The sequence below is a fragment of the Dipodomys spectabilis genome, unplaced genomic scaffold (genome assembly GCF_019054845.1).
Source record: "Dipodomys spectabilis isolate Male_0828 unplaced genomic scaffold, ASM1905484v1 ptg000254l, whole genome shotgun sequence".
Taxonomy (NCBI): Eukaryota; Metazoa; Chordata; class Mammalia; order Rodentia; family Heteromyidae; genus Dipodomys; species Dipodomys spectabilis.
In genome coordinates, this window is record NW_024870931.1 from 253,485 (window position 1) to 397,663 (window position 144,179).

The 144,179-nt window shown below is 37.5% G+C and overlaps 1 pseudogene; it reads right to left on the bottom strand.

Annotated features, from left to right (window-relative positions):
- Positions 1 to 8,276: 8,276 nt before the first annotated feature.
- On the bottom strand, positions 8,277 to 64,360 carry LOC122124913 (annotated as a pseudogene).
- Positions 64,361 to 144,179: the final 79,819 nt, after the last annotated feature.

Consider the following 144,179-nt stretch of genomic DNA (forward strand, 5'->3'; position numbering starts at 1 on the left):
GGAGGCTGAGATCTGTAGATCCCAGTTCAAAGCCATCCCAGGCAGGAAAGTCCGTGAGACTCATCTCCAATAAACAATTAGAAAACCAGAAGTGGTGCTGTGGCTCAAGCAGTAAAGCATTCGCCTTGAGCTGAAGAGCTCAGGGACAGCACCCAGGCACAGAGTTTAAGACACATGACCAACAAAAATAAAAATGACTAATGCAAAAAAAGCAGGTGTATGGCTGAACTGGTAGAGCACCTACCTAAAGTACATGAGGCCCTGAGTTTAAGTTCTAGGATAAAACCGAGGGAAGGATGTGAACATATGGAAGGAAGAAAAGAAGGAAGGGAGGAATTATTCCGTATATTGTACTTGTCTAGTTATTTCATTAAGGTAGCTTCTCATTCCTTTTTCTTTTTTTTCTGTCAGTTGTGGGGCTTGAACTCAGGTCCTGGATCTTGCCCCTGAACTTTTGTGCTCAAAGCTAGTGCTCTACCACTTTGAGTTACATGGTCACTTATGGGTTTCTGTGGTTAAATGAAAATAAGAATCTCATAGATTTTCCTGACCAAGCTGGTGTTGAACCTTGATCCTTAGATCTCAGCCTTCTGACTAACTAGACTTACAGGTATGAGCCACTGGCTCTGGGCACTCACTTGTTTTCTTTCTTTCTATTTTTTATCAGTCATGGGACTTGAACTCTCGGTGCTGTCCCTGAGCTCTTCAACTGAAGTGAAGCACTCCACCAGAGTCCACTTCTAGTTTTCTGATTGCTAATTGGAGATAAGAATCTCATTAGAGATGTTCAGAGGCAGATGGCAAAGGAGAAGTTGGAGGCTAAACAAGCTCCAGCATAGAAAGCAGTTTTAGTGTTCCAAAACACTGTTTAGTGAACAGTCCTAGGCTACAGAATCACCCCAAGTGTGCCATCAGGTACAGAGAGTTTGGCCAGAGAGGGAAAATCCACACAAGGAGGCAAAACTGATCACTTGCCGGTAGCCAAGGCTGCAACGGATGTGGCGGCAGTGACAGTGGCCGTAGTGGCCATACCTATAACAGAGAGAAACAGCACCAGACACAGAGGGTGAGCAGATTCTACTCATCACCAGCAAGAACTGACAAAGAGCAGATATCTTCATCCTGCAGATCACACACCAGAGACAACTCAGGAAACAACACTCTGGAATGAGTAAAAACCTGACATCCTCACTCCTTCTCAGGGAGCAGAGGAAGGAAAGCCATCCCTCCCCAACCACCAGAGATCTCCATCTTCCATACTGACAAAGGCCCCTCTGAGCAACTAGCTACAACTCAGGCCTTGGAAGAAAAGAAAAGAGTCATTTAGCAGGTCACAAGAACCTGACCTAACCTGCCAGGCTCAGCTCCACCCAGGGGAAAATCACCCAGCCCAGACAGAGGAAGATCCACCTCCCACCTTAGGAGAGACTTTCTTCACTGTGTAAACAGAACCAGAGGCTGCCCCTCCCTACAGCAGCCTAGAAAATCAACTAAAATTCAGTAAACACAAACCCTGAGAATGGATCCAGGCTGGGCTCTTGGAGTGTCTCTGGAGCTAGCCCCTCAGGGAAAAGCTAGTTTGCTGAAAAACCTCAACCCTACCCAGAACCTATCCTCATCACAGCATCTCGAAACTAGAGGAAACAGCCATCTCCCTGTTTTGTGATACTCAAAGCAGATCTCCCTCCCATTGAACTAGCCTGGAAAGAGGATCACAAAATCCTGGGTAAATCACAGCATTTTTCTGCCTGCTCAAACAAACTGACTTAAGAATCCAGTCAAGCCACAGGAAAACCATACACCACAAGCAGACCTGAGACTGCACCAAGAGACTGGTTATGGACACAGTGGAGATAAAGGATCTTCCCATCCCCTCTCCAAAAAATAACTCTTTTTGTACCTTTTTAAAAATTGTTTTCTATTAATCTTTCTTTTCCTCTCATAATTTTTATTTTAGGTATATGTGTGTGTGTGCTTTTTTTTGTATCTTCTGATCTTTTGGTACTTTTTTATTTTCTGTTTTTTACTCTTTCTTTCTTTTTTGAGTGACTTAATTGATATTCTGCTCATCCCCATATATATACCCATCATCAATTATTAGACCTTATACCCCATGGTATATACACTTAATCCAGAAATTTATTACTCAATTCATAAGCTCTTAGGCATAATTCTTTAGTAGCAATATTATATCTTTATACCTATATAATTTCCTGTTTGTCTGTTTGTTTTTTCCTGGGCATGGGGCCTGAACTCTGGGCCTGGGCACTGTCCCTCAGCTCTTCACCTCAAGACTAGTGCTCTACCACTTTGAGCCACAGCGCTACTTCCAGCCTTTTCTGCTTATGTGGTGCTGAGGAATCGAACCCAGAGCCTCATGCATGCAAGGCAAGCACTCTACCACTGAGCCACTTTCCCAGCCTTAATTTTTTAATAACTAATTTTAAGCACTTTTATTTTTTAGTTTTTCATGTCTCCTATCCCTCACCTCCTCTGATTCTATCCTTCTCTCAATACCATTTCTTTAAACTTACATAATTTTTAAGTGTTTCACTGTTTAAATAAAATTTAAAATTTTATTTCCATTTTTCTTCTTTTCTTTTAAATCACTCTCTTATCATTCTGTCTAATCTATTTCTCTCGATCTGAGATAAGAACTTGGTTAAATTCACTCTCCTTTTACCTCTCCATAGCCCTCTAATCAGTGGTATTGCTCTGAGGAATTACTGTCAGTGTTGCCACAGTGCCTAGTCCAAGGCCTCTCACAAAGGCTCCTAACCCAACCTGGCTGAGCCTCTGTGTGAGTTAACATCATTGAACAACTGCGTTCCATGGTTTGGGAGACATTCGCTTCTGTGATCATATGCACATGAGGGCCCAAGAAGAGAGTTCCCTGGAAGGAATGTCCTAAAATGCAAAACGTCTACTAGGGCAATGGAAACCCATGGTTGGGCATGCTTAATTTTTTAACCTGTCCACTGAACTAACAGGAACACATTAAGACACACTAAGAAACCCTGATGTAAAGGATCAGAAGGGCTGAGGGGAAGGGAGCCGCATGCTCAGGAATATAAATGGAGCTTACAAGCCACTGCAGGCTCTGACTTTCTATGTTGAAGTTAAGATTAACAGGCAGCCCAAGTTTCTAAGAACTCATTGTCTAAGCTATATGCCTCTTTCAGAACTTCTTTCCCTCCTCTTGTGTTTTGAGAACAACAGTTAGTACTGTGTTTCTGTCTCCTAGGGGCAATTTTTCTCTTCACACAATGCTTAAAGTAGATAATAGGAAGCTGAAATTAAAGTTAACAAGTATGAAATAGCACACAGTGCTTGCCCTGAATTCCTGGACCTAAAAAGTTCCCAATACTGAGCACAAAGTGATCATGGGTGTATCCTATCAACCTCCACTGAATGGAAAAATTTGAACAATTTTCCCAAGGCAGGTATTGTCCAGTACAGTAGTTACCACCTATAACCCTTGTTATTAGGATGGTTGTGATCTACTAGAACAATGAACTTGAAACTGGGCCAAGACGAGACAACTTATCATTGCTAGAAACGGGAGAAGACAACGAGGAGAATGTTTCTCTGGCACAGACATGGATATAATTACAACAAAGTTCTAAATTGTGGCTCATCAGCAAGGTCTATCAAGTCATACCTCAATAAAGGTAATAACTAAACATAAAAATTAAAAAAACAATTTGGGTTTCAGTACTAACATCTTTTTAAAGGTGTGTGTGTGGTGTCTGAGATTTTGTATGGGGCAGCATTGGTCCTTAAAAATTATCCTATTGGCACTATCTTTAGGTTTCCCATTCAAGTCTGGTGGCATTCTTGCTGTACCACTTGAATCACACAATTTCTTGACTTCTGCTGGTTAACGAGATAAACATGTAAGGTATATGTCAACCTTGGTTGGTTTCAAATTATGATCTTCAGATCTCACTCTCTAGAGTAGGTAAGGCTATAGGAGTGAGCCACTATGCTCAGCCCAGTATTTCCAGTAAGTTACTTAACCTTTCTGAATCTCAGCTTCTTCTTGTGTGGAAAGTGAACAGAATTATTTTGTGGATCTTAGAATCTGGTGGGAGTTATGACTGGGAATAGGAAGTATAAGTGTTCGGGATGTGCAGACAGAGCCTGACAATCTCATAAAACTACTAATGTTTATATTGAAATGAATTAAAGGAATTGGAAACGATGGATTTTTCTTTTATTGTTTATCCATTTCTGGGCAGTGAGGGAGCCACAGAAATTCAAAGAGAACGAGGAAACAAATGCAGCAGTGATACTCTGTAGATACTATGTTGACAATCAACTATACCACTTGTGGGCAGGGAAAGGAGGGAAAAACAGAGAGAGAGCAAAGAAGTGATGAGATTATGGAACATGAAATGAACTCATTATCTAAATTACAAAATGGTGACCCGCATGTCCACTACATTAACAATAAAAATTTTTAAAAGTCCAGGTTGATGATTCTCTCCTCCAGTTTTAGTTAGAGGCCCTTGAGATACAGGCCCACCTATAGAGTTTTCAAAGGTCAATTGATATGATAATTAATATAGAGCCAAAATCTCTTAACAAATGTTATAAAAAGTATTTCATTCATAGTACTTCTTTCTGTTTGAATGGAGATTCTATATGTTATTGGCAGAGCTATGTTTTTTACTTTTTGTTTTCAATATTTGTCAACTGTTGAAATCCTTCTTGAAGCTTTGGGACAGAGGTCTGCTATATCTTGGCACCCTGCCCATAACTAAAATAGTAATCAACCTTTGAAATTAATTTACTTGTGTATGAGTTTGTTTTATTTTTTTATTCATTTATATATTTATTTGTTTATTTATTTATTTTTGTCGCTGGTGGTGAACTCTGGGCCTGGTCGCTGCCCTCAGCTCTTCAGCTCAAGACTAGTACTCTACCACTCAAGCCACAGTACCACTTCTGGCTTTTTCTGCTTACCTGGTGAGGAGGAATCAAACCCAGGGCCTCATGCATGCAAGGTAATCTGTCTACCACTGATCTACCTTCTCAGCACCTATGAGGGGTATTTTTGTTCACGGGTCTATCAAGGAAATTTATTCAGCAAATGTATTCATTTGCCACTAGACATTAATTATGAATTATCTGATAGTTAAAGGATAAATTGTTAGCATTTTTACTAGGAATTGTTTGTCTTCCCATGCTAAAAACATGGAGGAGGGTATTTTAAACTAAAACTACAAAAGAAATTTAAGATCTTTGTGCTAACAAATGTGTGCAGTTATTACATTAAACAGAAAATTCAAACTTCATGAATACAGAGATCAAACTTCTTATACTACTTATTTCAAAATGTAAATTAAAGGGAAAATCAGACAGGGGATAAAATTTATATTGTATGTTAATTTTTAAAGAGGAAAATAAGATCCTAGCTGGCAGATTAAAGGCAAAGCAATATCAGAGCCCTATCTGCTCAATAAGAAATAAGAAGCTTATTTGAAAAAAAAAACTGCAAAGTGCACATCCGGCAAAGGCAAGCAGTCAGAGCCTACCACAAACACAGAAATACCATATATCTCAGAAAAAGGAAACAAGTTCAGACCAGTGCTCATCCTTATCCCTGATTTCAATAATACATATACACCCCCTACACACACACACACACACACACACACACACACACACACACACACACACACAATGAATGTATTCAACAGCTCAACCTACTCACATAGACTCAACATGAATCAAAGATCTTCCTGTAATATTTGAAACTTTAAGTTTCAAGTCATGTAAATAATTGATAATAGATGCATAAATAATTATTTTCCGAATAGCGCTCTGCTATGAAAATGAGAATTCATGATGATTATAACTACTTAAAACATCTCAGAATCTCAAAAAAAATTAAACAACACACAATCGGAATTTTGGGACTGCATTTCTACCAGCTATTCTGCAAAGCCTTAATAAGAAGATACTTATGAGATTTTGTGTACCAAAAATTAAATACTAAATTCAATTAATAACTGAGTAAGTGAAGAGAAGATGATCAGAGAGACCTATGCTGCCTCCCGTTCTCAGCCAGCTGTACACTGTGGCATCTTTGCTGCTGCTGGACCTTAGTTGTCTTCTCCAGTGCAGTGGCCACACTGGGGTTGGATTGGGCATGGTAGGGAGATGAGTGTAGGCCACATGGGAGGCCACACTGGGGTTGGGGTTTGGTGCAGTGTGGAGGGGAGAGGAGGCCTTGGCAGAAGCTGGTAAAGCGAGGAAAGAGGCAGGAAGCCAGAGGCTCAGAAAGCAGCGTGCCCAAAGGCTGCCTGATTGTGGAGAGTGTCTGTGAGGAGGGGTTGTTGGGGCGGATCCCATGGGGCCTGGTGGCCTGGTGAGAAGAGGAAGGAGTCTCAAGTACTGCAAAGGAGGACAATGAAAATTAAGATCACAGTGGCTGAACAATTTCAACAACAAAGGTGGGGACATGGAGGTAAACTCTGGGGATGGAGAGGACGGCAGTACTGGGCCAGTGGCGTTCAATCCTTTCTGGACATACCAGGAAGTGTGTGAGGACTGGCTCCACCACAGCTTTGGCCTCACTCGACTTGAACGGGCACCCGGAATGGTCACCTCAGCCTCAGCCTGCCCCAGAGAGCCAGACTGGCATAGATGCTGAAGACCAGGCAGTGGCTGGGAGGCTATGCGCAACAGGGTGGAGGAAGCATGGCTGGTGGGTGCAGCTCCAGCCCAGCCAGGTCCAGGGCCACCGGGGAAGTTCGGACTGTAGATCTAGAACAGGCAGTGTGCTCCAGACCAGTGGGACTTCCAGGGACTTGCGTGGTGGCCAACACGTGCATGTTGGGAACTTCATAAGCATGGCCCAGGCATCTCCACGGAAAGGTGCATTCATTCCTGTGCCTCTCCTGTCTTCTGGACTCTCGCTGTCCTCCTGCTTCCTGCTGATGTACCAGGACACAGACCCCTCCAAAGGCCAGCAGAGAGCAGTTGCCAATGTAAATGCAGGAGGGTCGTTTATTATGGCTCGAGCTGGACTCACAAATCTTCCCTGACACAGCAGGTCAGAAATTGTGAGTCCCAATCTCTTGTTCAGCATGGTTTTTTTATTGTGTATGAAGCAGGTGGAAGGATCATTACAACACTGATTTTGTGATAGGTCGGTGGTTCGGAGTAAATCTAGTCTTAAGTTTATTGGTTGGGGAATGATCATTTCCAGTAAGGGCAGGGACTTTCTAGCTTAGCAGTTACAGGATAGGTTAAATCATACATAGCAAGCATATTATAAGTTGGGGTAGGTGGGGCCAATCACAGGAATGCTGAGGGCGCTATTCCTGGATTATTTCCCGACCTACATTGCTTCCGGATAGAGTTGGGAGATAATCGGTCAGGGCAGTCTGAGATTCCTGGACAGATCAGGGCTGTCTGATTTCTTAGTTATTTTTACTGTTACATTTTCTTAGAACATGAACTGACACTCTTTTTCCAGTAGCAGATATTTTCCTTAGAGTTTCTGAAATCACTGCCAACTTATTTGTCCTCTCACTGACACGTCCAACTACAGGAGTCAACTTCTCCACGCTGATGACAGGCCATCTCAGAGGTATTCACAGGGCTGTTTCCTCTCTCCATCTCAGGCCTTTCTACTGAAAGAACATCCTTACTAAAAACTTTTTAGTTGTTTCTAGTGAGGAAGAAAAGTAAGGCCTAGTTGCAGCCATGGAACCAAGAATTGAGGACCATGGCTAGAGCAAAACGCCCTGAGAAAAGATGGATTCATTTTTGTCAAAGACATAAGTCTCTATGGGAACTCTCATTCTAACTGATTTTCTTCCCAGTAATATATTCACAGAATATGTAGACTATGTAATGAATGAACAATGACATATGCATAATATTTGCGAATATGGAGGGAATTAAGAAAAAACTGCAATGGCCAGAAGTAACTGGTTCCTTGAAAGAGAGCTGGTAGGTTCTTTGTTTGGCCTCTAAGCCTTTTAGCACAGTATTTTGTATTGCATTCAAACATATGAAGTTCTTAAAATGTAAAATCAGGACAAATAGTTAAAAATAAGGAAATTTTCCTAATAAAGTATCACAAACTGCATCTTTCAATTCAGAAGTACTTAACTTGAAATTTTTCTCACGTTAAATTGCCTTTTGTTCTAAGAGTTGATATTCGAAAATTCCTAAAGAGAATTTTTTTTTCTTTTCTTCCTTTTTAAGGAACCATAGTGAGGTCCATCTGTTTCTGCTGTGAGCTCTTTCTTCCACTTACTGCCCAGTTGCTGTCAATACTCATCCCCATACGAGACAAGCACCTCACATACTGCCTTGATGATATGACAGGTTTGGTAGAAGATCTACCTGTCGTACTGAAAGGCCCTCGGATTCTGATTCTCAGCTTACCTGCCACAGTTCATATACCTAAAGTTGAAGCAGGCACAGGAAGGAAGCATAAGAGGGTAAGTTTCTGCTCCCTTTGGATCTACTCCTAATACTCATCCACTCTAGAACTCTAAGTGCACTGTTTTCAAAGCCCAGTTCCAGACTTCTTTTAATCCTTATTTGTCAAAAATAGATTGATTTCCAGATTCTCTAAATTGAGTTAAAGTTTATGTCATAGATTTGGTTGGGGACATGTACTCTGTTTCTAGATTAGCACACATCATTTGACATTTGGCCCAAGTAATTTTCCTTAGATTGGACTCACTCATGCACCTGTCGCCACTATGTTCCCATAGAAATTCAGAGAACCCTTTGTCTTATAAAGACAATAGAGGGAAATTTGTTTATTCATGATGTCGTTTCATGATAAGACAATGGTTCCCCATGGCACAGGGCTGCAGGACATATCACAGATTCACTGCTTTCTGAACCTCACCACTGCTCCAACTCTACTTCTACGTGTTTGTGTGTGCCCTAATAGACTAAAGTTCTTTCTTGTAGGTTGTTAGGGCACTATGTAATTTGCAAAAACTAGGAAGAAAAATTATAGTTAAATACTCCTACAATGAAATTGTCATTTCTGTCTCCACATGTGTTTCGCAATTACTCAGGGAATATGATTTATTCAACTACTGAGGGTAATTCTTTGACTCGTATACAGTATGTGCTTTATAGATGCAGGATCTATGAATGAAGTTAGGCCTTTGCTTTTTCTTCTGATGTCTTAATTTTGTCTCTCATGGAAATCTTTATTTTGATACAGTACACATATATATGCATACATACATGCATACATACATACATACATACATAGCAGAGCTAATGATTGAACTCAGTAACTAAACTTAACTCTTGCAATACAATACTCTACCACTTGAACCACTAGCCCTTTTTGTGTTGTTTATTTTTGAGGTATTTTTTGTCTGTCCAGGGGCTTAAACTCTGTGCCTGAATGTCCTTCAGCTCTTCAACTCAAGGCAAGCGCTCTACCACTTGAGCCACAGGGCCGCTTTTGATTTTCTGGTGGATTATTGGAGATAAGAGTTTCACAGCCTTTCTTCCATGGGCTGGATTTGAACCATGATACTCATATCTGAGCTTTCTGAGTAGCTACTTCCAGGTTTGAGCCACCAATGTGCAGTTTATTTTTGAGGTATTATTTCCCCTGCTGTCCTGGGTTGCCATCCTGCTTGTGCTGGCCTGGGTTGCCATCCTGCTTGTGCTTGCCTGGGTTGCTGGAGATACTTCACTTTATCCAGCCATTGTACTTCCACTGTAGCTGGGATAACAAATGTGCACCAACGTGCTCAGCCATTGGAAGTAATTGGGGTCTTATAATCTTTTATGCTAGGACTGGCATCAGACTGAGATCTCATCATCTCTATCTCAAAAGTCCAAATTAAAGGTTGAGCTATGGAACCCAGCTATACTATTCATATTTTTATTTCTTTTCCCTCAAATATTCATAATTTTGAAAGCACCAAGTACAGCAAAAGAAAAATGGAGATATGGGAATCCATTGAGAAAGCTGTGATGATCACAGTGCAAGTCTTGTGAGGAGAATATCTTCTTAGGAACCATGAAAATGACTGCTGGACTCACTCCAGATGGCCGGGGTTTTATCTTTTGCATCTACACATAGCGTTTCTCCTTTTTGTGATCTGAGTTTCAGAAAGTCAAGCTAAAGGCTTTTGAGTAATAATCGGCAAAATCACATTACTTGAGTCCAGTGATGCTCTTTGAGCCTGCATGGATTCAGCAGTTGTGAACACATAGGATGCCGTCTACACATCTGAGGGGATTTATCATAGTCCTAAATGAGGCTCCTTAAGCATGGATGCACTTTGCCTCTAACACACTCTGTTTATATGCACTATACTTTGATCCTAAATCAGAATGTCCATGTTTATGCAGATTCCACAAACACATACAACTATTTTGTCCATGTCCTAGCAATGTTTCATTGGAGGCACAGGGGGACACATGGAGTTAGAGAAAGTGGGGAAAGGGAGGGCATTTCTTACCATCCAGGAGTACCTATTGTCTGCATCTTCATCTTCTATGATCTAGCCCTCATAGGGGCTAAAGTGCAAACCCAATGGCAGATCAGATTCCTCATTCCATACTCTAAGCCAAGCCTCAGGAATACTGTACTGACGAATTCTCAGCCCAGTGGGCAGACTGAGGACTGAATGGTCATAATGCCCCTTGTCCACCACATTGTCTCTTACAAATATAGGTGGCCCATGAACAGTGTAGCTGTTGATGAAGAAGTTCTGACACTGCTCACAATCTCAGGCAAGAGCAGCAAAAATTAGTAAAGAAATATGTACATTCAGGGGCTTGGAAGGTGGCTCAGTAGTAGAGCGCATGCCTTGCATGCCAGAGGCCCTACGTTCGATTCCTCAGCACCACATAAGAAAAAAGAAAAAAAGCTGGAAGTGGTGCTGTGGCTCAAGTGGTAGAGCGCTAGCCTTGAGCTGAAGAGCTGAGGGATAGTGCCCAGGCCCAGAGTTCAGGCCCCATGACCAGACCCCAAAAAAATAAAGAAATATGTACATTCTCAGATTTAACAATCATGAGAAAGAGCACAGAATGCATATCATTGTCACTTAGTTCTTCATGTGAAGTTACTAGAGTAAACTAGTAATTGGGGGCCAAAAATGACCTGATGAATTATTATAAAAGCACATTTGCCTTCTGTTTGACCAAGCACAGAGGGTTACTTACACAGGTAATCATCATCCTGGGGTTTACAGATATCTCCATAAGCATAACTCTTTCTTTCCTGTAGGCTGTATATGCTCATTTTTACCTCCTTTTTCCTACGTCCATGTTAAAAATCAATGGTTAGTTAAGTTGGGGATCAACAATGTTTGTCCCTATTTCTTCAGAAAAGTAAAATCTCTTACTACAAAATTATCATCTATTCTTCTCACATACTCTGGTCCCCCATTAACCTTTGACTCAGAGATACAAAGACTTCACTTTAACATTAACTACAGGTTTCTAATTCAATTTTAAGTTTTTACCATTCCCATTTTCATGTTTAATTTCTACTTCATTAAATTTCTTATAAAGTGGTCATTGATGAATTTATTCATTCAGAATATTTGTTGAGGGTATGTTAAGTATTGAGCAAAGACCTGGACATACAGGATTGAAAATGTGTGGTCACAGATTTAGTAGACACTTTGCGTGTATCTATTATTTTACCTTTTACTTATCGTTTTCAGACAACATGCAGGCTGTACATATTTTTCTTGCCAGTCCTGGGGCTTGAACTCATGGCCTGGGCACTCTCCCTGTGCTTCTTTTGCTCAAGGCTAGCACTCAACAACTTGAGCCACATTACCACCTCTGGCCTTTTCTGTTCATGTGGTTCTAAGGAATAGAACCAAGGGCTTCATTCATACAAGACACATACGCTACAACAAGCCACATTCCCAGTGCAGTCTGTGCATCTTTATCCATGTTCTTCAGATTAACATTCAGAAGTTCAGGGAGATTGTAAAATGTGTCATGGCGTAAGTGCCTCCATGTGGATAATAACCCAAGTGTGTAACTTCATTGTCAAATTCTTATGTGCTGCTCATTGGAAACCTAATTACTAGTTCCACAGCTTAGTTCAGCCTATGTTTGAACTTTCCAAAGTCCACCTCACATAGTCAGATTCCCCTCATCAACCTTGCTAGAATTTCCAAAATTAGTAAATTTCCCAAGTTATTTTCTCTTACCCAAGTTTTGTTTGCAGTATTGTCCTTGTGTATTTGCTTCTCCAGGAGTGAACACTGGTTTCTGTGCCTCTTCTAATCCACTTGACTTTGAGAAATTTATAATTCCTGAGAACTTCTTCAAACTAGGTTCCTTACCTAAGGTTGTCTTGGGCATTCCCTTCAATGAAAGTCACATATAGAATTAGAATCTAATTCCTAAGGCTTTCATCTCCTATCAGTTTTCTCTCAAATCCATATAAGTTAGACTGAGGGAGGGAGAGCACTTGAGAATACAAACCGAAGAGCAAACAAGGTCTGTGAATGAAGGAAATGAAGCTTGGAAGAAGACATGTCTAATGGAGACATTTAATGAAAGAGAACACGGGGAAAGTGGAGAATTACAAAACTTGGCTGGAAAAAGATATGACAGAGCAGTGAGAATAGGAAGAAATTATTGGCAGAAATCTATATGGACAATTAAGTACATTCAAATTGCAACTAGGTATAACAGATGACTTTGAAATTAGTTTGACTTTTTTCTATGTAATTTTGCCTGAAAAAGTATGTACCATATAATAATTGTATAAATTGGTATACATGTCTGTTTTTGATGTGATAAGGTAAAAAAAATGTGATACGGTAAAAAAAGAAAATGTTCATCAGGCAGACTATAGTGACTCGTGATTGTAATCCTAGCTATTCAGTAGGCTGAGATTTGAGGATTAAGGTTGGAAGCCAGCCCAAGCAGTAGTAAGACTCATATCCACTTAACCACCATAAAAGCCAGGAGTGGTATAGTGGTTTAAGTTGTTGAGTGCTGGCCTTGCTAGCACAAAAGGAAGGATCTGGAACAGTGATTAGGTGCTGATTGTAAGTCTCAGGCCCAGCACCAAAAAAATTTCACCAAAGAATCTTGTGAATTATTAAAATACAGCATCAATGGGACTAAGCATTTCTTTCTGCTTTTTTTTTTTCCAGTCCACGGCCTGGGCCCTTTCCCTGAGCATCTTTGGCTTGAGGCTAGCACTTTACCACTTGAGCCACAGCGCCATTTTCAGCTTGCTTTTCCTGTTTATGTGGTACTAAGTAATCAAACTGAGGGCTTCATGCAACCATGCAACCATGCAACCATTAAGCTACATTCCAAGCCCCTAATCATTTGTTTTTGAGCTCTGATATAAATTTACTTTCTGTGACATCTCTAGTTGAAATAAATTAGTTGAAATTGAATTTGAAGATGTTAACTTCAGTATTTCTCGAGCCTGTTACTTTTACTTAAATTTCCAAACTGATTAATTATTTCATATATTGATTATAACTTGTTGTTTATCCTGAAAATATTGAGGGGGGTTCAGTTGAGACCTCAGACATCTGAAGAAAGATCAGTTATTTTCCAACCACTCAAAAGACTCACATGTAAAGGCTACAGCTAAACAAACAACTATGGAAAGTTCCAGAATCAGCTAACTAAAGCTCAGAAGAGGGGACCAATCCTCCTCTTCCTCACAGAATTGAGATTTGAAATTAGCCTCAGAAGGATATGTATCTATGTGAAATATTAAGTCACTTTTTTTAGTTGTCACTTCTAAGCCATCAAATTTGAAACTCCTTAGGGCTGGGCGCTGCTTCTTAACAGAAGTGTCCTTTTACAATAGAAGGAATTTTCTGGGTATCAGTAAACTTTCCTTAAAACTTACAAATAGTGTGGATTTATTGGTGCATTTATCAGTTTGGTAAAACAAAATAAAGAGAGGTTGGAACAGAGATTGGAACAATCATTTAGTGAATGGTGTGAAGGTGTATGGTAAGATAGCTAAGACTTATAATGCTGTGTAAGTATTTATGAACTTGTAAGTGCCTTTAGAGAAAATGTATTGGTAGACTTCACCACCACTAGGTGTTATCTCAGACACAATACATTTTTAGGTTTCAGTTTTCTCATCACGTAAGTGATTATAGTTTACTATTTGCCTCATTATGTTGTTGTAGTATTCAAATATATTTGTTCATGGGACATTTAAAATAAAGTCTAAAATATTGTGAAAATAAAATAAGTGGTAGTGATTATTGTGGATATGAATTGAATCTTAGAATGAATATGATAAGAACAGAAGAGATCAGGAAAAGGAAGCAGATGTTCCTAGGGCTTCTTCTCTTACTTGGAACCATGAAGAAAGTTTACTCATCAATAGAATTTGGGAGACATTTATCTTCTGACGCTTACTCTGTTCGGTTCTGAAGGTCACCCAAGAAGGTTTGACTAAAAGTGATGAGGAATCGGAATTTTGGTTACAAAATATCTCCAAGCTGTGGATTCTCATTTTTGATAGCAAATCTCAGTCAGAGAGAAAAGACTATTTTAGGAAAATGTTTTCTGAATTATCATTAAGGCTTGTCCTTATATTTTTTCTTAAATTTCTTCAAACCTAGACAAAACCCATCTTTGCTTCACTCTGTGTTCATAAGCTATCTGTTATAATTTAGTTGACATTTGGTGACAAGAAACACTAAGCAAATTAGGAACAAGAGGGAAAGATTATTTAGTTAAATAGCATACATCATGGTCAACTTAGTTTCATTTCAGTGGTGAAGGATTGTTTAACACACATAAATCTTTAAGCACAATGCAGCACATAAGCAGATCAAGGACAAAATTCACACAGTCATTTCTCTGGATGCAGAAAAAGCCTTTGACAAAAGTAAACATTCTTTTTTTATTTGGTCAGTTGTGGGGCATGACCTGTGGGCCTGGATGCTATCCCTCAGCTCTTCAGCTCAAGGCAAGCATTCAATCATTGAGGCACAGCACTACTTCCAGTTTTCTGGTCATTTATTGGAGATAAGAGCTTCACGGACTTTCCTGCCCGGGCTGGCTTTGAACTGTGATCCTCAGAGCTCAGCCTACTGAGAAGTCAAGATTACAGGTGTGAGCCACCAATGCCCAGCTAAAGTCAGCATTCTTTTATCATAAAAGCCTTGAAGAAACTAGTGATACTGGGTATATATCTCGATAGGATTATGGGTATATGTGAAAAATTAAATCATTTCTGCTAATAGCAGGAATGACACAAATGTCTATTTTTTCACTTTTTTCCCATATTGAATGCAATCAAGCCACAGAAATAAGCAAAGAGAAAGAAATAAATAGGACAAAAGGGAAGAAAACATTTTAATTATGCTTGTTCACAGATAACATGATCCTGTATTTAAAAGATCCTAAAAATTTCCACAGAAAAATTCTAGATCTTATAAATGCTATTGGAAATGTGCCGGAATATATGATCAACATGTAAAAATCATTAGCTTGTCTGCCAACAATGAACAGTCTGGAAAAGAAATCAGAAAAATCACAATAGTCTCAAAAAATTAGCTTAAGATTGTGCTTAACTAATGAAGTAAAAGACTTCTATAATGAAAAGTATAAAACCTCAAATAGAACTGAAAGCCAACCTGGGCAAGTAAGTTTGTGAGACTCTTATTTCCAATTAAGCACCAGAAAATAGGAAGTGGTGCTGTGGTTCAAGTGGTAGAGTGCTCACCTTGAGTTGAAGAGGTCAGAGAAACACTCAAGGCAACTGTCAGGACTGACAATGATGATATTGATGATGATGATGATGATAATGATAAACTTAAAAATGGGCACTATGGATTGCATTTCATTCTTTCAAAATTATAAGATGAATTCCCAATCCTCAAAATATTATTTGGAGATGGAGCCTTTGGTAGGTAATTAGGGTAAGATGACATCATGGAGGTGAGGCCCCAGATGGATTTAACTTTCACAGAAAAAGAAAAGAAAGATCCTTTCCATCTCAACTGTTCTTCCTTTCCCAGTTATGAACATACCAAGATTTCATGTAGATACACAATGAGATATAGGCCATCTACAAACCTAAAATAGATCCTTCATCAGAACCCAGTCACACTAGCATACTGGTTTGAGCTTTCAAGCTTTCAGAAATATGAGAAATAAATTTTTATTTAATTAACTCACTGTATACTATTTTGTTATGGCAGACTAAGTTGAACACACAATGAGAAAAACACTGGAATTCACCGTTTTTACAAAGAAGATACATAAATCTTTGTATGTGGCTAACAAATGTATGAAAATATGCTCAATATTACTAAACAGTAGGGAAATGTAAGTAAAATGTCAATGACTCCTTAGGATGCCTACCATAAAAATAAATAAAATGATGCTGGATGCTGGGCACTGGTGGCTTTCGCCTGTAATCCTAGCTATTCAGGAGGCTGAGGTCTGATCATGGAGCAAAGCCAGCCTAGGCAGGAAAGTCTGTAAAACTCTTATCTCCAATAAACCACCAAAACACCAAAAGTGTCGCTATGGCTAAAGTGGTAGAGCACTAGCTTTCAGCTAAAGAACTGAGGGACAGCACCCAGGCCCAGAGTTCAAGCCCCATGACCAACAAAATAATGGGACCTTTGTTCGCTGCTAGTAGAGATATAAAATAGTGCAGTTGCCTTGGGAAACAGTATGAAAAGCACTCTAAAAATTAAAAGCATAACTAGCTTATTATCTAGCAATCCAATTTCTGATATACATAGAGACAGGAAGGAAGGAGGAATGGAAAGAAGTAAGGAAACAAGGAATGTAAATAGATCCTAAATAGATATTGGCACATTCAGCATAACTGCAGCATTATTAATACTATTGACAGTTGTAAAGAGGTTGCATAGGAAAACATAGACATTATATATGAGTTCCAAATTACATAACCATATAAAGGAAGAACAGTTAAGGTTCACTTGTCTTTTCCCAGGTTTATCCAATGTGAATAACATAGACAGGGGTAACATTTCCACAGTCTATCATGGATCTTTGGCACAGAGTACATTGCAGATTCCATGTTCAATTCAAATCAAAGACATCAGGCTGCAATCTTGTGATTTCTGTCACCATTCTCTCTGTCTGGTCTGTTCTTTCTATGTGAACTCTCCAAATGAGGGCATTTGACCACATAACTCCTCTGTGATATATAAGTGCATACCACACTGGAAACCCTTCAAAAGCACAATCTTACTTGGGTCAATTTGACCAACAGAAGAATAATACCAAAATCTTGAACAGAGAATCAAGTAGAAATGGATCAATATCGCCATGACTCCATCTCTCAACTTCATTAGGAAATTGGTTCTATTTTTGACAGTTTCCATTTTTGTTGAGATTGTTCAATGTCTTTCTCTGCGTGGCTATTTCACTAAATGGACTACCTTCCATGGTCTTTCATGAGATTGCAAATGACTGCAAATAAGTCAATAAATATATGTGTTCCAGGTGTTAGATAGAAAATCAATGCGTCAAGAAAACATGGAATATAATAATGTATCAAATTGCTGTATGTACTTATCTACGCAATAGAAAGTGATGAGAATCACTTTTTACTTGAATTTTACCCTACTAAACATCTAGCAGAGTCCTACCTCTATCTATATCTCTCTCATCCCTTGGATTTTTGCAACCATCATCTAACAAGCTTCTCTTTTGCCAAGTTTCTAATTTTTACATTGCTATCAGAATTTTTACCAAAACTATTTTTAATAGTGATTTTGATAAGTTATCAGAAGAGAGCGAGGTTAAGGGACAGCAGTGGTGATAGAGAGATACTCATCTTCCTAACAACTCCACTTTCATCCTCCAGAAGAGTGAGAAAAATCAGGCTCTTACCATCATCCATACTGATATTTTATTATAACTCACTCAACAGAACAGCAGAATAAGTTAAGAGTGAGTCAATTACAAGTGGCTCATCTCCAGTGATTAATTAAGCACTGAAATAATTCTGGTGTTACTCTTCCATAACCAAAGGCAGAATTATCTTCTTTTTATTCACCATCCAAAGAAACCCAAAGTGGATCTATGGCTGAAGTGGTAGAGCAATAGCCTTGAGCAAAAATGTTTAAGGGCAGTTCCTAGACTCTGAGTTTAAATTGTAAGATTTATGTCCGCACACAAAGAAAATGTGTTCCCAAATATCTGTCCTTCCATGTTCTTTGAATGTTATATGAATGATCTAGGGATAAATGGTGTCCAGACAGATTTTAGGCTCGTGCACATTTTGTAATAAACAAGATCTTCCATTCAAAAACTGAACTGGAAGAAGTGTCATCTGTGTTATGAGGAATGGACCACACATACAGTGGAGACTTTAGGGGAGCAGTGGAGAAATCTTTGCTCTCATGTCCTGGGCTTAACTCAGGACAGTTTTCACATCTATTGTTCCCCAAAGCACTTGGTGATCATCTGACTCCAGGCTCAAAGGGCTGGAACTCTTATTTATGAGAAGAGTTTATAAAATTAACATGAGAAGTCATTGCTTATTATAGAGACACAAGTCAACAACTTTATGCTTTTAATCACTCTGCATGCCTGAAAGTAATAATGCTCATCACTTGTGTCCAAATCCTTTGAATAATATTCAAGTATATATATCCTACTCAAAACAATGAAAGGATAGGAATTCTTGGTTCAGTGAATGCTTAAGAGTAAAGAAAGATTTCCCATTACACCTAGGTTACCTCTGCAATGATGGATTTCTCTTTATAAATTACGGAGATCTGTGACAACAATTCTCCCACATTGGGTTTCTTTTCTGTGTTAATGTTCCAATGCTTGCTGAAGGTTGACATCCACTTGATAGACTTCCTCTAATGCTTACTTTTACGGAGATTATGTTGTGTGTCCAAGTCTTTGATACCTGTTGAGATATAACTTTTTGCTGAATGTGTTTCTATATTTGTTGGATTTACAGTTTCTGTCGTGGATTTTCTCAATTTCACTGAGGACTGACTTCAGATTAAATGTCATTGAACATTTGTTCCATTCATTATATTTCGTTTCTCCTATATGTCAGTTCTCTGATCAACAATGAGGTATGCCTCCCAGATGAAAGTCTCTACACACTGGTAATGTTCATCAGGTTTCTCTCCTGTCTGTGTTCTATAAATTAACGTGAATGTGTTTTCTCCTGTGTGTTTCTGATGCAAACAGAGGGATGAACTTAAAAAAAAAAAACACATTTGTTGCATTGATAGAATTTCTCTCATTTGAATGTTCAGTGAAGAACGCTCAGCTGAGCCTTCTGGGTAAAAGGCTGTAAAGTTGCTGCATTCATGAGACTTCTCTCCTGTGTTGGTGCTCTGATGCAAACTGAGTTTTCTTCCAGGCGAAAGACTTTCCACATTTATTACACTCCTAAAATTTCTCACCTGTGTGAATTCCATTATGCTTACTGAGGTCTGGACTCTGGTTGAAGGATATTTCACACCTGTTACATTCACAAAATTTCTCTGCTGTGTGTCTTCTCTGATGATCAGTAAGTTCTGCTTCCGGGTACAGACTTTCCACACTTAATACATTCAGAAGCTTTCTTTCCTGTGTGTGTGTTTTTGATGGACGTTAAGGTCTGCCTTCTCAGTAAAAGATTTTCCACACAGGACACATTCATAAGGTTTCTCTCCTGTGTTTCTTCTGTTTTTATTAAGTAAGGTTTGCCTTATGGGTGAAAGATTTTCCACACTGGACACATTCATATGGTTTCTATCCTGTATGTGTTCTCTGATGTTTGTTAAGGTGTACCTTCCAAGTGAAAGAATTTCCAAACGTTACAATCATAAGGTTTCTGTCCAGTTTGTCATCTCTGATGGACAGTAAGTGGTGCCATCTGGGTGACAGACGTTACATATTTTTCATATTCATAAACTTTTTCTCCTGTGTGTTCTCTGATGGAGTGTAATGTGTGCCTTCTGGGTGAGAAACATTCCTAAGGTTTTTCTTATGTGTGTCTTTTCTGATGATCAGTAAAAGTTGCCTTCCAGGTGAAAAAAGTTGCAACCTTGATACATATATAAGATGTCTATCCTGTATTTTTTCTGTGATGATTAGTAACAGCTTCCTTCCAGGTGAAGGATGTTACATACTCGATACATTCATAAGGTGTCTCTACAGTGTGGATTCTCTGATGGATGTGAAGGTCTGTCTTTTGGATGAAAGACTTTACATACCTGATATAATCATAAGGTCTTTCTCCTGTGTGTCTTCTCTGATGATCGGTAAGGACTGCCTTCTTGGTAAAGGATTCTCCACACCAGTTAAAATCATCGGATTTCTCCACTGTGTGTCTTCTCTGATGGACAGTAAGTAGTGCCTTCTGGTGAAAGATTTTTCCACATTTGTTGCATTCATAAGGTTTTTCTCCTATATGTATTATCTGATGCAAAGTGAGGTATGACTTTAGCCAGAAAGACATGCCACATTTATTGCATTCATAAGTTCTCTCTTTTTTTTAATTTAATTTTATTTTATTTGTGAACATACTGTACAGAGGGGTTAGAATTACATGGGCAGGATAATGCATACATTTCTTATCAAGCATTGCAGCCTCCTCTTTGTTTACCCTTCACATCCCTTCCCAGCATCCCCCCTCCCCCCCAATCCCAGTCCTTCTCCCCCCCCCCCCACCACCAACCGACGTTGTAAAGCTCTTTTTGGACATGACAACTTGTACTTCTCATTCTTGAAACAGGTCCACCTGTATCCTTAAACGACTTGTTTTTCCCCATCTCCTCCACAAGTTATACAGACATCAAATATAGTGAAAGCAGGGGTTATACTGTGGGGAGAGACATACAAAGCAACAAAGAAATAATCTTATAAATGCATGAAAGAAAAAAAACATTAAGATACATATCTAAGGGTTCATTTTCCTAACATCACATTATCTGACCTTTTCGGCTTGACTCATACATATACTAGATATTGCAAATAAGGGAAATCATGGGACCTATGTTTCTTTGGGCCTGGCTTACTTCACTAAATATAATTTTTTCCAAGTTTTTCCATTTCCAAACAAATGGGGCAATGTTATTCTTTCTGATGGAGGCATAAAATTCCATTGTGTATATATACCACATTTTCTTGATCCATTCATCTACTGAGGGGCATCTGGGTTGGTTCCATATCTTAGCTATGGTAAATAATGCTGCAATAAACATAGTTGTGCTGGTAGCTTTAGTGTGGTCTTGTTTGTAAACATTTGGGTAAATGCCCAAAAGTGGGATTGCTGGGTCATAGGGGAGCTCTATGTGAAGTCTTTTGAGGAACCTCTATACTGCTTTCCAAAGTGGTTGAACAAGTTACATTCCCATCAACAATGAAGTAAGGTTCCCTTCTGTCCACATCCCCTCCAGCATCTGTTGTTGTTAGAGTTCTTGATTTTTGCCATTTTAACTGATGTGAGGTGGTATCTCAATGTTGTTTTGATTTGCATTTCTTTTATGGCTAGGGATGTTGAACATTTCTTCATGTGTCTATTGGCCATCATGCTTTCTTCTTCAGAGATGTTTCTCTTTAAGTCTTTCGCCCACTTATTTATTGGGCAGTTGTTTCTTTGAGGATTTGTTGTTGGGAGATTTAATTTTTTGAGTTCCAAGTATATTTTAGATATGAGACCCTTGTCCGTTGTATGGCTAGTAAAGATCTTCTCCCAATCCCTGGGCTTTCTATTGATCTTGCCAGCTATGTCCTTTGCCATGCAGAAGCTCTGCAACTTTATGCAATCACGTTTGTCCAACCATTCTTTGATTTGTTGTGTTTCTGGGTCTCTATTCAGAAAATTTCGGCCTGAGCCAAGGAGACCTAGGGTTTCTCCTATTCCATCCTGTAATGTTTTCAGAGTGTCTGCTTTGAATTCGAGGTCTTTAATCCATTTGGAATTGATTCAGGTGCAGGGTGATATATAAGGATCTAGCTTTAGTTTTCTACAAGTAGTTAACCAATTGTGCCAGTACCATTTACTGAAGAGGCTGTCTTTCTTCCATTCTATTGTTTTAGCCCCCTTATCGAAGATTAGATGGCTGTAGGTGTGTAGGTTCATTTCTGGGTTTTCAATTCTATTCCATTGTTCCTGAGGTCTGTTCTTATGCCAATACCAAGCTGTTTTGATTACTATGGCTTTATAGTAGAGTTTGAAATTTGGTATTGATATTCCTCCAGCAGTGTTCTTTCCATTGAGGAGCGTTTTTCCTATTCGGTGTCTTTTATTGCTCCACATGAATTTTTGGATTGCCTCTTCTATTTCCTTGAAGAATGAGGTTGGAATTTTGATAGGTATTGTGTTGAATTTGTAGATAGCCTTGGGAAGTATTGACATTTTCACGATGTTAATCTTTCCAATCCAGGAGCATGGGAGGTTTTGCCATTTTTTAAGTTCTGTGTTGATTTCCTTTTCCCAGATTTTAAAGTTTTCATCATAGAGGTCCTTCACTTCTTTAGTTAAGTTAATTCCTAGGTATTTTATTTTTTGTGGGGCTATTACAAATGGAGTTGCTTTCCTAATTTCATCCACACTTTTCTTATTGTTGGCATACAGAAAAGCCATTGATTTTGGGAGGTTAATTTTATACCCTACTAATTTGCCAAAGTTTTGGATCAGCTTGAGTAATTTGGGCCTGGAGTCTATGGGATTCTTTAAATACAAGATCATGTCGTCTGCAAAGAGGGAGAGATTTATTTCTTCTTTCCCTATTTGGATCCCCTTTATGTCTGCATCTTGTCTTATGGCTGTAGCTAGGCATTCTAATACTAGATTGAAGAGAAGTGGAGAGAGTGGGCATCCTTGTCTTGTTCCTGAGTTAAGAGGAAATGGCTTTAGTTTTTCACCATTAAGTATAATGCTGACTGTAGGTTTGTCATATACAGCCTTTATTGTATTGAGGAATGTTCCATGGATTCCTAATTTTTCCAAAACCTTCATCATAAAGGGGTGATGGATCTTGTCGAATGCTTTTTCTGCATCTATTGAGATAACCATGTGGTTCTTATTCTTGCTCCTGTTGATGTGATGAATAATGTTAATTGATGTGCATATATTGAATCAGCTTTGCATCCCTGAAATGAACCCTGTTTGATCGTGGTGTATGATTTTTTGGATGAGTTGTTAAAGTCGATTGGCCAAAATTTTGTTGAGAAGTTTTGCATCAATGTTCATCAAAGAAATGGGTCTATAGTTCTCTTTTTTGATGAGTCCCTGCCTGGTTTTGGGATGAGGGTTATGATGGCTTTATAGAATGTGTTCGGTAGTGAGCTTTCTCTTTCAATATCATTGAAGAGTTGGAGGAGTATTGGTGTGAGCTCTGCTTTGAAGGCCTTGTAAAATTCCATTGTAAAACCATCTGGTCCTGGATTTTTCTTAGCTGGGAGTTCTCTTATTGCTGTTTCTATTTCAATGCTTGATATGGACCTGTTAAGATGGTTTAACTCATCTTGGTTTAGTTTTGGCATATCAATATTTGGGAGGAAAAGTCCATTTCTGTCAAGTTCTCAAACTTATTAGTATAAAGTTTTGAGAAGCATTCCATTATAATGTTCTGAATCTTGGTTGTTTCCGTGGTGATGTTTCCATTCTCATCTCTGAGTTTATTAATTTGGGTGTGTTCTCTTCTTTTTCTGATAAGATTTGCTAAGGGTCTGTCAATTTTGTTAAGTTTTTCGAAGAACCAACTCTTTGTTTTGTTGATTCTTTCTATAGTTATTTTGGATTCTAATTCATTCAGTTCGTATTTAATTTTGATTATTTCTTTCCATCTACTGGATTGGGGTTTATCTTGCTGCTCTTTTTCAAGGAGGTTTAGATGAGTCATTAAATTGTTGGTTTTAGATCTCTCCAATTTGTTGATGTAGGAGCTCAGAGCTATAAACTTGCCTCTGAGTACTGCTTTTGCTGTTTTCCAGAGCAGCTGTAATTTGTATGTTCATTTTTGTTGAATAGCATGAACATTTGAATTTCCTTTCTAATCTCTTCCATGACCCACTCGTGATTCAGCAGTGTGTTGTTCAGCCTCCATGTGATACCGGACTTTCTTTGGTGGCTTTTTGTGTTGAGTTCTAATTTTATTCCCTTGTCGTCAGAGAGAATGCAAGGTATAACTTCAATGTTTCTGAATTTGGGCAAGTTTGCTTTGTGGCCTAAAATGTAGTCTATTTTAGAAAATGTTCCATGTGCTGCTGAGAAAAACGTGTATTCTGATGCTGCTGGGTGAAATGTTCGGTAGATATCTGTTAAATCTAGTTGATCTTTGCAGCTGTTTAGATCTGTGCTTTCTCTGTTGAGTTTTTGCCTAGTAGATCTATCTAGTGGGGAGAGTGGTGTGTTAAAATCCCCAACAATTAATGTCCTTGGATTTATGTGGGATTTGAGGAAAAGTAGTGTTTCTTGGATAAATTTGGGTGCTCCATTGTTTGGCGAATAGATATTTCGAATTGTAATATCCTCCTGAAAGAGAGATCCCTTAATTAGTATGTAGCGACCTTCTTTATCTCTCCTCACAAATTTTAAGTCTATTTTATCTGATATAAGGATTTCAATTCCTCCTGTTTTTGGGGGCTGTTGGCTTGGTAGATTTTGTTCCAACCTTTAACATTGAAAATGTGTTTGTTTTTACAGGCAAGATGTGACTCCTGAAGGCAGCAGATAGAAAGGTCTTGTTTTTTAATCCAACTAGACAGTCTATGTCGCTTAATTTGAGAGTTCAGTCCGTTAACGTTAAGAGATATGACTGAGAGTTATTTGGGACATCCTGCCATGTTATCCACCTTCTTGGGGGTTGCAAAAACTGGGTTCTTCCTATGGTTCTTGTATTCTCAGTTTGGGTGCAGTTTCTTGGCCTTTACTGTGGTCTTGTTGGTTTTCTATGTGTAGGACATCTTTAAGAATCTTTTGCAGGGCTGGTTTGCTGGAGATGTATTGTTTCAATTTTTCTTTGCTATGGAAGGTTTTTATTTGGCCTTCAATTATGAAGGAGAGTTTAGCTGGGTACAGTATTCTTGGTTGATAGTTGTTTGTTTTTAGGGCATGGCATACATCATTCCAGGCTCTTCTTGCTTTGATTGTCTCCGCTGAGAAATCTGAGGTGATTCTAATTGGTTTCCCTTTATAGGAATCTTTTCTCCTTGACAGCTTTAAGGATCTTTTCCTTGTTCTGAGTTGATCCTGTGTGGATTATAATGTGACTGTGTGATCTCCTATTCTGGTCTGGTCTGTTTGGAGTTCTAAAAGCTTCTTGTATCTGAATAGGCCTATCTTTTTGCATGTTTGGGAAGTTCTCTGATAGGGTCCTGTTAAACAAATTTCCTATACCATTAACTTCTGTTTCTAGGTGCTCCTCTACACCCATTATCCTTAGATTAGGCCTTCTGATGGTGTCTTCCAAGTGTTGGATAGATCTATCATATTTCTTGGACTTTCTTGGATGGTTGTATGTTCTTTCTCTATAATATCTAGGCTGCCTTCAATCCCTGAGATTCGATCTACTGCATGGTTTAACCTGCTGTCAAAACTTTCTACTTAGTTTTTTACCTCTTTTCCTTCTAATTGGTCAGCTTTGATGGCTTCAAAATCTTTTTTTTAATTTAATTTAATTTTATTTTTGAACATACTGTACAGAGGAGTTACAATTTCATGGGCAGGATAATGCGTACATTTCTTAACAAGCATTGCAGCCTCCTCCTTTGTTTACCCTTCACATCCCTTCCCAGCCTCCCCCCTCCCCCCCAATCCCAATCCTTCTCTCTCACCCCCTTCCCCCACCCCACACTGACATTGTAAAGCTCGTTTTGGACATGACAACTTGTACTTCTCATTGTTGCAACAGGTCCACCTGTATCCTTAAACAACTGGTTTTTCCTCATGTCCTCCACAAGTTATACTGACATCAAATATAGTGAAAGCAGGGCTTCAAATTCTTTGTTGAAGTTTTGTTTTAGATCTTGTATGAACATCTTTACTTCTTTAATTTGATCTTCAGTGTTTATTCTCAAATCACTTAGTTGATTGGTTATGGTTTCCTTGGACTCCAATTCCTTCTGTTGGGTTCCATTCAGCATTCCCTTTGTGGTCTCCCTGTCTTCCTTCAGCTCTTTGTTAATGGATTCCATGAATGCCTTTAGTGATCTTTGTGTATTCTCTTCCTGCTCTCTCAATTCCTGTATTACTCTTTGATTAGCTTCCTCCCGTTCGTGGGATTCCTGCAGTTCTCTTTGAGTGTTCTCAGCCTGTTCACGCCATTCCTGCCTTTCTCTTTGAGTATTCTCAAGCTGGCCACGCAAGTCCTGTATCAGTTTTTGAGTAGCTTCCTTATGCTTATGATATTCCTCTGTGAACTTTTGGATTGCCTCCTCTCTCTCCCTATCATGCTCATACAGAGTGCTTTGTATGCTTTCAATCTTTTGATTTATCATGTTTGCCAGCAGTGCTTGTAGAGCTATTTGGGAATTCTCCTCTGGATTATTCATTATCTGTTCTGTCCCCTGATTATCAAGATTGGGAATTGAGATACCCGGATTTGCCATTTTTCTTGTGTTTTTCCGGCTTACTCTTCCCATTTGAGATGAAAATAGCACAAGTTTTGTGCTAGAACTTTATCATAAGGCAAGCATCAACCCAAGTCTGAATTTGCACAGTCAATAGTCTACATATACAATGTAGTTCAACAGATAAATCTATTCAACATCAAACAACTATAGGTTAATGTGCTACAAACCGCAAAGAAGAATTTGGAAGACCAGAAATTATTAGGGTTAGGGAGAGACGTGGGTAAAAAAATAGGAATAGATTGATGTGGGGAGGCTCAGGAAGAGTTAACTAAGTCCTAATTTCAAAGCAGGAAATAGGTTGGGTAGGATGAAAGTAGAGAGAGAGAATAAAAGAAGAAACGGAATGGGAAAAGAAAAGAGACCAGAAAAGGTAGAAAGGTAAAAATTAATAAAATTATGTAGAATCGATAACAATCTATTTAGATAAGAACGTGAATTTATTGAGAGAAAGGGAGGGATATAATGGAGATGTGAAACACTTAAAAATAAAAATGCTTAAAATATTATATAGGTATAAAGAGATAGTACTGCTATTAAGGAATTTAAGTCTTAGAGGTTTTGACTTGAGTAATAAATTTGTGGATTAAGTGTGTACACAATGGGGTTAGGGTCTAATAGTGAACTACGGGTTTATCTGAGGATGTGCAGGACAAGTATTAAGTCACATAAAGAAGAACTAAAGAGAGGAGAAGGTGAAGAGGATAAGAAAGGAAGAAGAAAAAGATGAGAAGTTCAGTAGAGCTAAACAAAACACAAAAAGATGATTAAAAAAGAAAAAAAAGAGAAAGAAAACCAAAAAAGAAAGAAAAACGCACACTCACGTGTCCATAAATTAAAAATTATAAGAGGAAAAAAAAGTTTCTGGAAAACATTTTTTTTTCAAAAAAGGCAAAAATTAAAGATTAAAAAAGTTTTAGAAAAGAAAAAAAATTTTTTTATATATGGTACCAGAAATAAAAAATAAAAAAAAGAACAAGAAGAAGAAGAGAAAAAAAAAACAAAAACCTGCTTTGATTTTTTTGGGAGGAGTGGGAAAAATCCTGTATCTCCCTTGTGTCCGTAACCAGTCTCTTGTTGGAGTCTGGTCTGCTTGTGGTGCTGTGGCTTGGCTGGTTTCTTAAGTCAGTTTCTTTGAACAGGCAGAAAAATGCTCTGATTTACCCAGGATTTGGGGATCCTCCTCCCAGGCTAGTTCATTGGGAGGCAGATGTGCTTGCAGTATCAAAAAAGAGGGGGATAAAGGGATGACGCTAGTTTCTGGGTAGAGTTGAGGCCTTTCAACAGACAGTAGCTTTTCCAGGGCTAGTTTGTGAAAACCTCACAGAGCCCAGCCTGGAGCCATTCTCGGGGTTTCTGTTTACTGATTTTCAATTGATTGTCAAGGCTGCTAGAGGGAGGGTCAGCCTCTGGCTCTGATTTCCCAGTGAAGAAACCCGCTCCTAGGGCTGGCGCCCGAGCTGGGTGACTTTTCTCTGGGTGAAGCTGAGTCTGGCAGGTCACGCCGCCGTTAAGTTCTTCTGACCTGCTAAATGACTCGTTTTATTCCAAGGCCTGAGTTGGAGCTAGCAGCTCCTCCGAGCTTTGTCCGTATCCAAGATGGAGATCTCCGGTGCTGGGGGGGGAGGGGTGGCCTTACCCCCTCTGCTCCTTGAGAAGGAGTGAGGACATCAGGCTTCTACTCACACCGAGTCTTGGTTCTTGGGTCGTCTCTGGTCTGCGAACTGCAGGATGAAGATGTCTGCTCCTTGTCGGTTCTTGCTGGTGTTGATTAGAATCTGCTCACCTGCTGCGTCTGGCTCCTTCGTCCCGGACTATCTGTTCCTCAGGTATGGCTCCTGCGCTCGCCCGCCGCCGCCACAGCTGCTGCTGCCGCGGCGGCTGCTGGCAAGAGCTCAGAAGTGTCTCCTTGCCTGAGTTTCCCTGGTTGATGGAGATGTATTGTTTCAATTTTTCTTTGCTATGGAAGGTTTTCATTTGGCCTTCAGTTATGAAGGAGAGTTTAGCTGGGTACAGTATTCTTGGTTGATAGTTGTTTGTTTTTTGGGCATGGCATACATCATTCCAGGCTCTTCTTGCTTTGATTGTCTCCGCTGAGAAATCTGAGGTGATTCTAATTGGTTTCCCTTTATAGGAATCTTTTCTCCTTGACAGCTTTAAGGATCTTTTCCTTGGTCTGAGTTGATCCTGTGTGGATTATAATGTGACGGTGTGATCTCCTATTCTGGTCTGGTCTGTTTGGAGTTCTAAAAGCTTCTTGTATCTGAATAGGCCTATCTTTTTGCATGTTTGGGAAGTTCTCTGCTAGGATCCTGTTAAACAAATTTCCTAGACGATTAACTGGCAACCAATTCCCATAAGTACAGAGTTGCCTACATAGCATACTCCATTCTAGCTGAGACCCAGGACTTTCACAGCATAGGAAAACTGGTGCAACCATTGGCTTCTCATATCAGGATGAATCTTTTGGTAGTACTGGGATTTGAACTCAATGCCTAGCAGACTCAAGTGGTGGATGAGTCATAATGAGCACCCCAGCATGTGAGCCATTAAGCATCTAGGTCTTTCCTACAACCAGAGATCAAGCCCCAGTGGGCGCTATAGTAGTCATAAATTCAGAATTTAAACAGAGGATCTCTATTTCCATACATGGGTGGGCGGCATTTTGGGTTCAGTGTAGTTATTGTCTTTATCTGGTGTCTTACTCATTGATGTATTGTGTATTTTCTTGAGCATAGGATGACAGATATAACTGTGGTGACCTAGATGACAAGCTATTCCCATGAGTATAGAGTTGCCTATGCATTTTCCCTCCTAACTGCGACCCAGAACTTGCACAGCACAGAACAGGTGCAAGGAATGGTTTCTTACATCACGGTGAATTTTTGGAAGTTCTGTGATTCGAATTCGGGGCCTAGGAGGCCCAACTGCCCAATTTGTCCACATGAGCAAACCAGCCTGTGAGCCCCTAAGGAGCTGGGCTGTTCCCAGGAGCTGAGATCAAGCCCCAGGGAGGCCACATGAGTCCTCAATCCATCATTGAAACATGGAATGTATATTCACATCTGTGTGTGGACTGCCTCATGCATTGAGCGTAGTTATCCTCTCTATTTTGTATGCTATTCATGGATGTATTATGTATGTTCTTGAATATATATGACAGGTGTAACTGGGCTGACATGGATGACAACCTTTTCCCATGGCCTCAGGGTAGCCCATGCATTCTCCATCCTAGCTGAACCCCAGGACTCACACAGGAAAACAGGTGCAACGTCTGGCTTCTGACAGGATGAATATTTTGGCAGCTGGGATCTGAACTCAGCACCTAGCAGGCCCAATAGGCGAATGGGTCCACATAAGCACACCAGCCTGTGAGCCACTAAGGAGCTCGGCTGTTCCCAGGACCTGAGATCCAGTCCCAGCGGTAAGGCAGGGGGAGCACAATAGTCATCCATTCATAAGCTGAAGGTAGTAAGCAAATAAGTACATATCTATATAGAGTAGGAGAGATGGAGACCTGTGATTGAATCCAATCTACCCTGTGACTACCGATTCTTGGATCTTCCCCAATGCCTCCATTTAATGATTGTGATGATTATGGTCACACTACATCAACTCTTCAATAAAAATAATCGATACCCCATGAGTCTTGACTATCTTTTCCTACTCACATCCTTAGGAACTACTCATTCAAGGAAGAGATTGATCGTATTTCATGGCTCTTCTTAGGTCCAGAATTGAGTATCTCAGGAACTCCTGCCATTCCCTCAATGTAGGATGGCTGACGAGGATTCGACCTTGGGGCCTCCATTGCCCGGTCATCCTGTGGCTCCCCCAACAGCCAGCAGGCCTTCAGCCACACCAGGTCACCTTCAATCTGCAGTCCACCGGGTTCAGTCTTACCATGGACAGCATTCAAATGAAAATAAACCTAAAAACGCCAGTTGGAACTTCCCACCACTTTTTCCTCCTCTGGCTTTTAATTTTTTCCTACAAACCCTGGGGTCCTAGGATCCGAGGATGGGCTGTGGGTCCAGAGGCTGCAGCCTAGGATGATCGGACCTGAGGCAGATTTGCCACAACTTGAGTTCAAGCCCCAGGTCTGGCAAAAAATATTAAAAAATTGAAAAATTATGAATGAAGCACCCTAGCTCAGAATTTGCGCAATTTTACTGCCAGAGCTGGGATGTGAAATCAGGTCTAGGAAACTCTTTTGCACTGTGGGGGAAGGAGAAGCTCACTATGGTTGAAGACTACAAGGTCAGGCCTGGTCCCAGGGCCTGAATTGAAGCCCCAGCTCAGGCAAAAATCATATGCCCTCCTATGTTACATATAGGATCTCTATTTACATACATATGTGGAATGCATCATGTTTTCACTGTAGTTGTTCTTTTTATTGTGTGTCTAAGTCAGAGATGCATTTTGTATTTTATTGCATATGATGACAGATATAACTGTGCTGACTTGGATGACAACCTATGCCCATTTCTATAGAGTTTCCTACTCCTTCTCTATCCTAGCTGAGACTCAGGACATTCTCGAGACAGGAAAACAGGTGGATCAATGGGCTTCTCACACCAGGATTCATGTTTTGGCAGTGTTGGGATTTGAACTGAAAGCCTAGCAGGCCCAATTGGCAACAAAAGAGTCAAGGTGAGGACACCGGCCTGTGAGCAACTAAGGAGCTAAGTAATTCTCAGGACCTGAGGTTGTGCCCCAGTGAGGGCCAAGATAGGCATAAATTCATAATTGAAAAATAGGATATGTATTGACATAAATGTGTGGATAGCATCTTGCTTTCCGTGCACCCCTTCTCCTTATTTTGTGTCTAATACATGGAAGTATTGTGTATTTTACTGAGTATGGTGACAGGTATAACTCTGCTGACATGGATGATGCCCTGTTCCCATTGTTATAAGGTTGCCTATGCATTCATTCTCCATCCTAGCTGAGACCCAGGTCTTCCATAGGAGAGGAAAACAGGTGTAAAGACTGGCTTCTAACATCAGCATGAATCTTTTGTCAGGCCTGGGATTTGAACTCAGATCTGGGTAACCCTGTTGCACTGTGGCGGAAGAGAAAGCTCATCATCCCTGAAGACTAGAATGTCAGGCCTGGTCCAGGGCCTGATTTGAAGTTCCAGCAGTGGACAAAATAACAAGCTTACCTTTTTTAAACATAGGATCTCTATTTACATACAGGTGTGGTATGCATCTTGCTTTCAATGTAGTTATTATTTAATTTTTAGTCTTATTCATGGATGTATTGTGTATTTTATTGAGTATGGTGACAGGTATATCTGTGTTGCCATGGATGACAACCTATTCCCATGTCTATAGAGTTGCCTATATAGCATTCTCCATCCTCGATGAGGCCCAGGACTTTCACAAGACAGGAAAACAGCTGTAAGGATTAGTTTCTCACATCAGGATGAACCTTTTGTCATTGCTGGGAGTTGAACTCTGGACCTAGCAGGCACAACTTTCTAATGGGTCCATATGAGCACAACAGCTTTTGAGCTACTAAGGTTCTAAGCCCTACCAAGGACCTGAGATTGAGCTGCGGGCTGGAGTTTGTGCACCATATTCATCCATTCATAAACTGAAGCTAGTATGCTAATAAATACCTATTTGTATAGAGAAGATGTGGCAAGCTGTGTTGGAATCCTATCTACCATGTGACTACCAATTCTTGGATCTTTCAAAATGACTGTATTTCCTGAATGTAATTATTATTGTCACATTTTGTGAAGTCTTAATTAAAAGTAATTGTTGTGTCAGAGGTCTTGCCTATCATTTCCTATGTGAATCATGCATGAACTTCTCAACTCTTCCCTAGGATTGAATTCAAGCACAAGCCCGAAAAATGTAACATTTAGAGACATTATAAATATGTGATTTATATTTACATCTATATATTCAGTCTGTATCATGTTTGTTGGAGTGATTCATTATATATTATTATTGATTGATTGAATCAACATTTATTTTATGGACTGTGAGTGCACCTATATCATTTATTACATTTATTCCAATCTATTCTGTAGCATGTAGCTTTGCATACATATTATGTACATCATACCTGACACCCAGCACGTGCACAGAAATGGAAAACAGGTGTCTCATTTGGAATCTTACTCCAAGATGAAATATTTGGCAATGCTGGTACGTGAACTGAGGGCATAGAAGTCCCAATTCATGAATGGGTGAGTGTCAGCATGGCAGCCTCTAGCCCATTCAGCTGCCAAGTGGATCCCAGGACCTAAGGTGGAGCCACAGGTTTGGCCAAAATAGCAGTACCTTTCTATCTGGTATATATAACAGATATTTATATATTTATCTGGTATACAGATAAATATATATTTAGATATTTTGATACTGCCAGTGATGTCTATGTGGAATTAAATGACATATACTACATTCGTACAGATTCTCTGGTCTTTAGTGAGGACTCCATTTAATGAATAGTATTCTGTTAATGCATAATAAACTATGAATTAAAATCAATCTGTGTTCTGTGATTATTGGGTCTAAATTTATATTAGACTGATTGATGAACTACTCATCCAACCATGACATTGATCATATTTCTCTGGCATTCCTATGGACAAACAATATTTTCTTAGGCTCTCCAACCCTTTGTATGTAGCATGACTGGGATTCAAACTCAGGACCTAGGTGTCCAGGTTGGCCTATGGTTTCGCTGACAGCCTGTCAGCCTTCAGCAATGCCAGGTGACCTACAGGTTGCAGCAGTGTTATTTGGACATGGGATGGTCACCATGCAAGCAAGGAAAACCAAGAAACTGCCATCTGTAGGTGGTTCCTGGCTTTTTTTTTATTGTTGCTGTTTTCATTTTGTTTTCCTGTCAGCCCCCGAGGCCTAGTATCCCAGGATGGGCTGTGGGTCCAGAGGCTGCACCATCCAAGCCTAGGTTGATGTTAGCTGAGGCAGAGCTGCCACGATATGAGTTCAAGCCCAGTGCAGGGCAAAAAATAATAATAATAATAAAATAAATAAATAAATAAATGAATAAAAATATTAAAAATAGCCTGGAATCGGCTATGGTTCACGCCTGTAATCTTAGCTACTCAGGACGCTGAGATCTGAACATCACGGTTCAGAGCCAGCCAGGGCAGGAAAGTCTGTGAGACACTTATCTCCAATAAACCACTAGAAAACCAGAAGTGGTGCTGTGGCTCAAGCATTATAGCACTAGCCTTGAGCTGAAGAGCACAAGGACAGCTCCAAGGCCAGAGTTCAAGTCCCATACATACATACATACATATATACATATATACAATACTAATAAAGCTCCCTGGCTTGGAATTCATGCCCTTTTTTTTCTGCCAGGCCTGGCAATGGAACTCAGAGTCTGGGTAACTCTAATTCACTGGGGGGATGGGGAAACTCACCCTCTTTGAAGACAAGCAATTCAGGCCTGTTCCCTAGGCCTGAATTCAATCCCCAGCCCTGTTAATGTAATATTCATCCACATTTGAAATAATGATTAATATCTACATACTTATGTTTATTGCAATTTGCTTTGTGTGTATTTATTTTATTTTTTGTATTATTCATTCATTATTTTATTGACTTATTACACTTATAACATGTATTAAATTGATTACATCTTATGAGAAATATCCAGATTTGCATATGTATTATATATCTTACTTCAGACCCAGGACATTCATTGAAATTCTATAGTAGATCATCCCATGCTTAGAAAAACAGAAAGACTACATCAACCGAATTAATTTACCCCTAGGCACCCCAGTGGCTTACATCTGTAATCCTAGCTACTCAGGAGGTGAGAACTGGAAGATGAAGTTTCAAAGCCAATCCAGGCAACAAAGCCTGAGAGATATCATCTCCAATTAACTGGCAAAAAGCCAGTCTACAATTATGGCTGAAGTGGTAGAAAATCAGCTACGAACAAACAAGCCAAGAAAGAGCAAGCTGAGTTCAAGTGCATGGAGAGAGGGGTAGGGGGATAAAGGGGAGAGAAATCCTCCAACAACAGAGAACAAAACAACAGTACACAAATCCCATCTGATTTATGGTACCAACAAACTGAAAAAAAGATCAAGCTTGTGCATTTGTATAATTTTACATGAGCCCATATGTTCTTAGGTACACTTCAAAGCTATGTTTTTAATAATATGTGTATATATAAATTAATAATATATATATATATAAATAAATAAATAAACTAAGAAACCAGCCAATGAAAAAATACTTCTGGATTAGTGCCTTAATCATGGCATTATAAATTATTTGTACAAAAAGTACGTTCGAGGTTACTTTCTTTAGAATCAATCTTAAAATGTTTATTCATGTACCAGGCGTCAGTGGCTCACACCTATAATCCTAGTTACTCAGGAGGCTGAGAGCTGAGGATGGCATTCAAGGCAAGCCCCGGGAGAAAACGGGAACCAGTAGAAAACCCGGTAGAAAACCGGAAGTGGCGATGTGGCTCAAGCTGTAGAGTGCTCGCAAAGAGCTGAAGAGCGCAGGGCTAATGCCCAATCCCAGAGTTCAAACCCCACCACTGACAAAAAAAAAAAAAAGGAAAGAAGTTTGTTCATACAAAATTCTAACATTCTGAGCCTTAGGAAACTTTTCTTCCAGGGTCTTACGCTCTTTAGGCAACTATTCCACAACTGAGCTACATCTTAGTACCAATGTTTTTGTTTTTCATTTTAGAATCTAGTTTATTCCCAAAATGCTTACAAGTACCTACTGTCTTCACAGAAGTGACTGTTTATTCAGAAACTCACCCTTTGGTGGTAGGAGGACTCCCCTAGTCTATTTCGTGTTAGGCACTGAGGAAAACTCACAAGACACAATTGCAGACATTTTATAATTATAAAAATAACTCTAAATAGAAATAACATCAACTGCCTGGCACGGGTGGCTCATGCCTATAATCCTAGCTACTCAGGAGGCTGAGATTTGAGGAAGGCGACTCAAGGCCAGCCAGGGAGGAAAGTCTGTGAGACTCTTATCTCCAATAAACCTCTAGAAAACTGGAAGTGGTGCTGTGGCTCAAGTGGTTGAGCGTTTGCGTTGAGCACAGGGATAGCACCCAAGCCAAGAGTTCAAGCCCCACGACAGACAAATTAAAAAATAGAAAAATAAGAAATAACATCAACTGTCCCAAACTTCTAGGGAGAAATTATATCCTCATTTTCATTCTCACTCTTCATGGCAGATGGTCAAAATAAAATAAAAATAAAATAAAAAAATATTTCAAATAAAGTCAAAGTGAACTTTAAAAAATATTTAAAATGCTAATGAAACTCCTTGGCTTGGAATGTGTGATTTTTTTATCTGTAAGGCCTGGGATTTGAACTTAGGGACTGGGTAACTATGTTGCACTGTGCGGGAAGGGGAAGCTCACTATGTTTGAAGACCAGAAATTCAGGCCTGTTCCCTAAGCCTGAATTCATGCCCCAGTCATATTCCTTATATATATTTTAAAGATAGGATTGAGTTTCCATATACGTGTTCAGTCTATATCATGTTTGGTGTGTTTATTCATTGTATTTGTTGTTTTATTCATTTATTTACTGTTTATTTTACCGACTGTGAGGACAACTAAACATATATGACATTGTTTACATACTATCAAATTGCATCTAGATTTGTAGACTTGTTCTCCATCATGCCTCACACCCAGCACTCTCCCAGAAAAGGAAAACAGGTGTCACACTTGGCTTCTTACTCGACGATGAAATTCTTGGCAGGCTCTGAGATCAACCCTAGAGGTAGCCAAAATAGCCATACATGGATAGGCAGGTGGTAGTATGCCAATAAATGCATATTAGTAGAGAGTGCCAGAACTGTGTATCTAGTATTCAATGATATCTACTATGTTCTTACGAAGTCTTAGGCATTGAGACAGCCTAGATATTATGGAGAAAGAACATACAACCATCCAAGAAAAGTCCAAGAAATATGATAGATCTATTCAACATCTATCTATTGGAAGACACCATCAGAAGGCCTAATTTGAGGATAATGGGTGTAGAGGAGCACGTAGAAACAGAAGTTAATATTCTAGGAAATTTGTTTAACAGGATCCTAGCAGAGAACTTCCCAAACATGCAAAAAGATAGGCCTATTCAGATACAAGAAGCTTTTAGGACTCTAAATAGACCGGACCAGAACAGGACAAAATAGCATCACATTATAATCTTCACAGGATCAATTCAGACCAAGGAAAAGAACCTGAAAACTGTCAAGGAGAAAAGATCAATCACCTATAAAGGGAAAACAGTTAGAACCACCTCAGAACTCTCAGCAGTGACAATCAAAGCAAGAAGAGCCTGGAATGATGTATGCCATGCAGTAAAGACAAACAACAATCAACCAAGAAAACTGTACTCAGCTAAACTCTCCTTCATAAACGAAGGTGAAATAAAAACCATCCATAGCAAAGAAAAAATGAAACAATATATCTCTACCAAACCAGCCCTACAAAAGATTCTTAAAGATGTCCTACATATTAGAAAACCAACAAGAGTTCCAGGAAGATGGCGGAGGAGAAGGTGGAATCTGAACAAGCTCTCGCATAGAAAGCAGTTTTAGAGTTCCAGTGAACAGTCCTAAGCCAGAGAATCACACCAAGTGTGCCATTACAGGACAGAGAGTTAGGCAAGAGAGGGGAAGCCAAGGCAAGGAGACACATCTGAGCGCTTGCCTGCAGCCGCTACCGCGGCAGCAGGGTCGCGGCGGTGACCGCAGGGCACCCAAACCTGAGCCAAAGAGAGTCCGGGATGAAGGAGCCAGAATCATCAGGCGAGTGGATTCTACTTAACACCAGCAAGAACCGACAAGGAGCGGACATCTTCATCCTGCAGTTTGCAGACCAGAGATGACCCAGGAACCAAGACTCGGCGTGAGTAGAAGACTGACGTCCTCACTCCTTCTCAGGGAGCAGAGGAGGGAAGGCCACCCCTCCCCCCCCAGCATCGGTGATCTCCATCTTGGATACCGACAAAGCTCGGAGGAGCTGCTAGTTCCAACTCAGTCCTTGGAATAAAACGAGTCATTTAACAGGTCACAAGAACTTAACGGTGAAGTGACCTGCCAGACTCAGCTCCATCCAGGGAAAAGTTACCCAGCTCAGGCGCCAGCCATTGGAGTGGCTTTCCTCACTGGGTAACCAGAGCCAGAGGCTGCCCCTCCCTCTAGCAGCCTCCACAATCAATTGAAAAACAGAAACCATGAGAATGGGTCCAGGCTGGGCTCTGTGAGTTTTTCACAAAATAGCCCCAGGGAAAAGCTACTGTTTGTTGAAAGGCCTCAACTCTACCCAGAACCTAGTCTCATCACTGCATCCCCCTCTTTTGTGATTCTCAAAGCAGATCACCCTCCCATTAAACTAAAATGGGAAGGGGATCTCAAAATCTTGGGTAAAGCAGAGCATTTTTCTGCCTGTTCGAACAAACTGACTTAAGAAACCAATCAAGCCACAGGACCTCAAGCTGACCAGAGACTCCAACAAGAGGCTGGTTACAGACACAAGTGAGATACAGGATTCTTCCCACGCCTCCCAAAAAAATAAAAAAAAAAAAATCAAAGAACTTTTTATTCTTCTTCTTCTTTTTGGTACCTTATATATATAATTTTTTTTTCTTTTCTAAAACTTTTGTTAATCTTTAATTTTTGCCTTTTTTGAAAAAAAAATTGTTTTCCAGTAACTTTTTTTTTCCTCTTATAATTTTTATTTTAGGAATACGTGAATGTGCGTTTTCCTTTCTTTTCTTGTCTTCTTTCTCTTTTTCTTTCTTTTTAATTATCTTTTAGTTTTTTGTCTAGCTCTACTGAACTTCTGATCTTTTTTTCTCCCTTCCTTATTCTTTTCACCTTTTCCTCTCTTTTGTTGTTTTTTATGTGACTTAACTCTTGTCCTGCACATCCTCAGTTAAACCCATAGTTAACTAGTAGACCCTATCCCCCATTGTGTACACACATAATCCACAAATTTATTACTCAATTCAAAACCTCTGAGACTTAAATTCATTAATAGCAGTACTACCTCTTTATACCTATATAATATTTTAAGCATTTTTTAAAGTTTTTCACATTTCCTCTATGTCCCTCCCCTTCTCTCAATATATTCACATTCCTCTCTAAATAGATGGTCTTTTACCCTCCATAATAATATTAATTTTTACGTTTCTATATTTTTCTGGTCTCTTTTCATTTCCCTTTCCCTTTCTTCTTTTTCTCTCTCTCTCTACTTGCATCCTACCCAACCTATTTCCTGCATTGAGATTAGGACATAGTTAACTCTCCCTGTGCCTCCCCACACCAATCTATTCCTATTTTTTACCCACATCTCTCCTTAACCCTAATAATTTCTGGTTTTCAAAGTTCTTCTCTGCGGTTCGAAGCCCATTAACATATAGTTGCTTGATGTTGAATAGATGTATCTGTTGAACTAGATTGTATCTATAGATTATTGACTGTACAAATGCAAACTTTGGTTGATGGTTGCCTTAAGATAGTGTTCTAGCACAAAACTGGTGCTATTTTCATCTCAAATGGGCAGAGTAAGCCAGAAAAACACAAGAAAAATGGCAAATCTGGGTATCTCAATTCCCAATCTTGATAATCAGGTGTCAGAACAGATAATGAATAATCCAGAGGAGAGTTCCCAAATAGCTCTACAAACACTGCTGGCAAACATGATAAATGAGAAGTTTGACAACTTACAAGGACTCTGTATGAGCGTGATAGGGAGAGAGAGGAGGCATCCCAAAAGTTCATACAGAAATATCATAAGCATGAGGAAGCTACTGAAAAACTGATACAGGACTTGCGTGGCCAGCTTGAGAATACTCAAAGAGAAAGGCAGGAATGGCGTGAACAGGTTGAGAACACTCAAAGAGAACTGCAGGAATCCCACGAACGGGAGGAAGCTAATCAAACAGTAATACAGGAATTGAGAGACCAGGTAGAGAATACACAAAGATCACTAAAGGCATTCATGGAATCCATTAACAAAGAGCTGAAGGAAATCAGGGAGACCACAAAGGGAATGCTGAATGGAACCCAACAGAAGGAATGGGAGTCCAAGGAAACCATAACCAATCAACTAAGTGATTTGAGAACAAACTCTGAACACCAAATTAAGGAAGTAAAGAAATTCATACAAGACCTAAAACAGAGCTTCAACAAAGAACTTGAAGCCATCAAAGCTGACCAATTAGAATGAAAAGAGATAATAAAACAAAGTAGAGAGTCTTGACAGCAGGTTAGACCATGCAGAAGATCGAATCTCAGGGATTGAAGACAGCCTAGACATTATAGAGAAAGAACATACAACCATCCAAGACAAGTCCAAGAAATATGATAGATCTATTCAACACCTGGAAGACACCATCAGAAGGCCTAATCTAAGGATAATGGGTGTAGAGGAGCACCTAGAAACAGAACTTAATGGTCTAGGAAATTTGTTTAACAGGATCCTAGCAGAGAACTTCCCAAACATACAAAAAGATAGGCCTATTCAGATACAAGAAGCTTTTAGAACCCCAAATAGACCAGACCAGAATAAGACATCCCACCGTCACATTATAATCCACACAGGATCAACTCAGACCAAGGAAAAGATCCTTAAAGCTGTCAAGGAGAAAAGGTTAATCACCTATAAAGGGAAACCAATTAGAATCACCTCAGATTTCTCAGCAGAGACAATCAAAGCAAGAAGAGCCTGGAATGATGTATGCCATGCCCTAAAAACAAACAACTATCAACCAAGAATACTGTACCCAGCTAAACTCTCCTTCATAACTGAAGGCCAAACAAAAACCTTCCATAGCAAAGAAAAATTAAAACAATACATCTCCAACATACCAGCCCTACAAAAGATTCTTAAAGATGTCCTACACATAGAAAATCAACAAGACCTGAATAAAGGCCAAGAAACTGCACCCAAACTGAGAATCCAAGAACCATAGGAAGAACCCAGTTTTTGCAACCCCCAAGAAGGTGGATAACATGGCAGGAACACCCAAATACCTCTCAGTCCTATCTCTTAATGTTAACGGACTGAACTCTCCAATTAAGCGACAGAGACTGTCTAGTTGGATTAAAAAACAAGACCCTTCTATCTGCTGCCTGCAGCAGACACATTTTACCCATAAAAACAAACACATTTTCAATGTTAAAGGCTGAAACAAAATCTACCAAGCAAACGGCCCGAATAAACGGGCGGGAGTTGCAATCCTAATATCAGAAAAATAGACTTTAAGTTAAAACTCGTGACAAGAGATAAAGAAGGTCGCTCCATATTAATTAAGGGATCTCTCTTTCAGGAGAATATTACAATTCTTAATATCTATTCCCCAAACAATGGAGCACCCAAATTTATGCAAGAAACACTACTTTCCCTCAAATCCCACATTGATACAAAGACATTAATTGTTGGGGATTTTAACACACCACTCTCCCCACTAGATAGATCAACTAGGCAAAAACTCAACAGAGAAACCGCAGATCTAAACAGCTGCATAGATCAACTAGGCTTAACAGACATCTACAGAACATTTCACCCAGCAGCATAAGATTACACGTTTTTCTCAGCAGCACATGGAACGTTTTCTAAAATAGACCACATTTTAGGCCACAAAGCAAACTTGTCTAAATTCAGAAACATTGAAGTTATACCTTGCATTCTCTCTGACCACAAGGGAATAAAAGTAGAACTCAACACCAAAAGCCACCAAAGAAAGTCCGGTATCACTTGGAGGCTGAACAACACAGTGCTGAATCATGAGTGGGTCATGGAAGAGATTAGAAAGGAAATTCAAATGTTCATGCTATTCAACAAAAATGAACACACAAATTACCAGCTCCTCTGGGACAAAGCAAAGGCAGTACTCAGAGGCAAGTTTATAGCTCTGAGCTACTATATCAACAAATTGGAGAGATCTGCAACAAACAATTTAATGACACATCTAAACCTCCTTGAATTAGAGCAGCAAGATAATCCCCAATCCAGTAGACGGAAAGAAATAATCAACATTAAAACAGAAATAAATGCATTAGAATCCAAAAAAATATAGACTCAACGAAACAAAGAGTTGGTTCTTCGAAAAACTTAACAAAATTGACAGACCCTTAGCAAATCTTATCAGAAAAAGAAAAGAACACACCAAAATAAATAAACTCCGAGATGAGAATGCAAACATCACCACGGAAACAACCAAGATTCAGAACATTATAAGGGAATACTTCTCAAAACTTTATGCTAATAAGTTTGAGAACTTGAGAAAAATGGACCTCTTCCTAGCAGTAAAAGACCTCCCAGATAAGAAAAGTCCAGGAACAGATGGTTTTACAGCGGAATTCTACAAGGCCTTCAAAGCAGAGCTCACACCAATACTCCTCCAACTCTTCAATGAAATTTAAAGAGAAAGCTCACTACCGAACACATTCTATGAAGCCATCATAACCCTCTTCCCAAAACCAGGCAGGGACTCATCAAAGAAAGAGAACTATAGACCAATTTCTTTGATGAACATTGATGCAAAACTTATCAACAAAATTTTGGCCAATTGACTTCAACAATTCATCCAAAAAATCATACACCACGATCAAACAGGATTCATTTCAGGGATGCAAAGCTGATACAATATATGCAAATCAATTAATATTATTCATCACATCAACAGGAGCAAGAATAAGAACCACATGGTTATCTCAATAGATGCAGAAAAAGCATTCGACAAGATCCAACACCCCTTAATGATGAAGGTTTTGGAAAAATTAGGAATCTATGGAACATTCCTCAATACAATAAAGGCTGTATATGACAAACCTACAGCCAGCATTATACTCAATGGTGAAAAACTAAAGCCATTTCCTCTTAACTCAGGAACAAGACAACGATGCCCACTCTCTCCACTTCTCTTCAATCTATTATTAGAATGCCTAGCTACAGCAATACGACAAGATGCAGACATAAAGGGGATCCAAATAGGGAAAGAAGAAATAAAACTCTCCCTCTTTGCAGACGACATGATCTTGTATTTAAAGAATCCCATAGAATCCACGCCCAAATTACTCAAGCTGATTCAAAAGTTTGGCAAAGTAGCAGGTTATAAAATTAACCCCCAAAAATCAATGGCATTTCTGTATGTCAACAATGAGAAAAATGTGGCTGAAATTAGGAAAGCAACTCCATTTGTAATAGCCCCACAAAAAATAAAATACCTAGGAATTAACTTAACCAAAGAAGTGAAGGACCAGTATGATGAAAAATTTAAAATCTTGAAAAAGGAAATCAACACAGAACTTAAAAAATGACAAAACCTCCCATGCTCCTGGATTTGAAAGGTTAACATCGTGAAAATGGCAATACTTCCCAAGGCTATCTACAAATTCAACGCAATACCCATCAAAATTCCAACCTCATTCTTCAAGGAAATAGAAGACGCAATCCAAAAATTCATATGGAACAACAAAAGACCCCAAATAGCAAAAACGCTCCTCAATGGAAAGACAATGCTGGAGGACTATCAATACCAAATTTCAAACTCTACTATAAAGCCATAGTAATCAAAACAGCTTGGTATTGGCATAAGAACAGACCTCAGGACCAATGGAATAGAATTGAAAACCCAGAAATGAACCTACAGACCTATAGCCATCTAATCTTCGATAAGGGAGCTAATATAATAGAATGGAAGAAAGACAGCCTCTTCAGTAAATGGTGCTGGCAAAACTGGTTAACTACATGTAGAAAACTAAAGCTAGATCCTTATATATCACCCTGCACCAGAATTAACTCCAAATGGATCAAAGACCTTGAAGTCAAAGCAGATACTCTGAAAACATTGCAGGATGGAATAGGAGGAACCCTAGGTCTCCTTGGCTCAGGCCGAAATTTTCTGAATAGAGACCCGGAAACACAACATATCAAAGAAAGGTTGGACAAATGGGATTGCATAAAGTTGCAGAGCCTCTGCAGGGCAAATGACATAGCTAGCAAGATCAATAGAAAGCCCACGGATTGGGAGAAGATCTTTACTAGCCATAGAACGGACAAGGGTCTCATATCTAAAATATACTTGGAACTCAAAAAATTAAACCACCCAACAACAAATCCTCAAAGAAACAACTGCCCAATAAATAAGTGGGCGAAAGACTTAAAGAGAAACATCTCTGAAGAAGAAAGCAGGATGGCCAATAGACACATGAAGAAATGTTCAACATCCCTAGCCATAAAAGAAATGCAAATCAAAACAACATTGAGATATCACCTCACTCCAGTTAGAATGGCAAAAATCAAGAACTATAACCACAACAGACGCTGGAGGGGATGTGGACAGAAAGGAACCTTACTTCATTGTTGGTGGGAATGTAAACTTGTTCAACCACTTTGGAAAGCAGTATGGAGGTTCCTCAAAAGACTTCACATAGAACTCCCCTATGACCCAGCAATCCCACTTTTGGGCATTTACCCAAATGTTTACAAACAAGACCACACTAAGCTACCAGCACAACTATGTTTATTGCAGCATTATTTACCATAGCTAAGATATGGAACCAACCCAGATGCCCCTCAGTAGATGAATGGATCAAGAAAATGTGGTATATATACACAATGGAATTCTATGCCTCCATCAGAAAGAATGACATTGCCCCATTTGTTAGGAAGTGGAAAAACTTGGAAAAAATTATATTAAGTGAAGTAAGCCAGGCCCAAAGAAACAGGTCCCATGGTTTCCCTTATTTGCAATATCTAGTATATGTATGAGTCAAGCCGAAAAGATCAGATAATGTGATGTCAGGAAAATGAACCCTTAGATATGTATTTTAATGTTTTTTTCTTTCATGCATGTGTTTCAAACGCATTTATAAGATTATCTCTTTGTTGCTTTGTATGTCCCTGCCCCACAGTATAACCCCTGCTTTCACTATATTAGATGTCAGTATAACTTGTGGAGGAGATGAGGAAAAACCAGTTGTTTAAGGATACAGGTGGACCTGTTGCAACAATGAGAAGTACAAGTTTTCATGTCCAAAAGGAGCTTTACAACGTCGGTTTGGGGCGGGGGGGGGGAGACGAGGGGGGAGGAGAAGGATTGGGATTGGGGAGGAGGGAGGAGGTTGGGAAGGGATGTGAAGGGTAAACAAAGGAGGAGGCTGCAATGCTTGATAAGAAATGTATGCATTATCCTGCCCATGTAATTATAACCCCTCTGTACAGTATGTTCACAAATAAAATTAAATTAAATTTAAAAAAAGAAAACCAACAAGACCACAAAAAGGCCAAGAAACCGCAGCCAAATGAGAATCCAAGAACCATAGAAAGAACCCAGTTGCCACAGCCCCCAAGAAGGTGGATAAAATGGCAGAAACTCCCAAATACTTCTCAGTTCTATCTCTCAACATTAATGGACTTAACTCTCCAATTAAGAGACATAGACTGTCTAGTTGGATTAAAAAGCAAGAACCTTCTTTCTGCTGACTTCAGGATTCACATCTTGCCCATAAAAACAAACACATTTTCAATGTTGGAAGGCTGGACCAAAATCTACCAAGCAAACGGCCCCCATAAACAGGCAGGAGTTGCAATTCTAATATCAGATAAAATCGAATTCAATTTAAAATTAGTGAGAAGAGTTAAAGAAGGTTGCTACATACTAATTAATGTATCACTCCTTCAGGAGGATATTACAATTCTAAATATCTATTCACCAAACGGAGCACCCAAATTTATCCAAGAAACCCAACTTTCCCTCAAATCACACATACACCCAAAGACATTAATTGTTTGGGACTTTAACACACCACTATCCCCTCTAGAGAGAACAACTTGGCAAAAAATCAACAAAGAACCTGCATATCTAAACAACTGCATAGATCAACTCGATTTAACAGACATCTACAGAAGATTTCACCCAGCAGCATCAGAATACACGTTTTTTCAGCAGCATATGGAACATTTTCCAAAATAGACCACACTTCAGGCCACAAAGCAAACTTGTCCAAAATCAGAAACATTGAACTTATACCTTGCATTCTCTGAGACCACAAGGGATTAAAAGTAGGACTCCACACCAAAAGCCAGTAAAGAAAGTTCTGTAACACATGGAGGCTGAACAACACACTGCTGAATCGCGAGTGCATCATGGACGATATGAGAAATGAAATTCAAAGTTCATGGTATTCAACAAAAATAAGCACACAAATTTCCAACTCCTCTGTGACACAGCAAAGGTAGTACTCAGAGGCATGTTTATAGCTCTGAGTTCCTACACCAACATATTGGAGAGATCTGAAACCAACAATTTAATGAGACATCTGAGCTTCCTTGAAAAAGGTCAGCAGGATAAACCCCAACATAATGGACAGAAAGAAATAATTAAAATGAAATCAGAATTAAATGAATTAGAAGTCAAAAAGCCATATAAAGAATCAACAAAACAAAGAGTTAGTTATTCGAAAAAAAATAACAAAATTGACAGGCCCTTAGCCAGTCTTATGAAAAAAAGAAAAGAACATACCCAAATAAATGAACTCAGAGATGAGAATGGAAACATCACCAGAGAAACAACCAAGATTCACAACATTATAAGGAAATACTTCTCAAAATTTTTGCTAATAAGATTGAGAACTTGTCAGAAATGGACCTTTTCCTAGCAAATACTGACATGCCAAAATTAAACCAAGATGAGTTAAATCACATTAACAGGCCCAAATCAAGCACTGAAATATAAACAGTAATAAGAGACCTCTCATCTAAGAAAAGCCCAGGTCCAGATGGTTTCACAGCGGAATTCAACAAGGTCTTCAAAGCAGAGCTCACATTAATACCCCTCCAACTCTTAAATGAAATTGAAAGAGAAAGCTCACTACCGAACACATTCTATTAAGCCATCATAACCCTCATCACAAAACCAGGCAGGGTCTTATCAAAGAAAGAGAACAATAGACCCATTTCTTGGATGAACATTCATGAGAAACTTCTCAACAAAATTTTGGCCAATCGACTTCAACAATTCATCCAAAAAATCATATACCAAGATCAAATAGAATTCATTTCAGAGATGCAAAGCTGGTTCAATATACGCAAATCAATTAGTATAATTCATCACATCAACAGTAGTAGGGATAAGAACCACATGGTTATATCAATAGATGCAGAAAAAGCATTTGACAAGATCCAACACCCATTTATGATGAAGGTTCTGGAAAAATTAGGAATCCATGGAACATTCCTCAATACAATAAAGGCTGTATATGAAAAAGCTACAGCCAGCATTACAGTTAATGGTGAAAAACTAAAGCTATTTCCTCTTAACTCAGGAACGAGACAAGGACGTACACTCTCTCCACTTCTCTTCAATATAGTATTAGAATGCCTAGCTACAAATAAGACTGGATGCAAACATAAAGGGGATCCAAATACGGAAAGAAGAAGTAAAACTCTCCCTCTTTGCAGATGACATGATCTTGTGTTTAAAGAATCCCACAGACCCCACTCCCAAATTACTCAAGCTGATTCAAAACTTTGGAAAAGTAGCAGGGTATAAAATTAACCCCCCCAAATCAATGGCATTTCTGTATGCCAACAATGAGAAAAGTGTGGCTGAAATTAGGAAAGCAACTGCATTTGTAATAGCCCCACAAAAAATAAAATACCCAGGAATTAACTTAACCAAAGAAGTGAAGGACATCTATGAAGAAAATTTTGAAAACATGTAAAAGGAAATCAAAACAGAACTTAGAAAGTGGCAAAAACTCCCATGCTCCTGGATTTGAAAGATTAACATCGTGAAAATGGCAATACTTCCCAAGGCTATCTCCAAATTCAATGCAATACCAATCAATATTCCAACATCATTCTTCAAGGAATTAGAAGAGGCAATCCAAAAATACATATGTTACAGTAAAAGACCCCGAATAGCAAAAAACCATCCTCAACAGAAAGAACAGGGCTGGAGGAATATCAATACCAAATTTTAAACTTTACTACAAAGCCATAGTAATCAAAACGACATTGTACCTGCATAAGAACAGATCTTAGGACCAATGGAACAGAATTGAAAACCCAGAAATGAACACACAGACCTATAGCCAACTAACCTTCGATAAAGGAGCTCAAAAATAGAATGGAATAAAGACAGCCTCTTCAGTAAATGGTGCTGGCAAAATTGGTTAACTACTTGTAGAAAATGAAAGCTAGATTCTTATATATCATTCTGCACCAGAATCAACTCCAAATGGATCAAAGACCTCAGAGTCAAAGCAGACAATCTGAAAACATTACAGGATGGAATAGAAGAAACCCTAGGTCTCCTTGGAGCAGGCCTAAATTTTCTTAATAGAGACCCAGAAACACAACAATCAAAGAAAGGTTGAATAAATGGGATTGAACAAAATTGCAGAGCTACTGCATGGCCATGCACATAGCAAGCAAGATCAATAGAAACCCCACAGATTGGGATAAGTTCTTCACTAGCCATACAACCGACAAGGGTCTCATATCTGAAATAAACCTGAAACTCAAAAAATTCAATCCCCCAATAACAAGTCTCCAAAGAAACAACTGCCCAATAAATAAGTGGGCTAAATACTTACAGAGAAACTTCTCTGAAGAGGAAAGAAGGATTGCCAATAGACACATGAAGAAATGCTCAACCTCTCTAGCCATAAACGAAATGCAAATCAAACCATAGAGATACAACCTCACCACAGTTAGAATGGCAATAATCAAGAACTCTAATAACAAAAGATGCTTGTGGGGATGCAGAGAGAAGTGAACATTACTACATTGTTGGTGGGAGTGTAAACTTGTTCAGCCACTTTGGAAAGCAATATGGAGGTTCCTCAAAATACTCCACATAGAGCTCCCCTATTTCCCTGCAATCCCACTTTTGGGCATTTACCCAAATGATCACAAACAAGACCACACTAAAGCTGGCAGCACGACTATGTTTATTATTGCAGCATTATTTACCATAAGTAAGATATGGAACCAACCCTGATGCCTCTCAGTAGATGAATGGATCAAAAAATGTGGTATATATACACAATGGAATTCTATGCCTCCATCACAAGTAATGACATTGCTCTATTTGTTAGGAAATGAAAAGGCTTGGAAAAAATTATATTAAATGTACTTGTTAGATTGTTAAACAAATGATATTAATGCTAATATTAATTTTAATGCAATTTCAGGGAACTCTCCTGTCTCTGACATCCTAACACTTGTATTTTGGGATTTGTCCCTGCAAATCTGGGATTTAGCAGGACTCAAAATAAACCAAGATCTTGCCCATCTATTTGTAACTCCTTTGTGTGGTATTCTCACAATTTAAAAAAATAAGCCAAGAGTATTTGAATTCTGCTATTAAGGTTTAATGATAGATCTCTACTGATCTTTCTCTTAAGTGTGTTGGAGAAACCAAAGCTGAAATTAACTTGGACTTTTGTGGTGGATGTAAATGTCTTAACTACCATCTCTGGTAGTAGGTACCATTAAATTTCAATTAGCCATCACAGGCTCAAGCCTGTAATCCTAGCTACTCAAGAGGCTGAGATCTGAGATCTGAGGAAAATCCATAGGACTCTTACTCCAATTGACTTCCAAAAAGACTAGAGGGGGAGATGTGTCTCAAGTGGTAGAGTGCTAGCCTTGAGGTTCTGAGTTCAAGCCTATATACTGACAATCAATTAACAAATTCAGAGGTTCCACTGTGAGTGCTATATTCTTTTAGAGACTGAAGAATTTTTTTTCGCATAGTCTTTCAAACATCAGCATCTCTAATGGAGAATCATTCTAGATCCTTCTTTTCCACTTGAATAATTGTTATTCTCCAGGAGTAGAGTGGCCAAGAGGCTTTCAGATCAAGAGCTCGGACATTAAATTGGCTAAAAAGAGATCAAATTAAAATTTATTCTTTGGTTGCAAATACCACATTTTTGGTTTGTGTTTGCTAGCCCTGGCACTTGAACTGAAGGCCTGGGTGCTGTTCCTGCACTTTCGTGGCAAAGACTATTGCTCTACCACTTGAACCACAACTCTACTTCGGGCTTATTGGTGGTTAATTAGAGATAAAAGTCTCACAGACATTCTGGACCTGGGTGGCTTCAAACTAGAATGCTGAGTAGCCAGGATTACAGGTATATGCCACCAGCATCTGGCTCAAATACCACCTATAACGTTAAAAGTCAAGGATATCTGTTAACATCTATCTCTGACAGATGTACAATGTTTTACTCCTCACTGAATGAATGTTCCTTTGAACAGTATTGCATCAAATGGAATGGACTCAAGTTAGGTCTTGAACACCAACAATCTGGTTTGGTGGAAGTGGCCTTGTTTTTCTACACCGTTTTTGGCCATTGGTGTGGATTGTAAAAAAAAAAAAAAAAAGAGACAATTCAGTAAAAACAAATTCAAAGAGTCTGAGACACTTACACAAGTTCTGGACATCACTTCCTCATGGGCTGCTGTTGTGCAGGCCCAATATTTGATCTGAAGAGAAACTTGGAATTACAAATGTTAAAACTCAAAGTCTAGTAACCTCTAAAAGGCCTGTGTAACTCCTTGATCCTCATACCTGATACTGTGACTTAGTGGGAAAGGCAAAGGGCAGATTTCTAGCTATTGCAGACTTCTCCCTTAGTGAACAATAAGTTACCATGTTCAGTCCTTGTTCCAGCACAGACTTGGCTCAGGTCTGTGAACCTGAGTGTAGACGTTTGAATCTCCATAGTGTGAATGGAAATTTGGCCTCCTACTAAGATAGCAGTTTGCGGGACTTGCATAGCTGTGGGAAAGTCTCTTTTTAATAGCCTGTTCTTTGTGCACATGTGTTTTAGATGCAGGGATACATAACTAACTAGTCTCAGTGGTCACCCAGGGTAGAGCAAGAGAGACAGAGTAGAGGGACAGTGATCAAGCTCACGCCACCTGCCATTTTATGCTGCTTTGACATGTTCTTCATGTATTTTAGTAATTCAAGAATAAAAATTAACATTACATATAGATTTTTAATTGCCTCTTTGTTTCTGACAAAAATTAAAATAAAAATGAATTTAAATAGAAAGGCAGTATGGTAAGAGCAGGGAAAAGGAATGGAAAAATGATCATGGGCAGCTCCTGAAGTCCAACCTGGAGGTTTTATTTACAAACATCAGGGAATAAAATGAAACTATGTAACAAGATAGGCCAGCCTGCTTTTTCTCAGCAACAAAGCAGCCCTGTCTACTTTCCTTAGCAACAGAACAGCCCTGACTGTGTTCCCTCATTTATGCCAGAGTCAAAGCAGTCAATAGACCCTGACTAAGGGAGGAAATTAAAGCTGTCATTGAAAGATCAAAAAGAAAAAGCCCTGGATATGTCTGGAAACCTATAAAGCATCTGAAGCCTTAAACACTTAGGCCTTTCAGAGAGAAAGCCAAGATTTGCTCTGAGGTCTGTAGATTCCCTTAATCAGAGAACACACAGACCTCCCAAGACAGAATCATCCCTGACAACAATAGAACTTCCTAGTGAGACTCAGAGAATAAAAGACACATTAAACTTTTCTCACTGCTAGAAACCAGCACACACTCAGAGGGCACCAGGACAATATGGGAGGGAGGGCTCAGCCCTATTGCAAACAATGGATGAAGCTCAAAGGTCCACACATAATTGCATGAAGTACTCAGACCTCCTTAAGGTCCAACAGCTTCCAGATGCTGTCCGCAGCACTTCAAAAAGATCAATCTGTGATGACCAGCTCTAAAGTCCACCCTGTGTTTAGGAGCCCCCTGAGCTCAGCTTCTGCTCCTGAAACTGCCCATGTATTCTGTAAAGAGCCCAGAGAAACCCTTGGCATTTGTTGTACCCCAGAAATCAGGCCACAGTGAGGCTTCTGCAGCCCCCACCCTTGCTCCAAGCATAGCCACCAAGGGAACACCCCAGGTTACACTCCAGACCTCTGATGTGTAATAAAAAGAGGCTGTGCTTGTGCTGGCACAGTCACCAGTCAGCAGTCCAGGCAAAGGGGCATCTGCTAAGGCCATCCCAAGTAGCTGTGGGGCTCTGACATCAATACAGAGGCAAGCAGGTGCACCCATGCAGGCTGCCTTTGAGAAGATCCTCTTCCAAATGCAGGCCTGCATGGTGGCCTTTGAAGCAGAATATGGCACTGTAAAATTTCACAGCACACTAGAAGAACCAGACAAGCAATGGCCCTATGCTCAGAGACCTAACCAAGGCAGGAAATGAGAGAGAGAGAGAGGCTATCTGTGCTTAATACCTAGATCAATATCCTTGATGAGTAATGCAAAATTTTTATCAAGAAATAAAGAGGAAAACTTCAAACTCTAACTCTGATGGAGTAGCTAGGATCAATCTAAACTTCCTACCATAAACAATCACAAAAGTGGAAGTTATGTAAAACTATATATGTATATAAATGTATATATAATATAAACATGTAGGCATATATGTATATTCACATATACAATGTGAATATATAATGTATAATATATATATGTTTACGGAGGGAAAAATAGAAATACATAGGATTTGAAGGAATAAAAACCAATAACTTCCAATTTTGATTGAAAGCATGAACCCTTCCATGCAGGAATCTATTAGCTCAAAAATGTCAATTAACTTAATTACACAGGTGCACATTAAGACACATTCTAACTAAACAAAAACAGAAAACCTCCCAAAGCACAAAGACACAACTCATCACAAACAAGTAATCTTCAATGATATTAAGACAAATTTCTCATCAGAAACTAGATTCACTATTAGACATCAAGGGCAATAAATTTAAAGTGTTAAAAGGACAGATCTAAAACCCACCTTTCCAACAAATATACTTGCTCCAAATGTAAGAGATGAGCTAAGTACCTACCGATGGCTCAGGTATATAATTATAATCCTAACTACTCAGGAAGGTGAATTGTGAGGGTGGTGGCTCAAAGCCACCCTGGAACTTGTCCCCTCAGGAGGAAGTTGTAGGACACAGCTGTCCTTGAGAAGGACGGAGGCCTTTGTGCAGTACTATTGCTGGAAAAAGACATTGGATAAGGTGGCCATCAAGAATGGAGGCTATTAGCTAGTGTCTCCAGAGAAGCAATTTATAAGATTCAGTAGTCCTCTACAAAATAAGAGTATTTTGACCACTGTCCTAGTGGTTTCAGAAATGTCACGAGAATGACCAGAGCAACCGCAAGCCACATGGATTCCTTAGCAACAGTCTTTGAGGTCTAAGAGCTAGAGTGTCAATGCTGGCAGGCTGTGATTGTTCCGCTATTTCTCTGACGTCACTGGCCCCAACTCTGATTGGTCCATTTCTTCTATGACATCACTATGCCTGGTTGTGATTGCTCCATTGTGTGAGGTCATGAAGGATACATAGGAAGCCACTGTCCTCCAACCTATGTCAGTTAACAGAGCTTGGAGCTCTTGCTTGATGACTCGCTGGACTGAATCAAAGTTAAATGATTTTTTTGGTAGTGGGGACGGGCTGTTATTTGGATTTTGGTATTTCTTTTTACTCTTTCTGGGTTTTCCTTTATTTAATTTAATTTATTTAGGTAGACTTGCTACCTGCTATTGTAGCAGAAGGATGGAAGTACAGAAAGAATCAATCTCAAGCTCCTTGAAGGAGGAGATCATCAAACAATACCAGAAGAAAGAGCTCTTCGACATAGGTACCTATGGAAAAGTGAAGTTGGCCCATTCCCTCCTCACAGACAAGGACATGGCATTTAAAATACTCTGGAAGTGAGAGTCCTCATCATTGGATAAAGAATGAGGTGGACATTTTTAAGAAGGTATGGCACAAACACATCATCAGGTTGTACCAGGTAATGGAGAAGGAAGAGTATGTGTATCTCATCATGGAACTGGCCACTAGGGGGTACCTCCTGCGGTGGATCTGAAAATTCTGCCGCCTATATGAGGATGAAGCCAGGAGGCTTGTCACACATGTTGTAAGTGCTGTTCACTACTTACACCAAACAAAATCATACACGAAGACCTTAAGTCCAACAATATCCTTTTGGACACCAAAGACAGTATCAAGGTCAGTGGATTTGGTCTGAGTATCTGGCTCACCCTGGGGCAGTTGCTAATGAATATATGTGGTACAGTGCTATTCCATCCCCCTGAAATGTTCTAGGAAGAAATGATGGCCTGGTGCAGGTGTCTCACACCTGTAATCCTAGCTATTTAGGAGACCGAGATCTGAGGATCATGGTTCAAAGCCAGCCCTTATGGCTCTACCCTCTGAGCAGACTCATACTGATACCAAAGACTAATTTGAGTAGGAAACGGCAGAGGATAGAGGTGGCTAGCAAAATAGCTACCATTCTTCTCAGAACAAGCTGCTGAATGTGGGCCCAGATGAATAGGTTTATAAAATGTGAGGTGTGCATAAATTATGACTCACCCACAAAAGGCCGTAATTAATATATGTCTGTCATGGATGGACACAGAATAATCTATTTATGTGAAATATATTGACTAAGCAATTTCATAATGGAAAAAGGGAAGATTAAAAGTTTCTGTGGCTGGGGGACGGTGGCTCACACCTGTAATCCTAACTACCCAGGAGGCTGAGATCTGAGGATCACAGTTGAAAGCCAGCCAGGGCAGAAAAGTATGTGAAACTATTATCTCCAATAAAACACTAGAAAACCGGAAGTGGCACTGTAGCTCAAGTGGTAGAGAACACGCCTTGAGCTGAAGAGCACAGAGACAGTGCCCAACCCAGAGGTCAAGCCCCATGACCGATCAAAAACAAAACAAAAGTTTCTGGTGCAGGTCATTGTGTGGATTCCATCAGTACTGAAAAGAAAGTTCACAAGCAGAGGTAATGGTTAAAAAGTAGTGTGGATATAATTAATGTCACTGAATTTTATACCTAACAAGCATGAGGCCCTGTGTTCAGACCCCTGCACTTCCAAAAAAATGCTAAATCTTCCTTCTGTTACCTACCTTAAGTGGTAGGTAATCTTCTACTGTTATGATTGTATTGCTCAGAGCTTCTCTGGTGGATGTTTATTCATGCTTTTACACATAATCCATTATTTGAATATTGATGTTGAGTTTTAAAGTGTAATTTGTGTATTAAAATAAGGGCAAAGCCTGTATTTCTAACTCAAGAGGCTAAAGCAGGAAGATCCCTATTCAGTCAAGGCTGCATAGAGAGGTCCTTCCTAAATCCCCATGCTAGTGCTGAAACTGGAGGGACAATTGTTTGTAAGAAATTACAAGTGAGAGATAAGGTTCTGATCATATTAGGTTTTGCTCATGTCAGTTTGGATTTAATATTTACATAAATTTAAAAAATTTTCCTTTTCCCCTTACTCTCAGTATGTTATTTTGAAACTTTGTAGTACGTTTTTGTTTGCTGCACTTAAAAAAAACAGTTTTCCTTTGTATCATATTAAACATGATTTTTTCTGTATTACAATTTATTATTTATTTTTGAAATTTTTTATGTTTTTTTTTTCTCCATCTAGGGACTGGCCAATGTCTCAGAGATTTTGCTCAGTTCTGCCAATTGAGCCACAGCTCAACTTCCAGCTTCTTTCTTTTTGAAGTCTCATGCCAACCCCAGCACTACTAAGGAGGCTGAAATCTGATGATCTTGGTTTGAAGCCAGTCTGAGCAGCAAAGTCTGAGGGGTTTTATTATTATTATTTTGCCATTGGTTATGGGCCTGAAAACTAGGCTTTGGCGCTGTCCATCAACATTCTAGCTTAAGGTTAGTGCTCTATCAACTGAGCTGCAGCAACATTTTCAGCTTTTCCTGCTTATGTGGTTCTGAGGACTCAAACCCAGGTCCTCATACATGCAGGGCTAGCACATACCACTGAGCCAACTATCCAGATGAAGTTTCAGTTTCTTATCTCCAATTAATCTCCAAAAAGCTGGGGGTTGTAGTACTCTAGACTTGAGTAAAACAGGGCAAGTTCAACCCCTAGTACTGGTAATTACATACACAAATCTCATGGACTTTCTTGCTAGTTCTGGCTTTTAACTGTGCCATGGGTAGCTAAAATCTACAGGCATAAACAACCAGCCTCTGACATTTTAATATTTTTACTCAGCTCTTTCTTGACTTCAACCTCAATGCTTTTTAATTGTGGTCAGTAGACCTGATCCCTGGGCCTCATTGCTGTTTCTTGCCTATTTTTAAGGAGGGTGGAGTTGAACCCTCGGCCTGAGTGCTGTCTTTGAGCCCTTCAGCTTAAGGCGAATGCTCTACAATTTTAGCCACAGAGCCACTTCAGGTTTTCTGGTGGTTATTTGGAGATAAGTTCTCATTAACTTTCCTTCGCAGGTTGGTTTTGAACCATGATTTTCATTTCTCAAACCCCTGAATATCTAGGATTACAGGCTAGAGTCTCAGAGCGCTTATGTTTATTAGTTTTTTGACTCAAGGATTTTGTTTTACAACTCAACCATAACTCCACTCCCAGCTTTTTGCTGGCTAATTGAACATAAGATTTTATTGTACTTTTCTGGATAGTCTGGTTTCAAACCATGATCCTCAGATTTCAGCTTCCTGAAGTGCTCTGATTATACACATGAACCACACACCGATTGTACATTTAAAATCGTTAATGTTATCTTTTTCCAATTTTTCTTTTTAAAATTTCCTTGTTTGTTATTTTTGTTTATGGGCTAGTCCTGGGGCTACGAATCAGGGCCTGGATACAATACCAGAGCTTTTTCTTTAAGACTAGTGGCTTACCACATGAGCCAAAATATAACTTGTGGCTATACTTGTTTTGTCTTGGTGCTTGAAATAAGGCCCTGAGTGCTGTCCTAGAAAGTGATTGCTCAGTTTGCCACTTGACTCACAGCTCAACTCCAGTTTTTTTAATTCTTGGTACTAATAGGAGATAAGAGTCTTATGCAAAGCCCAGCATGGATCAGTTTTCTGAAATCTGAGGATCATGGTTCAAAGCCAACCAAGGCAGGAAAGTCCAGGAGAATCTTAGCTCCCATTCATCAATGAAAAGCTGGGAGGGGTGGAGCTCTATCCTTGAACAAAACAGCACAAGTTCAAGCCGTAGGACAGCACACTGTTGCACACACAGAGAAAGCCTCATGGACTTTCTTGCATGGGCTGGCTTAGAACCATGATCCTCAGATTTCAGCCTCTCTTCATCTTCTCTTCTTTAAAAATTTTATTGGTCTTGTGGCTTGACCTCTAACTCTGGGGCCTATATCTTACCTTTTACACTCAAGGCTGATGCTTTTACAACCTCAGCCACAGCTCAAGGTTTTGGGCTGTGTAGATGAAGATGAGTCTCAAGCACATTCCTGCCCAGGCTGATTTGACATTGCAATCCTCAGAAGTCGGCCTCTTGTATAGTAAGGATTACACACATGACCAGCAACATTTGGGTCATTTTAAAACTTTAATATGTGCTTGCTTCCACGTTCTTATTTTCTTCATTTTTGCTTGTCCTAGGAGTAGAAATTGAAGCTCAGATGCTGTCTCAGTGCATATATGGGACTAACCATAACATTTGGCTTTTGGCGGGAAATTACTTGGAGACAAGAGACTCATGTAGAGGTAGGCCAGATTCAGGAAGCTGAAAATTGAGGAAAGTCCTTAACACTCTTTTCTCCAATTAACCACTAAAAATCAGAGAGAGAGACAAAGAGAGAGATACAGAGAGAGAGATCTTATGAACTCATATAACTGAGCTGAGCTTTAAACTGTATCCTCAAATTTCAGCCTGAGTAGCTAGAATCACAGATATGAGCCACCAATGATTAGTTCATTGAAACCTCTGGTATTGCCTCTTTCTTCTCTTCTTCTACCCTTCATTTATTTCATTATTTTTGTGTTTGTTGGTCCTGGAGCTTGAACTCATGCAAGGCCTGGCCTGATACACGAGCCTGAAATCTGCCAATCATAGTTTGAAAGCAGCCTGAGCAAGAAAGTCCATGAAACTCTTATTTCCATTCAATCAAAAAAAAATCCTATCTCCAGTGTGGCTACCACACACAAAACATTCTCCTGGAATTTCTTTTTTTTCCCTTTTTTTTATTGTGAAAATACTGTACATAGGGGTTACAATTACATGGGCAAGATAATGAGCATATTTCTTATCAAGAATTGTAGCATCCTCCTTTGTTTCCTCTTCCCATCCCTTCCCATCATCCCCCTGCCCCCCACCCAATCATCCCCGCTCCCCCTCCCCCCTCCCCCGCCCAGCACCAAAGTTGTAAAGTTCGTTTTCGACATAATGACTTGTACATCTCATGGTTGTAATGGGTCCACGTGTATCCCTGTTTAAACGATTTGTTTTTCCCCTTCCCCTCCACAAATTATACTGACATCAAATACAGTGTAAGCAGGGGTTAAACTGTAGGGGAGGGACATATACAGCAACAAAGAAATAATCTTATAAATGTGATAGAAACAATCACATGAAAGAAAAAAAAACATTTGAATACATATCTTAGGGTTCATTTCCCTAACATCACCTTATCTGACCTTTTCTACTTGACTCAGTACACAATGGAATTCTATGCCTCCATCAGAAAGAATGACATTGCCCCATTTGTTAGGAAATGGAAAGACTTGGAAAAAATTATATTCAGTGAAGTAAGCCAGGCCCAAAGAAACATAGGTCCCATGGTTTCCTGGAATTTCTTGACTGGGTTTGCCTTTACACTGGATCTTATATTTCAGCCTCCTGCTTTTCTAGAATTACAGACAGGAGCCAACAGTCCAAGGTTCTCTACTTCAATCATTTAATTCTCTTATTGTGATCCTGAGGCTGGATCTCTGAGCCAGGGCACTGTTTCAGGATTTTCCTCAGGGCTGGTGCTTTCCAACTACAAGCACATCCTCATTTCTGGATTTTGTTGCTGATTACTTGGAGACTTAGGCACTTCCCTGCCCAGGTTGGCTATGAACAACAACCTTTAGATTTTAGCCCTCTGAATCACTAGGATTAAACACACCAACCAAAAATTCGTGGATAATTTTGAAACTTTAATTGGATTTTCTCACACCTTTTTCCCCCTAGTCTTGAGGCTTGAAATCAGGGCTTGGGCACTGTTCCTGAGCTTCTTTTACTGAAAGTGAGGACTCTATTACTTGAGCCACAGTGCCACTTCCAGCCTTTGCTATTCATGAGGTACTGAAGAAACAGACCCAGGAATTCAAATATGCTAGACGAGCACTCTATCACTAAGCCATATTTCCTGCCATTCTTATACCCTTTTTTGTATTTTTATTTCCTTGTGTATGCGGTCCTGGGTCTACAAATCAGCCCAGGTGCTATCCCCGAGGGGTTTACTCAAGACTAGCAAATTAAGACATGAGCCACCACACAACTTGTGGCTATGTTTTGATGTTGTTTGGTTTTAAGTAGCTACTTAGAGTTGAGTATATGAATTCTATCTGGCCTGGCTTTCAACTGTGAGCCTCAGATTTCAGCCTCCTGAGTAGCTACCATCTCAGGTGTTTGCCACCTATGCTTGGCTCATTTTAAACTGTGAAATTGGCTCTTTCTTCTCCCACCCTTCTCCACATTTATTTTATTATTTGTATGTATGTTGGCCCTGAAGTTACTATCAAGGTCTGGGTGCTGTTTCAGAAATTATTTTCCCATTTCTGCCATTGGAGCCACAGCTAAATCGCCAGGGTTTATTTTTCTTCCTTTTGCAGATGAGTCTCATGTAAAGTCCAGCAAGACTCAGGAGGCTGAAATCTGAGTATCACAGTTTGGAGCCAGCCTGAACAGGAAAGTTCATGAGATTCTTTTCATGTGTAGAGCTCCTACACAAATTCAAGCCCTAGGTCGGCACAAAGAAAAAAAGCCCCATGGCCTTTCCTGTTTGGACTGGCCTTTCAATACTATCTTCAAACTTCAGCCTCCTGAAATCTAATTATAAGCATGAACCACCAGCTCCAAGCTTATTTTTAAATCTCAAATGGTCATTTCTTCTCTTCTTTTAGTTTTGTTTTTGGTCGACTTTGGGCTGAATTATGGACCAGGAATCTGTTTCCCAGATTTTCGCCATATTTCAGTACTTTACAACTACTATCACACCTTCATTTCCAGCTTTTGCTGGGTAATTGAAGATAAGAATTTCAATCCCTTTCCTACCCAGGCTGGCTTTGAGTTGTGATCCTCATATTTCAACTTCCTCAGTAGCTAGGAATACACAAATAAACCAACAACTCATGGCTCATTTTGAAATGATAATTTTCTCTTTCTCTCAGCTTTAATAATTTGTGCTCTTTTTTCTTTGTTTTTGTATACCACATGAACCAGAGCACAGCTAGTGTCATATTTTTGGTGACAAATGAGACATAAGGGTCTCATGGATTCTCCTACCTGGGCTGGCCTTCAATGGTGATCCTCAGATTTCATCTTCCTGAGTAGCTGATAGAACATCGGTGAGCTACCAATGCTTGATTCATTTAAACCTCTGTCATTGGATCTTCCTTCTGCACATCTAGCCTCTCTTTCTTTAATCCTTCTGTGATTGTCCTGGGGCTTGAACTCAGGGCCTGGTTGCTGTCCCAGAAACTGATTGCCCAATCCTGCCACTTGAGTCATAACTCAATTCCCAGGCTTTTTTTTTCTTTTTGACAATTAATTGGAGATAAGAGTCTGAGGAAAGCCTACCATGAATCAAGCCAGGCTGAGAAGGAAAATCCATGAGACCATGACCTCCAATTAACCACTGAAAATCTTGGAGTGGTAGAGCTATGTCCTTGAACAAACCATCACAAGTTCAAGGAGGCACACACATGCTGCAAGATGGCACACAGATGCACACATACCAGAATGTCTCATGGATTTTCTTCCATGCATTAACTTTGAATTGTGCATCCTCAGATTTCAGTCTCTCTTCTTCCGCTCTCCTTTTTATTGATTGTTATTTGTAATTTTTAGTGGCCCTGCAGCTTGACCTCTGGCTCTGGGGACTGTTTCTTAGCTTTTTAACTGAAGGCTGTTGCTTTACCACCTCAGCTCCATCTCAGGGCTTTGTGCTAGGTAGCTGGGATAAGCATCTCAAGCACATTCCAGGCTGACTTGATACTACAATCCTCAGATGTTAGGCTCTTGGGTAGTTAGGATTATCCACATGACCAACAACCCTTGTGTCATTTTAAAACTTTAATATGTGCTTGACACTTCCTTCTTTTGTTTACTTTTTTATTTTTTGCATGTGTGAGCCGTTCCTGGGTCTACAAATTGGGGCTCATATTCTGTCCTAAAAGTTTTTATTCAAGGATATCCTACATCATAACTTTTTGGCACTTTTTGAGGGGGGTTGATTAATTAGAGACAAGAGTCATGGACTCTCCTGCCTAGGCTGGCCATGAACCATCATCCTCAGATTTCAGGCTCTTGAATAGCTATTAAAACATTTATGAGCCTCTGATGCTTGATTGATTTAAGCCTTTGTCACTCGCTCTTCCTTGGTTACTTGTACTCTTCTTTCTTTCTTCTGTGCATGTCCTGGGGCTTGAACTCAGGGTCTGCCTGCAGTTCCAGAGAATGTTTGCCCAGTTTGCCACTTAATCCACAGCTCAACTTCCAGCTAAATAAGGTAGCTGAAATCTGAGGACCATGTTTCAAAGCCAGCCTGGGCTTTTCATGGACTTTTCAGTCCATGACATTCTTATCTCTAATTCACCACCCAAAAGCTGGGAATGCTAGGGCACTAGGCAAAGGATACTACAGAGACACACACATCACACATAGAAACATACACACACACACACACACACACACACACACTCACACACACACACATTCACACATGCACACACAAAGTCTCCTGGACTTTGTTTTTTGGGTTGACCTTGAAACTTGATCCCAAGATTTTTGTAGCCAGGTATCAACTACAGCCATGATCAACAAACACCAGGCTTATATTTAAATTTACAATTGGCCTTTATTCAATTCTCCTACAATTTTTTAGCACTAAGAATTGAACTCTGGATCAGCAGTTTTTTTAAATAGCTTTTGCACCAAATACAGTGCTTTACATCTACAGTCATATCTGCACTTCCAGCTTTTGGCTGGGTATTTGGGGTTAACAGTTTCATGTACTTTCCTGCCCAGTCTACCTTTGAACCTAGAATGGATAGGAATACATACATGAACCAACTTAAACCTTAGTTTTCTTTTCCCATCATTTTTTTAAGTCGTGGGGGTATTTGTTTGTTTGTTTGTTTTGAAATGTATGTCTAGGACTTCAAGTCAGGGCCTAGGTTTTGTCCCAAAGTTTCTATTTGAGACTAGCCCTCAACCGAATGAGCCAAAATACAAATTGTAGCTTATTTTTGGTGGCAAATTAGATATATGAATCTCATGGACTCTCCTGCCTGGGCTGACCATGAACCGTGAATCTGATTTAATTCTCCTGAGTACCTTGTACAACATGTGTGAGAAACCAATGTTTGATTCATTTCAACCTCTGTCACTGACTCTTCCTTTTGTACTTCTATCCTCTTTTTATTTCTTCTGTGTTTGTCCTCCAGCTTGAACTCAGGGTCTGGGTGCTGTCCCAGAAATTTTCCCAGTTCTGACAATTGAACCACAGCTAAACTCCAGGATTCTTTTTCTGTTTTGGTGTTTAATTAGAATGAATATAATGTAGAGCCAGACCAGATTTATGAGGCTGAAATCCGAGAATCAAATTTGGTGCCAGCCTGGGCAGGAAAGTACATATCTCCAATTATAATCACTAAAAAGCTGAGATTAGTAGAGCTTTGAGCAAAACAGTACAAGTTTAAGCAACAGGACTCACACACAGACATACTTACACAAACACAAGTCTTATGGACTTTCCTACTCGGTCTGGCCTTTAAATATTATCCACACATTTTAGCCTCTTGAGTAAACAATTACAGTTATGAGCCACCAGTGATGAGCTGATTGGCTCATTGCAGCCTCAGTTATTGGTTCTTCTTTCTCTTCTAGTCTTCTTTGCATGTATTCATTTCATTTTTTGTAAGTGTGCTAGTGTTGGAGCCAGAACTCACGCAAGGCCTGTCCTGTTTCAGGAGGCTGAAATTTGACCATCATGGTTCAAAGCAAGGCTGAGTAGGAAAGTCTCAGATCCTTACCTCCAATTAACTGCCAAAAATCTGGGAGTATTACATTTCTAGCCCCAGGATGGCCCACAAGCAACTGTCTTCTGGACTTTCCTGCTAGAATTGGCCTTTACACTGGATACCCATATTTCTGCCTCCTGGAGAATTACAGGCATGTGTCACCAGCCCCAGGTTCTCTTCTTATTTACATTTTTGTAATCCTGAGGCTGGATCTCTGAGCAAGGGCACTGTTCCATAGCTTTCTCACTGAAGCCTGGTGCTTTACAACTCCATCACTGATTCACTACTGTTTTCTTGTTTATTTGTTTTGCTGGTGATTTGAAGATGAGAGACCATAGCCCTCAGATTTAATCTATCTTAGTATTTAGGATTACACGCAAAAGGAAGTGGCACTGTAGCTCAAGTGGTAGAGCACTAGCCTTGAACTGAAGAGCTGAGGGACAGCCCTCAGGCCCAGAGTTCAAGCCTTACAACTGACCAAAAAAAGAGGATTACACACAAAAACCAAAAACTCATGACTCATTTTGAAATTTTAATTGGATTTTCTTATACATTTTTTATTTTCTACTTTCTATTTCCATATGTATGCTGGGCTTGGAGCTATAACTCAGTTCTTTTTTTTTTTTTTTTTGCCTGTCATGGAGCCTGAACTCTGGGACTGGGCGCTGTCCCTCAGCTCTTCAGCTTGAGGCTAGAGTCGTACCACTTGTGCTACTGACTGTGCCACTTCTAATTTTTCCTGCTTATGTGTTGGTGAGAAATTGAGCCCAGGGCCTCATGCATGCAAAGCAAGCACTCTCCCACTGAGTCACCTTCCCAGTCCCCTCCCAGTACATTTTTAAAACTAGCCCTCTAATATGTGAGCCACAGCACAATTCAGAGCTTTTAAAAAATAACTGTAGTTGGCTAATTAGAGTAGAGTTCATGGACTCCCCTGCTTTGGCTGGCCTTGAGTACTGATCCTCAGATGTGAGACCCTTGAGTAAGTACAGTAACAAGTGTAAGCTAACTCAATTTTGCTCATTTTAACCTCTGAAATCGGCTCTCCCTTTTTTTCTTCCACCTTTCTTTTCATTTATTTATTTTATTCTTGTGTGTGCTGGTCCTGGAGCTTGATCTCAAGGTGTGGGTGCTGTCCCAGAAATCATTGTCTCATTTCTGCCATTTGAGCCACATCTCAAAACCAGGTGTTTTTTTTTTCTTCTTTTTGGTGGTTCTTTGGAGATAAGTGTCTCATGCAAAGCACAGAATGTCTCAGGAAGCTGAAATCTGATTATCAGTTTGAAGTCAGCCTACACAGAGAATTCCATGAGACTCTTTACCTCCAATTAGCTGGTAGTCATCCCACCAATTAGCTGAGAGTAATAGAACACCAGCCTTGAATAAAGTAGAACAAATTCAACCCCCATGACTGGCACACACAGAAAAAATGTCCCATGTACTTTTCTGCATGGGCTTGCTTTTCAATATTATTTTCTGATGAGTTCTGGGAAGATGGCAGAGGAGAAGCTGGAGGTTAAACAAGCTCTCGCATACAAAACAATTTTAGTGTTCCAATAAACAGTCCTAAGCCAGAGAATCACACCAAGTGTGCCATCACAGGACAGAGAGTTAGGCCTGAGAGGGAAAATCCAGGCAAGGAGACAGATATGAGCACTTGCCAGTGGCCACAGATGTGGCGGCAGTGGCGGCAGCCATAGCCGCCATACCTGCAACAAAGAGAGTCCAGGACTTAAGCGCCAGACGCGGCAAGTGAGTGGTTTCTACTCAACACCAGCAAGAACTGACAAGGAGCACACATCTTCATCCTGAAGTTCGCAGACCAGAGATGAACCAGGAACCAAGACTCTGGTGTGAGTAGAAGCCTGACATCCTTACTCCTTCTCAGGGAGCAGAGGAGGGAAGGCCCACCCTCCCCCCCATGACTGGAGATCTCCATCTTGGATACTGACAAAGCCAGGCTGTGCAGCTAGCTCCAACTCAGGCCTTGGAAGAAAACAAGAGTCATTTAGCAGGTCACAGGATCCTAACCTGACCTGCCAGGCTCAGCTCCTCCCTGGGAAAAGTCACCCAGCTTGGGCAGCCAGCCCCAGGAGTGGGCTTTCTTCACTGGGTAAACAAAGCTAGAGGCTGCCCCTCCCTACAGTAGCCTTGACAATCAATTGAAATTCAGTAAACATAAACCCTGAGAATGGCTCCAGGCTGGGCTCTGTGAGTTTCTCAGAAGATAACTCCTCAGGGAAAAGCTGCTGTTTGCTGAAAGACCTCAACTTTACCCAGAACCTAGCCTCATCACAGCATCTCCAAACTAGAGGAAACAGCCATCTCCCTCTTTTGTGAAACCCAAAGTAGATCTCTGTCCAATTGAACTAGCCTGGGAGGAGGATCACAAAATCCTTGGTAAAGCAGAGCATTTTTCTGCATGCTCAAACAAATTGACTAAAGAAACCAACCACGCCGCAGGAAAATCAAACACTAAAAGCAGACCAGATAATCCAACAAGAGACTGGATATGGACACAAGGGAGATACAAGATAGTCCCATCCCCCCAAAAAATCAAAGATCTCTTTTTTTGTACCTTTTATAATTTTTTTTCTAAACCTTTTTTATTAATTTTTAACTAAAATTTTTTGTTATCTATTATCTTTTTTTTCTTACTCATAATTTTTATTTTGGGGTTATATGTGCGTGTATTTTTTTCTTTTTTTAAAAATTATTTTATTTTGTTCTTCTTTTATTGTGAACATACTGTACAGAGGGGTGACAATTACATGGGCAAGATAATGAGTACATTTCTATCAAGCATTGTAGCCTCATCCTTTGTTTACCCTTCACATCCCTTCCCAGCCTCCACCCCCCCCCCGCCTCCCACCCAAACACCCTCTCACCCCCACCGAAGTTGTGAAGTTCGTTTTCGACATGAAAATTTCTACTTCTCATTGCTGCAAAGGTCCACCTGTGTCCTTATTTAAACAACTTATTATTCCCCTTCCCCTCCACAAATTATACTGACATCAAATACAGTGAAAGCAGGGGTTATACTGTGGGGGAGGGACATACAAAGCAACAAAGAAATAATCTTATAAATGCGTTAGAAACAAATGCATGAAAGAAAAAAAAACATTTAAATACATATCTTAGGTTTCATTTTCCTAACTTCACCTAATCTGACCTTTTCTGCTTGACTCATACATGTACTAGATATTGCAAAAAAGGGAAACTATGGGACCTATGTTTCTTTGGGCTTGGCTTACTTCACTTAATATAATTTTTTCCAAGTCTTTCCATTTCCTAACAAAAGGAGAAATGTCATTCTTTCTGATGGAGGCATAGAATTCCATTGTGTATATAGAATTCCACATTTTCTTGATCCATTCATCTACTGAGGGGCATCTGGGTTGGTTCCATATCTTAGCTATGGTAAATAATGCTGCAATAAACATAGTTGTGCTGGTAGCTTTAGTGTGGTCTTGTTTTTAAGCATTTGGGTAAATGCCCAAAAGTGGGATTGCTGGGTCTTAGGGGAGCTGTATGTGGAAACTTTTGAGGAACCTCCATACTACTTTCCAAAGTAGTTGAACAAGTTTATACTCCCAGCAACAATGAAGTAAGGTTCCCTTCTGTCCACATGCCCTCCAGCATCTGTTGTTGTTAGAGTTCTTGAATCTAGCCATTCTAACTGGGGTGAGATGGTATCTCATTGTTGTTTTGATTTGCATTTATTTTATGGCTAGGGAGGTTGAGCATTTCTTCATGTGTCTATTGGCCATCCTTCTTTCTTCTTCAGAGAAGCTTCTCTTTAAGTCTTTAGTCCACTTATTTATTGGGCAGTTGTTTCTTTGAAGATTTGTTGTTGGGGAATTTAATATTTTGAGTTCCAAGTATATTGTAGATATGAGACCCTTGTTCGTTGTATGACTAGAGTAGATCTTTTCCCAATCCGTAGGCTTTCTATTGATCTTGCTAGTTATGTCCTTTGCCATGCAGAAGCTCTGATACTTCATGCAATCCCATTTGTCCAGCCTTTCTTTGATTTGTTGTTTTTCAGGGTCTCTATTCAGAAAATTTCGGCCTGAGCCAAGGAGACCTAGGGTTTCTCCTATTCCAAACTGTAATGTTTTCAGAGTGTTTGCTTTGACTCCAAGGTCTTTGATCCATTTGGAATTGATTCTGGTGCAGGGTGACAGATAAGGATCTAGCTTTAGTTTTCTACAAGCATTTAACCTATTTTGCCAGCATCATTTACTGAAGGGGCTGTCTTTCTTCCATTATATTTTTTTGAGCTCCCTTATCGAAGATCAGATTTCTATAGGTCTGTAGGTTCATTTCTGGGTTTTCAATTCTATTCCATTGGTCCTGAGGTCTGTTCTTGTGCCAGTACCAAGCTGTTTTGATTACTACGGCTACATAGTTGAGTTTGAAATTTGGTATTGACATTCCTCCAGCAGCCTTCTTTCCGTTGAGCGTTTTTGCAATTCAGGGTTTTTATTGTTCCATATAAATTTTTGGATTGCCTATTCTATTTTCTCGAAGAATGAGGTTGGAGTTTTGATAGGTTTTGCATTGAATTTGTAGATAGCCTGGGGAAGTATTGCCATTTTCACGATGTTAATCTTTCCAATCCAGGAGCACGGGAGTTTTTTCGCCATTTTCTAAATTCTGTTTTTATATGCTTTTTCAAGTTTTTAAAGTTTTGATCATAGAGGTCCTTCGCTTCTTGGGTTAAGTTAATTCCTACGTATTTATTTTTTGTGGGGCTATTACAAATGAAGTTGCTTTCCTAATTTTAGCCACACTTTTCTCATTGTTGGCATACAGAAAAGTCAATGATTTTGGGGGATTAATTTTATACTCTGCTATTTGCCAAAGTTTTGAATCAGCTTGAGTAATTTGGGAGTAGAGTCTATGGGGTTCTTTAAATACAAGAGCATGTCATCTGCATAGAGGGAGAGTTTCATTTCTTCTTTCCCTATTTGGACCCCTTTATATTTGCATCTTGTCTAATTGCTGTTCCTGGGCATTCTAATACTAGATTGAAGAGAAGTGGAGAGAGTGGACATCCTTGTCTTATTCCTGAGTTAAGAGGTAATGGCTTTAGTTTTTCACCATTAAGTATAATGCTGGCTGTAGGTTTGTCATATACAGCCTTTATCGTATTGAGGAATGTCCCATGGATTCCTAATTTTTCCAAAACCTTCATCATAAAGGGGTTTTGGATCTTGTCGAATGCTTTTTCTGCATCTATTGAAATAAACATGTGGTTCTTATCCTTGCTCCTGTTGATGTGATGAATAATATTAATTGATTTGAGTATATTGAACCAGCTTTGCATTCCTGATATGAATCTTGTTTGATCGTGGTCTATGATTTTTTGGATGAATTGTTGAATTAGATTAGCCAAAATTTTGTTGAGAAGTTTTGCATCAATGTTCAACAAAAAATGAGTCTATACTTCTCTTTCTTTGATGAGTCCCTGCCTGGTTTTGGGATGAGGGTTATGATGGCTTCATAGAATGTGTTCGGTAGTGAACTTTCTCTTTCAATTTCATTGAAGAGTTGGAGGAGTATTGGTGTGAGCTCTGCTTTGAAGGCCTTGTAGAATTACGCTGTAAAACCATCTGGTCCTGGACTTTTCTTAGCTGAAAGGTCTCTTATTGCTGTTTCTATTTCAATGCTTGATATGGGCCTGTTAAGATGGTTTAACTTATCTTGATTTAGTTTTGTCATGTCAATATTTGCTAGGAAAAGGTGCATTTCTGCCAAGTTCTCAAACTTATTAGGATAAAGTTTTGAGAAGTATTCCCTTATAATGTTCTGAATCTTGGTTGTTTCCGTGGTGATGTTTGCATTCTCATCTCTGAGTTTATTTATTTGGGTGTGTTCTCTTCTTTTTCTGATAAGATTTGCTAAGGGTCTGTCAGTTTTGTTAATTTTTTCGAAGAACCAAATCTTTGTTTTGTTGATTCTTTCTATAGCTTTCTTTAATTCTAATTCATTTAATTCTGATTTAATTTTAATTATTTTTTTCTGTCTACTGGATTGGGGTTTATTTGCAGCTCATTTTCAAGGGGGTTCAGATGTCTTATTAAATTGTTGGTTTCAGATATCTCCAATATGTTCATGTAGGAATTCAGAGCTATAAACTTGCCTCTGAGTACTGCCTTTGCTTTGTCCCAGAGTAGCTGGTAATTTGTGTGCTCATTTTTGTTGAATAGCATGAATATATGAATTTCCTTTCTAATGTCTTCCATGACTCACTCGTGATTCAGCAAAGTGTTGTTCAAACTCCATGTTTTACCAGACTTTCTTTGGTGGCTTTTGGTGTTGAGTTCAAGTTTTATTCCCTTGTAGTCAGAGACAATGCAAGGTATACAATCAAAGTTTCTGAATTTGGACAATTTGGCTTTGTGGCCTAAAATATGGTCTATTTTAGAAAATGTTCCTTGTGCTGCTGGGATAAACGTGTATTCTTTTTTTTTTTTTTTAAATTTAATTTTATTTTATTTGTGAACATACTGTACAGAGGAGTTACAGTTACATGGGCAGGATAATGTGTACATTTCTTACCAAGCATTGCAGCCTCCTCCTTTGTTTATCCTTCACATCCCTTCCCAGCCTCCCCCCTCCCCCCCTAATCCCAATCCTTCTCCTTCCTCCCTCCCCCCAGCCCCCCCCCCACCAACATTGTAAAGTTCGTTTTGGACATGACAACTTGTACTTCTCATTGTTGCAACAGGTCCACCTGTATCCTTAAACAACTGGTTTTTCCCCATCTCCTCCACAAGTTATACTGACATCAAATATAGTGAAAGCAAGGGTTATACTATGGGGGAGGGACATACAAAGCAACAAAGAGATAATCTTATAAATGTGTTAGAAACACATGCATGAAAGAAAAAAACATTAAAATACACATCTAAGGGTTCATTTTCCTGACATCATATTATCTGACCTTTTCCGCTTGACTCATACATATACTAGATATTACAAATAAGGGAAACCATGGGACCTACGTTTCTTTGGGCCTGGCTTACTTCACTTAATATAATTTTTTCCAAGTTTTTCCATTTCCTAACAAATGGGGCAATGTCATTCTTTCTGATGGAGGCATAGAATTCCATTGTGTATATATACCACATTTTCTTGATCCATTCATCTACTGAGGGGCATCTGGGTTGGTTCCATATCTTAGCTATGGTAAATAATGCTGCAATAAACATAGTTGTGCTGGTAGCTTTAGTGTGGTCTTGTTTGTAAACATTAGGGTAAATGCCCAAAAGTGGGATTGCTGGGTCATAGGGGAGCTCTATGTGGAGTCTTTTGAGGAACCTCCATACTGCTTTCCAAAGTGGTTGAACAAGTTTACATTCCCACCAACAATGAATTAAGGTTCCTTTCTGTCCACATCCCCTCCAGCATCTGTTGTTGTTAGAGTTCTTGATTTTTGCCGTTCTCACTGGAGTGAGGTGATATCTCAATGTTGTTTTGATTTGCATTTCTTTTATGGCTAGGGATGTTGAACATTTCTTCATGTGTCTATTGGCCATCCTTCTTTCTTCTTCAGAGAAGTTTCTCTTTAAGTCTTTCGCCCACTTATTTATTGGGCAGTTGTTTCTTTGAGGATTTGTTGTTGGGGGGTTTAATTTTTTGAGTTCCAAGTATATTTTAGATATGAGACCCTTGTCCGTTGTATGGCTAGTAAAGATCTTCTCCCAATCCGTGGGCTTTCTATTGATCTTGCTAGCTATGTCATTTGCCCTGCAGAAGCTCTGCAACTTTATGCAATCCCATTTGTCCAACCTTTCTTTGATTTGTTGTGTTTCCAGGTCTCTATTCAGAAAATTTCGGCCTGAGCCAAGGAGACCTAGGGTTTCTCCTATTCCATCCTGTAATGTTTTCAGAGTGTCTGCTTTGAGTTCAAGGTCTTTGATCCATTTGGAGTTGATTCTGGTGCAGGGTGATATATAAGGATCTAGCTTAAGTTTTCTACATGTAGTTAACCAATTTTGCCAGCACCATTTACTGAAGAGGTTGTCTTTCTTCCATTCTATTGTTTTAGCTCCCTTATCGAAGATTAGATGGCTATAGGTCTGTGGGTTCATTTCTGGGTTTTCAATTCTATTCCATTGGTCCTGAGGTCTGTTCTTATGCCAATACCAAGCTGTTTTGATTACTATGGCTTTATAGTAGAGTTTGAAGTTTGGTATTGATATTCCTCCAGCAGTGTTCTTTCCATTCAGGAGCGTTTTTGCTATTCGGGGTCTTTTATTGTTCCATATGAATTTTTGGATTGCCTCTTCTATTTCCTTGAAGAATGAGGGTGGAATTTTGATAGGTATTGCGTTGAATTTGTAGATAGCCTTGGGAAGTATTGCCATTTTCACGATGTTAATCTTTCCAATCCAGGAGCATGTGAGGTTTTGCCATTTTTTAAGTTCTGTGTTGATTTCCTTTTTCAAGATTTTAAAGTTTTCATCATAGAGGTCCTTCACTTCTCTCCTTCATAACTGAAGGCCAAATAAAAACCTTCACTTCTCTCCTTCATAACTGAAGGCCAAATAAAAACCTTCCATAGCAAAGAAAAATTGAAACAATACATCTCCACCAAACCAGCCCTACAAAAGATTCTTAAAGATGTCCTACACATAGAAAACCAACAAGACCGCAACAAAGGCCAAGAAACTGCACCCAAACTGAGAATCCAAGAACCATAGGAAGAACCTAGTTTTCGCAGCCCCCAAGAAGGTGGATAACATGGCAGGAACTCCCAAATACCTCTCAGTCCTATCTCTTAATGTTAACGGACTGAACTCTCCAATTAAGCGACATAGACTGTCTAGTTGGATTAAAAAACAAGACCCTTCTATCTGCTGCCTGCAGGAGTCACATCTTGCCCGTAAAAACAAACACATTTTCAATGTTAAAGGCTGGAACAAAATCTACCAAGCAAACGGCCCCCATAAACAGGCGGGAGTTGCAATCCTAATATCAGATAAAATAGACTTCAAATTAAAATTCGTGAGAAGAGATAAAGAAGGTCGCTACATACTAATTAAAGGATCTCTCCTTCAGGAGGATATTACAATTCTAAATATCTATTCGCCAAACAATGGAGCACCCAAATTTATCAAAGAAACACTACTTTCCCTCAAATCCCATATAGATCCAAAGACATTAATTGTTGGGGATTTTAACACACCACTCTCCCCACTAGATAGATCAACTCGGCAAAAACTCAACAGAGAAACCGCAGATCTAAACAGCTGCATAGATCAACTAGACTTAACAGACATCTACCGAACATTTCACCCAGCAGCATCAGAATACACGTTTTTCTCAGCAGCACATGGAACGTTTTCTAAAATAGACCACATTTTAGGCCACAAAGCAAACTTGTCTAAATTCAGAAACATTGAAGTTATACCTTGCATTCTCTCTGACCACAAGGGAATAAAATTAGAACTCAACACCAAAAGCCACCAAAGAAAGTCCAGTATCACATGGAGGCTGAACAACACACTGCTGAATCAAGAGTGGGTCATGGAAGAGATTAGAAAGGAAATTCAAATGTTCATGCTATTCAACAAAAATGAACACACAAATTACCAGCTCCTCTGGGACACAGCAAAGGCAGTACTCAGAGGCAAGTTTATAGCTCTGAGCTCCCATATCAACAAATTGGAGAAATCTGAAACTAGCAATTTAATGACACATCTAAACCTCCTTGAAAAAGAGCAGCAAGATAAACCCCAATCCAGTAGACGGAAAGAAATAATCAAAATTAAATCAGAATTAAATGAATTAGAATCCAAAAAAACTATAGAAAGAATCAACAAAACAAAGAGTTGGTTCTTCGAAAAACTTAACAAAATTGACAGACCCTTAGCAAATCTTATCAGAAAAAGAAGAGAACACACCCAAATTAATAAACTCAGAGATGAAAATGGAAACATCACCACGGAAACAACCAAGATTCAGAACATTATAAGGGAATACTTCTCAAAACTTTATGCTAATAAGTTTGAGAACTTGACAGAAATGGACCTTTTCCTAGCAAATATTGACATGCCAAAACTAAACCAAGATGAGTTAAACCAGCTTAACAGGCCCATATCAAGCATTGAAATAGAAACAGCAATAAGAGACCTCCCAGCTAAGAAAAGTCCAGGACCAGATGGTTTTACAGCGGAATTTTACAAGGCCTTCAAAGCAGAGCTCACACCAATTCTCCTCCAACTCTTCAATGAAATTGAAAGAGAAAGCTCACTACCGAACACATTCTATGAAGCCATCATAACCCTCATCCCAAAACCAGGCAGGGACTCATCAAAGAAAGAGAACTATAGACCCATTTCTTTGATGAACATTGATGCAAAACTTCTCAACAAAATTTTGGCCAATCGACTTCAACAATTCATCCAAAAAATCATACACCACGATCAAACAGGATTCATTTCAGGGATGCAAAGCTGGTTCAATATACGCAAATCAATTAATATTATTCATCACATCAACAGGAGCAAGAATAAGAACCACATGGTTATCTCAATAGATGCAGAAAAAGCATTCGACAAGATCCAACACCCCTTTATGATGAAGGTTTTGGAAAAATTAGGAATCCATGGAACATTCCTCAATACGATAAAGGCTGTATATGACAAACCTACAGCCAGCATTATACTCAATGGTGAAAAACTAAAGCCATTTCCTCTTAACTCAGGAACAAGACAAGGATGCCCACTCTCTCCACTTCTCTTCAATCTAGTATTAGAATGCCTAGCTACAGCAATAAGACAAGATGCAGACATAAAGGGGATCCAAATAGGGAAAGAAGAAATAAAACTCTCCCTCTTTGCAGATGACATGATCTTGTATTTAAAGAATCCCGATAAACGTGTATTCTGATGCTGCTGGGTGAAATATTCGAGAGATGTCTGTTAAATCTAGTTGATCTATGCAGCTGTTTAGATCTGCAGTTTCTCTGTTGAGTTTTTCCCGAGTTGATCTATCTAGTGGGGAGAGTGGTGTGTTAAAATTTCCTACAATTAATGTCTTTGGATCTATGTGGGATTTGGGGGAAAGTAGTATTTCTTCGATAAATTTTGGTGCTCCATTGTTTGGCGAATAGATATTTAGAATTGTAATATCCTCCTGAAGGAGAGATCCCTTAATATGTATGTAGCGACCTTCTTTATCTCTTCTAACTAATTTTAATTTGAAGTCTATTTTATCTGATATTAGGATTTTAACTCCAGCTTGTTTATGGAGGCCATTTGCTTGGTAGATTTTGTTCTAACCTTTCACATTGAAAATGTGTTTGTTTTTATGTGCAAAATTTCTGAAGGCATCAGGAAGAATGATCGTGCTTTTTAATCCAGCTAGACAGTCTATGTTGCTTAATTGGAGAGTTAAGCCTGTTAATGTTAAGAAATAGGACAGAGAAGTTTTTGGGAGTTCCTGCCATTTTGTCCACATTCTTGGGGGCTGAGGCAACTGGGTTCTTCCTATGGTTCTTGGATTATCAGATTGGGTGCATTTTCTTGGCCTCTATTGTGGTCTTGTCGGTTTTGTATGTGAAGGACATCTTTAAGAATCTTTTATAGGGCAGGTTTGGTGGAGATGTATTGTTTCAATTTTTCGTTGCTATGGAAGTTTTTTATTTGGCCTTCAGTTATGAAGGAGAGTTTAGCTGGGTACAGTATTCTTGGTTGATAGTTTTTTGTTTTTAGGGCATGGCATACATCATTCCAGGCTCTTCTTGCTTTGATTGTCTCTGCTGAGAAATCTGAGCTGATTCTAATTGGTTTCTATTTATAGGTGTATAATCTTTTCTCCTTGACAGCTTCAGGATCATTTCCTTGTTATGAATTGGTCCTGTGTGGATTATAATGTGAGTGTGGGATGTCCTATTCTGGTCTGGTCTATTTGGAATTCTATAAGCTTCTTGTATCTGAATAGGCCTAACCTTTTGCATGTTTGGGAAGTTCTCTGCTAGGATCCTGTTAAACAAATTTCCTAGGCCATTAACTTCTTTTTCTAAGTGTTCCTCTACACCCATTATCCTTAGATTAGGCCTTCTGATGGTGTCTTCCACGTGTTGGATAGATCTCTCATATTTCTTGGATTTCTCTTGGATGGTTGTATGTTCTTTCTCTATAATGTCTAGGCTGTCTTCAGTCCCCAAGATTTGATCTTCTGCATGGTTTAACCTGCTGTCGAGACTTTCTACTTTGTTTTTTATTTGTTTTCCTTCTAGTTGGTCAGCTTTGATGGCTTCAAATTCTTTGTTGAAGCTCTGTTTTAGATCTTGTATGAACTTCTTTACTTCCTTAATTTGGTGTTCGGTGTTTATTCTCAGATTGGTTATGGTTTCCTTGGACTCCCATTCGTTCTGTTGGGTTCCATTCAGCATTCCCTTTGTGGTCTCCCTGACTTCCTTCAGCTCTTTGTTAACTGACTCCATGAATGCCTTTAGTGATCTTTGTGTATTCTCATCCTGCTCTCCCAATTCCTGTATTACTCTTTGATTAGCTTGCTCCCGTTCATGCCATTCTTGTAGTTCTCTTTGAGTGTTCTTAAGCTGCTGTGGATTAAGTGTGTACATAATGGGGGATAGGGTCTAATAATTAACTACGGGTTTATCTGAGGATCTGCAGAACTATAATTAAGTCACATAAAGAAGAACGAAAGAGAAGAAAAGGTGAAAAGGATAAGAGCATAAGAAAAAAGATCAGAAGTTCAGTAGAGCTAAACAAAAAACATTTTTTTTTAAAAAGAAAGAAAAAAAAAGAAGGAGAAATGCACACACACATGTACTCCTAAAATAAAAAATATAAGAGGAAAGAAAAGTTACTAGAGGACAATTTTTTTCCAAAAAGGTAAAAATTAAAAAAAGTTTTATAAAAGAAAAAAAATTATAAAAGGTATAAAAAAAGGAATAAGAGAAAAAAAGTTCTTTGATTTTTTTGGGAGGGTTGGGAAAAATTCTGTATCTCCCTTGTGTCTGTAACTAGTCTCTTGTTGGAGTTTCTTGTCTGCTTGTGGTCCTGTGGCTTGGTTGGTTTCTGAAGTCAGTTTGAACACGCAGAAAAATGCTCTGCTTTACCAAGGATTTTGTGAGCTTCCTCCCAGGTTAGTTCAATGGGAGGGAGATCTGCTTTGAGTATCACAAAAGAGGGAGATGGCTTTTTCCTCAAATTTGGAGAAGCTGTGAGAAGGCTAGGTTCTGGGTAGCGTTGAGGCCTTTCAGCAAACAGTAGCTTTTTCCGGGAGCTAGTTTTTGAGAAACTCACAGAGCCCAGCCTGGAGCCGTTCTCAGGGTTTATGTTTACTGAATTTCAATTGATTGTCAAGGCTGCTAAAGTGAGGAGCAGCCTGTGGCTCTGATTACCCAGTGAAGAAAGCCATTCCTAGGGCTGGCTTCCAAGCGTGGTGACTTTTCCCTGGGTGGAGCTGATTCTGGCAGGTCAGATAAGGTTCTTGTGACCTGCTAAATTACTCTAGTGTTCTTCCAAGGCCTAAGTTGGAACTAGTAGCTCCGCTGAGCTTTGTCGGTATCCAAGATGGAGATCTCCAGTACTGGGGGGGGGGGGGATAGGCCTTCTCCCCTCTGCTCCCTGAGGAGAAGTGAGGATGTCAGGCTTCTACTCATGCCAAGTCTTGGTTCCTGGGTTGTCTCTGGTCTTTGAACTGCAGAGTGAAGATGTCTGTTCCTTGAAGATCGAATTTCAGGGATTGAAGTTAGCCTAGTTATTATAGAGAAAGAACATACAACCATCCAAGACAAATCCAAGAAATATGCGAGAGCTATTCAACACTTGGAAAACAACATCAGAAAGCCTTATCTGAGCCTAATGGGTGTAGAGACAGAAGTTAATGGTCTAGGAAATTTGTTTAACAGGATCCTAGAAGAGAACTTTCCAAACATGCAAAAAAAAAAAAAAGGTTGATTCAGATACAAGAAGCTTTTAGAACACCAAATAGATGAGACCAGGATAGGACATGCCCCGTCAGATTATAATCTACACACGATCAATTCAGACCAAAGAAAAGTTCCTTAAAGCTGTCAAGGAGAAAAGCTCAATTACCGGTAAAGGGAAACAAATTAGAATCACCTCAGATTCCTCAGCAGAAACAATTAATGCCCGAAGAGCCTAGAATGATGTATGCCATGCCCTAAAGACAAACAACTATAAACCAAGAATACTGTACCCAGATAAACTCTCCTTCATAACCAACTAGATCACAATAAATGCCAAGCAACTGCACCCAAACTGAGAATCCAAAAACCATAGGAAGAACCAAGTTGCCACAGCCCCCAAGAAGGTGGGTAAAATGAAAGCAACTCCCAAATACCTCAGTTTTATCTCTCAACATTAACGGACTTAACTCTCTAATTCAAGGACATAGACTGTCAACTTGGATTAAAAAGCAACATCCTTCTATCTGCTTCGTTCAGGCAGCAAAGTCCACGAGAACTCTTTATCTCCAATTAAACATCCAAAAGAGTTGCAAGTGGAGCTGCTGCTCAAATGATAGAGTGATAGCTTTGAGCATAAGAGATGAGAGATAGGACCCTGTCCCTAGGTTCAAGCTTTTTCTAGTAAAGACCCATCCAAGAAAGGGAAGCAGGTGGGCATATGGGAGTTGAAAGCTCACACATAATACTCAAGACTCCCAGAACAGACCCCATCCGGCTCTGATTCTCTAGATTCTATGTCCTACGTCATGGCACTATTAGATGGGACTGACCATGCTCCAAGTTAGGACATTCAAGTACAATCTCATACTGAGGATCCCCTGACCTTTTGAAAAACTCAGAATCTCTTACTGTCCTGCCTCAACACTGGGCAGTGAGGTGAGTTCTAGTTATCCAACCACAAGATGTGGGAACAAAAGCATTTCTTGGCCAAGAGATGCAGACTGGAAGGCTCTAGGTCCGTCTCTCTTGGGAAGGGGAAAAGGCTTGATCTATCGCAGGCATGTTCCTAGGTTGTGAGTATCCTCAAAGAAACAACCCTGCTCAGAGCCCAGGGCCTCTTGTTTTCCCACCAGCTTCCCCAAACCTGCCCCACCACCAGCCTGCCCTCTCTGAATCCCAGATCTGCCATCTAGACTAAAGGCTGAGCCAGCAAAGAGACCCACCTCTGCCTCTGAGAATGGCAGTCACAGGTTCCTAGCGTCCCCTAGAGGAAGTCTCCGGGCAACACAGGTCCTGACTCCCACCCTCATTCCTTGGCTGTCCTATGCCAGTGGCACACTTACCTCTGTCTCTGGTCTTGAAATGAACACTGGAGTTGTGATCTTCAGATTGAGCCCTGGAAATCCCAGTCCCCAAAGTTGTACTGCAGAGGCATCCTGTGGTGGATGACAGCCAGGTGTTAATAACCCTATGGTTGGTCAAAGGCTCTATCACTGATGGTCTAGATTGTCATGCGAGATCATGGCTCCAATGTCCTGACACACATGACCTGGGATCATCCTCCCATTTCATCTTCCTTCTTATCCCTTGCCCCCCACCTTGACACTGCGTCACCCCAACACCTACCTAGCTGTTGGAGCTTTTCTTCTTATCTGACCAGAAAATAAACGTGGTGGGGCCAGGAGAGATTAAAACCTGGTGACCAACCCTGATCCCTAGGGTCTACATCCTTCTGCAGTCAGCGACCACACAACACCTGGATTTCATGAAGTTGCTGATAGGTCAGCGGCTTGGTCCTTCATACTGTCTTTAGACTCTGAAACTTTGCCCACAGAGATTGTGAATGGTTGGCTCCCTTGATCCAGGGACTCCAAACCAAGGCATGCCTGTTTCCCCTTCTTCTGTTCCACTTTTTCTCACTCCATCCTTCCCTCCTCTCACTCTCTTTTCCTTTCTTCTCTCACTCATGGGCCTTGAACTTGGACCCTGGATGCTGTCCCTGAGCCTTTTTACTCAAGGCAAACAGACTACAACTTGAGTCACACATCCACTTCTGGTGTTTTCTTTTTGGTAGGTAGTTGGAAATAAGAGTCTTACAGGATTTCCTGCCCCGGCCTTAAGCCTCAATCCTCCCATCTCAGCCTCCTAAGTAGCTAGGTGACAGGTGTGAAGCACTAGCATCCAGATCAATCTAAGGTTTCTTCATGTGCTATGGAACCAGCAGTGGATCGTTTCATCTATGACTCCCGGAGCCTGTTGCACACTGTAACTGTTTTTTTGGATAACTATATGAGCATCTGCCTATGACAATACTATAGAAAAGTCCCATTCGATGCAGGTAAGGATCCTGGGGGGGATGGGGGAGGGCAAAGCCTGATGAAGCTCTCCCACAATTCTCCCTCCTCCCTCTTTCCATCCTCCTGGTGCCACCACACTTAACTCTTTTGGCTCCTAGGATGCGATCCATGATATACTAGCTGGATTCTTGGGCCTGTGGAATGCCTATCTTCTCAAAGATCTCTGTCCAGCAGCTGACCAGCTCTGTGGCACTCAATTCCCTACTCAGGTGTGAATGAGGTTGTCAGTGAGTTGAGGCCCGGCTCAAGGGGCCTGCTCTCCTCCCCCCTGGGGCCAGGAAGAATGGTCTACCACATCCTGTCCCCAAGTTTCATGTTGCAAAGAAAGGATCCTCGAGGCATCCCGGGTTTCTGAATCTCCCAGAGTCCCATGAAGGTGCTGGGAATCATCTTTGCTCACAGCTGAAGCTTGAACTCAGGGTCCCTGAGATTTGTTGTATTTTTAAACAATTTACCATTTGAGTCATGCCTCACTTCTGGCATTTTGCTGATTAATCAGTGATAAAATTCTCAGGGACTTTATTTTGTGGGCTGCCTTCAAACAGGAATACTCAAATCACAGCCTCCCAAGGAGCTAAGATGAGATACATGAGCCAACTGCTCCCAACTTCTATTCACTACTTGTATATGAGCTTTCACAGACTAAATTGTTTTACACTTTTATTGAGCTCAACTATATCGTTTTCCTTTCCTATAATTTTAATGCCAAATTTAAGAATGCTTCATCTCCAAAATGGTCAAGATGTCTTGACAATTGGAGTCATTGGACTAGAAGGCTGCTGGTATCTAAGATAGTACTAAAATGTTAGACTTGAGCCTATCTATATGACTGCTTAATACTATCGCTTTTTCAGTCAGTATTCTTTTTATTATTGGTGGTGGTGGTTGTGCTGGTTGTGAGCCTTGAACTCTGGGCCTGGATGCTGTCCTTCAGCTCTTCAGCACAAGGCTAGAGTTCTACCACTTGAGCCATAGCACCACTTCGGATAAGCAAATTTCTTTGCTTTAATTCACATCACTTTTTTGTTTTATATGCCACTTTTTAATCCAGCTTGAACTTAACATTTGAATAAATAGTTATGTTTAAGTCAATGTTCACTTTTTAATTCTCCCAAATACTGTCTAACCTATCACCACTTATTAAAGCGACTATCATTCCTCAAATGTTTGGATTTACCCCTTACTAAATATTCTTTGATAACATTTACGTGGATATAATCTGGTGCCCTACAGACCCATTGAGCTGTATAATCTTTCCTTTACAAATATAACAATTTTACACTAAGAGTTTTACTATTGGACAGAGAAATATATTCCAGCTTATTTTGCTTTGTCAATGACTAAAATAGTGCTCGACAGGTGCTTTTAGAAATTGTCATAAACATAAATAAAACTGTGAACCTGAGCTCTGTTGTCTCATGCTTGTAATCATAGCTGCATAGGAGGCTGAGATCTGAGGATTGCGGTTCAAAGCCACCTGGAATGGAAATGTCCATAAGACACTTATGTCCAATTAACCACCAGAAAACCAGAAGTGGCACAGTTACTAAATGAGTGGAGCATTCACTTTGAACTGAAGAGCAGAGGGACAGCGACCAGGACCAGATTTCAAGCCCCATGAATGATCAAAAAAAGAAAAAAAAGGGAGGAGACAATTTATATTATTGCTCAATTGTATCCTCCAATACACAAAAATTATGTCTCCATTTATTTAGATTTTTCTTTTATATTCAGCATTGTATAATTTTCAATAAAGATGGATGAACAGCAATTTAATACATTTTGTCAATGTTTGAAGACAGCACAAAGAAATTCACAGAAAACAGTTGAAAAATGAAAGGCAATGGGAATGGAGAAAGAAAGAAACCAGAAACAGGTTAATCAGGCCCTTCATTAATATGTGAAAGTGTAAAATATTTCAATAAGTTAACTCTGTATAATTAATATACACCAATTAATAAATATCTTCCAAAGGCTTTTGTATTCAAGTATGGCATAAAGTATAAATACAGATTCTGTGGTGAAATGAAAGAAAGAGATGAGAAAATACATAATTATAGTGATTGTGTAAATAAACTAAGAAATTCGATCAACATTCTGAGGGCTCTTAGCTCATTGGACTAGAAGGCTGCTGGAATCTAGGATTATACTAAAATGTTAGACTTCAGCCTATCTTTAAGACTGCTTACAACTATTGAATTTTGGTCAGTATTCTTTTTGTTGTTGGTCATGGTGTTTGTGGGGGTTGTGGGCCTTGAATTCTGGGCCTGGGTGCTGTCCCTCAGCTCTTCAACTCAAGGCTAGAATTCTACCACTTAAGCCATAGTGCCACTTCCGGTTTTCTGGTGGTTTATTGGAGATAAGAGTCTCATGGACTTTTCATGTACAGGCTGGCTTTGAAACACGATAATCAGATCTCAGCCTGCTGAGTAGCTAGTATTACAGGGGTGAGCCACAGGCAAGTGGCTCTTCTGTACAACATCAACCATAATATAAAATGTAGTAAAATCAATAAAGGACGTGTTTAACAAATAAAGTAAAATGATAACTTACAGACAAATGAATATAATAATATGCATATATGTCTATATACATGTATATACACATCTGTATATTCTTATATATATAGGTATTAGTATATATACACATATAAGTATGAATATATGCATATGTTCATATAGTGTGTATGCATATAAATTTATTTAAAGAGACTTGATTTAGAAATATATTAATAGTATATGAATGCCAATGAAAAACTTCAACCATCCTGAATAAGTTATAAAAAATCCAAATACATATCTCTATAGTAATATAATAACAAACAAGGAACATATGGAAAGATCATAACATACCTAGACATTGCATACATATAGAGATTAGTGGAAATAGAAACAATAAGATAGCCCTGTACAACCATTATGTAGAAATTGGAATCCTTATACATTGGTATTTGACATTTAAAATTATATAGTCAGTTTGCTGAACATACTGACAATCTTTAAGATATTATATATAGAGTTGCCTCTATGATCCAGCATTTTGAATCATAATGTTATATACAAAATAGATTGCAACATATGTCCAATGAGACACATGTACAAGAATATACATCGCCAAACCTTTTATAATAACATATCATAAAGTATTTAAATGTCCATTCAGGATGTTATTCCATTATACACATGCTCTCTCCATGAGAAAAGTTTACATGGACTTACTTTAGAAACATAATATTACATGGGAAAAATGGATAAAATAGACTACATTTTCTAATTATATGAGCTTTTTAAAATTGGCTCATCTGTAGAGGAAGAATATGAAATAATAGCTGCTCAAGGGAGGTAGGTTGGAATGTTGACAGGAAGTGACTAGTAATAAATATGGGAGTATTTTGAGAGGGTAGTAAGGATAAAATGATCTAGAACTGAAGGTAACATTCTTACTCCAACTCTTTAACATTCTAAGAATCATGTTACTTTATCGAAGAATTACAAATTGCATTTGCATTAACCTTAGGAAAATTTTTAGAATAGTAGTGGGTGAATCTAAGTGATAATTTAGAGTTTAAAATCACAGAATTCTATAATGCATAACATTAGTATGTTGCTGAATAAGAGTATCAAGAAAATATGATCCGTGGTATATCTTCTGAGTGACTATACATACTATTGCGAGTCAGTGAATATTCTACAAAATTATGTAAATTGAGGGATGAGATAGGATTGAGAAGGATGAGGGATAATGTATAGGGGCATTGTATAGGGCTGGGAATGTGGCTTAGTTGTAGACTGCTTGCCTTGCATGTGTGAAGCACTGGGTTTGATTCCTCATTACTACATAAACAAAAAATCTGGAATTGGCACTATGACACATGTCATAGAGTACTATCATGAGGAAAAGAAGCTCAAGGACATTGCCAGGGCCCTGAGTTGAAGCCCCAGGACGAGTTAAAAAAAAGGTGTATTGTATTAAGCCTGGCACTAGCGGCTCCCACCTTTAATCCTATATAAACAGGTGGCTGAAGATTGAGGTTTGAAGTCAGCCCAGGCAAGAAAGTCTGTGAGATTCTTATTTCCAATTAAATCCCAGAAAGTTCTAGCATTCATCCAAAGGCATTCAGGAACAGCATTCAGACCCAGAGTTCAAACCTCAGGAGAGAAAAAAGAAAAAAAAAAAAAAAACCTCACTAAACACTATTCATTAACTTCTTTGTCAAAAAGCAACTCCCATACAACTACTTAAAGTTAATTAAAAATATGATAAAACACAAGTCCTTTTGGGATCCAGACATAGATAGAATACACAGGACAAAGTAAATTTTATATCATGCAGTTTAGTTTGTAATTTGTTCTACAGTCTTCTTACATCATTTATGAAATTGACAATGCTGTCACTTATAGGTCTATTTCCTTGAGGAACAGAATGAATTCTGCTATCTTTTCATAGGAAACCATAGAGGTGATTTTTTTGCCTCTTATTGAAGTATATCTGATATTTTAAACTAGATTTGTCCTAATATAATATTAATTTAAACAATCATTTCATTAGGGCGATGTTGGTCAGATTTTTTCCAGTAAATCTTATCCCTTATAATACATGAGAGCATGCTGTGAAGTCTCCTATTAATATGCCAAATTCTTTATAAAATTAACTTAAAAGTGGGAAAGATTAATCTTGGTTTCTGATTTTACACATTTCAGTTTATATTTCTTATCCTCATTGCTTTCGGTTGGTGGTGGCACAGTACCCCATGTCAGGAACATGTGATGGAGTATGTGTATTCATGGAAGCCAGGAAGTAAAGAAAAGTAGGAATAAGAGTGGAGAAAGGGAGAAACATGAGGAGGGGAAGAGGGAGAAGGAAAAGCAAAAGGAGACGGAAGTAAAAGAAGGAAGAGGAGGAAAGGACTTTGATCTTAACATTCTCTTTGATCACAAGTTCTCAGTGACCAAATCTCTACAACTATGCCCACGTGAGAGGGTTCACCTTTTTATGGCAACATAGTGAAAGCTAATTATTAATCCCAATCCTAGCTCAAGTGGTAGAGCGCTAGCCTTGAGCTGAAGAGCTGAGGCACAGCACCCAGGCCCAGAGTTCAGGCCCCACGACCGGATCCCCCCCCCAAAAAAAGACTATATCATCTAACTTATAATGACTTGAATTTTTCATAATTTTATGACATTTCTATAAAAGTTTTTGTCATCTGTTGTGAGATTCTTTCTTTCTAGTTGAAGAAAAAATATATACTATCACGATCATTTATTTCTTAATTTTTCTATAGAGTAGGTATAACATGAATTTCCTACCATTCAAAAACAAGTTATGTTCAATTCTAGGAATAATTGCATGAGTCATGGAATATCTTGCTTTATGTCATATTGAGATTGATTCAATGTCTAAAAATCACTGTTGGCATAATACATGAAATTCAGTGTTTCTCTGAAATGTCTTAGTAATCAAACTTCAGAAATACATGACCAGTAACTTAAAATTTTTATATACTCAAAAAATGTATGAATCTATATTTTATGTCAAAAAATCTTAGGTTTAAAGGAAGAAAAAAATCATCTGACCACAGTAGATAATATTTAATTTAATGAAAAATTGCTTCATTAACTCTGACAGAGCCTATTGCTTTTAGCTTACATGAGAAATTTGATTAAGGATCCTTTTGTCGCTTTTGAATAATAGAGCATTTCAATTAGTGTAAAGATTCTGACATTTAAACCTTTGAGTGTATATTTTTTTAAAAAAATGAAAACTATTTTTCGCAGTGCATGTTCAGGTTTAATAACTAAATAAATATCTAAATGTTAATTTGTTAAATTGAGCCTCTAGAATTAAAATAATAAGAAATATATTTTATTCTTAGATATATCTGTGCTTAATATGGGTTTCTCAAGCTTGTAATCCTCACTACTCAGGAATCTGGGGTTCAAAGCCAGCCTTGGCAACAAAGAAATAATCTTACAAATATGTTAGAAACAATTGCAAGAAAGAAAAAAAACAAACATTTAAATACTTATCCTAGGGTTCATTTCACCTAACATCAACTTATCTGACCTATTCTGTTTGTCACAGACATGCCCCTCCCCCACGGTATAACCACTGCTTGCATTGTATTTGATGTTGGTATGATTTGTGTAGGGCAAGGGAAAAATCATATGGTTTAAATAAGGATACAGGTGGACCCATTGCAACAATGAGATGTACAAGTCATTATGTAGAAAAACGAACTTTACAACTTTGACGGGGGAGTGGTGGATGGGGCAGAAGGGGCGGAGATGAGAACGGTTGAGAAGTAGAAAAAAAGGATGAGGCAACAAAACTTGATAAGAGATGTACTCATTACCTTGCCCATGTAATTGTAACACCTCTGTACTGTATTTTCACAATAAAAAAAATTAAAAAATTTTAAAAAGCCAGCCTTGGAAAGAAAGTTCATGAGTCGAATCTCAATAAAACACACACACACATCACCACACACACAAACACACACACACACACACACACACACACACACACACAAAGCCAGAAGTGGAGTTGTGGCTCAAATGTTAAACCAATATCCTTGAGAGTTCAAATCACAAAAACAACACATACGCAATATTATGTCTAAATTCTTGTTTTACTTTGAGGAAATAATGTCATGGAAAGTGATATTTGTTACATATCCTGCAACTTTTGTGAAGTTGTTTTTAGTATAATTTCTCTTAAGATATAACATAGGTTATTAAAATTAATATTATTCTAGTATATTCATAATTACTCATAACACCTTAAAGTACAATAGTTGGTATTTTTTCTATAGCCATAAGTAATATTCTGAGTAAAAGATTGGAAGAAAAAAATAAAAGAAAAAGAAAGAAAGAGAAAGAAAGAGAGAGGTAAGGATGGAGGGAATGAAGGAGGAGGGAAAGAAGGAAGGAAGGAATGAGGGAACGAAGAAACAAAGGAAGGGATGGAGGAAGGAAGGGACAAAAATGATTTAATTTATAAAATCAGGTATTTAGCCCAACATAAACTTCATGTAATTAACCCTTTAGTAAATGCAATTTTGCAATTTTCATTTGCATGTTCCCCATGCATGAATGAAACTAGCAAATGAAGGATCAGAAATACCAGGTGTACTTGTTTGCATCTGTAGTAAATATGTATCCAAACCTTTTTCTCAGTTTCTATACATCATCAAATAATTATTTGTAAACAATTCACACTTAGTTATAAATATTTTTAAAACTGAGGTATCCAAAGGTTGCCAATACATTATATACTGTGAATACTAGTATTTATAGTGCTATTAATATTACAGTTTTCATGTTTCATTAATTGTAACAATTTTATTTTGTATTTTATCAGACATATTAGCATACTCTGATTTTGGTGACTGTGAGAGTTTTAATAGCAGACCTTAATTAAAATCAAAGGAGATCTGTATTTGTTGGCTCAAACGAATATTTTTGAAAGCAATTAACACATCAGAGATTGTTCAAAGACATCAGAACGGCTTTAGGCTGTACCAAGTTTACATGGTTACCTATGATGTGATTCAAGAGTCACTAAACAATCATACTTCACTTTGCCATCACTATAATTATCCCCACTGTAAGAAGAATCATTCACATAATTCACATGGTATATGCTTGTCCTTGTTATTATTTTCTATGAAATAATATCCAAATGATACACCACACTGAGTTAAAAAAAAAGGTTGCAAAGTGTATTGGACGATGTAACTCCTTCCAGATAAGCATGTTGAAATTCTATTCCTCTGCCTGGTGACATTAGAATGAACGTTTCAGAGATTACCCTGCAATATTGATCCTGATAAAAAGAAGCCCAATATAATTACTCTGCCATGTGAACGTCCAGAAAATAGATTATAATGAACCAAAAAGTGGACCCCATTAGACAAAGAATTGCTTTGAATTACCATTTTATAATCAATGTTTAAACTTCTAGAGTATGGATAATATACTCCTGATGTTTTTAAGCCACTTACTTTGAAATGTACTAACAGCCCAGTGGCTGAAAAAAAGCAAAGGAGTTTTGATTTAAATTTCACAAATTCAGATAAAACAGATTAATAAAGTTTTATTATTTGAATTTTATTCTCCAAGTCTCCAGGTTTAAAATATTTTTAAAGGCTGGGAAGGTGGCTCAGTAGTAGAGTGCTTGACTTGCATGCATGAGGCCCTGGGTTCGATTCCTTAGTAACATATAAGCAAAAAAACATTCGAAGAGGTGCTGTGGCTCAAGAGGTAGAGTGCTAGCCTAGAGATGAAGAGTTGAGGGATAGTGCCCAGGCCCTGAGTTCAGGCCCCATGACTGGCAACCCCCAAAAAAATTTTAAATGGGAATCTAATTGAGGTTCAACTCTATATTCAACTATCATAATTAATTTTTTGAATATTTTTTATTATCTTTAGTTGTACAAAGTAGTTGGTATTCACTGAAACAGTGTATGGATACATTGCATGTTGATCAATGTCACCCCATTCAACATTTTCATCCACCCATCCCAATCAACCCTGATTCTTATGTATCTCAATATTATGTTCTGGACTTACTTGCCATTTAACAAAGCAGTTTATGTGTACGAAGCACCTGGAATTGTGTTACCATTTCAATATCTTCTCCCCCCATTTCACAATACCCCTTGCTTTGCATATTTCAATTCTGGGAAGTATACAATGGATTCTTGCCTGTATTCGATCCTTTTCCCCTTCAATTTCCTACCCCTCTCATATTGCCTCCCCCCCATTGTCCTCTCTTGCAGTACACATTTACTGGTATTTATTTGGTTGAACCTTGCCTTAGTCTTTTAAGAGAATTATAGTATTTGCACTCTCCATGTACTCTACCACTTCAGATAATTCATTTGTACCTCCTTGCATACAATCCAGTGTGTTTAATTTTACAGGCACCTTCTATCTAACACAAATGAGGAAAATCATGCAAGCTAAGTTTCTCTGAGTCTGCTTTATTTCACTTAATATTATTTCTAAGTGTTTCATTTTCCTTAAGAATGGTGCAATATTATTCTTTCTGATGGATGAGCAGAATTCCATTATGTATGTATGTATATATATATATATATATGTATATGTTGTATATATGTATATATGTATGTATATATGCATATATGCATACATATACTTGTAAATTGGGATCAATAAATTTAGATATATATATATATATATATATAATTTAAATATACATATATAATTCTTGATCTCTTTTACAATGAGAAGCATCTGGGCTGATTCCATATGTTGGCTACAGAAAATAATGCAATAATGAACATGATTGTGCTGGTAGATTCAGTGTGGCCTTGTTGCTGCTCTGTTGGATAAATGCCCATAAGGGGAGTTGCTGGATCATAGGTAGGTAGCTCTCTATTCACTTGTGAGAGCAATTTCCATAGTGTTTTCTAAAGTGGTTGAAAAGATTACATTCCCATCAACAGTGTAATAGAGTTTCCTTTGGGCCACATCCATATCACTATCTGTGATTGTTCAGTTTTTCATAATGACATTGTAACAGGGGTGAGATGAATCTCAGTGTTGTTTGAATTTGCATTTCTTTTATGGAGAGAGATGTGTCTATTTGTCATTCTTACTTCTTCTAAAAATTTATCTTTGTCTTTATTCCATATATTAATTTGGTTCTTGTTTATTTGAGTGTCTATTTTTGTTGGGTTTAAATTTTGATATCTAAATATTGGTTAACTATGAAAACCCTTGTCTGATGCTTAGTAAAAATCTTCTTCCATTCCATTTTCTTTCTAAATATCCTGCTATCTTTTTCCCTTTCCTGAAGAAACTCTTCAGTATGATGCAATTCTATTGATCTAGAAAGAATATTACACCATTCATAAGGAAAAGGAAAGACTTGGAACAATCTTACATTAAGTGAAGAAAGACAGATTCAAAGAAATATATGCTGCCTGATTTCCCTCATTTGTTGCATTAGAATGTGCCTCTAATTCTACAAGTAAAGACATGGGGATGGTAAAAAAGAAAACATTACAGTCGGACATGATAAATTATATGGGATTCTAAACATTTATACAATGAGATCAAAATGCTATGTGGAGAGGATCACAAAGGCTTAATAGCTATATGAATATTATCATATAAAATAATGTTCATTAAAATGGTCTCCAAGAAATGATACTTTTTTAAATTATTTTGCTTTTCCTTCTGTGTTCTGATGCTGTTTTTTAAAAATTGTGCACCTTTGTTCATATGTGCAAGTTTGGAAAGGGCAAGAGAGAACACAGAAATGGTGGGACAAAGGGTTAACAAATGCAGCGGTGCTACTCAATAGAAACTACATTGTAAATGAACTATACAACTTATGGGAGAGGGAGCTTGAAAGGGAAAAACTGGGAGAACATGAGGGAAGAGGTGACACTGTTAAAAAAATGTGCTCTTTATCTGACTTAAGTCATTGTAACCCTTCTGTACATCATCTTTACAAATTAAAAATGGACCTCATAAACAGGCCAGAGTAGCTATACTAATATTAGATAAAATAGGCTTTACATTAAAAGTGGTATGAAAGTAAAAAGAGACAAAGAAGGACATTAAATATTGGTAAAGAAAACTCTTCATTAGAGGGATATAACAATTCTAAATATCAATGTCCTGAATTTTAGAGCTCCCAAATTCATTAGACAAATAATACTTACTCTAAAAATACACATACATTAAAATATATTGTTGGTTGCTTGAACACATCATTCTTACCTCTGGACAGGCCATCCAGGTAAAAAATTAGCAAAGAAACTTCAGAGCTAAAAAACTGCATTGACAAATTATACCTAACAGTTATCTACAGAATATTTCACCTAGCAGTGTCACAATATATATTACTCTCAGCAGCCCATGGAATGTTCTCCACAATAGATCAGATCTTATATCACAAGAAAAATCTGTCAGAATTCAAAAATAAAAATGAATTTACTCTTTGTATCCTGTCAGATCACAATGGGACCAAATTAGATCTCGACATCAAGAGGCATCACAAAAAATTCTGAAACTAACAGACTGAATAACACATTGCCAAATAATCAGTGAGTCACTGAAGACATATGGAGGGAAGTTCCAACTTTTATGGAATTCAGTATAAGTGAACACACAAAATAATACCACCTCTTGGACACAACAACACAGGTGATACTCAGGAAAAGGTATAGCTTTGAGTATGTACATCAGAAAATTAGAACAATCTTGAATCAGCACTAATGATGCACCACTATGTCCTTAAAAAAACAGAACAAGCCAAACCAAAATGATACATATTAGATTGAAGAAATGAATCAGTCTTAAAAACCATACAATCATAATTGACTTTTATCTACTATTAGCTCACAAATTTGCTCAATGTATCTCAACGTAGCTATTTTCAGAGATAAACTCAACCAGCTCAAACCAGTGAACAAAACAAACTCCTAGGATTCTAAGAAACATTTTGTTTGCCTTTTTAAAATAAATTTACTCTGTTGTTCTTATTAAGGCGATTTATAGATGGATTACAATTACAAGAGTCAAGTAATGAGTAAATTTCCTTTTGTAAAATGTGTTCAGTTCCCTCAATTGTTCCCAGTCCCACTCTCCTGCCCCCACCCATGTGCTAAATAGTTCACGTTCATCAATGTTCAATGAACTCCACTGCTGCAATTTTTCACACTTTTCCCTAAATCTCTGTGCCCACCCCTCACATTCCTGAAGATGGACAATGAATACACCAGGCATAAGGTAAAGAAGACAGAATAATCACAACTATAAACAACAACAAACACAAAACAAAAAAAGGACTTTTATATTTCCATATATCATAATTTGAGTATGTATATCTTGTTATATAAATATAAATGTTTTTTATTATAAAGTAATTCAGGGATTAAGGTATGATAATATAACCTTGCTTTCTATTTAATAATGCTTTTTATTTTAATATTAAATTTGTAAGTAACACAATTAAAGTCCTAGTGAAATTTGAAGGTTCAGATTTAAGTTAAATTTTCGAAATGTCTAATAGTTCCATTTTGGCAAACAAAATGAAAAACAGGCATGTTTTATCTTCAAGAATGTCATTATTTCATGTGTAAAAATGTAAAAGAAATATAATATTAATTCAGTGCAAATAAGGAATCAAATACTTATGCAATGCATCAATTCCATAGATTATGAGATCTGTTGATAAAATTAATAAAAACTGTTTAAGTAGATTACCTAAGATATGAAGCAAATGATAATTTTCTTTTTAAGTGAAGTTGATAGAAAAATCAATGTCCAAAGATTCCAGAGTTCTGTATGCTTGATACATGTCAATTTACACATATGCTTGGCTCATCTCAAAATTATTTGAAGATAACTGAAAACAGGACTAGAATTAAAAAAAATCATGCAAAGGTTTAGCTGTAGTTTGTGATTAAATATGTCTCCTTTATATCTCTTTATTGTATTTGAAAAATCTGGAAATTTTGTTTAAGTCACACCAACAACAATGAGAAATAAAGATCCTCTAGCTCCTTAGAAGACCATCAATAAGAAAAACAGGAAACAATAAAAAAAATTGAAGTTCACTGTGCTGCTTTGCAATTGTGGATTATGTGCCTATCCCATGAATCTGGGCTAAAATCAAAAGGGCTACTGGAAGAAAATTTCAAAATCTAGAGCAGCTAATACATCTCTGCAGTTATTTGTAGGTTTCACTACAGTCGCAGCTGGACATCAACTGTACAAAGAAAATAATTCTACTGCTTTGCAGACAAGAATGTGATGAAAAGCATACTTATATCTTCTTATATGAAATAAGAAGACCACACTTTATTTTTATTTTTTTATTTTTTATTTTTGCTTATGTGGTGCTGAGGAATAGAACCCAGGGCCTCTGGCATGCAAGGCAAGCGCTCTACCACTGAGCCAACTTCCCAGCCCCAAGAAGACCACAATTTAAAAGCTGACTAAATGATGAGCCCTTTGGATCACAGTGCCAATTTTAAGGCAGTCTAGATAATTCAAGTCCTTCATCCCTCCCCAAACATGAATGCCATTCACAAAGCATTGCTCAGGGCAATTTCCAGTTTTATTTGATATTTCAAATGGCTTAGGAGTAACATAAACAATAATGCAAGTTGTTAAGAAAATTTAATTTTGAATAAGCAAACAAATCAAATTCAACTCCATAGCATAACTTTTAGGAAATATGAATTAAGGAATACGGAATGTCCTTTGTAATTTAATATTAGAAATTAGGGCAAAATTCCAGAAAGAGACTCTGAAAGAAGGAAAAAGAAGTCTTTGATAAGATATATTAAAGATTACCTAGGGACAAGTAATTTTACCTACATTTGGTATTATATAATAGCATATGTTGTTCTGCTAATCAGAGAGACTCAAAAAGATTTTTAAATATAATATGAAAAGTGCATCATCATAAATGAATGAAATCAAGGAATAGATGGCTCAAGAGCTGGTTGGTTCTGTTCAATATTCTCATTATTTTGAATGATCTGGTGTTTCTGTATGTGTGGAATTATGAATATATTTTATGTCTAGGCAGGAAAGTTTTATTATTAGATCATTGTCTGATACCCAATGTCAGGAACCTAACCTGAGTCAGAGTGGTAAATATGTGTGTGTGTGTGTGTGTGTGTGTGTGTGTGTGTGTGTGTGTGTGTATCTGCAAATCTGTATTTAGAAGGAAGTATCTTATTTCCCTCAGGGTAATTACTTAATTGTATTAGTTATACTAAATTAATGACAGCAGATAAAGGTATTTAACTTTTTCAGACATATATTTATGTTCCTATAATTACATGAGCAAACTAAAAAGTAATGTTTGGGGTATGAGTTTTGTGGAAGGTCAGCTGAAAGTATAAACATTTGGAATCTTGAGAAAGATATCAATGGCAATCATTTCAGTGAAGATCAATCTTAGACAACACTTGCAAGGATAAGAAATCCTATATTAAAATGCAAGATGTATTGATTTTCCAAAGCTACACTATTATAGAAATTTGTAGGTAAACATGTTTAATTACAGAAACATGAACATAATGTGATTATTTATTCCATACACTTTTACATTTTAGTTTTGTCAAGTCAAAATACCATTTATTTTTACTGTATAGGAAGAAAAGCCAAAATATTACAGTTTGTGCCATATTTCACATTGGGAAGCTTTGTCTATATCACTAAGTTTATTTCTGTTGTTTCTGCTTTCCTATTCATAATTCTGCTTCTCATGGTATTCTCCTAAGGACCTTTTCTTTCTCCCAGTTTTGGGCTTGAACATACCTCATGCTCTCAGTTTGTTTGCTAACAGTAGTCAGTCTACCATTTGAACCATGCCTCCAGCACAGAAAGTTTTGTAGTTAATTGGAGATAGAACCTCATGAACTTTCTACCAGCCTGAAAACCATTATGCCCCAAGTCTCATCCTTCTTAATCACTAGGATTATGAAGACGAATCATGGACCCCAAGATTCAATGACTTTTCAGGTCTTATAGATTCCCCATGTTTGCTAGTAATTTTAATAATAAACTACCACAGATTGTTTGGCATTAACACTGTAAATGCATTGCCTCTTTGTTGGTGGATCTATAATTCCAAGATCAGATTTGGCTTCTGAGTCTTCTTTCCTTGGTATATTCCAGGCTTTCTGTGTGGGGCATATGGGCAGCAAAGATGGCGCTGAGAAGAAATTGAGTGGGCAGAGTCTGAGTTGTTTATGTTAAAACCTGACTGAATACCACAATCAAGCAAAGTGACGTCAGTGTATAAACAGCTTGTGGATGGCAGGGAAAGTATAGAAATCTTAGTTGCATGATAGGGTAACCTCTAAGGTTCCTTTTACTCCCCTTCCATGCCACATTTTTTTTTTTTATTTAAAAAGTGCTTGCTGTGTGGTAATAAATGAGTTCTTGCTTGTCTTGACTCCCTGTCCCATCTGTCTCTGAAGCTAAGGGAAGCTGGGGAACAGGCAAGCAGCACACATAGCTTTCCTAGCACTCGTCCATCTTCCATGGGATGAATGAAGGCCCAACATCTGGTGCTCAACATTGGGCATAAAAGGAAAATATACCACTCAAGGCTAAGCGGTCTCTCAGGGTAAGTGAAACCATTAAGTATGTGTAATTCTCTCTCACAGAAGGAGGACTTCAGAAGGGAGGAAGGAAAGGAATGGTCAAATTCGACTGAGAATGCACTGATCAGACAGAAGCACACTCAGTGGAAGTAGACACGAGGGTGAAGGTTACCCCCTCCTCCGACTCGGGTGCCACTGACGGTCTTAGGCCCCCACCTTATGCCTCCGAAATTGGGGAAGGGCAACGCCCTATGGAGAGACCTGTGAGACCTGGATCCCTATGACCGAAATTCCACAGAGGGGCCGAGGGCCAGGGAAGTAACCTATGTGGAGGCCTACCCTGTAAAGGAAGGGTCACTGGAGAGCCTGGACCCTGGGCCACAGGATTTGCTTCCCAAAGAGTACCCGGTCAATCTGGCACCAGGAGCTAACAGACCCTTGGAATTGTATCCATGGGAACCTAAGGATCTTAAAGAGCTCCACAAGGCAGTGGTGGAAGATGACCTGAACTCTCCTTGGGCCCAGACCCTATTACAGGACATTGCTTATCACACATGGGTCCCTAAGGACTGGCTGGATGTGGCCAAAGCCATCCTAACCATTTCTCAGTTTATCAAGTGGTGTGCCTTCTTTAAGGCAGAAAATAACTGGCAGGCTCAACCTGCAATACCTATTACTTATGCCATGTTAACAGGAACAGGGGAAGGTACTCCACTGGCATCCAAAAGGCTGCAATACCTGGCACGTATTGTGACCAGGTGAGGCAGGCAGGACTTGCCACATGGCAAAAACTGGATGAAGGGTCCACTGAATCCCCCATAGCAGGAGTAAGACAAAAGCAGGGTGAGCCTCTACCTCATTTTATAGACCATGTCCAACAGAGTGTTCATCATAACCTGCCAGCAGGGGACCTCTGGGATCAATTTATAAAGCTAATGGTTTGGGAAGGGATGAATGCATACCACTGCATGGCCTGCGCTGGATTGAGAGAGAGTTCTCTGAGCAGATGGGTGGTGGCCTCTCAAGATGTGAGAATGCAACAGTACCAGTCCCAATCACTAGTTTTAATTTTACAGGCTCAGATATCTGTTATGACTGAGGCTATCACACAGGCACTGGCAGCCCTGGGCCAAGGAACCCCAAGACCATTGGAGAGAGGGACTTGTTTTAAATGTGGGCAAGAGGGGCACTATAAGAGGGACTGTTCACAACAATTCCTCGACACCCGGCCCAGGAAGTCCAAACTGCCCCCTACAACCTGCCCCAGGTGCAGGAAGGGGTACCATGGGAAAAGGATTGTCGATCCAAATATGATTTAGATGGGATGCTTTAAACTAGAGGAGGGGCTTCCTCCAGCCTCGTTAAGTCAAGGAGGAACCCCCTCTGCTGTAAGGCCCAGGCAGCCTCATGGCAAGACAACCCAGGCCCATTGGACTGTCCCCCTGGTAAAAAGACTCAGCCCTAAACTGAGTATTTTTATAGGCAGGAAGCGGTTTCACTGCCTAATTGACACGGGGGCAGACAGAACCATACTCAGGGAGGAGGAAGTGCCCTTGGACTGGAAGCTTGCACCCGGGTCCACAATATTGGGGGTAGGGGACAACTCCCAGTCCAAAGAGATGGTTGCCCTTATGAAATGGACTAGCCCAGATGGAAAGCAGGGAAAGATATGCACTTTAGTAGCAAAAAAAAAACCTCACCACCAATTTACTAGGGCAAGACATGCTAGGACAAATGGATGTTATGGTCACTACAGACAATCGAGCATTCTATGATGATATCCTGGATGGAGAAGAAGCACAAAGACTTAAATGGGATCTAGAGGGACTTAAGGAAAAAGATTTTTTTAACTTTCATAATTATAGAGGAACATATGGTACCCACTCGGGTGCACCCCCAATCCTAAAGGCCACTGCCCCCAAATACCTCCCCTCAGGTGGAAGCCGGGAATCCCTATTTGGGTGGAGCAGTGGCCATTGACAAAACCTAAACTTGTGGCCCTCCACCTTTTGGTGGATAAACCTTGGGCACATACACCCTTCTATGAGTCCTTGGAACACCCGTATTTGTTATCCAAAAAGCATCCAGGGCCTGGCACATGCTCCAAGATCTATGTAAGGTAAATGAAAAGATGGAGCTAGTAGGAATGCTCCTAAAGGCTATGCCATGGATTCCCACTATACCTTCAGAATATGCCTTGGTTGTGATTGATGTTAAAGATTGTTTTTTTCTCTATCCCACTGCATCTTGAGGACTGTGAGAAGTTTGCCTTCTTCATCCCTTCTCTTAATTTTTCCCAGCCTGATTGGAGGTTCAAATGTACGGTGTTGCAACAGGGAACGGACAATAGCCCGCCCTTTTTCCAACAATACTTGGCCACACTTTTAGGAACTGTGCTTGGTTCAGATACCTCCCTTGCCTATGCCTACATGGATTATATAATTCTGGGGCACCAAGACCCGGGCCACCTGGAGGGCCTTCTGGCCCAGGCTCTTGTCATATTAATAAAGGGAGGTTTTACTATAGCCCTCAATAAAATTCAAAAGTACCTCCTTTTAAGGTGCACGGATCCCACCTTATCTTGTCTTAAGTCTGCCCCCATAAATCTTTGCTGGATATTCCAGCCTCTCTGACCCTAACCCAACTTCAAAGTCTTTTAGGGGAAATCAATTAGCTGTTGCCATGGATTCCCATCCCTAAACATTGTCTTGTGCCCTTATTTGCCTTACTAAAAGACATGACGCCCCAAGAAGTTATTACAATTACAAGCAGCTATCGGTCAATATTTTTACAGTTTCAAAAATACATGGATGAAGTTTCCTTGAAGAGGTGTTCTATTCTTGAGCCCATTTCCCTCTGGTTGCTTGTGGGTGACACATTGATTTCTGCAGTTTTAACTCAAAGCGGGGAGCCATTAGAGTGGGTTCAAACGCCCCTAGGGGGCACACTTCGGTTATACTCTCAGGCAGAACAAATTACCGATGCTATCATCAAGGGAAGGACCCAAGCCCAAAGGAAATATGGCCTTGAGCCTCACTCCATTGTTTTTCTTTTTCGGATGACAGACGTTGAGGGCTCACTAGAGCTAATGCTCATCTTGCTCTCTCCCTAGAGGGCTTTCTAAGCCATATTGACTGCCATTACAGGCCATCCAAATGGACCGTCATGTTATGGTGAGTTCGCCTCAAAATGCCTTCTCTATTTTCTCCTACACCTATTCCTGGCACCCTTCATGTTTTTACTGATGGAGGTAAAGCAGGCTCTGCCCATGCAGCCTTTGATGAGCAACAAAAGACCCCCAGCCAACAAAGATTTCAACCTTGTCAAGGGTCGGCACAATATAAAGAAATGTTCACTGTAATAATGGCCCTTCAGGATATTCAAAAACCCTTTAATTTCTACTCTGATGGCCTATATGTAATTAACTTGCTCCCTCATATTCCGCAGGAACATATTAAGCTGGATGGAAACCCTATTTTCCCCCTTATGGTTACCTTTAAGGGCCTATTAGAAGGATGGGGAGACCCTATTCATATTCAACATTGAGAGGGCATTCAAAACTTCTTGGATTTTTATCCATGGGCAATAATTGGGCGGACCAGTTAGCTACTGGCCCACAAATATTAACATTACAAGGCACCACCCATTTACATGATTTAATCCACATCAATTGGAGAGGTTTTCAACATAAATTCCCTCAGTTTCCTGTAAAGGACCTCAAAAGGATAGGACATACCTGCAAAACATACCAGCCCTTCTTAAAAGTACTCCCATTACAACCACCAGGGTTAAATCCCAGAGGCCTCAAACCCAACATCCTCTGGCAAACTGATGTTACTCATTTCCCAGGCTTTGGTAAGCTTAAAGATATTTTTGTTTCTATAAATACCTATTCATGAACATGTTGGGCCACAGCACATAGAGGAGAAAAAGAACTAAACATTCACAAACACATTTTCTTCAATGCTTTGCCACCTTGGGTCTATTACCACAAATTTAAACCGAAAATGAACCCTGTTTTGTTTGTATAGCAATGTCAGTTTTTTTACAGATGGCATATTAATCATACTACAGGAATTCCCTATAATCACCCAGACCAAGCAATTATAGAAAGAAAGCACCAATATCTTAAGGAACAATTATTAAAACAAAAAGGGGGAGTTATCACCCATATACAGTTACAGATAGCTTTATTTGCCATTAACATTTTAAAATTTTTCAAAGATGCTACTGAATCCAGATTTCAGAAGCACTGGGGACAATTAACCCCTAAGCCCCAAGTGAAAGTCAGGTGGAAGGACACTCTGACACAACAATGAAGAGGACCTGACCCGCTAGTGACCATGGGCAAGGGATTTGGATGCATTTTTCCCATAAAGGACACAGCCCCCATTTGGATCCCGGCCAGGAACCTTAAGTTTTTACCCATTATCTCTATACACGAGGATGCCCAAGGATAAACTAAACAACAAGGAAAGAATACGGCTCTGGTGGCCGTATTAAAACAGGGAAAACTAAAAAGATAACTACTAACCATCCCCAATGGCAACCAAACCTGGAGAAACTCTTATGTTAGCTAACAATTGCAGATGGTGATACTGCAGCTTTTGCCTGTCCTGACACTCCCAGTCCCAGCAATGGCCCTACGGAATCCACATCAACCTCAACAGGTAACCTGGGCAGTGATCAGCAATGGCAATGGAGAAATCATCAATAGCACCACGCATGATAGGGTGAACTCTACAATGATGGGTTGGTTCCTTTTCTTCCCTTTTCATGCTGCATTGTTTTTTTGCTTGCTGTGTGGTAATAAACAAATTCCTGCTTGATTTGACTCCCTGCTGTGTCTGTCTCCGAGGCTAAGGGAGGCTGGGGAATGGGTGAGCCGTGCACTCACCTTTCCTCTCAACCCGTCCGTCTTCTGCAGGACAGACGAAGACCCAACACTTTTGCTTCTCTTGTAGGAGTCTTCAACTTACTTGTTACCTTTGAGATTCTGTTTCCATATGCAGTCACTTTCTAAGACAATGGGTTTTTGTTCTCTAGCATGATTTCAGTGGGACAGTAACCAACACATAATGTATTACTTAATGGATAGAAGAAAATCTCATAGGAAATTGATTTGGACATGAAAGTTATGGTTATACTTTTAAAAAATAGCAAAAGAGGTACAGGTTTCTTTAGAGCTTGTAAAATGAGTATGAAGTCTTGACCTTAGACATGCCAAATTCTTACCCTGGCACACACTAAGTTCCTAGCAGTACTGTAGGATTGAACCCAAAACCCTGTACTTGTGAAAAAGCATATCTATTACTACCAAACTTGCAGATTATAATTGGATTGTTTATTTTGAGGTACTATCACTATGCCTTGGCCTTCTTAAACTGTAGTATTCCTAACACAAGCATAAAACATTGCACCCAGCAAATGGTCAGAGTTTCTGAAACTTCTTTTTGTGTCTGGGCTTGCCTGGAACTGGAATTCTCTAATCTCTTTTTTCCAAGTAGATAATATTATAGCTTTGAGCCACTTTATTCAGTAAAAGTATACAATTTCAAAATATCTTGATATTACCTATATCTGTGCTTAACATATATAGCTAACCTTAATTTTCTCCCTCTTTTTTTTTTTAGTACTCTGAGTTGAGAACATTGGCTTTCTTGATATACATGGCTTTGTTTTGGATGGAAACCCATCACAATCAAAAAAATCTACCAAACGTTTATGTCAAAAATCATGGAAAAAAAGGCTTCAGGTTGGGAAAAAAAAAATGATCCCAAGTTATAAATGAAGTATATTCATAATGTTAGTCAATGCTTTCTTAAATATGATGAAGAAGGCAGAAATGTGAAAGATGTCAGGTCTCTGTAGAAATTCTCTAATTGTCACTTCACGTTAATTTCCTTCCTAATGGCTTGCTTTATTAAAACCCTCTGGGTGAATATTGGTTGGACTGATTGGTAATCTTCTCCAGGAAATGAAGCTGATTTTAGAAGGCTGATGGTGTGTGAAATAAAGGAATGATGAGAATGAGCATAGATATTGTTACAGAATGAGCCGACTAGGTTAATTGCTGAACAGCAAAACAAAGCAAAGTTTCAAGTCTGATGATCCATATTGTAACATACATAGATAGATACATATACAGATACAGGTAAATATACATATAAATACATACATGAAAAATTAAATCTCCAGTACAATATAGAGAACCTTGGTGTGGCAAATATTAAACTAAATAAAACTTGTTTAAGGAAAAGTAGAGTAAAATATCAACAGTTTAGCATAGATTTTTGTAAAGGATGAAAATTCTTCCTTCATTATATACTTTACAAATATCCTTAGTATGTTTTAAGGTGATTTTTGGGAAAATACCATACAGAGGGGTTACAATTACATGGGTAAGGTAATGAGTACATTTCTTATCAAGCATTGTTACCTCCTCCTTTGTTTCCCCTTACTATCCCTTCCCATCTCCCCCTAATGGCCCTCCCCCCCACCCGGAGCCAAATTTGTAAATTTTGTTTTTCTACTTAACATCTTGCATATCTCATTGTTGCAATGGGTCCACCTGTCCTAGCTGCTGAAAATAGAATGATTAGGTATCTTTTGTCAAAAGGTTCATATTTGTGGAAACAAATACCAGCAGTGGTAACTTTTTTTCCAGTCCTTGAACTCTGGTTCTGGGTCCTGAACATGGTTTTGCTGGTATATTTAATGTGAGTTAGTTTTTTATTTATTGGATTACTGTCGATGTGGGTAATTACTGGGTCTTAAGGGAGATCTATGTTTAGAATATTGAGGAATCTGCATACTGCATTCCAGAGGGGTTGAACATGTGTAATTTCCCACCAACAATGTAATAGAGTTCCCATTTGGCTACATCCACGTCAGCACTTGCTATTTTTAATTTTCTTGATAGTTGCCATTTAACTGGGACGAGGTAGAATCTATCTTGTTTACTTGTAGATATATAGGCACTTTTGAGCTACCATAAATGAATGAATCTAAGAAACCTATATTGCTCTGAGTGTGCATTCCTTTCTCTTATTATAATTTTCCCAAGCCTTTCATTGTCCTTTAGACTGGTGGAAAGTCATCCTTTCTGATGGGTGAATAGAGTTTCATTGTGTGTGTGTGTAACATGACTATTTGCCCATGAGTTCATTTCTAAGCCTTCTGTATCTACTGAAATTTTGCAATTCCATATTAAATTTGGATTACTTTCTCTACTGCATTGAAGAATATTGTTGGGATTTTGATGGGTATTGCATTGCCAATTGTTTGGGGGCAGTATTGCAATTTTCACAATGTTAATTCTTCCAACCAGGAGCATTGAAATATTTTCCATTTCCTTGAATCTCCCTCAATTTTTCATTTTTAGATTTTTAAAGTTTTCACAGTAGAGGTCCTTCACATTTTTAGTTAAATTAATTAATTCCTAGTTTTGTTGTTGTTTTCTTTTGCTTAAATTTGATTTGATTTTGAGGCTAATACATATGTGGTTGTTTTTTGGATTTCAGCCTGGATCTTCTCATTGTTGGTAACACAGAAAAACTACTGATTCTTGTGGGTTTTATACCCTGCTACATTGCTGAAGGTTAGCATCACCTTTACTAACTTGACTGAGAATCTATAGGGTCCTTTAAATACAGGATCATTTCATCTGTGAAAAGGGATAAGTTTACTTCTTCCCTATTTGGATCCTCTTTTTGTTTTGCTCTTGCTTATTGCCCTTGCTAGAAAATCCAGTATTATATTGAACAGTAGTAGAGAGAGTGGACATCTTTTTCTCATTCCTGATTTTAATGTCTTCATGCCTCCACTGTTAGGTGCGTGCTTATTATCTCTTAGTCATATACATACTCTATTATACTGAGGAAAATTCCTTGTGTTCCTAGCTTCTCAGACCTTTTAATCATAAAGGGGTATTGGATAATTTTAAAAGCTATTTCTACATCAATATAGACGATCATGTGGTTCTTTTCCCTGCTTCTGCTGATGGTGTCTGTTATGTTTATTGACAAGTATATTGAATCCATTTGTATCCTAGGATGAATACTGTTTGATCATAGCATACGATTTTTTTGTTAGTTGTGAAATTGGTTGGTGAGAATTTTATTGAGAAGTTCTCTATCAATGTTTATCAAAGAGTTGGGTTCATAGTTCTCTTTCTTTGATGAGTCCTTATCTGATTTGGGGAAGAGTCTAATTCCAGCTTCATAGAATATGTTTGATAATTCCATTTCCCTTTCTATTCCAAAGAAGAGATATATCTGAGTATTGTAAGTTCTTTGCAAGCCTTAATTTCATGGTAAATCCATTGAGTCCTACATTTTTCTGTTATGAGAAATTGTTTATTGAAATTTCATTTTCATTACTTCTTATATATCACTTCTTGGTTCAGTTAGAGTACAGGAAAGCATAAATTTCTCCAGGATTCTCCAGTTGATTGGCATGTGCTTTTCAAGTACTCCCATATAACAGTCTCAATTTTGCTAATTTATGTTGTGGTCTCATTTTTTGTTTCTCTAATTTTATCTGTTTGGGTGAGTCCTCTTAGGAGCTCTTAGGAGCTGTGAATCATCTACTGAATATATTTAACTTGTTCTCTGGTAGGAAGCATGTCATATAACCACCTCCTGTTCTTGATCTTTTCTGTGGAGGATATCTTTGATTAACTTCCATCCTCCTGATTTGGTGGAGATACATTGTTTCTAGTTTTCTTTGTCATGAAATATTTTTATATATCCTTTAATTGTAAAGGAATATTTGGCTTGGGACCATATTCATGGTTCATAGTTGTTTGCCCTTAATGTTTGTTATATATCATGCTGGCCTCTTCTTTTTTTTTTACCATATCAGCTAAGAAATCTGTAGTTATTCGGACTGCATATCCTTTATAAATAATCAATCTTTTCTCTTTGGCAGCTTTAAGAATCCTTTCCTTGATTTCTAATGATCCTCTAATGGATTATGATGTGGTGGTGGGTTGTTCTTTTCTAGAATTCTCTGCTTGGTGTTCTAAAGGCTTCTCTTCTCTGAATGAATCTATCTATTTGGATGTTTGCAATGTTCTTTGCTAGAATTCTGTAATATGTTTCCCATCAATTTAGTGTCCTGCTCTTCTTGATACCAATCTTCCCTAAATTTGATCTTCTCAGTCTTGAAGTTCTGGCAAGATCATTTCTTATTCTTTGGATTTGTTCTAAATTATTACTTCCTCTTTCCTATTAGACCTATTTGGTCTTTGACCCCTGAGATTATCTTCTATATCATCTATTTGCTGTGGAGATATTCTACTTTGTTTTTGATTTCCCTGTCTTCTAATTGGTCATTTTTTATGGCTTCTATCTCTTTATTAAAGCTTTGGTTTAGGTCTGGGTATGGACTTTCCTTACATCTTTTCTTTGGGTGGTGGGGAGGCGGTTGGAAGGGTTGTTTTTATAGCTGTGTCGTCTCATATCTTTTAACTAGGCATCCATTTTTTCCTTGGACTCCCTTGCATTTTCAGAATTTATTTCTGTTTGTAGTCTCCATGAGTTATTTTGCTAATCTATAGTTGGTCTTATCTTGTTCACAAATTTCCTTGTAGAGGTTTTGAATCTTTTCATTAATCACATTTTTCAGCAGTATTTGTAATGAATTTTGAAAACTGTCTTCTACGTCCTTAATTGTCTGTTCTAATGCGTGGTTATTTACTGTGTGAATTATACTGCTTTGACATCTTTTTCTTGTATTTTTCTGATTTGTTTTGTTCACTTGGGGGATTTCTTTTGGGGCATCTATGATCTTAATAAGTGACTCTTTATGTTCTTGGTTGAATTGCTAGGTGTTGGTTTGATCTTCTGTTTTGATTTGTTTTTCTGGAATTAGGTTTTTGTCTAGACCATTAAGTGTAGGAGTAGAAATCAATTGTGGGAAGATGTTGTGATGTTAATACTTGTGGTTCCAGTTACAGTTCGGGTTGTACAGTGATATCTTCAATTGTCTCTGAGTATGGATTCGGCTGTCTCCGTTGTACACTTCTGTTCCTCCTTTTTTCCCATGTGGACCTTTTATTTCCACACTGCAGCTGTATTTTGAATATGTTGGCCACCACCTTCACAGCAGGCACCTGCCTGGCTGGGCACCTTTTCAAAGATTTCTGTTTGCTTGGAAGACAGATAAAATCTTCTTTTGAATTGTATATCTATAAGTAATTATAGTTGACTTGGTGTGACCCTCTAGAAGTGGAGTACCCTGTAGGACTCTAAAGATCTGTTTCATTAGAGAGAGCTAGGGTAATTTTCTGTTGTTATTGTGCCATTGGTTTTCCTCGTGCTCAGATTTATTTTATTCATTGTTGATTTTTTCCACATAATTTAGGATTTGTGATGGTGGTATTAGGTTATTTTTGTTTTTTGTTTATGTTAATTTGATATAGTGATTTCAGGCTTGTATGAAGAGACAGTAAGAATATTAAATGTATGTTATTACATGGAAAGAAAGATAGCAGACACTTTAACCTATTTACTACAAGTAAATTAATATTAAGCAAAGCTAATTAAAATAATTACGTCTTGACTCTTCAGAGGATGAATATAGTACTCTTGGATATCTTGGAGGAAAAAACTTTAGACTCTTTACAACTGATGCCTTACATTGATATTACTGGCTAAACTATCTTCTTCAGAAAGGCAAAAGCTCCATGTCTTTCATATTAATATAAAATCATAATATCTGCATGTTGAATTTTTTTCTCTGCTATTTTCAATTCTATTCTTCATCCATTAAGTATCTAGGGCTTTGAATGACCAATTCCTTAAAATAACTATACTGCTTTTGATGTGATATAAATCTCAGTAATATTTTTTTCCTTATAGATTTTTTATTGTGAAAATACCATTTCCCTTATTGCAATAACTAGTATACGTTTGAATCAAGCAGAAAAGTAATATTAATATGAATTTTCCTCTGAGTCTCGTCTTAAGCTACATTCATATGAAATTTATGCAGTCTCAAGCAAAAAACCTGACAATTTTACCATTTTCTGTTTTAATCAATCATTCTCTTTAGAAATATGTTCTCACCTTTTATATTGCTCCAGTAAACATTATGTATTTCTAGTACTTTTACTGAAATAAATATAAAGTATGGAACATGAATACTAGCCCCCCTTTTCACTTTAAAGTAAATCTTTGGGAACTATTTTATATATATAAATAAAAATAAACTTTGTGGAAGAGATGGGGAAAAACAAGTCGTTTAAGTATACAGGTGGACCCGTTGCAACAATGAAAAGTACAAGTTGTCATGTCGAAAACGAACTTTACAACTTTGGTGCGGGAGGTGGGGAGAGAATTGGGTGGGGGGGCGAGGGGGGAGTCTGGGAAGGGATGTAAAGGGTAAACTAAGGAGTAGGCTGCAATGCTTGATAAGAAATATACTCATTATCTTGCCCATGTAATTGTAACCCCTCTGTACACTATGTTTACTAAAAATTAAACTTAAAAATAAAAAATAAAAATAAAACAGTGCAATGCACATGTTTATACATGAATCATCTAATTGTTGAGTCAATTAGAAACAAGAACTACCATACCACATCAAGTCTCAATTTACTTAAAGGCACCAAAAATCTTAGTGTTCATGAATATCACTGATTTTTTAAAAAATGGCTAGTCACAGCAAATTTTATATTACATTTCAAACTTAAAAAGTGAAAATTACCACCAGATTTGTTGTCAATATCCTGTTTCCAGGAATACATTTTTTCAGTAGAGAAACAAAAAATAAGGATTTTTCACATAGAAAGACACATGTAGAAACAGACTGTCTTTCCTTAAGATGATAAATATTTGCATTCGAAGATACTATAGCAATTCATAAGAGAATTTGTGTTCAGAAGTGACAAGTAAGCAAAGCAACTGGAAAACTGTATATGTAGATTGAAACTTCACTATAAGATCACAAGTTTACAATAAATTAGTCTACAGAAGATGATTCTGTATCTCTAAAACACATCCAGTGTTCTACGTTTTCCCTCATACTCCTGTTCTCTTACCTCAGTTCCTGATCAATATTCTTCTACTTTCATGATGTCAATTCTTAATAATATAACAAGGTGGGTATATTTTGGTTTGTAGATCCAATAAATTTTAGTATTTTGGAATAGTAGGATGAATTCATGGAGTTTGACTTGAATGTCAAGATTGAAGATACTGTATTCAGGATACTGTTAATTGGCCTGAAGCAGCCAGGAACAAACTATGAATATATAGAAACAGTATACTAAGAGCAAGGGACTTGATTTCAGAGAAACTTTTAGGTCCAGGCAAGATCTTCAAGAAAAGAAAAACCGATGGAACAAACATCAATCAACTATCTTTACAAAGGAACTGAACTGATCTCTGATGTGTCTTGGTGGCAGCTGGGTGTGTGTGTGTTTGTGTGTGTGTGTGTCTGTGTCTGTGTCTGTGTGTGTAGAGAGAAAATTTTAGTGTGGCTTCCATATTTATAGCCCATAGAGCATTACTTGTTAAAAAGAAGTTGCTCATATCAGAGCTCTGATACCATTCATCCCTTTTTACTGAGACAAACACTTGCTTAATCTGTACTTAAAAAGAGAAAAATAAACTAACATCTTAAATGATTGTTTTGAGAATTAATTGGTATATTGAAGGCCAAAGGGAGGAATTGGAGATTAATATAATCTTTTTCCTCTTTCTTGCATATTACTCAGCAATAACTGTGATTTCAGGAGTCTCCTACTATGTATTTACAGCTGAATTACTAATATGCTTAATAACATGAAATATATGATAGAGAATTAGATCAGCCAGCAAATACAAAGCACTAGTGATGAGACAGAACTTTTGAGCAGGGTTGTCACATCTTTTAGGAATGTAATTCCTTCATATGAACTTCAAATTTTGTGGATTACCGTGTGTGACTAATTGGTTAGAAATTACTGTAGAAATGAGAATTCCTGTTAGCCAAGTAGAATGAGCTCATGATCCCATCGTCACGTTACAAATTTCCATTTCATAAAGAATCTCTTTTAGAATGCTTTTATTTAATATATTTCAGCACCTCACCCTTCCCTTTTGGAGACAGGAAAAAGATGATTTTTTTTGAATATTATCTTACATAAGTTAGTGTGTACAGGCATGATTTGTATGCTTACAGAAGTTAGTATTAAGTGTAAATAGGAATCATGTCACAACTAAAAATATAATTAACGTTATATAACAAAACTAGAAGTCACAGCATTTTGTTCATGAAAACGTATATTAGATTAGTTGCAGAATTTCTATTTTGAGATAAACTTTATATTAAAGAATAATGCACTTTACCTAAGGATTGAAACATCTTATTAAAAATATATTTTAATATATTTAACACATATAATATATTTAATATATATTTAAGATATTTTAAGATATTTTTGCTGCATAATTTTAAGAAGAAAATGCTCCCAAAGTAATCATTTTTCTTATTATTTTCCTGTTTCCATGTGATCAATCTCCAAATTAGAAATCCAGATAAATGATTTGAATTAATTTAAACAAAAATATTATTGAGTATAAGGACCTTCTACTCTCCATAATCTTCACATGAAGATCATCAAATATGATGAGTTTGAAATAATTAGACTCTGTGTGAACTATGTTAATATTATTTACAATGTGAGTTAAAGGTTTAATAAGTAGTATTTATTTTAGTTTAATTGCTTTGAAGTGACAATGAATGACATAATCAAAACCAAAAAAGGATTAGATTTAAAATTTACAATTCAGGAAATGTTTTTGACCACACTGTTTACTGGAGCCTTCACAACAACTTTATTAGATAATTTACGTTACTGATGCGAAAATTCCAGAGGTTAGACATTTACGAATAGAAAAACCATGTCATTCTGAATATGTAGGGTTACATAACAAACATAGAAAATTTAGCTTTTAAGTACCTGAATATAGTAATACATTTAATTGCAGGGAGATAAAAGGAGATAAAATTGCATGTATTTTGAAAAGTAAATATAAGTATTCATTTGAATAAAAGAAAATGTTTCAAACATCACCCATTCAAGAAAGAAGATGTACATTTAGCTGATTTTTATGCCAATCATGTTCTCTAAACTTACTAGAAATGCTAGATTAGTAAACCTAAATCATTGCTTTGTAGGGAACTAGAAATTTAGTTTATTAAAAGTCATGACTACTTTTTCTTTTTTTTAATTTTAATTTTTATTTTTTGTGAACATAATCTACAGAGGGGTTACAATTACATGGGCAAGATAATGAGTACATTTCTTATCAAGCATTAAAGCCTCCTCCTTTGTTTACCCTTCACATCCCTTAACAGCCATCCAACCCAACCAATCCCCCGCCCCTGCACCAAAGTTGTAGAATTCGTTTTCGACATGACAACTTGTACTTCTCATAGTTGCAACGGGTCCACCTGTATCCTTAAACGAATTGTTTTTCCCCATCTCCTCCACAAATTATACCGACATCAAATATAGTGAAAGCAGGGGTTATACTGTGGGGGAGGGACATACAAAGCAACAAACAAATAATCTTACAAATGCGTTAGAAGCAAATGCATGAAAGAAAAAACATTTAAATACATACCTAAGGGTTCATTTTTCTAACATCACATTATCGGACCTTTTCTGCTTTACTCATACATATACCAGATATTGCAAATAAGGGAAACCATGGGACCTATGTTTCTTTGGGCTTAGCTTACTTCACGTAATTTAATTTTTTCCAAGCCTTTTCATTTCCTAACAAATGGGGAAATGTCACTCATTTTGATGGAGGCATAGAATTCCACTGTGTATATATACCACATTTTCTTGATCCATTAATCTACTGAGGGGCATCTGGGTTGGTTCCATATCTTAACTATGGTAAATAATGCTGCAATAAACATGGTTGTGCTGGTAGCTTTAGTGTGGTCTTGTTTGTAAACATTTGGGTAAAAGCCGAAAAGTGGGATTGCTGGGTCATAGGGGAGTTCTATGTGAAATCTTTTCAGGAACCTCCATACTGCTTTTCAAAGTGGTTGAACAAGTTTACACTCCCACTAACAATGAAGTAAGGTTCCCTTCTGTCTATATACCCTCCAGCATCTGTTGTTCTTAGAGTGCTTGATTATAGCCATTCTAACTGGGGTGAGGTGGTATCTTAATGTTGTTTTGATTTGCATTTCTTTTATGGCTAAGGAGGTTGAGCATTTCTTCATGTGTTTATTGGCTATCCTTCTTTCTTCTACAGAGAAGTTTCTTTTCAAGTCTTTAGCCCACTTATTTATTGGGCAGTTGTTTCTTTGAGGATTTGTTGTTAAGGAACTTAATTTCTTGAGTTCCAAGTATATTTTAGATATGAGACCCTTGTCCGTTGTATGGCTAGTGAAGATCATCTCCCAATCTATGGGCTTTCTGTTGATCTTGCTAGCTATGTCCTTTGCCATGCAGAAGCTCTGCAACTTCATGCAATCCCATTTGTCCAACCTTTCTTTGATTTGTTGTGTTTCCGGGTCTCTATTAAGAAAATTTCGGCCTGAGCCAAAGAGACCTAGGGTTTCTCCTATTCCAACCTGTAATGTTTTCAGAGTGTCTGCTTTGACTCTGAGGTCTTTGATCCATTTGGAGTTGATTCTGGTGCTGGGTGATATATAAGGATCTAGCTTTCGTTTTCTACAAGTCCTTAACCAATTTTGCCAGCACCGTTTAATGAAGAGGCTGTCTTTCTTCCATTCTATTATTTTAGCTCCCTTATCAAAGATTAGATGGCTATAGGTCTGTAGGTTCATTTCTGGGTTTTCAATTCTATTCCATTGGTCCTGAGGTCTGTTCTTATGCCAGTACCAAGCTGTTTTGATTACTATGGCTTTATAGTAGAGTTTGAAATTTGGTATTGATATTCCACCAGCAGTGTTCTTTCCGTTGATGAGTGTTTTTGTTATTCGGGGTCTTTTATTGTTCCATATGAATTTTTGAATTGCCTCTTCTATTTCCTTGAAGAATGAAGTTGGAATTTTGATAGGTATCGCATTGAATTTGTAGATAGCCTTAGGAAGTATTTTCATTTTCACGATGTTTATCTTGCCAATCCAGGAGTATGGGAGGTTTTGCCATTTTCTAAGTTCTGTTTAGATTTCGTTTTTCAAGTTTTTAAAGTTTTCATCATAGAGGACCTTCAGTTCTGTGGTTAAGTTGATTCCTAGGTATTTTATTTTTTGAGGGGCTATTACAAATGGAGTTACTTTCCTAATTTCAGCCCCACTTTTCTCATTGTTGGCATACAAAAAAGCCATCAATTTTTGAGGGTTAATTTTATACCCTGCTACTTTGCCAAAGTTTTGAATCACCGTGAGTAATTTGGGAGTGGAGTCTATGGGATTATTTAAATACGAGATCATGTCATCTGCAAAAAGGGAGAGTTTTATTTTTTTCCCTATTTGGATCCCCTTTATATTTGCTTCTTGTCTTATTGCTGTAGCTAGGCATTCTATTACTAGATTGAAGAGAAGTGGAGAGGGTGGACATCCTTGTATTGTTCCTGAATTAAGAGGAAATGGCTTTAGTTTTTCACCATTAAGTATAATGCTGGCTGTAGGTTTGTCATATACAGCCTTTATTGTATTGAGGAATGTTCCATGGATTCCTAATTTTCCCAAAACCTTCATCATAAAGGGGTGTTGGATCTTGTCGAATGCTTTTTCTGCATCTATTGAGATAACCATGTGGTTCTTATCCTTGCTCCTGTTGATATGATGAATAATATTAATTGATTTGCATATATTGAACCAGCTTTGCATCACTGAAATGAATCATGTTTGATCTTGGTGTATGATTTTTTGGATCAATTGTTGAAGTTGATTGGCCAAAATTTTGTTGAGAAGTTTTGCATCAATGTTCATCAAAGAAATGGGTCTATAGTTCTTTTTCTTTGATGAGTCCGGGCCTGATTTTGGGATGAGGGTTTTGATGGTTTCATGTGTTCAGTAGTGAACTTTCTCTATCAATTTCATTGAAGATTTGGAGGAGTATTGGTGTGAGTTCTGCTTTGTTGGCCTTGAAAAATTCTGCTGTAAAACCATCTGCTCCTGGACTTTTCTTAGCTGACCAATTAGAAGGAAAAGAAATAAAAAACAAAGTAGAAAGTCTTGAAAGCAGGTTAGACCATGCAGAAGATCAAATCTCAGGGATTGAAGACAGCCTAGATATTATAGAGAAAGTACATACAACATCCAAGACAAGTCCAAGAAATATGATAGATCTATCCAACACTTGGAAGACACCATCACAAGGCCTAATCTAAGGATAATGGGTGTAGAGGTGCACTTAGAATCAGAAGGTAACTGTCTAGGAAATTTGTTTAACAGGATCCTAGCAGAGAACTTCCCAAACATGCAAAAAGATAGGCCTATTCAAATACAAGAAGCTTTTAGAATTCCAAATGGACCAGACCATAATAGGACATCCCACCATCACATTATAATCCACACAGGATCAACTCAGACCATGGAAAAGATCCTTAACGCTGTCAAGGAGAAAAGATTAATCATCTATAAAGCAAAACCAATTAGAATCACCTCAGATTTCTCAGTAGAGACAATGAGAGCGAGAAGAGCCTGGAATGATGTATGCCAATCTGTAAACACAAACAAATATCAACCAAGAATACTGTACCCAGCTAAACTCTCCTTCATAACTGAAGGCCAAATGAAAACCTTCCATAGCAAAGAAAAATTGAAACAATACATCTCCACCAAACCAGCCCTACAAAAGATTCTTAAGGATGCCCTACACATAGAAAACCAACAAGACCACAATAAAGGCCAAGAAACTGCACCCAAACTGAGAATACAAGAACCATAGGAAGAACCCAGTTTTTGCAGCCCCCAAGAAGGTGGATAAAATGGCAGGAACTCCCAAATACCTCTCCGTCCTATCTCTTAACATTAACGGACTTAACTCTCCAATTAAGCGGCATAAACTGTCTAGTTGGATTAAAAAACAAGATCCTTCTATCTGCTTCCTTCAGGAGTCACAACTTGCCCGTAAAAACAAACACATTCTCAATGTTAAAGGTTGGAGCAAAATCTACCAAGCACACGGCCCCCCAAAACAGACGGGAGTTGCAATCCTAATATCAGATAAAATAGGCTTCAAATTAAAATTGGTGAGAAGAGATAACGCTACATACTAATTAAGGGATCTCTCCTTCAGGAGGATATTACAATTCTAAATATCTATTCGCCAAAAATGGAGCACCCAAATTTATCCAAGAAACACTACTTTCCTTCAAATCCCACATAGATCCAAAGACATTAATAGTTGGGGATTTTAACACACCACTCTCCCCACTAGATAGATCAACTCGGCAAAAACTCAACAGAGAAACTGCAGATCTAAACAGCTGCATAGATCAACTAGATTTAAGAGACTTCTACCAAATATTTCACCCAGCAGCATAAGAATACACGTTTTTCTCAGCAGCACATGACTACTTTTTCTCAAACAATTATTAACTGATTTATATTTTTTATCATGGAATTTTATTTGATATATTTTTATTGATTAAGTTAAATAATTCGCCAATGGCAATATGAATTATGCATGAACAAATTTTATTTCACACAAGTATTTTATTCCCAAGATATATTATGGCTCTCTTAAAGAACACTAGATGGCAGTGTGTTATTTACTTATTAATTTTTAGTTATTTTGTTAATGGTTATTAATTATCAGAAGTGGCAGTTTCCTTATGCTCTTTCCAAAATATATTTAAAGCATTTGATTATACTCCCTCTATTTCCTTTTCATTACTCCTTCCTCCAAAGATTTCTGTTTTTCACATAAAATTACATCTTTAAATATGCACATATAATCTAATTTGGAAGATTTGAGGTGAACTGCAACTTAATTCAATATGTACAGTGAATCAACAGGATGAATAAAAACTTTAATATTTTTTCTTATCTTCTGAATTGGGCTATTGTTATTATTATGGTTAGGGTTAGGATAGCAGACAGAATTAGAATTAGGGTTAGAGAAAAAGAAAATTTAGGTTCAACACAAGATGACCCATTGCAACAATGATACTCAACACACTATATTGAAAATGAACTTTACACCATTGGGAAAGAGGAGTGAGAGAGGTGGGAGAGAGAAGTTATAGTGGGAGAACAACAAAGAAGAGAGTAACAATGTTCAACAAGAAGTGTACTCATTACTTTACACATATAACCATAATCCCTATGTCAGCCTCTTTTACAATAACTAAAATTTAAAAAAGTGTAAAATAAAACCTGACAGGAAATAGGAAAACACTTTAAAAACTTTAGGTTCAAAATGCAAGTAAAATTTAGACCTACATACTTAGCAAGAGTTGGGATAAATGTGAAATAGAGGCTTGCTATTAACATTTTGATTCAGTTATCTGTAGGTTTAGGATTCAACAAGGTGTTCCTGGTAGAGATGGGGTTTGGATGAGAAAAAGATGTAAGGTATTGTGTAAAACTGTAATATATTTTAAGAAGAATGAATGATATGAAAGGTAGAATGAATGAAAACCAATGTCTGTGTTGCTTTTAACATTCAGATATGATTTGGTTTAAATTATGAATTGCTGTTTTAGTTCTTGTTAGGGTTAGCGAAGGATAGCATTAGGGTAAAATTTAGTTTTCACTAAGAAGCAGAAGCAATAAAATGTGTGATTGAATAGAATCCAGACAATTTTCCTTACATTAACCATTTGGTGTTAATTCAGATTGTGATTAGGATTAGGTTTCTGGTTAAAGGGGGTTGAGGATAGAGTAAAGAATTTGGTTAAACTGGTGGCTTCCACCTATTATCAGAGCTGCTCAGGAATCTGATTTCTGAGGACTGCAGTTCAAAGCCAGCCCTGGCAGGAAAGTCTGCGATTCATGTCCAATTAACCACCAGAAAACCTGAAAGTGGTGCTGTGGCTCAAGTGGTAAAGTGCACACCTTGAGCTAAAGAACACAGGGATCTTGCCCTTGCCTAGTGCTCAGGGATCCTGCCCAGGCCCAGAAACCAATCTGCACGCCCAACAAAAAGAAAAAAAAAGGAATCTGTTAAATGTTAAGTAAATCTGAACTTATTTTAGGTTCTAGGAATTCAGGAATAGCTGGGATAATGGAAATACAATGTATTTCATAATATTAGGATTTGAGATCAATGGGTATAATGATTCCTCTTATGGAACAAGATAGGTTCAAAGTTAAGAGTGAGAAAATCTATAGGGTTTAGGAAAACCTGCAATTTATTTCAAGAATTACAAGTGGAATTTCAGTTAGGATGACACAAACAAGCATTTTTCATAAATTTTAGATTTGAGATAACATTAGTGTCAAGGTTATGGTTAGTATTCTATCCATGGTTAGGGTTAGAGTGTAAGAGAAAAAAATGAGGGTCAAATTGAAGGTAAATTTCTTTTGGGGGGGGGCGGTCGTGGGGCCTGAACTCTGGGCCTGGGTGCTGTCCCTTAGCTCTTCAGCTCAAGGCTAGCACTCTACCACTTGAGCCACAGCACCACTTCCGGCTTTTTTCTTTTTGCTTATGTGGTGCTGAGGAATCGAACCCAGCGCCTCGAGCATGCAAGGCAAGCGCTCTACCACTGAGCCACCTTCCCAGCCCCTGAAGGTAAATTTCATATTAAGCCAGGTAAGAATTAGAATGAATGTGAATTAGAGTATTGCTATTAATTTTAGAATCTACTTACACTTAGGCTTATGGTTAGTTTCAATGTTCCAGTTAAGATTAATAATGGTTAGTAAGCAGTGTTGTCAAAAACATTTCCTCAATTCTAACTTTTAAATCTACTCAGGTTTAGCCTTTGATTATATCATTTGTTGTCTCTTCAAGGCAATTAAGCTAAACTAAATACTACTTTTTAAACATTTTGCTCACATTGTAAATAATATCAACACAGGTCACAAAGAGACTGATTATTTCAGACTCATCATATTTGGTAGAGTTAGTCTGAAGAATGTAGATAGCAGAAGGTTCTTATACTCAATAAATATTTTTGGCTAATTTGAATTAAATATCTGAATTTCTAATTTGGAGGTTAATCACATGGAAACGGGAAAAAATTTTTAAAAATAATTACTTTGAGATGATTTTTTATCTTAAAATATGAAGCAAAATATCTCTAAGAAATATATATTTTTAATAAAATGTTTCAACCCTTAGTAAATTGCTTTATACTTTAATATAAAGTCTGTCTCAAAATAGAAATTCTGCAACTAATTTAATGTATGTTTTCATGCACAAAATTCTGTGACTTCTAGTCTTATGTGATTTTAATTATATTTTATAGTTTGACATGATCCCTACTTATATTTATTACAAACTTCTGTAATTATACAAATCATGCCGGTACACACTAACTTACGTGAGATAATATTCAAACAAAATTTTTTTTCCTGTCTCCAACAGGGAAGGATGATGTGCTAAAGTATATTAAATGAAAGCATTCTAACAAAGACTCTTTATGGAATGGAAATTTGCCACAAGAGGATGGGAACATAAGCACTTTCTTCTCGGCTGAACAGGAATTTTTGTTTCTACAGTACTTTCTTGCCATTTAATCACACAAGGAAAGCCATGAAATTTGAAATTCATATGAAGGAATTGCATTGCTAATAGATGTGGCAACCCTGCTCAAAAGCTCGATCTTATCACTAGTATTTTGTGCTTGCTGGCTGATCTATTTCTCTATCATATGTTTCACATTATTAAACATATTAATAATTCAGCAGTAAGTACATTACAGGAGATTCCTGAAAATCACAGCTATTGTGGTTTAATAATCAGAAGACAGGGAAAAGATTATATTAATCTCCAATTTCTCCCTTTGGCCTTCAATTTGCCAATTAATTTTCAAAAGAATCATCTAAGATGTTAGTTTATTTTTCCCTTTTTAATTAGAGATTAAGCAAGTGGATTTTTTGCAGTAAAAAGTGATGACAGTGGTATCGGAGCTCTGGTAAAGGCACCTTCTCCTTAGCAAGTAATGCTCTATGGACTGTAAATATAGAAGCCACACTAATATTCTCTACACACACACACACACACACGCACACACACACAAACACATACACACAAACACGCACACACACACACAGCTGCCAACCAGATATCAGAGATAAGTTCCATTCCCTTGTAATGATAGTTGATTGTTGTTTGGTGCATTGCTTTATCTCAGCTTCAAGATCTTGCCTGGACCTTTATCTTTCCCCGAGATCAAGTCCCTAATTCTTAGTATCCCGTGTGTCTGTGTATTCACAATAAGTTCCTGGCTGCTACAGGCCAATTAATACCCTGAATACAGTATCCTCAAACTTCACATCCAAGTCAAACTCCATGACTTTAGACACCGTTGCAAAATACTAAAATTTATTGGATGTGGAAACCAAGGGAACACCCACCTTGTTACTTTAGTAGCAATTGACATCATGAAAGTAGAATAATATTGATCAAGAACTTAGGGAAGACAATGGGAGTATGTCTAAAATGTAGAATACTGGATGTGTGTTACAGATACAAAATCATCATCTATAGGCTTATTTATTGAAAACGTCATCATATATTGAAAGCACTATTTACAAATACAGTTTTCCAGTTACTTTGCTTACTTATCACTTCTGATCACAAATCCGCTCATGAATTTCTATAGTATCTTTGAATAAATGACACGATTTGCATGTATGTATCATCTTAAGGAAAGACAGTATGCTTTACATCTTTCTTTCTATATGACAAGCCCTTATATTTTTGTTTCCCTGTTTGCTGGATAAATGTATTCCTGGAAACAGGATATTCACATGAAATCTGAGTGTAATTTTTATTTTTTAAATTTGAAATATAAACTTTGTTGTGACTAGTCATTTTCTAAAAATGAGTGATATTCATGAACAATGTGCCTTTAAGTAAATTGAGACTTGATGTGGTATGATAGTTCTTGTGTTTAATTGACTTAACCATTAGATGATTCATGTATAAACATGTGCATTGTACTTTTTTATTTTTATATATAAAATAGTCCCCAAGGATATACTTTAAAGTGATAAGGGGGGGTTGTCTCCATGTGACATATTTTATATTTATTTCAGTAAAAGTACTAGAAATAAATGATGTTTACTGGAACAATACAAAAGAACATATTTTCTTTAGAATATATTTCTAAAGATAATAGATTTATTGTTTAAAGAACAGAAAAGAGTAAAATAGGTTTCTTGCTTGAAACTGCGTAAATTACATATGAATGTAGCTCAAGATGAAACTCAGAGATAAATTCATATTAATATTACTGAGATTTATATCACAATATAAGCAATATAGGTATTTTAAGGAACGGGTCATTCCAAGCCCTAAATACCTAATGTATGAAGAATGGTATTGAAAATAGCAGAGGAAAACAATTCAACATGCAGATGTTATGATTTTATGATACTAATATGAAAAAAATGGAGCATTTGCCTTTCTGAAGAAGAATGTTTAGCCAGTAATTTCTGTGAAAGGCATAAATTGTAATCTGTCTAAAGTCTTTTGCTCCAATATATCCAAGAGTACTATACTCAACCTCTGAAGAGTAAATAAGAGTTAATTAGCCTTGTTTAATATTAATTTACTTGTAGCAAATAGGTTAAAATGTCTGCTCTCTTTCTTTCAATGTAATAACTTACATTTGTCTTACCTAGACTCAAGACCACCTGAAGACCACCAGAGACCTCGACCAATGCAAATAACAAAGGAGTCTTTTATTTGCAAGCTCCAGGATGGTACTCTGTGCAATTGGTAACCCATGACACTAAGAGACCCAAAGCATAGAATCAGCATAGTTTTTAGAGTATTGAACAAACCACTTTGAGGAAGATTTACATGAGAAATTACTTGATTGATTAACATTTTAAGCAAACTAAGCTATACATATGTGATTGGCTAATATTATTGAGGTGTGATTGACTGGAAGTGTCTGGCCACTGGGTCACTGTGTCCTGCATGGCCACCCAATGTTTGGTAAATGCATTTCGAGAAAATTCCTGTGGCTTTCCCAAGGATTGTTTATGTCTCAGTTGTCCAGGAATTGATTTCCTTTTTGTGTCATTTCTGGGTCCAACCCATGGTTATTTTCATAATTCATACCTCACAAGATGGTTGCTAGCCTGTAATTGAGTTACTTAGGCCTTCATTGTGCCTCTTTAAGCTTTAAGCTCTTCACATTTCATATTATTACTGACTCTTCATATAAGCCTGAAATCACTATTTCAAAGTAACACAAACAGAAAAACAAAAATAACTTGATACAACCATCACAAATCCTAAATTATGTGACAAAAATCCACAATATCATAAATAAACCAGAGGAAGTGGATAAACAGTGGCAGAATAACAACAGAAAATTACCCTAGATTTCTCTAATGAAACAGAGATTTAGAATCCTAGAAGGTACTCCATTTCTAGAGTGTCACACTAAGTTAGGTATAATTATATATGGATACACAATTCAAAAGAATATTTTATACTGTCTTCACAAGAAAACAGAAATCTATGAAAAGTTACCCAGCCAGGAAGGTGACTGCTGTGACTGTGTTGGCCAACATATTCAAAAACACAACTGCAGTGTGGAAATGAAAGGGCCATGTGAGAAAAAAAATCATGAACAGAGACACTCACATATAAACACACATAATTCACCTTACCACTGGATAGTCGGAACTTTCGTTGGAACCATTAGTATTCATTTGACAACATCTCTCACTACTGATCTCTTCTCCTACACTTAATGGTCTAGACAAAAACCTAATTCCAGAAAAGCAAATCACAACAGAAGACCAAAGCAACACTTGGCATATCAACCAAGAAAATAGATAGTCACCTATTAAGATCATAGATCCCCCAAATTGAAGCCAAGAAATACTTCAAATGGACAGAACAAATCAGAAAAATATGACAAAAGTCATGCCAAGGGACCATAATTCACACAGTAAATAAACAGGCATTAGAACAATCAATTACCTAGAAGATAGTTTTCAAAATACATTACAAATACTGCTGGAAATTGTGATTAATGAAAAGATACAAAACCTCTACAAGGAAATTTGTGAACAAGATGAGACCAAGCAAAGATCAGCAAAATAATTCATGGAGACTCCAAACACAAAGAAAAATAAATTCTGAGAAGGCAAGAGAGTCCAAGGGAAAAATAGATGCCTAGTTAAAAGATATGAGAGAAGACACAGCTAAAACACATACCTCCCAAGTCCCCACCCAATAAAAAGTTGTAAAGAAAATCCATACAAGACCTAAAATAAAGCTTTAATAAAGAGATAGAAACCCTAAAACAATAACCAATTGTAACACAGAGAAATCAAAGAGATAGGCTCATTCAGATAAGAGAAGCCTTTAGAACACCAAACAGAGTGTACCAGAAAAGAACAAACCACCATCATGTCATAATCCATTAGAGGATCATTAGACATCAGTGAATGGATTCTTAAATCTGTCAGGAGAAAAGACTGATTATTTATAAAGGATATACAGTCAGAATAAATACAAATTTCTTAGCTGATATGGTAAAAAGGGGAGCCTCGCATGATATATGACAAACATTAAAGGCAAACAACTACCAACCGTGAATATGGTCCTAAGCCAAACTCTCCTTTACATTAAAAGGATATATAAAAATATTTCATGACAAAGAAAACTTGAAACAATGTATCTCCACCAAATCAGCAGGATAGAAGTTAATCAAATATATCCTACACAGAGAAGATCATGAAGAACAGAAATTGGTTATATAAAATGCTCCCTACCAGTGAACAAGGTAAATATATTAAGAGTAGATTAGACACAGAGCCTAACAACAGGTGAATAACATGGCAGGACTTATGAGATATTTCAGTCTTAACTCTCAATATCAATGGAATTAACTTTCCAAATAAAAAACAGACTAAATTGTAGTATAATAAAACAAGACACACGCATGTAGTATCTACAAGAGACACATTTTATTGACAAAAACAAACACATACTCAAACTGAAAGGCTGGAAGGAAAATTTTCAAGCAAATGAACACCATAAACAGGCCACAGTACTAACATAAGATAAAATAGAATTCAAAATAAAATTACTAGGAAGAGACATTATATATTGATAAAGGCACATCTCCATTAGGTGTATATATCAAGTCTAAGAATCAATGTCCTGAATCCTGGAGCACCCCACTTCATCAACCAAATACTACTTAACCTAAAAACACATCGCAACACATCATTGAAATGCATGGATAGGTTATCCAGGAAAAACACAACCAAGAAACTGAAGACCTAAATAACTACATTGAACGCTTCGCCTTAACAGATATCTACAGAATATACATCCAGCAGCTCATGGAAGAATCTCCAAAATAGAACATATCCTATGTCACATAGAAATTCTATCCGAATTGAAAGAAAAATTATTTGAATTCCCATATCTTGTCAGACCACAACAGAATAAACTGAGAATTAAAAAGCTAAAGCAAAAAAAATATCCCTAACCCATGAAGACTGAACAACACATTGCTGAATGACCAGTGAGGCACTGAATACATTAGAATGAAAATCTGAAAGTTTCTGAAAATTAACAAATTGAACACACAAAATACCAACTCCTCTTCGAAACAGTAAGTGCAGTACTTAGAGGAAAATTTATAGCTCTAAGTGCCTACATCAAGCAATTGGGGAAATCTGAAGTCTGTATTTTAATTATATACCTCAAAATTCTTGAAAACAGGAACAAGACTTAACCCAAAGCAGAAGACAGAAACAAATAAAAAAAATCAGAAATAACTAAATAAAGACGAACTAAAACATAAAAAGATCAACAAAACAGAATTGGTTGTTTCAATAAATTAACAGACACCAAATCTAAGAAGAGAACTTACATAGATAGAAAGATAAATAGAAAGCCCACAGATTGGGAGAAGTTAGTTACTTGCTCTGCAACAGGCAATGGCCTTACATCTCAAATATATTTAGAGCCAAAAATGTTAACTCCCCCCAAAAACAAATCTTCAAAGAAACAACCCTCTTAATAAGTTTGCTAAAGATTTAAAGAGAGACCTCTCTGAAGAAGAAATATGAATGGTGAATTGAAACATGAAGAAATATGCCACATTTCTGGCCATAGAAATACAAATAAAAGCAACATTGAGATTCCACCTCCCCCCAGTTTGATGACCATTATGAAGAAAACTAATAATAACAGATGCTGGTCTGGTGGGAATATAGGCAAAAGGGAATGTTACTGCACTATTGGTTGAAAAGTATACTTGTTCAAATACTCCATAAAGAAGTATACAGGTTCCTCAGAAGATCTCCCCTGTGACCCAGCAATCCCACTCCTGGACATTTACCCAAATGACCACAGACAAGGCCACACTAAAGTTACTATCACAACTATGTCAATTGTAGCATTATTTACCATAGCTAAGATATGGAACCAACACAGATGCCCCTCAGTAGATGAATCAATCAAGAAAATGTCATATATACTCATAACAAAATTCTATGCTTCCATCAGAAAGAATGACATTGCCCCATTTGTAAGGAAATGGAAAGACTTGGAAAACATAATACGTCAAACAAGCCACACCTAAAGAATCATAGGCTACATGTTTTCACTCATTTAAAAAAAACTAGAATATGTCTAGGATATTCTTATAAAAGATCACAACAGCTCAATAGCTATATGCATGTCACCATAGAAAATGATGCTTATTGAAATGAGCTCCAAGAAATGGATACAAGATGATTGTATAGTGAACTGCTTTTATGTATTTCTATTTACTGTTTCCATTTTGGTTTATTCCCTGTAGTCACTGTTTTTTTATTGTAGTACCCTTTGTCTTATATACAAGTTTATCTGATTTGGGGAAGGGAAGGGAAATCACAGAAACGTTAGGACAAAGATTAACCAAAGCAATAGCGATATACACTAAACACTATGTTAGAAATGAACTTACAACTTTGGGGAAATGGGATATCAGGGTTGGGGGAAGCAGGAAAAAATGAGGAAGTGGTAACACTGTAAAAAAGTACTTATTACTTATGTAACTGTGACCCACCCCTTGGAATATCATCTTCATAATAAAAAAAAAAGAGAGAGCTGACAGGAAGCTCGGTCTGACTTCTCTGCCATGCTCCCTAGGACAATGGGTGCTATTCAGTCCACTTCTTGTGGTGGGAAGTCCACTTCTTGTCAGTCGTGGGGCTTGAACTCTGGGCCTGTGCACTGTCCCCGAGCTCCTCAGCTCAAGGGTAGCTCTCTACTACGTGAGTCATAGCGCCAATTCCGGTTTTCTGGTGGTTCTTCCAATTCCGGTTTTCTGGTGGCTCTTTGGAGATAAGAGTCTCACAGATGTTCCTGCCCAGGCTGTCTATAAACCATGGTCCTCATATATCAGTCCCCTGTGTACTTAGGATTATAGGCCTGACTTGAGTGTAATTCTGATGCTCTCTCTCTCTCTCTCTCTCTCTCTCTCTCTCTCTCTCTCAAGAACTTATTGAATGGGTGCTGGAGGAGGTGGCCCAGCATCCCCATGTGGCTGGAACCAATGTGGCCCTCTCATTCTGGTGGTGGGCTGTGGGTCAGGAGTTGTCTCACTCAGTCTGTTGTTCCAGCTCCATGAGGTAAGCCCCTCTGTGCTCTGGCTAGACCGTGACGGTTATTCATTGTCCATCTAGACTTACTGGACTCAGTATTGTGTTCAATGACCTTTTCTAGCAAAAATTTCTGGCTAAAATTATGATACATAGTTACAGAATGAAAAAGTAATGCCATCTTAAGAAAGTCATTTAGGGCTCTGGGAATGTGGCTTCACAGTATGGTGATTGATTAGCATGCATGAAAACTTCGGTTCAATTCATCAGTACTACATAAACAGAAAAAGAATCACTGGAAATGGTGCTGTGTCTCAAGTGGTAGAGGGTTAGCCTTGAACAACAACAACAAAAAAAAAAAGCTGAGGAATAATTCCCTATCACTGAGTTTAAGCCCCAGGACTGGCAAAACAACAACAACAACAACAAACATTTAGTTAGTAAATGCAAAATAAACAACTCATACTTGAAATATACCATTGCTCCTTCCATACTGATACCTGACAATAGTCCCTAATTCACGTACTTTACCTATATTAGTATACAATTTTGAAAAAAAAACAAAACGAAAACTTTTGTTCATTAAATCATGGCAATTAATGCCAAGAATGTGCTTAGATGTCAGGTGAAGATTAATTCTGGAAATTCAAAGATTCCAGGCTTTTGGGTGGTCATTGCTAATCACAATCAGAAGGGTAGTATAAGTGAGATTTGGAAATCTTTTTGGTAAGTCATGGCACCAAAAAGGCAGAGGCTAATTAAAGTTTTTACAGAAGAGAAAGAATAACTCCAGATGGAAGGAATAAATGATAATAACTAAGTTATACCACAAAATGTTCTAGTGAACCATTTTTGGTTATTAAAGAACTAGTCATCAACTAGGATTATTCCTCATTGCCTTTAGCATTCCAGTAATTAGGATAATTCTTAATCTCTGTGTGATAGGTTGTATATCCTTCTATGCTGTACTTTCATACCTGAACTCCTTTGCTTTCTAAAAATCTCAGTCTTTTATATTTCTCTATGAACAATTTCTGATACTAAGTTGACAAATGCAGACAGCAGAGGATGCTAATGTAAGAGTCCCATGACACATGAATCATTAATGTAACAACATGGAAAAGGATATAAATTTATTGCTACCTCAATTTTTCTGAAAACTTGCAATGTCATCATTTGATTCAAATTTCCATTCTTTGTCTACATAGTGTCAATAAGTGCACATAAATGCAAATATAAGATGGATGCTGGTGACTCACACCTGTAATCCTAGCTACTCAGAAATTTGAGAACGCCGGATTGTGGTTCAAAACCAGCCTGGTCAGGAAAGTCCATGAGACTCTTATCTTTAATTAACCAAATGAAACCCAGAAGTGGTGCTGTACCAAAAGTGGCAGAGTGTTCAATTTGAGCTGAAGAACTGAAGGACAGGGTCCAGTATCAGAGTTAAAGACCCACGACCAACAAAAAAAGTGCAAATTTGACTTTAAGTTTCCCCAAAAGGAACCACAAAGTCAATAGTAATCTTTCCAAGTAGAAAAAATAATTCCAAAATGATTAAGTGCACCTATTATTGTTGAGTTATTTAAGTTATGGTTTCTTTTCTGGACATATTCTCTTCTTTTAAAAATTGTCAAATATTAGCTTTATAATAAACTTCATCTAATATTTCTTGGTTCAAAAGAGAAGTCCATACAGTTGAAGTCAATTGGATTTATTACTATTTCAGTTCAAAACCAACCCAGGCAGGAGAGTCTGTCTAACTCTTATCTGTAATTAAATACGAAAAAAGCCAGAAGTGGAGTTTAGGCTCAAGCAGTAGAGTACTAGCTTTGGGGGCAGGTGGACAGGAAAGGCAACTGTACAGGGACAGGGTCCACCTTCGGGGTTCAAGCCCCAAACCAGCACAAACTAAACAAACAAACAAGCAAATGAAAAAAAACCACATATTTCTTTGAGACTATCCTTAAAGCGCTGGTTTGAGAAGAGGCTCCTTTTGCTGATCGTACTCACTGGATCCTGCTTTTTGGAATCCTTATTGCTGTGGAGAACTCAGGATCAGACTAAAGAATTGGGTAACTGACTCCTGCAACAGGAGAATCATCTCAGGAATGAAATATCCGTGCATAAGTCTCTTTAAAACCCCCAAATCTTTGTTCTTTGCAGGAGAACACTTTTAAAACAAATTTATTTCCTTTTATTCTATGCTGGCCTTCAAATGGCATATTGTTTCCTTTTGTTATACTCTCAACTAGGAGTTTACAGACAAGTTTTATATAAGTAAAGACACACTTGACAAAGTCAGGGACAGAGTTTCCTTCAGGCCTTGGATTCTTTTCTTGTACCATAAAAGGACAGCACAAATTACCTTGAAATTTGTCATTTCTCTATGTTCAATTCCTCTCTTGGGATCAGTTTCCACTTGCAATAACAGTTGCTTCCACTTAGTTCCAGTAACAATCTATGGTGCTGCTCCAGGTAAAATGAGTATTTTCTGGCTTCACTGAAATAGCACAAGTTATATCTTTGGACATGAGGTAACATGTGTTTCAGAGATAACTTCATAACGAGAAAATATGGAATTTGCATGGCTTATAAAACCTTATTCATGTACATATGGCCATATAAGATGATGTTAAGTGAAATGGAACCCAAGATAGGGACACAACTTGCTTTTTCTTGCTTGTTATTTTTTTTAATGTATCTAACATGTAGTATGTGATTTTTTTGTTTCTCTTCTATTTTCTTCCTCCATGGTATAACCCCGATTTTCATTATATTTATTGTCAGAGACCTGCATCTTGCATATACATTTTTCTAATGTGGGGAGGGGAAGGGAAATAATAAAATGCTTAATCAAGTATACAGTATGACCTATTGTAACAATGAGTTGTACATGGCACTATGTAGAAAATTAGCTTTACAACTTGAGGAGAGGACAAGGGAGTTAGGTTGGTGGGGAGGAAAAGTATTGTAGGAGAAAAACCAAAGGGGAGGTAACAATGCTTGATAGATAATGTACTCATTAACTTTCTTATGTAACTCTAGACCCTCTTTAAACCATATTTACAATAAAAAACATGAAAAAAACATCCTGGACTGCTTTAAGTTCAAATTTTCTAAGTGCTCTGTAATTAAGATCAATTTTATGTGGGAAGAATATTCTCAGAAAAATTTTTGTGAGTGTGTTTTGTGCATTATTTCCCAAGTGTACATAAGTTAGCAGTAGGAGAAACAATAGGAATAATAGGAGAAAAAGAAGTTTTGTGCTTAATTATAATGGTTCAATACACTATAGAAGACTCTTCAAGTAAGACAACTTTGAAACAATAAATCCAAGGCCAGTATGTAGATCTATGGGAGTGATGTAGGGAAAGCATTACTACTAAGTGGAACATGAAGGATGAGGCCACTCTTGTTTTCTGCTAGATCTAAATCATGGTAGCTAATCATGCAAATTTGTAAAAAGTAGAACAGAAGAGTAATTCTGGTTCCAAAACAAGTCAGATATAAGAGCATGGACTTAACTGGAAAAAAAGACAACGTTGAGAGAGCAGGAAATATAGTAGCAATGAGTTAGTGGATAAGGTCACATTTCTTTTTCTTTTTCAGTTTTTTTTTTTTTTTATGGTTGTGGGTCTTGAATTCTGGGCCTGGGCGATGTCCCTCCCCTCTTCAGCTCAAGGCTAGAACTCTACCATTTGAGCCACAGTGCCAATTCCAGATTTCTGGTGGTTAATTGGAGTTAAGTGCCTCAGAAAACTTTCCTACTGGTGCTTGATCTGAACTGCAATCCTCAGATCTCAACCTTCTGAGTAACTAGGATTAAAATTTTGAGCCACCAGTACCAGGCTTAAGATCACATTTCTAGCAGTGTACACTCAGGATGTGTAATGTGTATGTTCATCTATCTTTGTATGAATTCTTGAGTTAAAAATCTAGGCTACAGGTTAGACTTTACATTCACAAAAATGTTTGAAGTTTAAAACAATACTCCTGGAAAAAATAAAAACTAAGAATATAAAAGAGTCTGGAAAGTTCAGTTTGCATCCAGCCTGGGCAGAACAATCTTTGCAACACTACCTATAATTAACCAGCCAAAAGCTGCATTGGATGATGGCTCAAGTGATGGGATACTAGTTATGAACAAGAGTGCTGAATAATAGCCTGAGGATTTTGCATACATACATACAAACATTTACATGCACACAGAAGCACTTATATGTGCAAACACACATATGAAACAATTCTCAAAATGTGTAGAAAAGTTAGAAAACAATAGAAAGTATGTCCTGAGTAAGACTAGAATCAAGTGATAATTTTTAATATTAGAAAGTCGTCAAGTGAACTTTCCCCCCAAAAGCATGAGACTATTACATAAATAGTGACCAGAGATAGTAAAAGAGCCAAGTAATAATTATTAAAGGGATCGGATCCATGGAAGAATGAATAAGATACCCCTGCAGGTGCATCTGAAAATGTTTATATCCTGTGTCAAATGTTAGAACATCTTTGAAAATTGTAGAGAAACAGTTTGAACAGTCAGTCGTGGATAAGATCATCAGAGAAGTTCAGAATTACTAGTATGTTTCTCGATCAAATAAACCAACAAACTATGGCAGGGCAATGCGATACAAGTCTGGAATTCTAGCACTCAGACTAATACAGGAGATTACAGAGTGGATTAAATAGTAATACCTTCCCTGGACTACGTAGTATAATTTTGTTTCAATAAAACAAACCAAAGAACAAGAAAGGAATTCACAGTTGGAAGTTTGGGCAAATTTTGTCATGTTTTGAGAAGTCATGTTTCCTATTGAAATACAACTCATATATCATCCTCAGTCATGTTTTAAATGCTCTCTTCATTACAGAATACTTCTAGATGCAAAATCGGTCATGATTCCGAACCAAAAATTTTAAAAATTTAGCATCATTCTGTTGGATTCCAAAGAAATAATGAAGGAATACAAAAGCTTAAGCCAGGAGAAACAGCAAAGTTATCTAATGTAGGACTTTGTAGACCTTACTAAATTAGAATTTAGATTTAAAATAAATATCGTTTGCTTGTAATTTCATATTCTATAGGATACTACAAAATACTTTTTAAGTAGAAGTTTTAATTTACCAATTCACAAATGAGTCTGGCATTCTATTTGTCTAGAATATTCTTTCAAGAGAGTTGTAATTAGGACTTAGTTTATAGATAATTCCAACAGTAGATGTATAACATGATAATGTAAATAATCTAGAAAAAGTTGACAATAAATGGATGGTATTAATTTATAAATTTAGAAAAAGAGCCATGTTTTGTGACTTTTGTGTAACATGGTATGAAGAGATTTATTGTTTGAAATCTTTTTTCTTCTACCTGTACATAACATAGGAAGAAATTTCCTTAATTATATACCTCTGTATACAATGAGAAAAATACTAGGTTTAGGGTTTGTTTTCATTTTGTTTTTGTTGTTTTGTTTGTCCTAGGGCTTGACTTCTGGACCTGGGCACTGTCCCTGAGCCTGTTTTTTGCTCAAGGATACTGCTTTACCACTAGAACCTCAGTGCTACTTGTGTCTGGCTTTTCCTGAGCAGTTTATTGGAGATAAGAATCTAAGGAACCTTCCTGCCTGGGTGGGCTTTGAACCAAAATATACATATCTTTCCCTCTTGAATATCTATGGTAGACGAAAAGATAAGTATAAATAATATTTTCAAGTTTTCTGATCTCAAGAATACCACTTGACGAAAAACGATGCAGCAAAATTTAGTGTAGTGTTCTTTCAACAATGAAAAGGGTATAACATTAGCAGAATTGTAGAGTTTTTTCACAATAGTGATAAGCTAGTCATGCTGTGAATTTAGGGAATTTTAAGGTGCAGCTTACAAGGTGGAAACTGTTGGGCTAGAATGACTTTACTGCATAAAATTTTGGTATTGATTGTCATTGAAATAATAGCTTACTATGATGAACAAATGTTTACTCTAGAGGAATTAATTATTATAGATACTTCATAGTTTTATCTTCTACCAGAATGTGGCTAGTTTCTCTGTTGACATTTAAATATGTAATGCCCCATTGGAAATTGCATCTCTTGCAGAATTAGATAAAATGCGTACAGGCACTGTTTTAAATATCTCTGGTATGGCATACTCAGAATTTAAAAATGAGTAGTTAGTAGAACACATATATTCTGTCCTCTTAACAAATATTCAGTTTTAATAATTAGGAGTTTTCAGAGAATTGAACTATTTTTTATTTAGTATGAGACAATATTAAAATAATGTTTTTTAAAAAAATAATGGCAAGTATATTCTGTAAAGTTTGTATAGTTTGATAGCATTCAAGTTGATGACCATCTGAAAAAGAAAGGGGCAATTAATTCAAATTAGAAGCCAAATATTGTTCATTTTTTTAAAAAAATGTAATACACATAGAATATCATTTACTATAGAAATATAGTGAAATTATATTTTATGTAGCTTATTTTTAAGTTTAATTTTTTTGTCAAGGTGGTATATAGAAGGTGTTGCAGTAATTGTAAGGTAGTGAATATCTAAAAGTCAAACTTTTTATGCCCTCCCTCATTTTTCTCACACTTTTACTTCACCCCAATATCCCTCACAAGTTGTAATGTGAATATCCTACATGTTGTCTTGTGAGTATTGCTATTGCATTGGTTTGCCCTTTGTCCTAAAAGAAATCACATAGTACTGTAAAAACAATAACCACAAGAAAAACCTCTGTTTCCATGTCTAGGAGTTCATTTTGCTCAGCATCCTCTTATATGGTTATATATACATAGCTATTGAGCCGTTCTGCTCATCCGCTAGGACTATCTTAGCCATTACCTAATTATTACACATGAGGAAAACCATGGAATCTGTTTCTTTGTGTCTTGCTTATTTTTCTAAGTAGGATTTTTCCAAGTCTTTCCATTTCCTTATTAATTGGAAGCATAGAATTCCACCGTGTGTGTGTTTAATGGATTTGTTCATCTTCTGAGTGGCATATTGGTTTAAATCATGATTGCATGTAAGTATCATTAGGGTCATACAAAAATGACAGATGCCACCTCTCCAGATATACTAAAATCACGATTTCTAAGTAAGATAGTTTTTGATGGTGGGACAAGTGTTGAGATACCTGAATAAGTCTAATGTATTTCTTGCACTGAGTTAGGCAGGAAGACATCATATAGGATAAAAATGGTAGTGACAAAATATTCCCTTGAGAAAGATTTAGGAGGGTTCCAGAAATATGAAAAAATTCAGATAATTTTGAAGAATTTAGAAATGCAAATTCAAGTATGTCTCTTTAAATAAAAATTATGTAAGTGGAAGGGCAAAAGAAGAGGAAGAGAAGAAATAACTGACAGCAGATAATTGTTCCAAGTTAGAGTATAAGAAGAAATAATCTATAACTTCCCAGTTAAAAGGAGACCAATATAATACGTCCCACTTAATTTAGGTACATGCAAAATATTTACTTGGCTTTTTCCTACTTTAATGCTCCAAAATAAAGACTTATAAGAAAAGTTATGTGATTGCCATTACTTCAACCAGAACACTAATTGTGATGAGCCCTCTTTTTATCACATTGCACTTGGAAAATAGTCCATAAGTTGAAGATGTTGTGGCTGATTAGAGTCAGAGTTAGGGGCTTCTACTTGTACAATTATCCCAAAATAGTTTAAAGCAGTTTTTCCCCCAAGATATCCAACTGCATTGTCTGAAGCTGTACTTTGAACACACCCTCAAATGTGAGTACGTAATTTGAAATTATACTTCAGCATTTCCTTGGCACATTCTACTTTGTGCCTTTACCTTTTTTGCATATTCCTTTTGAGTTCATAGTTGCTCTATTTCAATTTCATCTTTATAAACTACTAAGAACATTGTTCAACTACCACTTCTTTTTTGCACACACCCAGTGTATGTATCAAGGTACTTTGCCTATGATAAACAATAGGGTAGTACTCACTCTCTGAGGAAAAAATTGCACAGTATAACCCTATGCCCACATTAGAGGGTGTAGAATTTAAAGCAGTTTGAGACAAACAGTGATATTAGAAGTGAAAGCCTCGCTAGGGAAATTTGCTTGGAGCTCATTAGTTTTCCCAGGAGAAATATAAATATCCACAAAATTTGGAGCTAATTAGTAAGTAATCAATTTAATACTAGATCCTAGAAGTTGTGTTAATTAAAGTCACCATTGTATTATTGTTATATCAGAATTCTTCCGTATTTGCCAATGTGTATGAGAAAATGAAAGATTTGGATTAAATGGTGAGGTTAATGTCTGAACTCTTCCATTCAATAAAAGCTTGAAGTTTATTATAGCACTTCCTACATATAAGAATTTGTGGCAGGGGCTGGGAATGTGGCTCAGTGGTAGAGTGCTTGCCTTGCATGCATGAGGCCCTGGGTTTGATTCCTCAGTACCACATAAGCAAAAAGAAAAAAGCCAGAAGTGGTGCTGTGGCTCAAGTGATAGAGCGCTAGCCTTGAGCTGAAGAGCTGAGGGATAGCACCCAGGCCCAGAGTTCAGGCCCCACGACCGGACCCCCCCCCCAAAAAAAAGAATTTGTGACAGGTTGATTGACAGGGTTACTTAAGCATGGAGCTATCCCTAACAAGAATTAGATTTCAATAAGGTATATGGCAGTTATGATTTGTTAATGTTTATTGAGGCATTTTCTGTTATAAAGAAGTATCAATTCAAGGAGTCTTCAGTCACATCAGTAAAGCTGTATGTTTAACCTAATACTTGGTGTTACTTGTCCTACATTTGTGATGATTAGGCTGATAAGATATCCAAACAATATTTCAATAAAATCCCAAACTGATGTGGATACATGAATCACTCACTGGAACTGTAGGACAAATTAGGCTTGTCTGTGCTGTAGTTCAATCTCTAATCTCCTGTCTAAACAGTCTTGAAACATATTCACAAAATACCTCTAAAGAAAGTTTATGAGAGTTATAACTGTATAATTCTTCTAAGGTCAGGATAAAAGCATTTGTTCCCAGCATTTAAAATCAACAGGATCTGTTGAATTCATGGATCCAAAATTTTATAGCTTCACATTCATATCACAAAATTTTATCAATATGACTTTCACCAAAACACTGTTCTTATTGAACTTATCTATGTCCTTTTACTTTTCAAATCCAAATAGAATATTTCCTTCAAAATATTCCTGCAAATTCTTTCCTTCCTTTACTTCTGTAAATCTGTGTTTATTTCTTGTTTCCTTATTTATCTCTTTCATCCAATCTTGTCCACACTGGTGCTCACATTGCTCACACTTGTGTCAGAATTTTCCTTTTCCTCCTCACTTTAATAATGCCCCCGATTTTATTATTCTTTTGCATATTCAAGGTCGTGGATATTTTGATGATGTCTAAACAGACATATATTTGCATCTCTTTAACATAAACCTTAGAACTGAGAGTTTTTTTCTCTAAGTCCATATTTTCCATCTGTAGTCCTTTTCACCAAGAATATAACTAAGAGTTGCCAGTCAGAGATGTGGATGCATTTTAGATTTCTTCTTACCTTTCTTTTTACCTTTCTTATCCTCCCCTTAGATAAGATGAATGATTAAGATTTTCTCAGTTTCTGTCACTAATGCAATTTCTATGTACTCCTTTTTATGCCCATGACACCAGCCTGTTGCAAGTATTCATCACTGGTAACCTAGTCCTAAAACAACCGCTTACAAATTATGGTTTTTTTCCCCAGAGTCTTTTCATATTGGTCCTCTCCATCACCAAATTACTCTCTTTGTAAGCACACAGAGTGAAGAGCCCAGACAATAATTCTAGTATCATTATTTACTCACTACATTGACTGTTTGCCTTACATTTCTCATCTGTAAATGGATGTAATCTACCAGAAATATTGAAGAATATTTGTTGACTTCTAGAACAAGAAAAAAAAGTGAAGAGCCCTTACATTTTCCACTTTAGCTTACAAATAAGGAAAGAGTCAAATTCAGTTTGTTGGTATGAAGTTGAAAGTTGTTTTATGCAGAAATAAAAATAAATTTTAACTCCTGGCACTACGGCCTATGTCATTTTGTGGTAACTTCAGATATGTAAGTGGTATTATGTAAATTGTGTCACGTGTTTACAGCTGTACTGAAGGACATACTCTTAATAAATTATTAGAAACATTTGTTATTGAATATTACCTATAAGACAATGTTATTTGAATTAATCACACTGAATTGAACACTATATCTTAGTCCATCAAAATGTGTAAGTAAAAAATTTTATTTATAAGAACACAATACCAGCAAGAAAAGTGAGTATACATTAGAGAGACTCCAGGAATAACATTAGGGTTTTTACTGTCTCTACCTATTAATGTAATTTTATTTCTTGGTATAGAAACTCTCCTCTTGTTATTGTTGTATGTAATCCAATTCAGTTTATAACTATGTATTCAATGTGGGAACACTAGCTTCAAAGAAGTGTAAAGTTTTTTTTTCCTTTTCAATCACCTTATCATTGTCAGGCTACACTGTGGTCATCATCATCATCTTCATCAAAATTATTATTAGCATCATAAGTACTAATTAATGAAAATCTTATATGTGCTTATGATTTTGCTATTATTTTTCTTTTGATTAATATTTTTAATGGTAACACTGTGCATGCATCCATATTAAAATTTTGAACAAATAAAGAAACAAAAAAAAACTAAACCATATCAGGTAGCTTGACTATGTATTTATAACAAATTATGGAATAGATTTTTGAAGCATTGCTAATTCCTAACCAGTATGAATTAACTTCCTCTCTTCCCCTCACTACAAACAAATATTTAAGAGTTTGGACAGAACTTTTTCAAGTAATATACTGTAAATATTACTACAAAGTCATATGTGTATCTAAAATTCCCTTGAAAGTAAAAGCTCTACTTTCTATTGAAATATTAGTTATTTTATTCTAGGAAACTTTTAGAAAAATAGACTGTATATCTTTGAAATGTAAAAGGTCAAAAATAGTAGCAAAAAATAGAGTGAGTACGTCTTCAGAAATATATGTGTATATATATATATATATATATATTAATGTTATGTGTAGAATGACATTTTTAGAGATTGTCATCAGAAATATATACATATCTAAATTTATGGGTAGAATGATGTACACTATAGTGAAACAAAAATCTTAAAACATAATTAAAATAAAAAGTACATCAAAAAGTGCCAGTGACTCACTCTTATAATTCCACCTATTCTGGGTAATGAGATCTTAGAAATGTGTTTGAAAGTTGCCCAGACAGAAAAGTACTTGTTATATTCTTATCTCCAATTAACCACTAAAAACATGAATTAGCTCTGTGCCTCAAGTTGTAGATTGCTCTCCTTGAAGATAAAAAGGCTTAGGGATAATGCCCAGGCCTTTCAAAAAACAACAACAACAACAACAAAATGTATCACATTAATTTCACAAAAGTATCTTTTAACTGCTGTGAACCTTTCTTAGAAACATGAATACAAGCCGCTGGAAAATGTTAAGTAAAAAGTATAGAATATTTACTTTTATATTAAAGACGTGACTATTTAGATTGTTTAAGATATTTTGGTAATGATTAGGAATTAAGAATAATGATGGGTAGGTAATATATTGGGACTGGTTTGTTATTCTATTTTATGATATTTATAATGATTATATTAAATTACTCTTGCTTTATATTTCAATTATAATAAATGATAAACATTTTTAAATGTTTCCAATGGAAAGCAATATCAATTCTTACGTAATTTCAAAGCAATTGAGAAAATTATTCCACGGCTGGTTTGCTTTAAGACTGTATTTCTTTTCTTGTTCTAGTTTTCATATGTACATAGAAATTAAAATTCCAAAATTTCAATGGATGTTGGCATTCAGGAACATCTTCATAGATACTAATATTGGAGTCCCTTAAGTGGAATTGTTTTATTTCATTTGTTACTTTCACAAATAAATCAAGATGATAGTGTATTTTGTTTATTTTCACTGCCATTGGCTCTTATCTTGAGAATACTTTTACCCTAGCAAAGTAGAGAAAAACAATTGGATTGACCAAGTAACATATGGCTTTCATAACATGGAGATGCATAGATTTGTGTCTTCTGTCATTTGCCAAAAGTTTCTTCCAGAAAAGGTTATCAATTATTTATAAGTGTTGCTTAATTCCTAGGTATTCCAGTTATCACATACACTTTTTGATGTAGTTATCTCTGAATAAACTTAAAATAAATAACTAAAAATACTTAAAATGAACAGAAAACATATTATTGTTTTAAATGCTGCAGTTTACAAAGTTTATAAGCAAACACAGAAAATATCTTCTTGCGTATTATACATTTTGTGTGAAGTATTTTAACAATAGCTTTTTTTTTTGCTGATATGTAATTCACCTCAAATATATTATCTCCTTTTATTGTATGCATTTTAGTGATTTGGAAGTGAATTGTACAATCATAGGTTTTCCAAGCCTAAAATTTTCACAAATTTGCTTTTCTTCAAATAGAAATGCTGTAAATTTTAGAACAGACATTAAAGTAGATATAAGATTTATTTACAGGAATTTGTCCAGCATACATCCTCGATAGTGATCCTTTTCAAAATTTGGTTTTGGGGATTATTTCCAGGGTCTCACACAAAGTATTCAAGTGCAATCTCAATGAACTACATTCCCTGTCCAAACAAGTTTTTTACTTCTCTTTAATACATACATAGACGTGTAATGGATAGAACCTATTCAATTCTCTTTGACCTTTTGAAAACTTGCTTGCTTTAATGATTGAAGTATTATACAAATTCATTTGCTATGTGGAGTATATCAATTTCTCTACAAGTGCATTACTATATTTTGTGTCATCTTTTTATATTATAGTCCTACTAGTGAGTTTTCTCTTTATTATTTCTTGGATACTAAAGAGGAACTTATTTTATATGCTCCTACTATCTACATATATTCTTTATATTTTGGGAAAAGTTATATAGAATTAGAAGATATAAAAATACTTAGACTCAGAATCATTGTAGCATTAACATTGTAGCATTAACAATTATGTGTCTTCTATCTGTTAGATATTTTTTCACTTCTGTTATATTGTCCTTTGAATTATGAAAGACTATAAGTTGATATTATCCAGATTATTCTTGCTTTTCTGTACCCACTAATGCTTTCCATGTCATATTTTAGAAACTTTTACTGATCCAATGCCATGAATTTTTATGTTTATGTTTTATGTTTTTACATCTCACATTTAGTTTGATAATCATCTTCTATTTAAAAACTTCAAATTTTTGTATAAGGATTGAGGTAGTAGTCTAAGAAATTTTTTTAAATAGAGGGAGGCAATAGTGCCACAACAACCATTTATGATTCTATTTTTATTTCATAAAGTCATGACATCCTTTTCAAAATCTATTGACCATAAAACTGAGATTTTTATTGTGAAAATACCATACAGAGGGGTTACAATTACACAATAGTATTAACCAAAGCATGCTATTTGCAGAGGAGTATTTAAAAGGTGTAATTTCTTATAAAATTGAACTTTTAATCCAACAAAATTAATACCAGGAATCTATCACTTGAAAGATGTGAGCGGAAGTCAAAGGGAAAGAATAAAGAGAGTTATGGAGGAAGAGAGTGAAGGCATAATATTCAATGCAGATAGTATGAAACTAGAAAACATGAAAGTGGGATGAGGTTTGGAAGGGTATAAGAAAGTTATTAAAGATCCATTGTACTTATAAACTGATTTGTGGAATGGAAATTCCTTTGAACAACTATTTAATAAAAGTATAATTAAAAACAATGGAGACATCTGATCTTCAACTGTATTCTCTTAAATCATGAGTCAATATAATAGTTTCCTCCTCAGAAATTTTCTTTGCAGGTATTTTCCTCATAATGTCAGAAAACTGACCAATGCAATGAATATCAATATATCACATTGCCTATTGTAAATAGACACAATATAAAAATCACAGTAAAATTTTTAGAATTCATCACATGAAAAAATAACAGGTAGAAAGTATCAAATGATGAATTATAGTTTTTCCAAGTACTTTACCTATGGTATCTAACTTACTCCTCACAATAATCCCATAAAGTGGAACTACTTCCATTTTTAATTCTCAGATGATGCTATTGACGTCTTCAGAATTGGAATTACTAGTACAGCATTGCACACATGGTAAGTGTTAGCCTGAGGCCCATCTCCTGGTGTATCAAATAACCTCATTTTATTTTATGACTAAAATACCAGCACTTAGTCTACTAATTCTAGGAAAATTTCCCAGAATTATTGTGTACACTCTAATTATATTTGACTTTATCTTTGTTAGAAAATAGGTAGCTGTAATATGAAAACTCCAAGTTCATAATCAATTTATACATCACTGGTGAAAGGAACTGCTAAAGTATAACATTCTTGATTTCTAGCTCAAAATAGTAGAAATCATAATCTATCCCTTCACTCAACACTGCACTGCCTGGGGACCCCATTTCTGTTTAACACAGTCATACCGAAAGAGTGTCCTGCCCAATTCCTGATGGAAACAGACTGCAGGTGTTATGGACCAATCATTTCCACATTGTAGCTCACCTAGGTTGTTTACCATTAGAAGTATTTTGATTGCTTTTTATACCAAACATTCTGAGAGAAATATACTACTTTAAAATGTTATTAAAGCAAGACTGATATAAAAATCACCTTTGACCCCAGATAAATATTTTACCTTTCATATACCCCAAAATGCCGTCTGAGCTATCATTAATGTTAGCAACAAGGGATTAAAAATCATAGACACCTAGACCGAAGCATGAATTAAAGACTCTCCAACTTGTCCATACAATTGGTTTAAAAAGTCATCAATACTACTGCATTTTTTAAATTTTTCTTGTGAAGATTCAATTATAAACTATTAACAGTTGAAAATAACTCATTTTCTTGGGAGTAGGACACAAAGCACAAGATTAATCCTAATCATTTTAAAGGACCTTTATTTATACTACAAATTCACTCCCATAACTACAATGATACGAAAAATAATTGAAGTACAGAAACACAAAGGAAGTAATTTAACTGCATCATCTACATTCAATGGACTGTGTTAATAGAAAACAAAGTTAAACTAATAACTAGCTTACCAAATTCACTTACATTCTTTTATTCTATTTCATTTAGTTCCATAAAAACTGGATTTTCATAAGATGATGCATAAAAAGCCTATATACCCACATACATTTTCAGATCTTAACAATATTTATTTCAGAAATGTCTTTAGCTCCATAGTGAATGAACTGAAATAATACTAAAATATTCAAAGGGTTTTCAGAAATTGCAAGACTCACTCTGGGATGTTATTCATATTGGAAAAGATATTCAAAAAGCCTTATTTGTTAAGTTGCGATAGTTACTCCCACAAAAGAGCCATTAGCCCTTTGCATGTACAAAACAACTTCAGATACATCCACTATCTAAAGATGACACATGCTTTTGGTTTGTTTGTTTTTGAAAGGAATAGCTAACAAGCATATCAACAATACTAATTTTCAGTCAATATGATGGGATATTCAAACTTGATAAATATTGGGTTGATTACCTCTTAGTGTGAATAGATATGATCTTACAAAGAAAGTTATTTTCAACAGAAAGCCAGAAAGAGTTTATCCACTTTGTGTTTCACGGGAATAACCAGAGAGCAATACCTATTTGGTCCAGTTGGTCAAACTTACTCCATGAGCATATGTTAAAGGTATAACAAATTTAAGAAGTCAAATACATATTTTGTTCCGACAATCATCTTCCAGCACTAATTTACTACCTAAATATGTCTGAATCTTCTCACCTAACATATAATAAGAGCTGAAAGCGTTCTCTTTCATCTAACTTAATATTGTAAATCCTTTGATTCTGATGATATTATTTGACAAATAAAATGTACAAAAGGGTGGTCCAACTGAAATGACATGACAGAATACTGATACATAAAAACATTGCAACAAATTTAGCTCTTTTCAGCCTCACCCTGTCCACATTGGCAAGCAACATTGCAACAGCACATGCACACATATACACATACACACATATGCACACATGTACACACACCTATAGATGCATGCTAAATTCAAGGTTTATTGTTCAAAAAAAGTTCAAATAAAAAATTAATGATTAGTACAAATGATAATTTGCCTTACTACAAAATAATACACAATCCAGTCACCACGGATGTTACATTTTACCTGCCTATCCACATGTGACCACTTAATTTATATTTAATTACTTAATTAACTAATTAATTCAATCATTTGTTTGGTGCTAATACTAAGGCTTGAACTCAGGGCCTGTCTCTGTCCCAGAATTTGTTATTTTTTTTGTTTTAGTTTTCTCAAGGATATCATTTTACTGCTTGTACCACAGCTCCAGTTCTAGCTTTTGTTGGTTTATTTCAAATCAGAATCTAATGGACTTTTTTTTTGTTTGGTCTGGTTACAAACCACAATGCTCAGACTTCATCTTTCTGATTAGCTAGGATTAATGACATGAGCCACCAGTGTGGCTTCTATTTTTCCTCTATAGTTATCTAATGCACATACTTAGATAGTAATTTAAAAATGAGAGTATAGAAGCAAGATGTACAGTGATGATACTGTCCTGTCAGAAATTCAAGTTAGTAATGTAAATTTCTTCTTAAGAACACACACAAAAAATACCATGATATAGTATAAGAGAACTCACAATTGGACATATGAGCTTTAAGACCTTTCTAATAGATCCATTATTTATTGGTACCCAACATTAGAAAAAAATGTATAATGTAGTACTAAAATAAAAGTCCTTTACATGACTACTTACATTCCTTGTTTTTTTAAGACACTTGTTTTCATCTAAAAAAGTAGGCCTGTCTATTGTCTTCATGTGGTTTCAATGATTGAAGGTGCTTAATGAGAAATCAAAATGTATTAGTAGTCCTTTGCTATCAATTAAATCTCACTTTTTCTTTTTGGAGAATATAATGATCAAAGAAATCGTTGAGAATCAGCAAGCAATTGTTCAGAATCATGCTTCCAGTGCAAGTGGATCAACAGTAAGTAATCCTCAATATCATTTTCCACAAAGTTTTGTCACAGATACAATCGGCCTGCCTTCTCTTGCTGCTTTCATAGCCTGGACCTATTCCTTCATTGTACATGAAAAGTGTGATTCAGCTGATTTCATTCAGATCTGTTCCTAGAATTATCAAGGATTTAGATTCTTGTCTGCAATATGATTAAACCTATGTCTCTTCATGTAGGCTGCTAAAAATGTATTTACCAAATTCAAGTAAATACATAAATTCTATTTCCATCTTTTTAAAACATAAAATTCTGCTTGCTCTATAAATTGATCAGAGGCATGCATTTGTGGCTATCTAGGTCATTGCAATCTTTCTCTCTTCCTCTCTCTTTAATGTTTCTCATAGATAATAGGATTGCTTTATAATTATCGTAATTTATTTTGCTTTTATATTTTTGGTTGCATCATTTTACTTTCTGCTCTGCCATTTCCCAAATCATTTATATAGAAGGCATTATTTCATCTTTTCTCATTCCTAGAATAAGCTGCACATGAAGACACCACTGGTCCTTATTTTCAGTCTGTATCTTTGAATACGGAGGAAAATCTTTCCTCTGCTTCCATTAATTCCCTACTCTCCAGTTAGAATAATTTCGAATAGTAAAAATGTAAAAAGGGAAAATAAATCATGGTGAAAAAACAGATGCAGAAAATTCACCGGATTTTTCTGAGCAGTTCAACTAACTTGAACTATTAAGGAAATACTTGGACACCTCATTCCCACTGTCACTCAAAGTCTCTGGTTAGGCAATTCTGATGAAGACGAGGAATATGATGAAAAAGTGAGGAATGGTATCAATTGCAAGAAAAAATGGAGAAAGATCCATGCAACTTTCTTCTTTTGGCTGCTGAAAATAATCAGGTTATTACAGTGTGGAGACTACTTTCCAAAAAGGCCACTCATGTGAATACTAGGGATGACGATGAGTATACACATATTCATCAAGAAGCCTACAGTGGACACTTAGACACTGTCTGTGAGTTGGTGGCTGAAGTGGCAGATATTCATGCAATAACTGTAGGTGGCTGGACAACCCTGTGCAGTGCTTATATGTGGAATAATACTAGAGTGGTTTTTTTCTTACTTCATCATGATGGAGATACCAATGGGCCCCCTTGCATCTTGCTGATGGAAGTAGAGATAGCAAAGACATGTTGGATCTGCTTCTGTTGAACCATTATGTCAAATCAGGTCTGAAGAACAACTTGGAAGAAACTGTATTTGATATTGCCAAAAGGATAAGTATGTATCACTACCTCTTTGAAGTTTTGGAAGGCTGTACAAATTGCTCTCCTAAGTCATAATGGTTCGGTTAAGTTTCTTAAATTTCAAAAATGCCATTTCATTCTGTTTCCATACAAAATATTTTCACAATCCAACTAACAATAGCTTGCTGCAACAATTCATGGATTCCATGGAAGTCTTCCAAGTCAATTGCCTTACTTTGTTGTCAAAATGTATTCAAGAATTAGTTGTATATATCTATAATGATTTCTGGAGAGTTTTGCGTTTTTTATTGTAATTAAGTGGTTACATAATTTCCCTAATTTCACAGTATTGTGGTTTAGTGATACTCAGTTAAAATCACAAACACATTCTAACATTTCTGGAGAAAATTGTCTATCACAGTCTATAACATTTATGAGCTCCATGAGCTTTGCGATACTGTTATTTCTTCCATATTGGTTGGTATGTACATTTATTTTGTTTTGCATAACATCAGCTCTTCCCTTTTTCCCACTTGTTCCCTCCCTTCTATCCCTGCCATTAACTTGCTTAGTTCATTTTGGTCAATGTCCAGTGCAACTAATGGATTTTTCCCTGATTTCCTCTAGTTCTATGTCATCTTCCTGGTTCCCCTTCATTGTACACGTATATACCATACATGTGATCAGCAGCATGGGGTTATTTAGTAGAGATTTGACCAGATGAGTGAAAGTCCTTTGTTTCCGAAGTCCTGTTAAATATGTCATATTACCTAACATTTTGGTTTTAACATCCACTTATCAGGGAGACCATGTACTGTTGGTCTCAATGCTCTTGGCTTCTTTGCTCAACATGATCACCTTCTAGCTCCATCCATTTCCTTGCAAATGCCATTATTTTGTCATTTCTAATGACTGAACAATATTCCATTATGAATAGATACCACAATTTTGGGATCCATTCATCTGTGGTGGGACATCTGGGTTGTTTCCATATCCTGTCTATTACAAACAGTGCCGCAATAAACGTGGAGGTGCATGTGTCTTTGTATACTGGTTCCTGTTGTTCAGGATGGATGCCTAGAAGTGGTATGACTGGGTCATAAGGGAGGTCAATATTTAGCTTTATTAGGACTCTCCAGACTGTTTTCCAAAGTGGTTGTATAAGTGTACATTCCCACCAGCAGTGTAGTAGTGTTCCTCTTTCTCCGCATCCCCTCCAGCATTTGTCATTGGCTGACTTGAGGATGTGGGACATTCTGACTGGGGTAAGGTGGTATCTCATGGTTGTCTTTATTTACATTTCCTTTACAACCAGGGATGGTGAACATTTCCTAATGTGTTTCTTTGCCATTTTTATCTCTTCTTCTGAGAAGTCTCTCTTTAGTTCCCTTTCCCCTTAAGTAATTGGTTTGTTAGGTTTGGGAGGGCCTGGTTTCTTGAGATCCCTGTATATACTGGATATTAACACCTTGTCGGATATATTGCTGGTAAGTAGTTTTTTGCAATTAATTGGTTGTCTTTCTAGCTTGGTTGCGATCGCTATAGCATTACAGCTATAGCTTTGCTATAGCTTTTTATTGTAAGGTAGTTCCATTTGTCATGTCTCACTCCAATTTGTTGTGAGCCTGAGACTCTGTTCAGGAAATTCTTTCCTGTGCCTATAAGTGCCTATAAGGTCAAGTGTCTCTCCTACTCTGCCTGCAGTGGTTTCAAAGATTCAGGTTTAATGCTAAGATCTTTAATCCATTTTGAGTTAATATTGGTGTATGGTGATATGCTGGGCTCTACTTTTATTCTTCTTCATGTGGCCACCCAGTTTTCCTAGCACCAGTGGTTGAAGAGGCTGTGTTTCTTCCATTGTCTGTCTTTGGTTCCTTTGTCAAATATCAGCTGACTGTAGGCATGTGGATTTATTTCTGGATCTTCTATTCTATTCTATTGGTCTTCGGGTCTGTTTTTGTGCCAGTACCATGCTGTCTTTGTTATTATGGCTCTATAGTAGAGTTTGAAGTGCTGCATGGATATCCCTCCCATGTTGTCTTTACTCTCTAGAATTGTTTTGGCTATTCTAGGTCTTTTGTGGTTCCATACGAATTTTTGGACTGTTTTCTGTATTTCAGAGATGTACATCATTGGGATTTTAATAGGAATTGCATTGAATTTGTATATTAATTGGGGCAGTATTGCCATTTTCACTATATTGTCTACCTATCCAACAGCATGGGAGGTCTTTCCATTTCCTAGTGTCTTCTGTAATTTTTTTCTTTAACTTTTTATAGTTTTCATTAAATAGTTCTTTTACATCTTTGGTTAGGTTAATTCCTAAATATTTTATTTTAGGGGAGGTTATTGTGAATGGTGTTTCTTCCTTTATTTCCCTCTCTGCTTGTACATTGTCAGTGTACAGGAAGGCAACTGATTTTATTGGATTGATTTTTGTATCCTGCTACATTGCCGAAGTGATTTTTGATTTCTAAGAGTTTGGGGATGGAGTTTTTGGGATTGTGAAGGTATAGTATCATGTCATATGCAAAAAGGTATAGTTTAATTTCTTCTTTCCCTATGCATATCCTTTTAATGTCTTTTTCTTGCCTTATTGACCTGGCTAAGGTTTCCAGGGCTATATTGAACAGGAGTAGACACAGTGGGCATCCTTGCCTTGTTACTGATTTTCAGAGAATTGGTTGTAGCTTTTCCCAATTAAGTATAGTATTAGCTATTGGTCTGTCATAAATGGCTTTTAATGTTTTAAGAAATGTTCCTTCTATTCCTATTGTCTCCAGAGCTTTTAGCATGAATGAATGTTGAATTTTAACAAAACCGTTTTCTGCATCTGTGGAGATAATCATATGATTCTTGACCTAGGCTCTGTTGATGTGTTGGATTATATTTATTGACTTACGTATGATAAACCATCCCTGCATCTCTGTGATGAAGCCTACTTGGTTTTAGTGTATGTATTTTTTTATGTGTTTCTTGATTCTGTTAGCTAGAATTTTGTTAAGGAACTTTGCATCTGTGTTCATCAAGGAAATTGACCTGTACTTCTTTTTTTGTTGGGTCTTTGCCTGGTTTGGGGATGAGTGTGTTATTGGTATCATGGAATGAGTTTGGGATAGCTCCCTCCTTC